Raw genomic sequence first — 116120 nt, forward strand, 5'->3', positions numbered from 1 at the left:
GGCAAGGAGGTTTTTTTTTACTAATGATCTCACACTAAGGGACACACTCTTTCACATGCTCCTTCTCTCACATACGCTGTCACATGCTCTCACACACACACTCTCTCTCACATACATTCTCACTGACACATGCACACTCACGCTGCCACTGACACATATGCTCTCACTGGCACCACACATGCTCACATTTGCATTCACTGATACACACAAGCTTGCACTCATTTGCTTTGGCATACACACACATGTTCTCATTCACATATACTCTCTCTCTCACACACACTGACACACTCATAAATGCCTGTGCTCGTGACTCAGGAAGCTGCCCCTTGAAAAAGTATCTCAGTAGTGCATCTGCGTTGCGCACACACGCCATCCTGTGAGACAAATCAGCAAGGGTGAATTATTTAGCAGGGTGGGAAGAGGGAACTTGTGTTATTCGCTCGTGCTCCCTGGGGCCCCGGGGTGCAGCAGCAGCAACAGATTGTACACTCTGGATTATCTACCAATGGGGACTTAAAATCAAATGTATAGGGGCCGATGCAATAAAGACACGTAGAAAGCGGGCGCCGAACAGTCAGCGCCCACTCTCTTAACGCGCGCATGGTGCCCCAAGGGGGGGGGGGCGCCATGCAATATTTAAATTAGGGGGGTTGCGACCCGCCACAGCTGCCTGTCTGCCAGTAATGAAAACGGCCCCTGAGTTTATCGGCAGCCATTTTCATTACTGGCAGACGGCCGGTTATGAAAACCGCCGTCGAGTTTACAGTTTGTTTTTTTTTTACTTTAAAAAAGAAGTACAGAAAAGCAGTTTTTTCTGTATTTCTTTTCAATGCGCTCAGCTATTAATGCCTGCTCCAGGCAGGCGTTAATATCTGAGCGATAAATGTGCATCTGAGATGCACATTTACCTTTTTGCATTGGGAGTGAATGAGTAATAGGCTCATTCACAAGCATTTGCATGTGATGTGTGCTATATCATTCACTCCGCGTTAGACGCGGGTTAAATAGGCGCCTAATCCCCTTATTGCATTAGCAGGCCGATACAGTATGGTGCGCTCAGCCGAGCGCATCTTTAGCCCCGGTTTGGCTGCGCGTTTTCGACGTGCTATTTTTACCGCTTATACAGTAAGGGGTAATAGCGCGTCGAAAACGTGCGGCCAACCCCCCCAAAACTAATAGCGCCCATCAACATGCAAATGCATGTTGATGGGCGCTATTAGTTATTCCCACGCGATTCAGAAAGTAAAATGCGCAGCCAAGCCGCACATTTCTGCCGGCACCGGGAAAGTGTACAGAAAAGCAGTAAAAACTGCTTTTCTGTACACCCTCCGACTAAATATCATAGCGATATCATAGCGATATTAAGTCGGAGGCCCTGTCATGCCGAGACAGTAAAAATCACGGGAGAGCGCGCTCTCCCGGCGCACGCAAGGCCACTCTCCTGTGCATGTGATTCAGAAAAAAAAATTATTCAAATTAGGGTCCGCGGTAAAAAGAGGCGCTAGGGACAATAGCGCGTCCTTAGCGCCTCTTTTTGGATAGGAGCGGCGGCTGTCAGCAAGTTTGACAGACAACACTCAATTTTGCTAGCGTCTGTTCTCAAAACCGCTGACAGCCACGGGTTCGGAAACCGGACGCCAGCAAAATTGAGCATGCAGTTTTCAACCCGCAAGCAGTGGGCCGATTTTAAATTTTTTTTTTTTTATTATTTTTAACTTTTGGGACCTCCGACTTAATATCGCCATGATATTAAGTCAGAGGGTGTACAGAAAAGCAGTATCTTTATCTGTATCGGCCTGTTAATAAGGGGTAAAGCTAGCACGTCGAAAACGCGCACTGTACTGTATCGGCCTGTATATTGCATCGGCCACAATGCTAGCTATAGCTGCAGAGACCTGGGGCTGATCAGCACACCAAAAGCTATAGGGGCATGGGAAGGAGGTGGGTCTATGTGCTGAAGAGACCGCTTCTCAGATTGCGCAATAGTGGTGATTTTTTTTTTTTTCCCCTGGGCTAAACGTTTTGAACAATGAAAAAAATCTGACCCTCGGTTTGCAGAATCTGTAGGTTTTCTTTTTTAACTTCAGATGGCATCTCTGGGGAGAGGAGCCCGGTAAGGGGGGGGGGGGGGGGCACAGGACTTATTTTCCGTGGGCCAGCTTCTCAGGGCTTGTAGCGAATCGGACCTGGGGAGCGGGGAAGGGAGACTCTAGGCCCGGGCTCGTCTTACGCAGTTTGCTGGGGCTGCTCTTTGGCACCGGAGCCTATCACTGGTTCTACTTCGCTCTCTGCATTTCAGTCTCTGTGCGTCAGGCTGGGATCTGCTGACGGCGGGGCAGGCCTCTTTCCCTTTGTCTTCAGGCACACCCCCCTCTGCTGATTGGCCCCAGCCCTTATTGACCGGGTTTTTTTTTTTACACTCTCCTGTAACAAGGGACACTGTCAGGTCTCAGAAGCACTGCACGAACCCGGGGAGACAAGGCCGCAGAACTACAAGTCCCAAAAGGCTAGGCGGCGCTCTCCGCGGAGGGGGCGGAGTCGGCAGTCGCGCGGCGCTCTCCGCGGAGGGGGGCGGAGTTGGCAGTCATGCGGCGCTGCTGGAGAGAGAGGGGAGCTTCTGCATCCGCTGCCACTGTGGCGAGCGGGCGTCGGAGAGGGAATGCCGGAGGTGGGGGAAGGCGAGGAGAGCGCGGTCGCTCCGCCAGCCCCTGAGGGCAGCCCGGAGGCGGCGGGGAGCCGGGAGCAGGCGGCCCGGCTCTGCGGCCACTTGCACAAGCTGTCGGGCAAGGGTCCGCTGCGGGGCTTCCGGAGCCGGTGGATGGTGTTCGACCCCCGCCGCTGCTTCCTGTACTACTTCAAGAGCCCGCAGGACGCGCTGCCCCTCGGCCACATCGACGTCGCCGACGCCTCCTTCAGCTACGACCCGGAGGCCGAGGAGGGCCAGTTCGAGATCCGCAGCGCGGGCAGGGTGGCCCTGCTCAAGGTAAGCCAGGAGCCCCCTTCCCCACCCCCCGGCTTTTTTTGACTTTAACTTTTCTGCTTTGACAATGGGCCTTGCACAATCCTGTCCCCACTGGGGTCGGGTGGCCAAGCATTAACCACCCACCTGTCAGTCTCGGCCAGAGGGCCAGGAAGGGACCAGCCTCAGCTCAGCCTGCCCTGCGATCCGAGTCGAAAGATATGTGATACAAGTTTGGAAAAACTAGCTCAGGACTACCTGATTTGGGGTTAGCCCTGTGTAGGCACTCTGTGATGCCGATTGTTTTCTGTCCTTTAAGTTAATCATGTCATTTCGTGCCACTTCTTTATTTGTCTTGATTTGTTTATACTTTCTACAATCTCTTTATAATTGAAATGTCTGTGCATTTGTTTCCTGTTTACTGGGAGAAGGTGATACTGCTGACAGATTGCAAGTTCAAGTTCTTTCTTTTCCTGCCATTTTTTTTTTTTTTACATAGTTGTAAATTTGAAGTCTTTTGGCAGTGGTTTCTATTTCCTTTGCACTGTGTTGCAAAGCTAAGGTGAGGGAACATTTTCCCCAGAAGCCACAAATTGCTGCTGATCTGTAGCAAGTACTTGGGTGAAAGAAACCGTTCTTTTATCAGGTGTTTTATTCATGTGTCACTGTGTCACTTATGATATTAATTGTATTTCCAGTTCTACAGTATCTGTGTATCGATTATTATAGCAAACTAGTACAAGAAAACTTGAATGAAAAATCTGTAGAGTTGGGAAATCCCAGATCTGTGCTTTGTTACATCCCTTTCTTAGAAACAAGTTCCCAGCACGTATTAAATTCCTTTAAATGATTAATTGTAACATGGTGCTTTTTCCCCCCTAGTATTGTATCCAGTCAGCCTGGACTCCCATATCTGTTCTTACTGCACTTTCACATGATTTTACTGAATCCCCCTTAGATCCTCCCCTGTGAGGTCTTTCTCCCGCCTCCTCCCTTTCCCATCACTCATTATTGCTTCAGTGTCTTGCACACTCCTGGGTATTTCCTGCTGTTAACATTTTTCTTTCTTTTTTTTGTTTTATTTGTTACATTTTGAATGACACAAGTCAGAAAAACTTGACTTTACAGTAACTAGAATTTTACAAGAAAATAATGTATTAAAAAAAAAAGAAAAACTCAGCAATTTCAGACCACAAGAGGGAAAAAAGAAGGCCAATAGAACATATGTCAAATGCCAATAAACCACGCAACTCATAGCTAGGAGCCACTCTCTCTTCAGTAGGAAACCCTTGAGCTGATCAGGTTGATAAACAAAACATAATTATTCTCCCATTTAACTTGATACTTGCAGGGGAATCTGAGGACAAAATGTACATCAAGGGCCAAGACTCTATGGGGCCGATGTTTAAAAAAAAAAAAAAAAAAAGCACCTCTCCTGGGGGCCCCATGCATTATTTTTTTATGGTTAAACGGTTTTTATTGAATTTTCAAAAAGAAACAATACAACCACCAGAGGGGAGTGTGTCCTGCACCCCTCCGGACAGCAAGAACCATACACGCCTTACAAACCCTGTGCCTCCCCTCCTCCCCCCACCCCCTGCCCCTATGATACCAGAACAACACAAAAATAGTGAGTTACTTCTTGGTAAAGACAAAAAGAATGGGAGCACACAATAATTTGTCCTTAATCGTTAAGCACATAACTTCTCGCACGATGCGGGAGCGACTGAATGTAAGTCTGCCAATTGACTAGAAATCGTCGCCGATGCGTCGGAGAAGTCCGGGCCTCCAGATGTTCCATGTTCATCATAAAATGTAAGCCATTCCTCCAAGCCCAAAAGGACGGGCTGTCTGTTGAACGCCAACCAGAAAGAAGTATCTTCTTACCTACAAGACAAGCCTTTAACAATAACATTCGCGAGCCAGGATCTCGAACACGAACCGGGGATACACAGCCAAAAAGCATCCAGTGAGGCGTCACTGGAAAGGCCACATCTATCAGGTCAGCCAGGTACTCCCCCACCCTCCGCCAAAACCGCTGTACTGGAGGACAGGACCAAAAAGCATGTGACAAAGTACTCAAGGCTGCACCACATCTCTGGCAGCCCCGGGTAACGTCTGCGCGAAAATGACAGACCATATTGGGCGCCAAATAAGCCCGGCTGAGAAACTTAAATTGCATCTCCCTGTAATAAGAGTGTGTCGAGATCCTGGCTGCGCTGCGAAATCCAGCGCGTAATATAAATTTAGTCACAATAAAGACCCCATCCTGGTTCCACCTGGATACCAAGACATCTAGGTGATCCTCCTCCCGTAATTTACGAATCTCCTTGTAATACATGGATAAAGATGGGACCCGGGATTTCCCATGCATTATTTTAATTAGGGGTCATGCTGTCAAGGAGATGCTAGGGTCGATTGTGAGCCCCTAGTGCCTCCTTGATAGCGGGAGCCTGGGAATGCTTGGCTGTCCGCTGGTTAAGAAAATGGACACTGAATTTATCAACGTTCGTTTTCCTAATCAGCACACAGCCACAGGTTCGGAAAACGGACACTGGTTAACTGATTGTCCATTTCCCAAACCTGACCCCTAGCACTTTAAAAAAAAATTTTTTTTTTAATTTTTCATTCCTTTGACTTAATATGGCTACGATATTAAGTCAGAGGATGTACAGAAAAGCAGTATTTTCTGATTTTCTGTACAACTTTTTGGGGGTGCTCAGAAATTAACGCCTGCTCCAGGCAGGCGTTAATTTCTGAGCACAAAAATGTGCGTATGGGACGCGCCTTTTTTTTTTCTTTTTTGCATTTGGAGTGAATAGCTAATAGCCTCATTCACATACATTTGCATGTGATGAGTGCCATTCGTTTCCTGGTGCATTGTGGAGGCACTAATTCCCTTATAGCATAACGGGCTGTGGACGTGCCTATATAACCCGCGTTCAACTGCCCCTCTATCTTTTCATCAAAAATATCTCTTGTCTCTATTGGGTAGCTTTTGCCGCCTCAGGAAAAATAGCCACTTTTACAACCTAAGAAGAAACCATTTTTAATATGAAAAAAACAATTTAAGAATACATTATTTATCAGGTTCTAAATTGCTCGAGAAAGTTATATCTAGTTGAGACTTGTAAAAAAAAACCAAAACAGTTAAGTTTAAATTTTTAGAAGGGTGTTATCTATACCCTCAGACTCACTTCCTGGGAGATTAAAAAAAAATAAATGTTGTAATAGGTGGAAACGCATGTAGGTAATAGCGCTGAACACATGTAAATGCATGTTGATAAGGCTATTATCTATTCACCTGGATGCAAAAAAAAAAAAAGTGCGCCCAAAATGCACATTTTTTTTTTATTCGCCAAAATTAACGCCTGCCCCGAGCAGGCATTAATTTTGGAGGAGCCTAAAAAGTATACAAAAAAGCAGAAAATGATTTTCAGTACTTCCTCTGACTTAATATCATGGCTCAGTAAACGAACAGCCACAGGTTAGGAAAATGAATGCTCTAAAATTGAGTCCATTTTCCTAACCGGCTGACAGCCGATTTAAATATTAAATCGGGTGCGCCTTAAGGGAGCGGATGCTCGGTAATGAACATCCCTTTAACGTGCGCCGATATTGCATCGGCCTGTTACAGTGGGGGATATATAGAGTTCCTGGGGGGGGGGGGGGGAAGAGACTGAGGGACTCTGCCTAGGGGGCAGATTGATAACTATAGCTGCACATGCTCAGTAGGGCATCTTTGAAAGTTCTAGAATCTTGGAGATCAAAGTTCCAGACAGAGCTCCGTCTGATGATGTCACCCATGTGCTTTTTCTGTCTTCCTCAAGCTCGCTTGTCCCTTCTTACCCCCTCTTTTCTGCCTTACTCATCAAACTGCGGGCCAGCAGCGGTAGCCAGCTCTTCTCAACAGTGGATGCAAAAAAAACCCCCAAAAAAACCTGTAATCATACTCCCACCTCGCTTAAGTTTTCAATGGAGTTTCAACTGCACTGTCAGCACAAACAGCGGACGGAGCTGGCACATGAGTTAAGAACTAGACTCTGATCTCTGACTAGGTTGTATTGAGCAGCATGTGGCTACTGAGCTGGACTCTATGACTAATAAAGGACACAGCAAGGGTCATCTGATGACATACATCTCCACGCCTACTCTAAGCAAAAGCCATTACCATGACTGATCACGTACCTAGTTTTGTCCTTGAAACAATTTAAAACAAATATCAAATATAGGTCCTGACACGCACAGGCTAAAGATTTACTCGCAAGAGCTGAAAGATGTCATCTTAACCGTATGCATTTGAGGAAATTGAAGTTGACAATCCAGAGCTTTCTCATGAAGTATGTATGTATTTGTTTTAAAAAATGTATGTCTCACAATCTTCAGTGTTCGAAGCGAGGTAGACAAAGAGTGTTTTAGAGATGGGCATTTCCATTTGAGTACTTTTTGGCTGTGTGTACATTCTGCTTTCCTGCATGCAATAGATACGTCCTGATTTGCCGCCTTTGCTGCATTTGCTTGTGTGTACAGTTTTCCATTTGTGTGGGGTTTTTGTTTTGGGGATTTTTTTTAGTGCTGTTCAGTATGTTTGAAGAGCACTTATCAGTAGTTCAGTCCCTCTGTTCAGAGGAAAGATAAGTTATCTAGTCCTGGAGGAATTCTGCGCTATTGCGGAGTGCAGAATTCCCCCCCCCCCCTCCCTGCGCAGAATTGCCAAATTCTGCGCAGAAAATGGCAGAGACCCTGGCAAGCCGTAAACAGAGCACATCATTCGCAGCGAAGATGAAGACCCTCGGCGTGCCGGTTACACTGAAGATGGAAGGCCGCCGGTCATGCTGAAGATGAAGTTCCCCGGCGGGCCGGCCCGCCGGTCGCGGTGAAGATAAAGGCCCTCGGCCCGCTGGTCACGGCGAACATGAAGACACCCGCGCACCTCTGGTCGCACACCACTCACGGCAAAGATGAAGGCCCCGGTGAGCATGAATGTATGTAGAGAGTTGGGGTATATGAGAGAGGGGGGGAGGGGAGGATGAGAAATTAGGAGGGGTGAGGGGGTGAGAGACAGAGCAGGGGGTGAGCAGGAGGGTGAGAGAGAGCAGGGAGGGTAAGCAGGGGAGTGTGAGAGAGAGCAGGGAGGTGATTGAGTGTGGGTTTCAGTGAGAGGGAGCCATTGTGCAGGAGTGTGTATGTGTGTGAGAGATTGGGAGCTGGTGTGTATGAAAAAGGGATCCTGTGTATGTGAGAGTGCTGGCCTGTGTGAAGGGATTGTGTGTATGTGTGAGAGAGAGTCTGTGTGAAGGGGTGCGTGAGAGAGAGACATAGGTAGCCTGTGTGAGGGTATAAGCAATTCAGCGGCTAGAATTCTAACTAGCACCAACAAAAAAAAAAAAAAAAAGATCATATCACCCCAATCCTCCGGAACTTACATTGGCTCCCCATTAAACAAAGGATTTATAGAGTATCCTTTGTTTAATGGGGAGCCAATGTAAGTTCCGGAGGATTGGGGTGATATGATCTTTTTTTTTTTTTTTTTTGTTGGTGCTAGTTAGAATGCCGCTGAATACACGCTAGTTTATTTGTCGCTTTGTGGATGATAGTGAGTACCTTATAGGTACTCACTATCATCCACAAAGCGACAAATAAACTAGCTCCCATCTCATTAAGCTCTCAACTACAACCACACACCTCCTCCAGACCAATCAGAAGCGCATACAGAGGAACACTGCAGGCTCCACAAATTAAATCATCATTGAGCAAACGAGCGCTATCTTCAGCAGGCCCTCACCAGTGGAATATGCTTCCCCCAGATCTTAGACTAGAACCCAGTCATCAAGAATTCAAAAAAAGATTGAAGACATTTCTCTTCCAACAAGCTTTCCCAGACGATTAATTTTACGGTGACGAACAGACTTCCCAATTCCTAAGTATCCTAATTACCCTAATTATGGACACTGCATCAAGTACTAATTTTAGAATCTGCTACTGGACAATTACCGTTGAGCTCAAAAATTTACTATATTTTATATATATATTTGGCATTGCTTATATTTATATTTATTGATACGTTAAACAGTTAAACTGTCTTTATAAAATATTATATTGCTTTATTTATTTCCAGTTAAACTATTATTACTTTATTTAGCACTATGTTAAATTGTCAATCAGTTATACTGTTCCATATGTTCCTCGGTTCCATGTAAAGCTCCGCTCTCTGTTGAGCAGTTCTTCGTTTTATGTAAACCGGATTGATTTGTAGTCCATACAAGAACTTCGGTATATAAAAATTAAAAATAAATAAATAAATAAGCATGAGAGAGAAAGGGAGCTTGTTAGAGCGTGCATGCAAGAGAGAGGGACCCTGTATGAGGGGATGTGTGTGTGCAAGAGAGTGAGGGAGCCTGTATTAGGGCGTGTGTATGTGCACTAGAGAGAGGGAGCATGTGTGAGAGAGGGAGGGACAGTACTGAGAATGGCATCAAACCCTGGGAGTGGTGACAGAGTGGAAGGGGTTGAGCCTAGAGGTGGAGGGGAGAGATACTGGCAGGTGGAGGAGTTGGAGCCTGAGAGGGCAAAGTGGCCAGGAAGTAGGGAGAGCAAGTGGAAGGGACACTCTTACAGTGAATTTCTAGGGAAATTCTGCTCAAAATATTTAAAATTCTGCATCTTTAAGTAATGTTTTTCTGTTTTAATTTAAAATGTCATTACTTAAGGACCGTCATGTAAATTGTGTTATTTTGACCAATATAAAATTTGCAGAATTTTGCAGAATTTTAAGTTTTTGTGCACAGAATTTTAAATTTTATTTTGTGCAGAATTCCCCCAGGAGTAAATAACTTTTCATTAAGATGCACTGATCAGCTTCAGACTTTGTGTGCAGGTCAGCCAGGATCCTGAAATTTCCCTTATTGAAAATGGCACAAACTGAATCTGCTGCTGCTGAAAAGCACTGCAATGATCCAAGTGAATACATGGATTTAACCTCCTTTCTCTGTGAACCACAGTTTAAAATAGCAGTGCACGCCGAGCTGGTGTCAGTAATTGCTGCATTTCCATTTCTGCTGGACACATTACTTCAGTTGGTTTCTTTTATATTAGAACCCTTTTACCAATAAATATGTGCTCGTTAACTTTTGTCCACTGTGGACTTTTTTCACTTGCTATGTATACAAGATCGCTAAAATGTATAATTCCCAAAGCCTTTCTTACTGGGATTCTGTTTTCGATTACATATATGTTGTAATCCCTGTTCATGTGCACAGCAATCGGAATTTACTGACTGACTGTACAGCTGAAATGTAAATATTCCAATAAGACAAGTGTGACTATTCTTGAAAGTCTCTTTTTCAGGGTTTACTTCCTGCTGTAAGCTAGACAGAAAGATGGAGGCAGACAGCTGCTGAGAAGGGAGGAGAATGTCGAGTAATATTGGAGATAAGAGGTGACTGTGGGGGCAGGGAGCCACTTGGTGAGCTGGATATAGTCCGTACAACATGCTCCGAGGAAAAAGTAAAATGTAATCTAATAAACACTAAAATATCACCTGTGAGAGAGAAATCATTCAGGAGAAGCAAAGGAAGCTCCGGAACAAAGAGATTGTGATCTGAGGCTCAGGAGTAACATCAGCAAATGTTTCTTTACCCAAAGGGTGGTGGATGCATGGCACGGCCTTCCAGAGGAGGGGGTAGAGACAAAAATATGAACAGACTTTGTGAAAGCATGGGATAGCTCAGAGGAGCCCTAGGCGTGAACTCAAAGTATACCGGGCAGATTAGATGGGCCTTATCTGCCAACATAGGGGTAGATTTTCAGACCGCGCGAATAGGTGTACTTTTGCTGGCGCATCAGGCGCAAGCAAAAGTACGTGGGATTTTAGTAGATACGCGCGTAGGCGCGCGTATCCGCTAAAATCCTGGATCGGCGCGCCGGCGGGCCGCCAGCGCGCCGGGACGCGACCTGGGGGCAGGTCCGGAGGGTGTGGCCACACCCCCGGGCCCGCCCCCAAAACACTGCCGACACGCCCCCCTCGCCAAACCCCGGGACTTACGCGGGTCCCGGGGTCTGCGCGCGCCGGTAGGCCTATTGAACATAGGCGCACCGGCGCGCAGGGCCCTGCTCGCCTAAATCCGCCCGGATTTGGGCGAGCAGGGCTCTTAAAATCCGCCCCATAGTCTATGTTTTGGTTGGAATACACTTTTTTTTCTTTTATTGCCTTGACCCTGTCTCTTAGGTCATTCAGAGTGTTTCCTTGAAATGCATTTAGAGAAGAGCCCCTTTAACAAAGTGAATCATGGACCTTCGTTTCATTTTGTGACACCGCTGTGATGCATGCAGTGCTATAGTATTTGAGTTGGCAACACACAACATAGGTTATAAGGAAACTTTTTAACTAGGAACCTGTCTTTCCCAGATCATGAGAGCAGGTAGGCAATGTTTGTTTTAAGACGCATCTGTTCTTGCGATAAGCTCTTATACTCAGAATTAAGTCATGTTTGGACGTGTCCAATGTATTGAATGAGCTTATTGTTACCATTAACCCCATTTTGTTTAAGCCTCCACTAATTCACAGTTTTTCTAAAATACTACTGAAAAGAAAAACAAAGGGGGTCAGACATTTGCTGTTAGTATTTGAATTGCACTATTTTAAGGTATTCTTCGTGTTTTGTGTTTTTGAGTGACTACAGGGCAAATCAAGTAGGTGGGTGGAAAGGTACCAGCAGGTACCCCCTGGAAGTACTGTAGGAATGCCTTATGCCCCGGACAGCATAGTCTGTAATTTTTCAAATGCGCATGGGGAGGATCTTGGATGGATGTTTAAAAAAAAAAAAAAAAGGATAAGAGAGCAGCCAGAAGGAGCAGAGAGCGTGACAGAATTCCCCAAGCAGAAGAAAGAAGCAGATCCAAGGCTGAAACAGTGTGACCGGCGCAGTCCCCTGGCCCCCCAGCCAAAGAGAAGGAAGAGGAGGCAACATCAGGAAAAATGAGGCAGGTGGGGTATGTCAGGCCCCGCTAGTAAATGACAGACGCTCCCCCTACCTCCTAATGGGGGTCATGGGAGGTCAAAGGTAGCATCTGCCCCAATCATATCGCGTCCCCATGCAGCTAAGGAAGCAGAGTGTTTGGCCCCTGTCAGGTAAGGAAGGGATGAGAAGAGCAGGATTCGAGGACTGTGCACGAAGCGAGAAGGAAGGGGGAGTGAGGTTGCTGGGGGGGGGGAGGGAAGGGTGATTTGAGGGTGTGAGTAAGGAGAGGGGAGGAGAGGGGAGGAGAGAGAGCTTGTATAGGAATGGGTGAGGGGGGGGGTCCAAAAACACAAAAACGGAACACGGTCAAGCCTAATCACAGGATTCGAAAAAAATACAAAACTAGACCGTTGCCTTGGAAAGTCGATCATTTATTGATCCAGTGCTTACGGCATTAGATTGAAGGAAGAGATACTGCTACTTTCATACAAAATTGAATTTCAATTCCATACATACAATTTGGGATTAATGAGCCCCCTGATGCAGCCGATAAGGCGAAACGCGGCCAGAGTTGGGCAATTTTAATTTTAGCACTGGATCAATAAATGATCTACTTTCCAAGGCAACGGTCTAGTTTTGTATTTTATGGGTGAGGGGGGTGCACACTCCCCAAGTCAGAAATGCCCGCACCATGTACTCCTGCTATCTAGCACCCAAAAAAGCTTATTGGGAGGGGGAGAAAAGGGTGAAGGAAGATGAATGCGTGTAATCTCCGGCGAGTGAGTGCTGAGGGTAAAGAACACCTCTGGAGGTTTTGTGTACTCCATGGAGCACGTCACTTTCTAACTGCAGTAAGATACAATGTGTGAAAATGCATCCCAGGAACGTTTTCAGTACGGAATAACTTCCTTTCCAGCTGACAGGAGGAGCAGGACCGCAGGAACGCAACGCCGCGCGCAGAGATACCGACTCTCTCCCCTCCAGTGGTTCCACCGAAACCACATCAGCAGTGGCCCAGGGTCGCCTGTTGTCTAGCAAGCAGCCACGTGGGAACTTGCTGCTGCTTTTAGGGCTTAATGCCCACTGCTTTAGCTCTTGTCCTTGATGTAAACTGTTCTTTGTTCTCGGACTTCCTCTAGAGAAACCAGACAGCTGCATCCATTCAAAACGGTTGCAGCCGATAGACGTTCCTGCAGAGCAGCGCCCTTTTTTTCAGGAGGAGTCCTTTTTAGCTGCAGGCCTGGGCACTGCTGCTTAAGGACCCATGCTGTGGGAAGGGAGGCGGGTGGAGGTATAACAGCACAAGATCCCTAGAACATAGAGGCATGGTTGCACCCCCTTGGGTGCTGCCTCAAAAGAGTTCGGTGGCAGTGGTTCTGAAATTATACCGCACATTTGCATGCATTTGAATACATTTTATATTAAACACGCAGAATGGTTTTACATTAGAGTTTGCCAACCTTCGTTGTGCGTCTGGTAATTTATTTTGGTCTTTCGCTTATTTTTCGTTCATTTTCCGTTTCCCCCCCTTCTGGCTGTTTCTCTTGTCTGCCTCCACTATTCTTTGACTCCTTCAGAGACTTTTCTTCATTGTCCTGTTTGAGTCCCCCCCCCTGCAGTGTTTTTCTTATTTTTTTTTTTTTTTTTTTTTAGTCTCTTGCCCCCTCTATCACCCTGTTCCATTCTCTAGCCCTTTCTTCTCGTGCCTCTCTCGTGCTTCCCATCCTCACACTCCACTCCTCCTCCCTCGCCCCTCACCACCCGGATTCCTGGTGTTACCCCTGTGCCAATTCCTGGCCCTCCGTGGCTGGCAAGAGGAGGAGGAGGGTGGTGCTTCGGACATTAAGGTCCTTTGCCAGCTGGAGCTGGCCTGCTGGTTTAAGCTGTGTTGGACATGTTGAAAATGTGCAGTTTTCCATGCATGTCAAACTGCCAGGGGGTGGCTGTGGCTTGGCCGACAGTGTAAGAAGATTGCCGCTCCTCTTACCAGCTCGAGGATGGAAGGAAGGAACATAGGGAGAGGGGCAAAGAATTGGTCCATGGAAGAAATCATGGGTAAGAGGGGCAGCGATGGGATCTCTTGACATTGACATGGGAGTGTGGAGGACAGACAAGGTGAATGAATGGCCGCCTGCACGCCTACCTGATGAGCAGAAAACTGTCCTGGCTTCCTCCTGGACTTTTCTGGCAGTTTGCTGGCTTCCCACACTTTAGGGAAATGGCAGATTGTGTAGTGAGGTCCGAATTTTGCAACCTTGCTGCTATGTTTCTAATACCATGGAGATAGGAGAGGCAGGGGACAGTGTTAAGGCAACTGGGCAGAATAGAACTGAGGGCCATGGGCTTCTATATCCCATGAAACAAGGACACAAAAGGCTTTGGTGTGCAGTTGTATGAAATGACAGAAACAGTTTACACGACAGCATATTATAGTAAGCCTACAATGTTATTGTAACCAAGGAGGAGGAGAGCTGTTCAGTGTCAGAAAATGAGGAGGGGGAATAAGACATAAGTGTGTGTGTGTCTTGGAAAGGAGGCTTGATTTGATTATCTGAGCATAGAATTGGGCTCATTGCAGGGGAAAGAGGCCAAAGATAACTGTGCCCAGTACATAGAGTTGTAGAGGCCCAGCAGGTTACACAGGCAAATGTACCAGAGAACCAGCTGCTTTCATTTGGAGGGAATATATTGCAGACAGGAAGGAGCATTCAGAATTACTGGTTTTCATATGTTTAAAAGATGGTAAAATGTAAAGCAGTAACACGGTCCAAAAAAAGAGGATCTTTTTTTACTAGCAAATGACAAAAGCCCTCCCCTTGCCTCTAAATCCCATTCTAATTTTTATTTTAAATTTTATGGAAACAAATTCTCAAACGTATTGTTAAAGACCCTTCATGTTTGCAGGCTGTCTACTATACCTGCATGGTGTTTTAACTACAAATTGATTTGTAATCTTGCCCAAGTATAATCATAGGTCCTATAATATTTTAATCTTGCTTTTTCTGAATTTTCCATTGCATATATAGAAGAACTCAGAAAATGATTCCAACTTGGCTTTAATTTGGTGTACCCCCTGAATTTTCTATTGCACATAAAGTTCAAAAACATAGGTCCAGTTTAGCTTTAATTTGTTGTCTCCCTGACAAGGTCCTTGTTTCGGAATTCAAACTTTCCTGCATCAGGAGGGACCCTGTGTGAGCGCTTCAGCTTCTATAAAGTGGTTTCTGTTTGGTTATCTTCCAAGGTTTCTGTGCATCCAGAAATTGGGGAGAGAGAGGCTAAAAACCAATATAGTTGTTTGTCATCTCATGCATAAAGGATCTGAACAATTTCGCAGTACCCGTAAAATGCTTGTTTCCAGTTTGCAGAAAACTGTTTCTCTGAAGCAATGACAATTATAGAATGTGCCTCAGTTACTAAACATTAATGCTTATAAGTACATACAATATATGGTGTAAAGGACCTGGTGCCCTACTCCCCTTCTTGCTAAAATAATTGTACCTCTCCATTTCCTCTACAACATTCAGGGTTTGCCGTGAGGTACAGATCTGGTTCCAGGTTAAGTATTGGTCCAATTTTTAAAGTTTTACTTAAAATTATTATTTTTTTAAGTTGGCTATTTGAATATCTAATGTCTGTCTGTCTGTGTAATCTTACTGTTCTTCAGAAAATCTGTTCTTTCTCTGTATAAGAGAAGAACAAATATTAAAGCAGCAGTATATGTTGCAGGAAGAATGTCTGTCTGCCAGCATTCGGAAATCTTTGGCATTTGCTTGAATAATAAGTTCCATGGTTTGTTTTCAATAATTTGCCTGCTTTGTTAAGAACATAAGTTTCCTTACTGTATCAGACCAAGGGTCCATCAGCATCCTGTTTTCAACAGTGGCTAATCCAGGTTATGAGTACCTGGCAAGTACTCAAACATTAAATAGATCCCCTGCTATTGATGCAGGTAATAAGCAGTGGCTATTCCCTAAACATGATTAATAGCAGTTTTTGGACTTCTTCCCCAGGAACTTGTCCAAACCTTGTTTTTAAACCCAGTTAAGCTAATTGCTTTAACCACATCCTCTGGGAACAAATTCCAGAGCTTAATTATGCATTGAGTGAAATATAATTTTCTCTGATTTGCTTTAAATGTGCTATTTTCTAATTTCATGGAGTATTCCCTAATCCTTTTATTATATCTGAAAGAGTAAATAACCGATTCACATTTACCTGTTCAAGTCCTTTCATGATTTTATAGGCCTCTATCATATCCCCAGCTGTCTGTTCTCCAAGCCAGCCCTAACATCTTTAGCCTTTTTTCATAGGGAAGCTATTCCATGCCCTTTATCATTTTGGTCACCCTTCTCTGTACCTTCTCCAGTGCATCTATTTTTTTTTTTTAGATACAGTGACCAGAATTGTACACAGTATTCCAGGTGCGGTCTCACCATGGAGCGATACACAGGCATTATGACATTTTCCGTTTTATTCACCATTCCCTTCCTAATAATTCCTAACATTCTATTTGCTTTTTTGACTGCTGCAGCAGACTGAGCCGACGATTTCAATGTGTTATCCACTATGATGCCTAGATCTTTTTCCTGGGTGGTAACTCCTAACATGAAGCCTAACATCGTGTAATTACAGCATAGTTTATTTTTCCCTATATCCATAACCTTGCACTTATCCACATTAAATTTCATCTGCCATTTGGATGCCCAATCTTCCAGTCTTGAAAGGTCCTCCTGTAATGTATCACAATCCGCTTGTGATTTAACTACTCTAATTTTGTGTTATCTGCAAATTTGATTACCTCCCTCATCATATCCCTGTCCAGATCATTTAATAAATATATTAAAGTGCACTGGCCAAATACAGATCCCTGAGGCACTCAACTGTTTACCTCTCTGCTCTGAGAAAACTGACCATTTAATCCTACTCTGTTTCTTTTTAACATTGACAATCTGCAGGAGGATTGATAGAGGTTGGGATTTTGGGAGAGATCCCTCCGGCGTAAGAACTCTTGGCACGGTTGTGGCTCGCCTGCGGTGTCTCATGTGCCTTTGTGTTTGCTAGGTCAGGATGTTAACGGCCACAGTGCTGTGAGCACCCATAGTGCACTGAGCAACAGGAAGAGAGGTGCAGGTGAATGTGTGATTCTGGGTGTTGGGCTTTGTTTTTTCTTCTGTTTTTTTTATGTTTAAGATTTGTATTGGTTACTAAATGTGACTTCCTTTTGAGTGTGAGGCTGGAATTCAGTGATTTATAGAAATCAAAGTGTCTTGGAGCTGCTGCTTTTCAGTGACTCTCTGTGTTGTGAGAATGGAAGGAGATGCATTTGTCAGATTATTTAATGCCTTTCCTCCAAAAACAAATGTGCTGAACACACAGCAGCTGGAGGATGTCCTCCCCTCCTTAGGTGTGGGAATAAATGTCCAGGAAATTAAAATGAGAGAAATCTGAGCAAGCCTTACAGGACCCCAAAAGCAAGGGCTGAAGTCCTTCCCCCTCCCCCACTGCCTTCATTGCATGCAAATCTCTCTCATGCATGTTAATTGCGGATATCCTGAAAACCTGGCCTGTTTGTGGCTCTCGAGGACCAGAGTTGGCAACGCCTGAATTATTAATACAAGTCTGAAAGTTATGAGCAGCAGCTCCGGTCTTCAGGCTAAGGCTAGGATGCCAGTGCTCACATTTGAGCTAATTCAACCCCTTTTTGTATGAGAAATTAGGACACCTTCCCCCTGCCGCAATGCTGCTCCTGCTAGAAAGTAGGTGTCAGCCTTTTTTTTTTTTTTTCTTTTGCTGGTTCCATATCTAGAGGCTGAGTGACAATGAAAATGCAGGCTGACAAGCCCAGAAGGAAGAATCCTTAATTGGGAGGGCTTTAGTGCCATGGCATACTGGTGTGCCTTCATGCCTGAAAAGCCACTGCTCTCTGAAGCTCACATCCAGTACCCGGGCTCTGCTCTTAGCATCTCGCAGCAACAAGACACAGCAGCAGTGGCTCTTAAATTTGTAGTGGCTCCTTTCTGAGAACCCGTATAATCAGGCATGCCGCCTCTTCCTAGCTAAGGCACGAGCCCAGGGCTGTGGAAATTAACGGACAGCACCGCCTCACCTTCCCCATCCTGAGAGTCCTCCTCTGAGCCCTTCCAGCCTCTGCCTATTCCAAGGCTGAGAGAGATGGAGAAAGCAGGCACTGAGCACTGGGTGTGACTTACTCTGCGTATTGGGAGTCGCAGCCACATCTGGCAGCCAAGGTAACTTATCCGGCTGCCCACAGCAAACCAACTTCTCATGCACTTGCATATAGAGGGAACTGGACCATTGTGATAAGTTCATGTGTGTCTGCCACTCTCTTCCTTTATTTTATATTTTGGAAGAGAAACTTGTGAGGCTTTCAATGCTTCCCTAGCTTTTATGTCCACCACATCTGTTTTAATGTATGTGTGCCTTGGGCTTGAAAGGTTGGGAAACACTGCTTTAGTGTAAGTGCTCAAGACTGGAGTTTAAACTAGCAAATTTATTTATTTGTTACCGTAATTTTGTATTCTTCCTGTTTCCAAATCCTGTTCTAGGTGGATTCCAAGAACATATATAATGCAAATAACAAAACATAAAACAATCATATACAGTTATTAAAAATCATATAATAAAACATTGACAAAATTAAATTAATCAGACATAAAAACATCACCACAGTTACATTAAAAATGAATATATATTTACATTAATAGAAAAATCAATCACAATTGACAAAAGCCTCAAGGAACAAATGAGGTTTTAAAATGCTGGATTTTGTCCATTCCTGGTTTCGAATGTGCAGAATGCTCAGACGATATGAGCTGGGAACTTTCCAGTACCCCTTTTTGATGACGATATATCTAATGTAAACATCCCCGGCCCCCATATTTGCCTTCCTGTGCCACTGCTAAGCAGCACCTCCATGTATTCCTCTTGCTTGTTCTCTGCAATGTCTCAGTGGCCTCAAGGAACTTAATTGCACAGCAGCCTTCCATCCTTCATGACCCTAGATGCCCTGTACTCTTGTTTCCATGTATGAGTCAGAAGGGATTAGTGCCGGATTATAAACTGCAGCTGGACAGAGCCTTAAACTTAAGAAGTACCATGCACTCCTGTCTCAAGATGGATTTAAGGCATCCTTAGATGGTAACATCTGTCTCTTTAAACTCAGACTGCTGGCCAGTACTGTCTCATGATGGCAGCTTTCAGCTATTCTGTAGAAGAAAATGCATTGCGCCACAAGGCTTTGGAAACTGTGAATGGGATCGAGATATGACAAGCATGTGATGTGAAGATGAATGGAGCTTTCTCCCCCACAACCATTAACTTCTCTTGGTCTTCTGTTAAGGAATGGTTTTTAGTTTAAAAATAAATATCTAGACTTGCTTATCATATGATTTCTTGAATGTTTTTTACAAGCTATATTTTACAATTTTTTATAGCATTGATACATTTGAGTGTACGCAGTGAAGCCCCTCCTAGCTGCTGCTCCTGTTGAGTTAGCATCACATGAAATGCGTTTGTTTTGAACTGTACAAAATGTTTGAGGCTTCTGACTTTTCTGGAGGACCTGCCTTGCTCCTGATCTTCAGGGAATCTTTTTTTTTTTTTTTAACTTCCCTTTTATCTGCTCTGTATCTGAAAGTAATATCTGAACCAAAATAGTAACTAGATCATTGGATGTGAACAGTATTCCACCTTGTTTTAAAGCCAAAATACCCATGGTTAATTTGCTGCAGTAATTCTGGTCATGTTCGGTCCCTTTCTACCTGCTCCAGTCTCTCGGTCAAAGGTAGGCAATTTTGTCCTCCAGTGCCGATCAGGTTTTCCGGAGATCCACAATGAATATGCATGAGATGTCTTTGAATGCGGTGGAGGCAATGCAAGTGAATGTCTCATGAATATCCAATACGGATATCTTGAAACCCTCCACTGGAGCACTCGAGGAACAGAGCTGCCTAACTCTGCTTTAAAGGGCCACCCCCTGGACATCTGGTTTCCTGTTTGGCCTCCACTGCAGGTAGCCCATGTTGTCTTTAAGAGGGCAATTTTCAAAATCCATGCAACTGAGTAAAAGGACTTTTTGAAAATGACCCACCCTGCATGCAGGTAAAGGTGGGCATGTGGTTGTGCAATGCATATATTTCTAGCACAGTTTTTGGGGAGACGCTACGGGGCATGGTTAGGTTGAGGGAGGCCACAGTGTGCTTAGTTTTAGGTTTTTCAAAACTCCAGGCATTTTTGACTGGTAAAAGCCTGTGCTGAAAAAAAGAGAGACTTCTATGGGTACTTTCTCCTTGATACATGAGTAATTTTCCCTTTTAAAAATAGTGCAGAATCTGCAGGTGACAGGACTCCCCACTTCACCAGCCTGTACAGCTTTGAAAGTTGCCCTGAAAGTCTGGTGTGGATCACGTTCTGGGATTATAACAAAACTTGCTGACATGCCAAAGAGAATCGCTGGAAGTAGCCATGCAAGAATCTTCATCTTCCTTGCCCATGGGTGGCACTGAGCGCCTTAGGAAAGGAGTAGGCTGTATGTTAGTGATTGGTATAAAACCTTAATGGGCCTTTTAGACTGCTCAGAAAGTGTATTTTATTGTTTTTGTGGTAAGTGTTGGCATGCAAGGCAAATTCTGGGGTGAATCCTGTATATAAAAGGCAGTGGGTAACGCAGCACTTGTCTATGCTTCTCCCGGCCAGTCTGAATATATGCACGGAGCACTATGCATCATCTGCTGGATGATGATTTAGCTGTCTGTGTGGTGCCAGCACCAGTGAATAGCATGGCTGGTGGAGAACTCAGGCCTTGCCAGCTGCAGCATAAGCACTGGGCTTCCCTCCGCTACACCACCATTGTGGATTAGGTAGCAGCCTGTGCTGGTCGCAAGACAAGTGATTCCTTTGTGAGAGCAAATGGGTCAGCAGAGGCAGCAAGGCAGGTAACTGCAGGCGCACAGGCTGGCTGGCTGTCATTTTTGACAGTCCTTTTTAGCTGATTAAAATGATTAGTTTCTTTGCTCTAGTTGATGGCTTTCTGTTAATTTATGTGTATGTTTGTATTTTTTTTATTGCTATTTCATTAAAAAATGCTCAAATCAAATATATAATAAAATCCTGACCAATAAACAGCAAATCCTAAGCTTAATAAAACAAAACAAAAAATGTGGTAAGAGTAAATATGGCAAATCTTCATCATAATAAAAGCAACTCAGCAATACAAAGCAACTCACAGTGCAAAGATAAACGGCATAAGAACTTCAGCTCACCAGATCATAAATAGAACAAAACAGAAAGAAAAATCTCATGCCAAATATAAACAGAAAAGAAGCCCATAATCATAAAAGTAGATTGTCTAAATGAAATTCCGTATCAATTTTAAGCAAAAAAAAAAAAAAAAGTGGAATTCTCAATTTGTAATAAAGATAAAACGAACCAAACTTGCTTTGAGTTGTGTTCCATGCAGTTATTGTTGTATAGCAAAACCCACTTCCTTTTAGAAAAACAGCAAGTACAGGCTTTCAAGCACAATCTGCTTGCTGCAAACAACTAACAAGGCAGCAACAGAGAACTGAAAACCACAATATGTCCTGCAGACCACGAAGAAGATGTTACTATGTTTGAATACTAGGTCTGGTTGAAAACAAATTTTCACAGTGAGCTTCAGACCAACATTTCCCCCTCTGCTCAGCAGAAGATAGCATTTCCTAAGTGTTCAGGTAGGTCAATCCCAACAAGTTGGTTATGCACTTCTACCAGCAGATGGAGACAGAGAAAAGCTGGCAAAATGGCTATATAGTCCCATCCTGACCTCAGCCTGCCAGTAGTCTCCATCTCTAGCAGATGGTGGACATGCATTTCCCTTTGGGGGATTGCCTGTGAGTAAAAAAAAAAAAAAAAAAAGACATCTCCTCTCCTTTTCTACTTCTATGTAGCACCGCTTGTCTCCTGAGGTGATATCGTATGGTCTGTCCCTTAAGAGTGCCTCAGTCTGGTAGCCTTGACTGGAGTGGACCTAAACTCCCATTAGTGGTTGCAGGCCGAAAGAGGCTCGGTGGGGAAGGGTTTAACACTCTTCTCCCCCCCCCCCCCCCCGCAGCTGGACCCATTCCAGCCAGGGAGGACTAAGCTCAGGTAAAAGTTGTTGTTTTTTTTTTTGTCAGTGACAGGAAGACAGCAGGAAAAAGGTCTGTTTCCTCAGTTTTTGGCTGCCCCGCTCACGGTTCTGGGGAGTTAGTTATGTAAGGTGAGGAGAGAGTTCAGGCACGGCAGGTGAAGCAGCCGATTCGCTAGACCCCACTTCCGGGCTTCTCCTAGTTTGGGCACATGGTATGCCATGGGGTAATTTTGCATGCTTTTTTTCTTCAGATCGTCAGTGCACTTGTGCATCTGGGTGTGCAACCATTCTCGTTTGTGCATGCATCTGGGCATTTTTCCTTCTGCACGTCCATCTTGTGTGCCCAGTTTAGGCATTGGTCCTGGGTGTTCAGTTTGGTCGTCCGGTAGGATGAATGGCCTAGGCGCATGGGCTTGTGCGCACATTTTTGTGTATACATATTAGGTGCACTTGTAAGTGCGAGAAAGCCAGGCAGGAGCCTTCATTGGACTGTGCGCTTATAGCATGGTGCCAGTGGCGAAGATACTTAAGCGCCTATCTAGCTGTGCTGCCTGCCACATTAGAGCAATTCAGCCAGAGCATTTTTTAAGCCTATGCAGCGCTGCCTGGATGCTCGGGGAGATGTGCTTCTTTCAGGGCTGTTGCAAAGGTATTAGGTGCCCTAGGCAAACCTTCTGCCTTGAACCCTCCTCCCAGTCTTGGCCCCAACTCCTGCCTCATTTGCACCCGCCGAGTGTGTGCATCTGTGGGCCATGAGCAAGATGGGTGCCACTCGCAGCCCACCATATCTCTGCTCCTCTTCTCTCTGAGCGGAATAGGCTCTGCTCATGGCCTCACATGGCTGCTCTTCGGCAACCCCTAATGGTTGGCATCCCAGGTGACCACCTAATGGGACGCACCAGCCCTGGCCTCCTTCCAATTTTGCCAGTGATGGTCCATCTCTCTGGTTTAAGGGGTGCCTCCTCCTCTTATTGGTACATGAATCGAGTCCTCAGGGGACACTGGCACGTAAAATGTCAGGTTCGGCCCTATGAGGCCTGGAATGGACCCAGCCTCCTTTTCCTGGGTGGAATTTTTCCAGGGATTGCAGACATTTTTACAGGGCCAGCTTGCTGAAGCATCAGTTCCTAGTAAGGTAGGTCCGGGTGCTCTGAGTACTCCTCAACAGTGTGGTCTGACAGAGCTTGAATGCAGGTGGATCAGGATGATACCAATTATGACGATGGGGGCTCTCCTTATGAGGAGGGGATATTGCCCCAGATTTGGAGCCATATAGAACTCTTCTACAGTTCTTTCAGAGAGATGAGTTGCCTCTTCTGATATCTCAGACCATGAAGACCCTCGGAATGGCTGGGCCTGACTCCTTGGGGATGCAGAAGAAGGACCCTATTTTGGTAACTCTGCACAAGGCTTCTTGTTTCTTTCCCCTCCTGGATGCGATCCAGGAGTTGATTGATCTGGAATGGAATGCATCCTCCTTTAAAAAATATGCTTCTGACACATCTTAGCGGGTCTGTACCCCTTGGATCCTCAAGCCAGAGAGCAGTTGTTTTTCCCTAAGGGGGATGCCTTTGTGTGTGCCGTCACGAAACATTCCACCATCCCGGTAGATGGAGGTGCGGCTCTGAAGGATGATCAGGAGAGGAGGATTGAGGCTATCCTGAAGCAAGCCTTTGAGGCAGTGCAATGAACTTGCAATTTGCTTCTTATTGCGCCTTGGTAGCTTGGGCTACCTTGCGGCGTTGTCTGATCTAAGGCCTATGGTAGTACCGTGGGCTGCCGCCTGGGTGATGCAAACTGTGACTGGTACGCGCAGCTGCCAGATGAACTGCTTCAGTTATTGTGGCCAGACGACAGCCGTGGCTGTTCAACTGATCCTTAGATACAATTTCAATGTCCAATCTGAACTAAGCTGCCTTTCAAATGCTCATTCTTGTTGAATTGGAAAAAATGGCAAGTAAATGGGGAGAGATCCAGATCCCACGTTTGCCAGAGGATAAGAAGCCAGTTTCCTGGAATTCTCAGGCGAGTGGCCGCTCTTGAGATTACTGGCATTTTTGACCTTATAGGGAAGGTTCTTCTCAGAGATCCCATCCCTTCTGTAGATTTCAGTCCTTTTGCCTCTGAGGTCCTTGAAAGGATACGGGCTCCCCTCTGTTTTCCCAATGATAGTTTGCAGGCTCACCTGGTGGTGCAAGAGACAAGTGGTTATCTATCCTGATTTTATCATAGGTGGGCCCAGATTACTTTGAATCAGTGGGTTTTTGAAGTGGTTTGGAATGGCTATGCTCTAGAATTTCTTTGCATTCTTCCTGATGCTTTCATAGTCTCTCCATTTAACTCCCCTCAGAAGAGGGTAGAAGTGGAAGCAACATTACAACAGCTGTTGATTCTGAAAGCGGTGATCCCCGTTCCTGAATCGCAGTGAAATAAGGGCCAATATTCCATGAATTTTGTCGTACCCAAGAAGGAAGGGTTGTTTCGGCCCATACTGGATCTCAAGGGTGTCAACTGGCATCTCTGAGACACACATTTCAGGATGGAAAAGATACACTCTGTCATAATGGCGGTTCAAGCAGGGGAGTACATCATGTTTCTGGATCTGACAGAGGTGTATCTGCATATTCCCATATGGCAGGTACATCAGCGGTCCCTACGATTTGCTATGCTGGATCATCATTACTAGCTTCAGGCCTAGTCACAGCACCCAGGACCTTTTTCAAGGTTATGGTAGTGGTAGCAGCGACCCTTCGCAAGGAGGACATTCTAGTTCACCCCTGTCTGGACGACTGGTTGATTCGAGCCAAGACATTGGAAGAGATTCTTCGCATCTCCTGCAAGGGGTTTCCTTGCTACAGGAACTAGGCTGGGATAGTGAGAATGAGAGTTTGAATTTGTGTGTCTTGTACTATCAGGGTTGCCTTAGGAATGACAGAGGAACAGCTTACTTGCTAGTGGGATCTCATGTAGAATATTGTATCCGGTTATGGAGTCCATACTTCTGAAATGATACAGGCTGGAGGATGTCCAGCGAATGGCTACAAAATGTTGTAGGGTCTGCAAATGCCGTATAAGATGAGACTTGAGGACCTAAATATGAATACTCTGAAGGAGAGAGGAGATATGATAGACAATCAAATACTTCAAAGGAGTAAATCCAGGCATCAAGAGGTCACAGAATAAGACTTCTGGAGTGTAGACACGGGAGAAACATTGGAAAATGTTTCTTCACAGAAGAAGTGGTGAATGTATGGCATGGCCTCTCAGTGGTAAAAGAATTCAAGAAAGCATGGCATAGGCACAGAGGATCCCTAGTTGTGAGGGGAAAACCAGAGATTAATTGGGGTCTATGGCATTGCACCAGAAATGAAATTGGGTAGACTGGATAGGCTTAATGGCCCTTATCTGCTATCGTATTCTATGTTTCTATGAGTAATATTCCACCAGGTCAATACAAAATGAGATGAGAATGATGGTGCCTGAATGTACAAGTAGATTGTAGGTTAGTTTATGCCATCTGTGCTTTTCAAAGCTATAAAGCAGGGGTCGGGAACCCATGGCTCGCGAGCCAGATATGGCTCTTTTGAGGGCTGCATCTGGCTCGCAGACAGTCGCCACACTTTCCCGCTGACCCAGCTGCTCCCCGGTCCTCCTCCGCCCGGGCTTAAAATGCTGTCAGCCCGGGCGGAACGCGGCAGGACAGCTGGAGCAGCGGCACCGGCGTGCTCTCTTCGCCCCCCCCCCCCCCTCGCGGCCCGGAAGAGGGAGTGAAGAGTATCGGGTGCCTGCGCGGCAAGAAGAGGCCACGCTAGTGCGTTCGGCATCGGCCCGAAGAAAAGAAGACTGCAGCGCGGCTCGGAGGAAAATGAAGAGGTTCAGCTGCGGCCGATGGGACTCCGCCTCCGCGAGGGCTGAAAATGAAGAGGTTAGCGTTGGGAGGAGGAGGCTGCTGCTGCCGCGAGTTCCCGGGGTGGGGGTGGGGGAGAGAGAGAGTGAATGAGCGAGCAAGCATGTGTGTTTGCTCGCTCATTCACTCTCTCTCTCCCTCACCCTGGGAACTCGCGGCAGCAGCAGCCTCCTCCTCCCAACGCTAACCTCTTCATTTTCAGCCCTCGCGGAGGCGGAGTCCCATCGGCCGCAGCTGAACCTCTTCATTTTCCTCCGAGCTGCGCTGCAGTCTTCTTTTCTTCGGGCCGATGCCGAACGCACTAGCGTGGCCTCTTCTTGCCGCGCAGGCACCCGATACTCTTCACTTCCTCCCCGGGCCGCGAGGGGGGGCCTGTGTGTGTGTGTGTGTGTGTGTGAGAGAGTGAGAGATTGCATGTATGTGAATGATTGAGAGCCTGTACATGTGAAAGAGAGTATGTCTGTGATTGAGAGCCTGCCTGTGAGAGAGAGAGAGCGCATGAATGTAAGTTTACCATTGGGAACCTGTATGTGTAAGTTTGTGATTGAAAACCTGTTTGTGTGAAAGAGTATGTGTGTATGATTGAGATCCTTTGTGTGTGAGAGAAATCATGTGTATGTATGATTAAGAGCCTGTGTGTATAAGTAAGAGAGAGATCATGTGTGTCTGTGTGTGATTGAGAGCTGGTTTAGGTGATGGAGCATGTGAATATGTGATTGAGAGCCTGTGTTTAAATGAGAGAGAGAGACCATGTGTGTCTGTGTGTGATTGAGAGCTGATTTAGGTGAGGGAGCATGTGAGTGTGTGATTGAGAGCCTGTGTGTAAATGAGAGAAAGAGAGGACATGTTGTAAGCATGTGAATGAGTCTGTGTGTGAGAGAAAAAGACAGCATGTATTTATGTGATTGAAAGCCTGTGTGTGTGTGTGTAAGCGTGAAAAGATAGACAGCATGTGTGTAAATGTGTAATTAAGAGCCTATATAAGTGAGTGAGAAAAAACGTGTATATGTGAGTACTGAGAGCATGTGTGTATAGGTGTGTCATTGAGAGCCAGTGTGAGAGAGAGCGCTGGTATGTGACTGAGAGAGGAGAAAGTTCCAAGCAAACCACCCCACCTCCTGCTAATTCAGAACAATCTCAGGACACCTGGATATCAAACGTTCCCAGGTATGCAGAGCAAAAAAATGTTTGTATCCTTATTATTTTTCATTACTGGGTCTTTGTGTCTGCTATTTTGAAATATTTTGTTGGTATCTGGAAATGTTTTATATGTGTTTTTAATTATTGGATATTCCACTCATTAGCTGTTTCGAAATATGTTCTTTTTGTTAGTACAGTTTTACTGCTGATGATTTTATATTTCTTGATTTGTTTTATAAGGATGGGTGATGTTTCTTTTTTCCTTTGTTACACTGCATACAGAGACTCTGGCTTGTTGCAGTTTCCAATTCATTTTTTTCTGTATGCTTCTTGTTATGCGTTTTGGTCTCTTTATTCTATGTTAGGTGAGGGACAGCACGTGATTCAGGTGAGGTTTTCTGCTGGCGTGTAGTTTCTGTGTAGGACTCTATAGCAGCCTGACTTGGTCCGTTTTCCTAATAGGAGATGTATTGGTGTCTTAAGGCCTGGTGTAATATTTTCAGAGACTTATTGTACTTTAAAAGTGTGATCTTACATAAAATGCACACATTTACTTATATTTAGTTTTAAACATATTGTATGGCTCTCATGGAATTACATTTTAAAATATGTGGCGTTTATGGCTCTCTCAGCCAAAAAGGTTCCTGACCCCTGCTATAAAGCGTTAATTTAAGTTTGTTAGGGAAGGTTTGAAGGACCTGGAATTACATTAATTTGTGTGTTTACGTACAAAAAAATGTAGAGGAGGTAAGAAAGGTGAGGGCGGCAAACATATCTGATGAGTGAGGAAACTGGTGTCTCCATTAAATCGCTCTGTGTTTCCATTTCCTGCACTGGAAGGCATACACCACATGTTACATGGATGAAGAAGGCCAGAATTTAAGAGAATAGCAAGGTGAGGCACCAGAGGACTATTTTGCCAGTTACCTGATGACCATATTACTGAAAGGAACCTTCAGAATGATCCAGGAATATAAGAATTTGAAACTGAAATTTCTATTGTTTGTCTTTATCTTTCTTGTCCCTCTCAAAATCCTTTCCATATCTAAACAAAGAAAGAAAATCAAAAGTACAGATCCTTCTCGGGAGCAGCACGAGCCCCATGGAGGTCCTTACTAGAAGACCTGGCAAATACACGACTGCTCGCACTCGAGAAAGCAAATAAAAGCCTGGCTATTCTGTAAGGTCTAGAAATGCTAAATCCATAATTAACTATGAAGTCTGCCTAGCATTTCGCCTTATTCACCTGAAAATTGCCATGACGTTTCCAGCATTTTGCTGCGGCATTCTTTGGAATTAGTCACCGCCAGTCATGACTGTAGTAGTATTTAAAGTTAGGCCTTGAGGCACACTTTATTGTATGTGTGATTTTGCTGCTGTTTAAATTTTGTTTGCACCTTGGAAATGTGACGTTACAAATGACCGGCTTGTGAGCTAATATTTTCTAGTAGGCTATAACCTATTTTGAGTTTATTCCGTATTCAAAAGGTGGAAAATAAATCCAAGTAATTAAATAATTAGACAGCTCTCCTGCTTTTATCTGTTGAGCACTGTTTCAGTGGGGTGCATGTGTTGGAACACCCTTTTTTCCCCTCTGTGTCTCAAAAGCAATGGCCCAGGACATGTAAAAGTAGACCTCAGATTTGCCGGATATTTACTTGGAAGAGTGACGTAAAAAGCAGTACTGTTAGAATGACATACTGCAAGATGTGCGCATCAGTTCCCCTGAAAGAATTGAGACCCCCCGGTTCAGAGAGACTGAGCAGCAGTGATTGATACATGTTGTATGGGAAATCTCACAGAGATTGTCAGTTTTGGCCCAGAGTCAAGGCTCTTTGGTTTATTCCTGCATAAATAGGACAGAGTACTGAATCCTCTACAGTAATGTATCTAAATTCTGTCATTTGTTGAAGGTGTCTGCGGTTGTTTGACCTAGTAAGTAACGAGATGACACAAGTAATTCACACAGGATGTGGATACCAAGAAACCCTCAAGGTGTTTACTGTTGTGTGTCCCGTGTTTGAAGTTTGTGTTTTGGGCTTTAGTCTCTCAAAGAACCTGGATTAGAGAAGTGAGAGTGCGGTACCTGTCTCCTACTGTGTAGTTTGTAAAACGTACTCAGTGAAATCATTCCCTCTTTCAGCTGCTAGTGTAACTAAGTCTTTATTTTTTAAACTTTTAGGCTGATGCAATACTGTGCGCTCAGGCTAGTGCACAGGATAACTCACGGATGGACACGCGTCCATAACACCTTATGCAATAAGGGGATTAGCACATCCAAAACGTGCGTCCAAACCGGCACGTAGCTAATAGTGCTCATCATATGGAAATGCAATGTTGATGGAGCAATTAGCTAGCCCAGTATAACCTCAGACCAGTGGGTTCTGTCCATAGTCTGCCATGGGTACCAATTTATTTATTTATTTAAAAATGTTTATATACCGCACAATAAGACATTTACATGTCCGTCTAAGCGGTTTACAAGTGTAAATGCATAGACTAGAACAAATTGACACAATTAGAGGTTTTATACAAAAATTGAACCTATTGAGTGTCCCGCCAAATTCTCCATGTCCGTTTTGGGGCCTATAGTACATCAGGAGGTACTTCTATGGGAGCTCTCCGCTCCCTTAACAGCCAGAGCAGTTGAGCTTGTCCCACCGTTACTGAATGGTGCTGCATTCAGCTGCTGTAATATATCTGTTTTTGTGTAGCAAGGACGGTACTTTTGCTGTATTTTCAATTTCAGAAAACGTAGTGATAGACACCTTATTACATCAAGCCCCTAATGAGAATAGAGGATGGAGCAGGTTAGCTTAGGGACAAACTTATTGTATGTTTTATAGAAACATAGAAATTATGGCAGAAGAAGACCAATAGGCCCATCCAGTCTGCCCAGCAAGCTTTCACACTTATTTTCTCATACTTATCTGTTACTCCGACCGCTGAGATCAGGGCCCTTATTGGTAGTTTTTGATTCTAATTTCCTTCCATCCCCGCCATTGATGCAGAAAGCAGTGTTGGAGCTGTTTCAAAATGAAGTATAAGGCTTAATGTTTGAGGGTAGTAACCATTGTATCTAGCAAGTTACCCCGATGTTTGTATACTCATACTGCTCGGATCAATGCCTTGTTAGATGTTGGTTGGATATAAATCCTATTTCTTCATTCCCCCTGGCGTTGAAGCAGTGAGCTGCGCAGGATATGCATTCAAAGTGAAGTATCAGGCTTAATTTGTTGGGGGTAGTAACCGCTGCAATAAGCAAGCTACTCCCACGCTTACTTGTTTACCCAGATTGTGCAATTCAGTCCTTTGTTGTTGTCTGAATATAAATCCTCTTTTCTTCATTCCCCTGCCGTTGAAGCAGTGAGCTGCACTGGATATGCTTTCCAAGTGAAGTAACAGGCTTAAATTGGTTTGGGGTAGTAACCGCCGCAACAAGCAAGCTACTCCCCCGCTTGTTTACCCAGACTGTGCTACCTTTTGGTTATTGCCTGAATGAAATCCTCGTTTCCACATTTCCTCTTGCCATTGAAGCATAGAGCAATGTTGGAGTCTTATTAACCGTGTGAATGTTTATTGAATAAGGGTATTTAATCACCAGGTAGTAGCCGTCATTCCCGCAAGCCACCCCCATACCTCTTCTCTTCATTCCCATCCTCCAGGCTTTATGGATCCTGATTTATTTTTTAATAAATGAAGCAAACCACTTTGGGTTTCTTTTGGGAGAAATAGGTGGTATAAAAATCAAAGAATAGAATAAAATAATGTATGGGTAGGGACAAGATAACTCAGTAGATTGGCAGATGTTTGCCACTAGTTTATTCTGATATACTGCTGTCCTCTCTGTAGAAATGGACAAAGATAATGTAGATTTATAAGGTTTTTATTTTTCTGCTTTACCATATAGTTTTAAGCTTCGTTTTTCCTTTGATTAAAATGGTGAACTGCACGCAGCCAGATTTTTCAGGCTAGGAAATTTGAAAGACTTTATGAATCGACTCCTTTCCTTGGTGATGCTGAAGAGCAGAATCTGTACAGGTTTAACCTTAAGACCATGGTAGAGTCCCTTACTTGAAATGAGACTTGGAATTCTCCCAGTATCCTCAACGCGCTGGCTTTAATTTTGCTTTATTTTCCAGGCTCGTAATCGTCAGGCCATGATGTTCTGGCTGCAGGAGTTACAGCAGAAAAGGTGGGAATACTGCAATAATCTCGATGTGGCAAAGAAGGACAGCATTGGGTCCCCCACCATTGTGGACGTTTCCTCAGGTCTCGTTGCCAAAGACAATACAGGTAACACTAAAAGTTGCAAATGGAGAAAATGAAAGGGTTTTCTGCGTGGTTTTTTTTTTTGGTTTTTTTTCCTGTAAGAAAAAGGTTCCCTATCTCTATTTGAAATAATGACTTTGTATAATTTGGAATTCAGTTGCAGTGGCTCATTAAAAAAAAAAATCCAATAAGTATGCATCTTAAATTCAAGCATGCTAATCCTCTGTCACAATGTTGTTACGTTTCATTTAGATTCCTAAAATAAGTACTTTGTCCTTCCAGCTGTTCTTAGTAACATCCGGTTATGCTTTATACTTAAATGGTTTTAGATTTGTGGGAAATAAAATTCTCAATGTGCTTACCATTGGCATTCTGGATGTTACATTGGTGTAGGAATAAAGATAACACTTGTTATGCGTTTTCTGTAAACCTAAAGATTCCAAAGCTGGAAGTCTTGATGTATTTTATTCCTGGGGGAATTCTGCGCCCAAAAAAATTGAAATTCTGCATACTTGTATATTGTGCTATTTTAACCAATATACTCAGTCTTTGAGTAATAGCTTTTCTGTATTACATTTAAATTAGTACTCAAAGATGCAGAGTTTTGAGTCCTTATAGACCAAAAGGAATGATGAGCAAGCACCTTATCTAAAGAAATTGATGCCCTGAAGCAGCTGTATTGCGAAACGTCGGCAACGGCATTTATTGACTCATTTTATTCAGTGGCGAGATGGTGTTGTAAAAAGCCCCACATCGGAAAATAGTCATGCAACTAAGATAGGTGCATTATTTAAATCTTGATGCTTATTGGAAATGCAGCTAAGATCATCATCATTTGCACCACTGGGTGCATTTCAGTTAAATTTTAACATAAAATTAAATAGAAAAAAAAAGTTTAAAAATTAAAAGGAGAGGTTTTTCAGACCAGTGACTGAACTATCTGAGATTGAATTCAGTCCTTGATGTCTTCACCCGGCGCTAAGGTCTTTTCCTCTCTCAAGTATATGTTGACAACAGATTGCATTGTGGATTACAGGTGAAATGCACAAAGCATAAGATAACACCTAATATAACATGGACTGTTTAATTTATTTTTACTTCTGGGGGAATTCACACACAAATTTTTAAATTCTGCATACTTTATATTGGTTAAAATAACACAATATACATCACAGTCATTGAGTAATTAATTTAAAAATGTAATACAGAAAAGTTATTACTCAAAGTTGCAGAATTCTCCTAGAAGTACACTGGAAGAGTGTCTCTTACATCCCTCTCCCTACTTTCCTGGCAGACCTCTCTGCCTTCTCAGGCCCCAACTCCTCCACACACTCTCACCTTTCCCTCCAGGCTCAACTCCTTCCACTCTATTTCCACCCTCTAGCCCTCCACTCCCATAGTATTACCCCTCTCTCATACTGCCCCTCACACAGGCTCCCTCTTTCGCTTGTGCACACACAGGCCTCACACAGGCTCTCTCTCTCCTGCTCTCTGTTCTTCTCTCTCACACACCCACACCCTCATACAGGATCCCTCTGTACCTCTCTCACACACATCCTCACAAAGTCTACCTCTCTCTCATAAACTACCCCTCTGACACACATACACCCACCCACTTGCACACAGGCTCCCACCCTATCTCTCGCTGCACCCCCACACACAAACTTTCACACAGGCTCCCTCTCTCACACAAATATGCACCCTCCCTCATGTATACACCTCTCTCATACACACCCTCACTCACACTTATAGAATCCCAATCCCTCACTCACATACACATTCCCTTACAATCTCTTCTCACATAAACACTCCCTCACACAGGCCCCCTCTCTCTCTGTCACACAGGCGCACGATCTCAGCTTTCTTGCCTCTCACTCTGGGCCTTCTCTGTCGCTGGGTCTGCAGATCTTTGCCTCAAGTAGGGTGGGCTCTACACACAGCCCACTGGGACGTTCCGTGTCTTCAGCTGCGAGCCTTTCTCAACTTCAGCCGAGAGCGGGATGGGCTCCCCTTCGTGACCTTCCAGGCATCTTCAAATTTTGTGTGAAAAAAATGAAATTCTGCACAAATTCTGCCCTCTAGAGTAGCACAGAATTCCCCCAGGAGTATTACTTGGAGTGCTTTGCTGTTTTAGTATGTTTTATTAATGATGGATTCTGGCTCACCATCTATGGAGGTAATTTTCTAACACTGAGGTAGATTTTAAAAGGGTTATGCGCGTAACCCTTTCAAAACCCCCCTGCGTGCGCCACCGAGCCTATTTTGCATAGGCTCGGTGGCGCACGCAAGTCCCGGGGCTTTGCTAGGGGGCGTGTCGGGGGCGGCGCAACGTTCGGGGCATTCCGGGGGGGCGTTTCAGGGGCTACCCCATAGTGCACTACCCCATAGTGCGCAAGTTACACCAATTTTCAAAAGAAGTTATGCGCATCTGCTTTGAAAATTACCCCACCATATTTACCCGCACACAGTTATACCTGTTGTTTATGGATAGATTTGAATTTTCAAAAGTGTGCACAAAAATACTAACCCTGTCCCCGGCTCTGCCCCCAGAAACATCTCTCAATCCAGGTGGGCAATTTTGTAAGAATATTTCTATGCATTAAACACTGTCTCTCTTACAGAAGTTCCATTGAAAATTATCCTCTTCACAGTAGCCGCCACCTAGATTTAATAAGAAAAGTACCAGCTGTGATTATTTTTCTTCTGCTTTTGGGCACTTTAAAGCTGATTACATTCAGGAACTGTAGATGACTTACAATCTAACTGCCTGATTCACTAAGCCTTTTCTCCCATTCTGTGTCCATGGGAAAATACCTTGGTGAATCAGGCCCTCTGTTTGTACCTGTGGCAATAGAAGGGGGTAAAGGGACTTGCCCAAGGTCACAAGGAGCGGGATTTGAATCCTGGCTCCCCTGGTTCTCAGTTGCTGCTCTAACCACTAACGCAATTCCCCCACTCTCGGGTATCTACTTGAATTCTTGCATTTTTTTTTTTTATATAATTTTTATTGCTGTCAACAGAACTTATGTGCTTATTCTCATAATATATTTTGTACATGAGGGAGGGAGGGAAGGGGCGGTTTGGTTATGTAAAACCGGATTGCTGTTTTGCTATGTTTTCTATTATGTTATTGGTCATGATGTTTTGTGACTATTTCCTGTTGCGTTCTTTTCTGAATGTCTCGCTTGTCTGTATTCCTGCAGTATCTCTGTTATATTTGCACTGCTCTTAAATTTATTTTATTTATTTAAAAACTTTTTTATATCGGCATTCGTATGACACATCATGTCGGTTTACAAAAAACTGAGAAGGAAAGGAAAATACAATGAACAGGGGAGGGGATAACTGGGTGAGTACACAAGTAAAAGAGAGGATATTTAACAAGCAGAATTAAATGACCAAAGCTGTGCACGGAGACTTGTCAGAGAGCTCATTTCCATCAGTGGGATGTCAGTCCGAGCGGGGCTGCAATGTCCTGACGAGTTGGACAGTTTGTGCCCTAGCCCCCCTCCCTGGGATACTTTTGTTCCTATTGAGTTATCCTAGGAATGGTAGAGTGGAGAATGACCTTTCATGATGGTGTTTTCTTGTGAAAGGCGTGGACCTCCATATGATGTACAGTGCTGGTTATAAATGAGTAAGGGCAAGACAGTGTGCCAGGAGGATTGAGGGGAGTGTATTTTTATTTATTATTTACATTTTTTGGATTTGACCATCATGAGCCTTTCTTAACTGTAGCACAATCTCTATGGCATTATCATAAACATGTCAGTATTTCAGATTTCATTCTCTCATTTCCTTTTCCCCTCTGATTCTTCAGTCTAGCTGTGTATATGGTTTGGAGCGTATTTAAATGAAGCAGTGCGGTGATTAAAGATTGCACAAGTGTGTGTTAACTTCTTACCCTTACAGATGGTGATATCAGAGGGATTTGACCCAGGGGTGCCAAGCATGGAGCTGCCTTGCCTTTTTCACTGGCCTGCTGTTACTAAGTCACCTGATTTGAGCTGCTTCATGCAGCAGATTGAGAAGGAGCATGGGCCGGGGAGCTTGCCTGTGGCTCCCGAGCCCCTCTTCCATAGCGAAACCAGGAGGAGTTGCGACCTGGAAGTGTGCGTGCGTTGTGCATTCAGTCCTTGGCTCTTGCTTCTTCACAAGCTGTTACAGTGGAGATAAGGTCTCCTGAATGGGAGGCGGGAGGTAGAAGTTGTTCTAGGTGGGGGAGAGGCGAGGAGTCCACAGAATCAACTGTGTTAACTTAAATGGCCCTTCTAACCAGAAAACTGACACCCCTTGTTAATTATGTCTGCAAAGGGTTAATGAAGGTTTGCATGCTGTAATCAAGCTGTATTTTATTTTGCATCTTGGAGTTGGGGCAATGCTAGAAACTTGTGTAAAGGGTAATTACCTGATATTTTCAGAATACCCAAGGTCTGTGAGGTGCCTTTCTTAAACATAGGTTGCAGTTATTTTTCTACTGGAATATGTTTTTGGTGATTTTGACCCTTGTAGTAAATGTCGCACAGCCATAAGGTCCTGTTGGCATTTAGCTTTGAGTTTTTTATTCTGGCGATTCCAAGCCAGAGTAAACTGTTGGTAATCATGCTTCTATGTTGTATGTAATGGCAGCAGAGAGTGGAAGTCTAGAGATGCATAATATTGCATTTGCAAAATGTTGACTTTTGAAGTTGGAATATGTCAAGAGCTTTAGTAGGATTTATTTCTGCATTCTTATATTCCACTTCCACAGCGTGGGTCTGGTCACTGCGGTTTACAGCATTAAAAATTCAATACAATCATCAAATACAAAAACTTCAATAATACTTCCATTAAAATAAAATATTTGTAAATATCTAAAAGAGATGCCTATTGCCACCTTCCCAGTCCAACATAAAACCAAATAATTAAGGTGGAAAAGGCCAGTGATTCCCCTGTTTGTGAAAGGTTAGGTAATTCTTCTCTAACCGTACTTCACATGGAATTGAATTCCAAGTTTCCGGACAGCTACAGAAAAATGCCTTTTCCCAATAGAGCTTTTCTTCACCTCTTTAACTGTTGGAACCTGGAGCAGACTTTCTCTAGCTGACCGGAGATTTCAGTTTGGTCTATTCTGCTGGTCAAGATGTTGCAAATACCTTGCTCCCGTGCCAAACACCACCTTAAACATCAAACATAATAGTTTAAACTACACCCTTGGTCCGTCTGGCAGGATTCTGAGCCTAGAGTTCATTTTGTGTTCGCTTGTGTTCATTTTTACTTCACTTAGATAACAGTAATAGGCCTTGGATGAATAAGATGAATATAATTAAATCCAAATCCTCCCATTCCTCTTTCCCCCTTTTTTTATGTCCCAGGTAAATGGAACATAAAATGAGGTAAGAACTTTCTGGTTCAGATATAATTGTAATCTGAGTATTTTGATTCTTGCGCACTAAGTATGAAACCATATGATGCTTGTGGGACAACAAATCAAAAGCTGACCTTCTAGAAGCAAAGTGAGCCAAGTGTATGTATGTATTCTTTTTTTTGTGTGTGTGTGGTTTACTATTCCCTGAGATCATTTGAGCTGTAATGGTAAACATTTACAAAATATAATTGACTAAGTTTTTAGAGGCTTATGCTACAAGAAACCTGCTCAGATCTGTTGAGGCTGTAATTGGTAAGAGTTGATCTAAGGATTTCCTGTAAGTGCCACTTTAGGGAGAAGAAGGACATTTTTAACCATGAAAGTTGTGCAGGATTTATTTTATTTTATTTTTTTTTGCTTGTTTCTGAGTCGCAATAACTTCCAAGCATGAGCAGCTTAAAGAAGGTTAAGTCATTGTCATGCAGCCCAGTTGCGTAGAACAGGAAAGGAAATTTCACAAATGTTAATGACACTGGTGGTTGGGAAGTTGAAGTCTGCCTTCTGCTTCATGAACTGTGTGCAAAGAAGGTCAGGTTCAGGTCTTCTGAAACACACAATCATTTCAGAGCCCATCATCAATGTGCTGGCATGGATAAGGATGCGAGTAAAGCAGACCTCTTCCGAATGTGATCGGGCTGTGCTACAGTTATTATGAGATACAAAACTATTTTATTGGTATGCACAGTGCTACTTTATCATAACAAATGGAGTTGGACACCACAGTTTGTTTCTGAAGAAGGATTGTTGCAGCAGATTGTGCCGACTGTTACAAATGCAGTTCAAGATTTACACTGGGGGGGGAATACTTCAGTTTCTTATAATCAACATTTGCTCTAAAGAGAGGTTGCTGCTTTTTACTGCCAGAAAAGCTGACATAGTTTAGAGAGGGCTATTTATTTGCCTATACTGAAGTTTGGGAACTGGTCTTGATTTTTTTCCATATGAGAGCCCATTGCGTATGTGTGTTAGAGAGCCATATTGTTAACTTTGTGTACCAAGTTGCAGATCCTGTGCTCAGACTAAAAAAAAGAAAAAGTACAAGTCCCAGTAGCAAATATATGCTAAATGAAAAACATTAATAATAAATATGTAGGACCACCACTGAGTCAACCAAAATGCTGAGAAAAGTTTGAGTTAATATAATCCCCTTTGTGATTTTTGAAATGCAGTAAAAAAAAAAAAAAAGTTAAATTCAATAACGATATAATTCCTTAGTTCAAATGTCTAAAAACACAAGCGAGCTAGAAAACATGTTGATGTCCATCAAAACCAGTCAGTTATCTGGTGAAGTGAAACGTTATGGTCTTGCCTGACATGGCATCATATTTTATCATCTGCTTCAGAGGAATTTCTATTCCATAGATGAGCTCACCAGTGAAAAGTCTGTGATGATGATCTTACCAATTTTTCATTTAGAATATATTTGCTACCGAGACTTGTACTTTTTGTTTGGCAGTTCACAGTCTCGGAATTTGTGCTTTCACATATTGTGGGCTATCTTTTTTTAAATTCAGATTCAAAAACCTAGATCAAGAGGCTAAAACATTCCACACACACAGTTATAGCAATCTTCCCTTCCTTCTTTCACCCGTCCCTTAAAGAAATTCCAGTCCATAGATTATTTTAAAATCAGGCAGAATTTACAACAATAGGATTCATTCTTTGATTTGGCTCTTTACCTGTGCCAAATCCAAAAGTCTCTAAGCTATTTGTAAAATTCTGTGAGATCTTCTATAAACACATCAACCTTTTTTCTGTCGGGACACACCTGACAGATGGTTCTCACATGCGTGACACACTGACCCATGATCGTCACGGGGCTAGATGTAAAAGTACAGTTTGCATCCACGGGAACCCCCCTGACCCACAATAATGGATGTAAAGCAAAATTATGACATTTCCCATACAATTCACCCTACAAAAAAGATGTTCTGGTGTCATCGCAGTAACAGCAACTCAAACTCCTTCTACTTCCAGGCTCAATAGCTCTACTTATGAAAAGACAGCAGTTTACCACCAATGCATGTCCTCTGAGAAAACACAACAAAGACTGATAAAACGCTTACATGCTAGTAAAATATCTCATCTCGGTAACAGACACAGAACCGACCTAACATATTCCCAGGATCTGTAGTAATGCACATAAACTAATCTGCACACAGTTACACCTGTATTATGGAATACTCAAACAGGAGCAACCCTATCTATGAAAAGGCAACACTACAAATATTAAATCAGGCCCTAAAAACCAATACACCTCTTATTAGGAAAACAGAACTAGCAAGCAGCTATAGATCCCCACACAGAAATAATTGTAAAACTATACTAATAAGCAGAATAAATGTTTCAAAACAGCTATGAACAGAATAACATCCAACAATTAAAAACTCATAAAAACTATTAAAAATTCTCCAAACACCAATAAAATATTTCAAAAAAAGCAGACACATCACGTAATATTAAATAATTAAAATGGCAGTCAATCAAGAAAAATAAACTTAAAAAGCCACCTTTACTTACACCCTCCAGCAGCTCTCCTACTCCTCTTCCATGCAGGCCATAGCACACAGCAGAAGCAGCAGTAGAGGCTAAGCTCTATACTCATGGTCCTCTTCCTTAGTCCCATGTCTCTCTCACACACACACACACACACACCTTACTAGTCATGCCCCCATGACCAGTTTCTGTCTCTCACACACCAATCATCTCCCAAACAGTCTTTGACACACACACACCAGTCACCTTCCTGAACAGTTTCTCTCATGCCATACACACACACAGGCTTCCCACTCCTGTGTTCTACTTACATATATGGGCTTATCACTCTCAATCTCACTTTCTCTGTCTCTCTCACACACACACACACACACACACACACACACTCTCACCAGTCTCTCACTCCCATGCTTGTTCTCTCCACATGCACAGGCTTCTCATTCCCATAATCACTTTCTTTCTCTCACAGACACACACACACCAGTCACCTGATCTTTCTCATGCATACACACACACAGGCTTCCCACTCCCATGTTCTCTTTCAGATATACAGGCTTCTCCCTCCCATGCTGTGTCTCACACATACCCAGGTTTCTCACTCCCATGCTCACTCTTCACATGCACAGACTTCTCATTCCCATAATCACTTTCTTTCTCTCTCTCTCTCACACACACACACACATACACACAAACACACACTAGTCACCTGATCTCTCTCATGCATACACACACACAGGCTTCCCATTTCCATGTTCTGTCTTATATATACAGACTTCTCCCTCCCATGCTGTGTGTCACACACACCCAGGTTTCTCACTCCCATGCTCACTCTCTTCACATGCACAGGCTTCTCATTCCCATAATCACTTTCTCTCTGTTACACACACATACACACACACACCAGTCTCTCTCTCATTTCCATACTCGCTGTCCACTGCACAGGCTTCACATTCTTTCTCTCACATTCACACACACCAGTCTCTTTCTCTCACACACGCAGTCACCTTACCAACCTGTCTCTCTCTCATGCATGCACATACACACAGGCTTCCCACTCCCATGCTCTCTCTCACATAATCAGGTTTCTTACTCCCATGCTTTCTCACATACCCAGATTTCTCACTTCCATGCTTTTTCTCTCACACACACAAGTCACATCCCTGACTGTCTCACACTCTCACATACACATCAGTCATCTCCTTGAGCAGTCACTTTCATTGTCTCTCACATATACACACACATCAGCTCTCTGACCAGTTTCTCTCAATCACGCACAGGTTCTCAATCAAATACATTCTCTCACTTACACACAAGCTGGCTGGCTACTTCTCTCTCTTTCTCTCATTCACTTCCTCCTCCCCCGCCCCGAGCACAAATGGTAGCTGCAGCAGCCTCCTCCTCCAGCCCCCACAGGCCAAGAAAGAAGAATCTCATCCCGGCTGCGGGAGGCTCATGCTGCTGTCTCCTTTCCGGCTGCTTCAATTGCTCGGGGGCCGATGCTGCTGCTACTTTTCCACGCGGCACGGGCCGGCTCTTTCTCCTTCCCGTGCACCACATATCACTTCCTGTTCTGGATCACGGGGGGGGGGGGGGCGCACGGGAAGAAAAAAAGGTCAGCCACGGGTGCCAGAGCTTCTTCTAGCGCCGCTGCCGTTCCTGCTGGGCTTGAACGGTCTGATAGCCCGGCGGCAACGGCAGCAGGGAAGAAAGAGCAGCGGGAGAGACCGGGAGCACACGACACACCAGCCGGTGCTTGGCGACACACTAGTGTGTTGCGACACACCGGTTGAGAATCGCTGACTTAGATAACAGTAATAGGCCTTGGATGAATAAGATGAATATAATTAAATCCAAATCCTCCCATTCTTCTTTCCCCCCTTTTTTTTTTATGTCCCAGGTAAATGGAACATAAAATGAGGTAAGACCTTTCTGGTTCAGATATAATTGTAATCTGAGTATTTTGATTCTTGCGCACTATGTATGAAACCATATGATGCTTGTGGGACAACAAATCAAAAGCTGACCTTCTAGAAGCAAAGTGAGCCAAGTGTATGTATGTATTCTTTTTGTGTGTGTGTGTGTGTGTGGTTTACTATTCCCTGAGATCATTTGAGCTGTAATGGTAAACATTTACAAAATATAATTGACTAAGTTTTTAGAGGCTTATGCTACAAGAAACCTGCTCAGATCTGTTGAGGCTGTAATTGGTAAGAGTTGATCTAAGGATTTCCTGTAAGTGCCACTTTAGGGAGAAGAAAGACATTTTTAACCATGAAAGTTGTGCAGGATTTGTTTTGTTTTGTTTTTTTGCTTGTTTCTGAGTCGCAATAACTTCCAAGCATGAGCAGCTTAAAGAAGGTTAAGTCATTGTCATGCAGCCCAGTTGTGTAGAACAGGAAAGGAAATTTCACAAATGTTAATGACACTGGTGGTTGGGAAGTTGAAGTCTGCCTTCTGCTTCATGAACTGTGTGCAAAGAAGGGTCAGGTTCAGGTCTTCTGAAACACACAATCATTTCAGAGCCCATCATCAATGTGCTGGCATGGATAAGGATGCAAGTAAAGCAGACCTCTTCCGAATGTGATCTGGCTGTGCTACAGTTATTATGAGATACAAAACTATTTTATTGGTATGCACAGTGCTACTTTATCATAACAAATGGAGTTGGACACCACAGTTTGTTTCTGAAGAAGGATTGTTGCAGCAGATTGTGCCGACTGTTACAAATGCAGTTCAAGATTTACACTGGGGGGAATACTTCAGTTTCTTATAATTAACATTTGCTCTAAAGAGAGGTTGCTGCTTTTTACTGCCAGAAAAGCTGACATTGTTTAGAGAGAGCTTTTTATTTGTCTATACTGTAGTTTGTCTGGGAACTGGTCTTAATTTTTTTTTCCATATCAGAGCCCATTGCGTGTGTGTGTGTGTGTGTGTGTGTTAGAGAGCCATATCGTTAATTTTGGGTACCAAGTTGCAGATCCTGTGTTCAGATTAAAAAAAAAAAAGTTCAAGTCCCAGTAGCAAATATATGCTAAATGAAAAACAATAATAATAAATATGTAGGACCACCACTGAGTCAACCAAAATGCTGTGAAAAGTTTAAGATAGTCCCCTTTTATGATTTTTGTGATTTTTGAAATGCAGTAAAAAAAAAAAAAAAAAAAAAGTCAAATTCAATAACGACATAATTCCTTAGTTCAAATGTCTAAAAACACAAGCGAGCTAGAAAACAGGTTGATGTCCATCAAAACCCATCAGTTATCTGGTGAAGTGAAACCTTATGGTCTTCCCCGACATGGCATCATATTTTATCATCTGCTTCAGAGGAATTTCTATTCCATAGATGAGCTCACCAATGAAAAGTCTGTAATGATGATCTTATCAATTTTTCATTTAGAATATATTTGCTATCGTGACTTGTACTTTATGTTTGGCAGTTCACGGTCTCAGAATTTGTGCTTACAAATATTGTGGGCTATCTTTTTTTAAATTCAGATTCAAAAACCTAGATCAGGAGGCAAAAACTTTCCACACACACAGACTTATAGCAATCTTCCCTTCCTCCTTTCACCCGTCCCTTAAAGAGATTCCAGTCCATAGATTATTTTAAAATCAGGCAGAATTTACAACAATATGATTCATTCTTTGATTTGGCTCTTTACCAGTGCCAAATCCAAAAGTTTCTAAGCTATTTGTAAAATTCTGTGAGAGCTTCTATAAACACATCCTCCTCTGCCAACAGCTAGAAAGGAAATATAGATTGCCTCTTGTACATGCTCAGATTTTACAATGGGAATGCTATCTGCATCAAGTGATGCAGATAGCAGCTATAGGCTGTTTAAAAAGATTCTGCACCATGATTTGTCCTCTGACTGGTCTCTTTGCCAACTTGTCCTGCCTCAGCTCTGACAATGTTCTGAAGTCACACAGGCAAGAGTTGGTTGCTATAGTAACCAGTTGTTTTTTGCTCAGCAGTACACAGCCATAGATTTCAATGGGCCATAATCTTGAATTGGAAACATGAATGAAATGAATATGGACTCATTTGTTTCAAAACAAGTACATCCCTATATTATAGTGCAGTTAGAATATGTAACTGAGAATGAAGGATATCCCTTGACTAAAAGAAGTACCTGTTTTTCTCAAATTTAATCTGTCAAACAGCAAAAGGAGAGAGAAATGTATTTGTGATGAAAACAGATTTACAGATGTCAAACAAATTTAAGCAAAGGTCTGTAAAATACTGTTTGAAAATCCCAATGTACATAAAAAGATTAGATCATTGTAATTTCGAATGGGGTCCAGCATGTTAATCTGCTAAACTTCCAAAGGCTGTTTCCAGGCTTTGAAACTACAGGTGCTGGATATTTCCTTTGAGCAGAAGCATAAGGAAAGATGAGCTAACTTTGCATAAATGTGTGCATTTTTTAGCCCTGCTCCATCTCATGACTAACTTATGACCAGATTCACGTGCTAGGCCCTGGGTTCCTCTGTAGTGGATGATTATGAACCTGGCGTAGAAACCATTTTTGGAAAACTTGGGCATTAGCCCAAATTTTTAGGAACCAGAGGAAACATTTCTATAGTTTTGCTGTAGTGTGTAGTTTTTTTTTTAAACATTTTGTCTTCTTACTCTTCTTTCCTTACGTTTCTTTGCCTCTTATCCCCTCCACCCTCTCCCACCCCTTTCCTTCCAGCCTCTCATGTTCGGTGATCAGCCACAGGGGACAGCCCCAGTGGTGGCAGCTTCTCTCTTGCCTGCCTGCAGACAGCTGCTGCCGTCCTCCCCCAGTTGCAGCCACCATTGGAGGCTGCATTTTCATTTGTCTCCTCTTCTTACCATGTCCTGATGGCAACTTCTCTAACCTTGGGCCTGACTGCTTTTCCTCCCAGGCACTGATGGTAGGTTTTCAGGCTCTGCTCCTCTCCTTTTGACTGCCAGTGGAAGCTCCTCTCTCAGATGTGGACGCGTGTAGCAGGTGCTAAATTTTAGGTACCTAGGTACCCAGATTTTTCCAGTTCAGATGTGGACTTTAAGAATTTTGATTTCTTCTTTTTTTTTTTTTTTTTTTTTTTTTTTAGGTGTTTTCTCCTAGGTCTGCAGTAATTTATTTTGGTATGTTCAAGCGACTGTAGTTTAATTGGATACTATCCACGGTTTTAGCTTTTCTTATTGGCATGAATATCTTCTGAGAGCTGGAAATGGGAAAGTCTGGATAGTAATGAAAGAAAACATCTCCACAGAAAGGTTGGCGGGTGAATGAAGCAATTTCCAAGTGGCAGTGAGGATGGTTGGGAGAAAAATCGTAACAGAATTCAAGAAAATGTATGACAGACATGGAGAATCCTTAGTGGTAGATGAGCAAAGGTAAAAAACTGAGATGAAGTATGGTCTATGGCAGTGGTTCCCAAACTTGTCCTCAGGGACCCCCAGCCAGTCGGGTTTTCACAATATCCGCAAGAAATATGCTGGAGGTAGATTTGCATGCCATGCCTTCATTGAATGCAGATTTATCTCGTGCATATTCATTGTGGATATCCTGAAAACCCGACTGACTGGGAGGACATCGATGGGCCTTACAATCTTTCTCTGCTGTCATATTTTCTCTTTCTGCATATTTACTGTATGTTTAGATGGCAATATAAAGACATAATAATAATAATAAAGATGGATTAGTGTATTCTAGCTGCACGTAAAGAAGAAAGCTGAAACACATTAGAGGAAGACTATTGGTGGGCTGTAACTTAAGAATATTATATCCCTTTCAATACTTTAATGGAAAATTTAAAAAATAGATAAAAGTATCTAATTTACACCAAGCGACAATATATTTTGGATTAAATAAATCAGTCTAGTATAGAATAATACATTTGCTGTAGAGGGCTATGCATGATATTTGTTTATTGCCTGCGCTATTATAATGTATTTTCTTTTTTTATGGTTATTTTTGTTTAATATTCTGTTTTTGTATCTTGGGGTGCTTCGACAATAGGACGAGTAGTTAAATTTATTTTAAATAAATATCATAATTCCAAATAACAGTCCACAATTATAAAAAGAATCCAGGTCACAAGTATTGCAAGCAGGAGAATTCCAGATCAAAAAAGAAAAGGGTGCAGCGATTCTAATCTTCAGAAGAACAACAAAAAGAAGCAGAAAAGAGAAGAGGTGAAGCATTCTTAAACCATACGATTCTGCAGTTCAGACCAGCTGAGAGTTTAAGAAACTTCTGGAAAGTTGGAAAGGAAATCCACGTTGTGTCTGTGGCTTGCTTATCCCTCAGCAAGCTGCCAAAGGTTAACACTTAAAATATAGGCCCACACATTATTCATTTCTCCCAACTGCTTTATTGCCACTATGCAAGTGTCTGACATGGGTAAATAAACTGTCTTGAACCTAGTGTAGGATTTATAAAACAACGCTGTTCACACATTGAAGCAAAGCTTTCTAAATCTTTTTCCTTCTGCTTTGCAAGAAAATTGCATGGGGTCTTCGGAAAGTGTTCTAGAAGCTGTTACAACATTTTAATTCTTTTTTTCAAGTGCCTAGAAGCTCAGTCACTAGCTTAACTTAAATTTGTCAAATTAAGGCTGGGACAGCCACTGTGGGTCTATCTTTACCGTCACACACGGGGGCTTTCAGTTCCAGACCTCGGCCTACAGGTTTCTTTTTAACAAGCTCACAAGCTGAACAGGCTTGGGCATGAAGTTTTGCAGTCCTTGGGATCCATGCTTCAGAGCACCGCTGTCCTGGTGTGAGAGTGGAAAGATTTTACTGTAAATGGTATCAACAAGCAGTGGTAACCCCAGCCATGCATGTGCATGAGGCTTCCTTGACCAGTAGTGTACTTTCTGGTGGTCTGCGTTTTGCAGAGGACTGATTTTCTCATTTGTGCTTAGCTCCTGATCCCTACCCACAGCAGACCTGGCGCATAGGATCCGTGTATGAATCCTCATGATATACTTGCTCTGGTAGCCATGTTTGCATATCTTGGTTGCCCTTAAAACCAGAACTGTTGGGCTTTGTGAGTACCGCATTTGGATGGTGATTTAAGGACATGACAGAAATGCTTGCATTTAATAAAGATGGAGTAGTATCTTATAGTAATAGACAACCCAAGCTGCAATGTGCTAGAGAAAGATGTGTGTTGGGGAGGGGCTGGGATTTGGTGGGTTTTTTGAATACTAGCTCCCGGTTAATGCTCTAATTTAAAAAAAAAAAAAAATTATATTAAAGTATATGTACAGTTTACACTAAGCAACAATGTTTCATACAAAAAGGTTTTGAATTTAAAAAAAAAAAAATTAACAAATCCAGAAATTAATACTTCCTTGGGAACCACTGCTCTAAAGAGTGGAGTAGTAGCCTAGTTGTTTGAAGCCGGGGTTCAAATCCCTCTGCTGCACTTTGTAACCTTGGGTAAATCTCTTCACCCTCCATTACCTCAGGTACAAACTTAGGGGCTGATGCAATAAGCTGCCCTGACCCTACCGTGGAGTTCTAACTCCTGTTTTCCTGTGGGGTTTTCAGCACTAACCTAACCCAGGTAGGTAATAGGGGTTTTAGCACTGTAAAACAGGAGTTAGTGCTAATCTTGCAGCTGGTTTTATCATGCTAATTACAGGATAATAAGCTTTATTACTATTACCCTGCAATGCAGGGAGAAACACTAGTGGGAAGGCTGCCTTGCACACATCCTTATTTGTGGGAAATTTATAGCTCTGGTGAGAGGAGTTAAACTTCCGACAGTAGGCAGGACAGCACTCGGCTGGGAGTGTTCTTCCCTTCCCAAACTCCCACTCTCACTTTAAAGAAATAATTAGCTGGGCCAGAGCAGAACTCCTCCACCCCCCCCCCCCCCCCAGGCAACACCAACCAGAGAAAAACTTGTGTCCTCCCACATGACTGCTCCCTCAATGGCAAACCATTGGTCCTTCCATTGTCAGCTGTCAGAGAAAGGACCAATCCCTTTCAGAATTCTGAAAGGACAGCCTTCTGAAAGGGGATTGGTCCTTTCACTGACAGCTAACAGTGGAGGGACCAATCAGCAGACAGTGGTATGAATAAATTAATACTAAATGCCTGACACTTAATATTAGACAGACAGTGAAGGAGCGAATGAATTGTCAATTGGTCCTTCACTGTTCGTTATCGGTGGGGGGGGAAAAAACCCAATCCTCTTTCAGAAGGGGAAGGACCAATGGGCTGCCAGTGAGGAAGCAGACATGCAAGAGGTGTCTGAGGGTGGGTGAATTTGGAGGGCTACGGCCTTGTAAATGGGTAGGAGGGGCTTCAAGAAGGCAGGAGAGTTCTACGTTGGCCTGGCTAATTATTTTTTAAGATGAGAGTAGGGGTTTGGGAAGGGGGGGAGGGCTCATCAGGCCACTCTCCAACCAAGAATGGATCTTTGCTCGTGCATGGACCCGGATGATCCCTCACAAAAGGGATCATTCCACGCTGGGACCCTAGGTAATTGCGGGGTAAGGGAGCTCAAAAACCAGGGCGCCTGGGGGGGAGGGAGCAAGGAGCTCATTCAGGAGGTTGAGAACTTGTTGTAGGGCTTTGGTTTTCAGGTAATGACTTGCTAAATGAGAGTGGAGTAAAAAAAAAAAAAAAAAAAAGCTGCTTAGCATGCTTTTTTTTTTTATTCCTGATCTATTTCCACGTATCTGGTGAGGACCACTTAGTTTAAAGCACGCATTAAAAAAAAAAAACCCACGCTAAAATCTAATTTCAGTTTTAGCTTGGGTTTTATTAAGGCTGGTAAGCCATGTTGGAGCAGGGACAGTCCCTCCAAAATCTGAATGCAATTGTCTTTGAAGTACACTCACTCACACTCTACTGTGTTACTGAAATACAAATTAGAAATTTACTGGAGATGCATCCCTTTTGGGTTATAAAATCATAAGTTCTTACATTCTGATCATAGAAGCAATTAATCGATAGCACAGCTTGGTGTATTTTAATATATTAACCTGCCTGCACCCGGAGAAATTATGCATACTCCTCTCTCTCAATAAAAACCCTTAGTAACAAACTGAGCGCAATGGCATTGTTTTTAATTTAGTTTCCTACAGGGAAACTAATATGACAATTATTATCATGTCTGTCTGCAGCGCCCCACTCCCACTCCGCTGTCAAGAATGTCGCACAGCCAGCCCCCCCCCCCCCCCCCCCCCCCCACCCACCTATGATTTTTGAACTGTTCATGCGGTTTCATTCATATTTCTGCCATAGATAGCAGAGCGCCCTGGGATCACCTGCTCACACTTTCCGTGTGCCCTCAATGCCCCCCTCTCTCCTGTAATGAAATATGTCAGTTCAGTTGAAATCTACGCCTGTTTTTTGTTTAAAAAAACGTCTGCGTATACTTTGATATAGGTGGGACCGAACAGTTCCGATCAGCACTGGGAGATGTGCAAGTTAGGTTTTCGCATTACTAAATTAAATTAACCACTTTGGGTATGTTAGTCCAGAGGTCAGGGCCTGTGAAAGGGATGCAAAGTTGAGTCCCTAAAAGAAGTAATGTTGGGAACTTTTGTGTGTGGAAACAGGACAAGCAGGCCAGAGATTGCAGAATTGATTTTTAAGTTAGAAAAGACTAACACTTTGCCTGATTATTGGAGTGTTGTTAACGTGCAATTTAATAAAGCTGTAAAGTGGAATAATATGGGATTTTTTTTTTTTATTTTTTTATAACCTGCAAATTAAAATGTTGTGAGCGGTTGCCACGGTGTTCCCTCTTGGGGAAGAGGTCAGCAGAAGAGCTGGTCCGGAGGCTGTGGCACGCTCTCACAGGCCAGGCACTGCGTTTGGTGAGCGGAAGGAGAAGCTTGCGCTGCTGTACCCAATCAGTAAAAAAGCGGAAAAAGTCACTTCTGTTCCCCATCCCTTTGATCTGTTTAAACAAAACACTGCTTATTAAGCTTCAACAGATATTTGTAACAGAAAATGCATCTGCTTGTAATTACGTACAAGTCTCTGGGTGCGGAGAGACATTATTTTTCAAGAACCTTTTTTTGGACTGTGAGAAAGTAATGTTGTATGCATGTATCCCAAAAGCTTGCTGGGGGGAGAAGGTGCACACACATCTGCCAGTCCTATGTGTAGTCTTCCTACGGTGTCTGCTTCATTTTGAAGTTTTAAATAGAAAACAAGTTTCGATATGGTAGCATTAAATTTCAAACCCCACATCAAATCGCTTCTGAAAAGCGGTTTCTACAAACTCCAAACCCTTAAAAGACTTAAGCCTCTCCTCCACGCCCACGACTATCAAAACTCGACTACTGCAACGCCCTCCTCAAAGGCCTCCCAGCTAGCACCATCAAACCCCTTCAAATCCTACAAAACACCATGGCCAGAATCCTCACAAACTCTAGAAAAACAGATCACATCCCTCCCATACTACAAGATCTTCACTGGCTCCCCATTACTTTCCGCTCTAAATTCAAAATACTCACTACCCTTCATAACACGTTGTACAAAAACAACTCCCCCTGGCTCGAAGACATGCCACACTTCCATCAAGCCAACCGCCCAACTAGAAACTCCCTTGCAGGCACCCTCCACACCCCCTCACTCAAAATTGCCCACCTCACAACTACTAGAGAAAGAGCCTTCTCCATTGCTGGCCCCACCCTCGAACTCCGCTTAGAACCCTCCTTGAGCCATTTTAAAAAAGGAATCAAAACCTGGCTGTTTAAACAGGCTTACCCTAACTCCTCTCAAGCCTAGTCAGTGACCCCGTATCTATTTAGCTCCCCCTCCGCCAGCTATTTCCCCTTACCTACTTCCTGTCCCATCTCAGTTCCCCCCTCTCTGCCCCACTCCCTCTCCTCCTCTAGAGTCACTTTTTCTCCCCCTACCCTGCCCCCCCCCCCCCCCCCCCCGGACAATGTCTTCCTCTTATCACCCTTTTCCCCCTGCCCCTCCCTCACCCCCCTCTCTACTTCCCCCCCCCCCCCCCCCCCATACCCTCCTCAACCCTGGCCGTCATATGTACATATTATCATCTTTTCCAATATATACGTAAGATTGTATTTAAGCTTCTCAAGTTTTTTTCACTTCATTTATTTAATTAATTTTGGATAAGTTAAATATCCAATATGTACTACATAATTTTACTTGCTCGTTACTCACCTCTTAAATATGTACTTTCTTACGTTATCTAGTTAACCTACTATAAGCGTTCATTGTATTTTCAAAGCGTTCATTGTATTTTCCTTTCTCAGTTATATGTAAACCGACATGATGTGTCCTACGAATGCCGGTATATAAAATGCATTAAATAAATAAATAAATAAATTAACTTGTTTTGGTGAAAACTCACTTTGAAGGGGGTTTTTTTTGTTTGTTTGTTTTTTAAATCTTTCACATTCAAAACTAGTTTGCCAGCATCTGCCTGACTTCTTCTTTCATACAGATTATTTCATACAGATGATTTCCTCCCAGTCACTGTTTTCCCTTTCTTACCTGTTTTCTGTTCATTCCATTTCCTATTTAAGACTCTTTGTCAAGGCCAAACGCCTGCTCTGCCTGTCAGATCGTCCATTTGTCTGCCTGGTGCATCAGTGGTTTTTGGCGGGAGTTGGGAGGACAGTAGCTCTAAGCACAAGATCAGGCGATGCGCCTTCCAGTTTCCTTGTCATGTATCCTCCAAGCCTCCTGTATTTAGCAGAAATCAGGCAGTCTCTGCATCTTGAGCCCACCCTCCCTTATTCTTCTCTTCTCCCTAGCCACTTTCCTTTCTGTCTCCTCCTCTCCCTGCTCGTTTTTAGTCTCTCTCTTTCTCACACCCTTTCATCGCTGTCCCCCATGTCTTTTTCCTCTGACATGTCGTCGTTTTCGCCCTGCTGCTGCTCTGGCTCCTCATGCTTGTCCTCCCATCCTGTTGTCGTCCTGCCTTTGATCTCCCGTGGACCAGGAGTAGCAGCACAGGGGGAAGAGTGAGAGCTTCTCCTTCTCTGTGCTGGGGTCTCTTCCTGTTTAGGAAAAAAACAAAAAAGTGGCATGGGAGAGGTGTGGCAGACGCACTTTTGCTGTTCTCGTGCTGCTGCCGCCGCCTTTAGCCTGATCCTGCCGCAGTGGGCACGCCAAGAAGGTGGGGGAGCCATGGCTGTGCACGCCAAGGGCAACTGAAGAAATAAGTGTAATTGGATTCAGGAACTTTCCTTCCATTATGAGGGGTTCTGGACAGCGATGCGCCTCTTGGTATCCCCTTTTCTGTGCCTGGTTCCCTCAGTACTGGGGATATTTCTGCCTTAGATCTGCACCTTTTTTTTTTTTTGCTTCTTTTCAAGAGTTTATGGTGCTAAAGTCTAGTGCTTGGAAGGAGAATGAAGTTTTCTCTATAGTATGGGTCTTGATATCTACGAGAGAAGTGTCTTTCCCCAACCTCACCGTGTACTAATGTCCTAGTGAGTACTTAAACTTTGACCAGAGAGCCGTCTGGCAGATGTTACCTGGAAGAAAACTCTCAAAATGAAGGATAATTTTCTCCTAAGTGCTTTATTTTATTGCTACACCCAAAGGGAAAACATTGTCAGCTGTGTGAGCCAGCTAGGTGCAAACGCTGCTTTAATATTTAAATTCCTCGTGCTATGTTTTCTCTTTTGGTTTGTGCTGGTTCTGTAACTTTTTAATGTAGATGTGGATTATAGGAAAATGTTAATGTTCTGGTTGCAAGCCCTGCAGAAAAGTAATTTGATCCATACCTTTCCTTTGCTTTAAAATCTGCCACCCCCCTTTTTTTTTCCAGATTACCTGAGCATCCTGGATCCAAATGACTCTGCAGAAAGAGCCCGAAATATCTTGGCTGTAGAAATGTCTCCCGAGGAACTGGCAGGGGAGCAGGCCGCTCATCAGACAGTACCAGTCCCTTTATCCACCATTAACCTTTCCCTAAAGCACTGGGGGAGTGAGATCAGGTAAGAGTGCCCAAGCCATCCTTGCAGCTCTTCTCGTAGCGCAGTTTGCCCCGACTGATGCCACCTGACGAAGGATGTCTATGTGAGTCCGGCTGATATAATCCCCCCCGAGCGGTTTCAAGTGGCCATTTGGAATGCACAGCTGCGGGTGATTCCTTCCAGGGCTGACACAAGGCAATAAGAAGGCACTGGCTAATGATGTCAGCTCCTGAAAGAGCCATTCCAAGTCCCTAGGTAGTTTTCCAATCCATTAACTGAGTAAAACAAGTCTAGACTTGCATGGGAGCTTGGAGCGGGTTTGACTCCATGACCTGCACGTGTGTTACAGTGTCCTGTAGTTGCTGAGCTGGAGAATGGGGCTGGGAGAGTAGATATGGTAGTTGGGGTAGGGAGTGAAGTATATGCGGGTGTGGCTGGCTGGGGTATAGTGGGATGAGTGAGTGGCTGGCGGGTGTGGCTGGCATCTCTTTTCCTCTCTTCTTTGTTTGCATTCCCCTCCCCTCTTATCTTCCCCCCTACGCTGTCCCTGCTTCTTCCCACTTCCACAGCCCTCGCTCCTTTTCATTTTCTGCTGGTGCCACCCGGGATCCCCTGCCAGTGCCGTTTCTCAGTTCTGCCACTAGAGCGTATGTTCTGGGTTTGTTTGCCTGTGACGTCAGTGTTGCAGATGGACGGACAAATCCAAAAGTGTATTTTTTTTTTCCATAAAATATGCTAAAGATGTATTTTATCCAGAAAATGGAGCAGATATAATTTCTGTGTTGTAAGTAACCTAAGTGACTTTTTTCCCTTTTGTGGCTGCTTGATATACTTCACAGTGAATTTAGCCAGTTAAAGTGCTGCTTTAAGTTTTTTTTTTTTCCACAGTTAAAATATGGGAGACTGTCCCTTACTGATGGTAGACAACCACAAAGCGCTAACATAAATCTGATCAAAGAGATAGCAGGAGATACAAATAGTGACAGCTATAGTCCGCTTCATTCTTATTTGCTTACAATAAACATGTAGCAGTGGAAACCAGATTAGCCATATTCTCCTGTGTACGGTACTTGTCTTCAGTGCAGTTACTTTTAAAGGCAGCTTTCAAACTGATCTAGACAGACCAGGTACTAGCATAGAGGGGTCCATACTCTGGGGGAGCATAATACAGATGTGCACATAAAACTGTTTCTCTGCAGGTGGTTGGCATAGGTGCAGCAGCAGTCAGAGAGGTGAAACCAGAGCTGCTGTTTTACTAAACTGATCTCAGCTATGTGGTTTAAATTGTATGCTTGTATGACTGAATTATAGCCCAGGTGCAGGTGTGGCTCACTGTGTATGTTTCTCAGCTGGTTATTGTAACCTGTCCTTTACACATTACGCTTATGTTAAATTCTGTGAAGCCAGCCTGTTAATGACGCTTGAAGAGGAAGCACTGCTCATGGGTTATGTACAGTCTTCAGGTCATTTATACAGAGTTGGTATCTGAGCTGCCGTGAGAAGTATATGCATGTATAGCTAGCTGGGGTGGGATTGGATGAGTGGGTGGTTAGCTGCGGGTGACTGAGGTGGTGGTGGTGGAAATACCAGTGCAAAAAAAAAAACAAATAAACTACAGTAAAACTTTGTGTTTATTTCTTGTTGCAAAACATTTGCCAGAATGCGTAGAAAATGTTCTCAACAGTTGTGCATATGTATGAAAATATGCTTAAAAAATCTCTGCAAAAGAGCAAAACCTGTTTGCAATTCTGGAAGTTTTGGTAAGAGGGACTTCTGCCCAGTGTGCAGACAAATCGCCCAGCACTGCAGGGGTGCACGCGAGTTGCTCCCAGAAATGCATTTGTAAAATGCTCCTGCTGCAGGGTGATGTGCAGTATGCAGCTGCCATGGTCATCGGAGTTATCGTACCATAAGCTGTATCATATTGTGAGAAGATCCCAGTCGCTTTTAAACTGGGAGCCATTCGAAAGCTCATGCACTCCACGTTTCTTTCTTGCTCCTCTTAAAGGTGTCACGGTTTAAAAAGATTCCACTTTTGTGCAGGAGCAATGCACCTCCTGGAACTCGGCCCTACATACTTTACAAATGACCAATAATAGTCAAAATGCTAGAACTAAGTTAAAATTAAAATGCTAGGCTGAGGCTTTTTTTTTCTGTGACCTTGGCCTAAACCTTGCTGTCCCCAAACTTACTGCGAGTTGTGGTTGCTAAGATGGAACAGAGTTGGAAGATTTATTTTCCTGGGAATAAATGCTGGACGCTGGTAACGAGGGCAGTGTCTGAATTCAAGGAAGCACGGAACAAGCACAGAGGATCTCTGAGGGAGAGAAAGAGACTATAAGGCTGAACAGAAGCTGTGCAGGGGGCCCTTCAGCCTTTATCTGCCATCATGCTCTCTGTTTCTATGTATTCTAACTGTTCAATAAATTTGTCGGATGAAAAAGGAATAGAATTGATGTATTCAATAGTACCAAGGTCAGCTTGAAAGAGGAATTGTTTTTGCTTTGCAGAAATTCAATGTATTCTTTACGGCCAGGCAAAGGGAACATCGAAAACAGGAAGAGTGTGTTCTACACCACCGAAGAATGGGAGATGCTAGACCCCACCCCAAAAGAGCTGGAGGAGTCATTGGCACATGAAGAAAGGAGGAGAATCTCAGCAGAAGGAAACAAAGGTACCAGCAGCAATATTTTCCTTTACCCATTTGTTAGCTAGCTGAGCATGTGTGTGCCTGCTGCCACCCTCACTGCATTGTTCTTGGTGCCGTGGTTTGAACCATTCAGTGTCCTGCTGATCCCTGTGGATCAAACCATGGAGCTAAGAAGAGTGTGAGGTAGGGTTGCCAACTGTCCAGTTTTGGACCGGACAGCCAGGTTTTCAGGCATTCTGTACAGTGTCCAGTCAGAAGTACCGACCGGATGCTATAAATGTCCGGCTTTGCAGGTGGATCCTCCTTTTTCTTCCTCTGTGGGAGGAGAGCTGTGCTGTATCCCTGCCACCTTTCCCATGCTGTGATTGGACAGCACAGCACTCAGCTCCCAGTGGGTTCTGCAGGTACATAGATGCACGGTTTAGGGAGTTCACTGGCAGGATCTAAAATGTATGCAAATGAGGGGGTATCATTCCCCCACCCCCCGGTCCTCAAGAATCCAGTTCTGGTCTATGGAAAAGTTGGCAACCCTAGTGTGAGGAGGTGAGGCAGAAAGCTCTGCTCTTCTCTCCTCTAGCCAGCTTGGGTGGGGGGGGGGGGGTGGAGAGAGAGGAGAGGGAAGGTCTGAGGATCACAGATTGGATCTGTGTGTGTGTGGGGTGGGGGGTGATAGAGGATTGGTGGGAGGGGAGGGTGAATGGGACAGAGGACCACCAGGATATTGAAGGAGAACAGGACTGCTTCACAGCCTTCTGTGTCATGTGCTCATTCCCCTTCCCCCAGCTGTCATGCGCTCGTGCACCCCCCTGCCTCCTCTAGTTGAGAGCCAGTGCTTTAGACTGGGACTGGCTTTATTCATAGTCTGCAATTTATTAGAATTCTCTGAGTCTTCAATCCTGTTACTTTTATTTATTGATTTCTAATACCTCATTATAAATTACATTCAATGCCCTGAAGAGCCACGGAGTAATTTTGATTGAGTGGATTGCAGTAAACCCATGAGGAAAAGTTAGGATTGACGGGTATCTACATAGATTATTGATAAGAATAAGTTATACAGAAATATTCTGCTTAGCATAATTTTCCAAAAATCTTGCAAATTCCTCCTTAAAGAAATAAAATGTATGTTACAAGGATGCTCAGCTTGTAGAACAATCTGGTCTGGTCCCAAAGTTTTTGCTGTTAGGGTAGCACTAGTTTTATTCCATACGCATTAATTAGGTAAGTGTAAAGACTTATTGTAAGTTTGTGATGCGTGGTTGGACTTGCCTGTAATTACTATTGCTGCAGTTAGTAAAATCCACACTGATCTGTCTTGCTTTAGTTTTGGAACTGTGCCAGAAGAAGCATTCTCAGGTCTGGATGTAATTGAATCTCATAGGTAGAACATCACCTGGGATATTAGTATCTGCGTTTTGTCTCAGTATATGTCATTCCAGCAGTCACTAATTTAGAGCACTCTTGGCATTGTAACTCAAGTAAGTATAATTATGTGGAGGATTAGGCAAGACACACAGTACAAATAACCTAGCAGCACAGGATGTGCAGCCCTATATTTAACCTAAGTTGCTATATTCCCTGGTATTCCTAAAGTCTGACTAGTGCCATTTCTTTATGTGCATCATTAAAGCAGGATTTGTGTGACCACTATTTCCCGCAGAATACTTTCCTTTGTCAGTAGATGCAAATTGCATATGGTTTGTGCTTAAAGTGAGTAAGAGAACTGCATTGGGCACATGATGCAGCTACTGGTGAACACGTCTGTGCAGCTGCACCTCCTTTATCACTCCTTTCTGCAAAGCTGTCGGAGTTGTCATAGGTTGGGGTACTTTTAAAGGACCAACGGGCGAGATGCGCATGAGCTTCCGAGATCTGGCAAGCATGACGAGGAGACGAGACCTGCGAAGTCTCAAACCCCCATGTTCTACAACCGTCTTTTTGTTGCCCCTTTAAAAGATATTTCAACCTACTATGACTGCGGTTTTCTCCTGGCTCAATATGACTGCGAACCCTATGCTGTGCAACAGTTATGATTTGTTTTCTTTTTAGCTAAGTGCAGAATAGGGAGCGGTAGTTTTACTGTAATGTTTGTTAGGATAACCTGCTTTGTGTAATGATTCTTTACTGTACCAAGCAGGGGCTTCAAACTCCAGTCCTCGGGATCTACAGGCGAGTCTGGTTTTCAGGGTACCCATATGGAGTGTGCGTGAGAGATGTTTGCTTGCACTGCCTCAGTTGTATGCAGATACATAATCTCATGCATTTTCATTAGGGGTATCCTGGATTGCTGCACTCTTGGACTGAATTTCCCAAAATGTTCATTTACAATAGGAATGAAAGGTGTGTGTATCTTTTTAAATACCAAAGTACTGAAGTCCACCAAAAAGTCATTTAGACTTGCGGAACTGTTCACTGTAGCACAGAATTCACTGTAAAAGGCTTAAGTGGCATATTTTTAAAGTTCTCTCTCTTCATATTTGTATACCTTTGTTTAAAATGATTTCTGCTCATTTTTTTAACATAACATCTTCGTTATAGCCCTTCCTATCCCATATGACAACTTATTGAAAATGTCTTTAAAATTTTTCTTGAAGAATGGAAAATTAGTGTCCAAACCTATGCTGATTCCTATCAAAAGAGCATAAAACTAATTTTTAGCAAGAAAATGCAGCCCGTTTCTGTCAGAATCTGCAAAGCGGCAGTTTTTGTTCCGCACAAAAGCAAATTCTTTTGTTTTGTTTTTTTTTCAAGCAGGTGCGACCAGCTCGACCTTTGCATTTGATTTTGGGCGCATTCCCTATAAAGGGAAGCGCCCATTGAGAGAGATGATCAGCTCAAGCAAGAACAGGCACAGCCTCGAGTCTGCTGCGGTCGAATGGGTTTCTGGCAATGGCAGCAAATCTACGTCCGAGGTACACCTGAGGTTTCAGAGCCAGCAAGAGGAACTGGAAAGGTTAAAGAAGGATCTCTCCAGCCAGAAGGTAACTATTTACACACCGGTAATTGAAGATCCGGCAGGATGAGGAGAGATCCAAGCTGTCTCGTCCAGGCTATGATTTGCAGTTCCTTCATTACTCTGTAGCATGATGAGCACCTTTCACTCAACTCTCACATCAGAGTCAGAAACATGAGGATATGCTTTAAAAGTCTCTCACTAGGTACACTATGGTGGCAAGTGAATGTTCCCCATTATTCACACTACTTATGGAAGGAAGGTTATTGCATTTCTTCATCTAACATTCGTGCTAGTCCTTACTAGGGCTTTACTGTGTGTAATCCAAATCTGCAGCGCAAACAAACCAGAAGGAGTGCCAAGACCTATAAAGAGGTGCTGTTCCTACTGTTTCCTTTTATGGGGCATTTTTTTTCCATATAAGAAAAATACCTGTTTAAGGGACCGAGGCAATAAAGTGGTTCTAGTTACCTTCCACCCCCACCATTGATGTAGAGAGCAGTGCAGAAACATGCCATGTGCACCACGCAGTTGGATGCACATTTTGGATGCGCTAGACTAGCAACCAATCAAATAAAGAGATTAGCACATCCAGAATGTGCATCCAAACAACTGCGTAGCCGATGGCGCTCATCACATGTAAATTCCATGTAGACGAGGCTATGAGCTATTACCCCCTGATGCAGAAAATCGCTGGGCGCCCAATGAGCACTTTTTAACGCGACAAATTTAACTCCAGTCCCGGAGCTGCTGTTAAATCAATCCACAAGTCAAGGGCTCAGGAGAAAATTAAAAAAAAAAAAAAAGTGTCCTGTGTCCTCATACTTGAGGTGTTTAAGAATAAAGATAATGAAAAAAAAAATTCTGGATGCATAATATACACACACAGTAGACATGCTCCAGGCCAATTTCGCCCCTTGCTATTGTGCGTGTACATTTGGCATCCAGAAATTTGACCTGAAGCGGGATTAAATGGATGCTGCATTGAGTGCCCATTGCAATTGTGCGCTCACAGCCACGTCTCCTGGGCGCCCGATGCATTTGAGCACTAGGGACGTATAATTCTTCCTTAGCGCATCCTTTTTAACGCAGCAGCTCATTAGAATATAGCATCGGGCGCCCAGGCGAGGTGGCTGTGCACGCGTTAGGAAAGCGGGTGCTCAATACCAGGTAAATGGCCATTGACAGGTTCCCTGTAAGCATCTGGATAAAAAGCAGTCCTGTCTATTTAGGTCAAAATATTATTGTGTTTCTTGGTTTTATTACAGCCTCATTTGGTCCTTTTTCTGAGGTTGTCTTTCCTTTTTTGACACACAGAATTGTTTTAATTCTTATATTCCTATTTTTATACCATTTTAGGAATAAAAAGTGTCCATTATTTATCTTTCCCTTTTTTTTTTCTTTACCCAGCAGTCTTTCTGTTCTTTTGGGCCAAGGCTGGGATCTGGCAACCCGAGCCTTCATTCACATTTACCCTGGAGATTTTCCCCCTATTTTATATTCACACTTCCCCCCCCCCCCCCCCCCCCCACCAAAACATAACTAGCATGGTCATTGCAGACACAGTCCTGGGCCAGGAGTTCTGGACCCCTGAATCCAGCCACTAGGTGTCTCCGTCTAGCAATGACCATGACTCCTTTCCTGCGCAGCCTCTGCTGCACTAGCTGACTGGGAGCAGAAGCTTCAACATGGCCATCGAACTGAGGGCTTTCTGCATGGCACTGCACAGCTCTGCCACTGAAGCGGCTATTGTGTCTTGTTCTTAAATGCGTTCTTTTCCTCAGCTCTTGAGGTAATGGTGATTTTACACCAGGGTGATGCTCTCCAATCGGGAGACCTTTCTGATCCAAGGCAGCACCAGGGCTGCCTGACTGGATTTGGGACTTAGCTACTATGTCCCTGAAGATCTCATCAATGCACCTCTCTGTCTGCCTCAGCTCATCCAGGTCTGCCACTCTAGCCTCCAGAGATTGAACTCCTTCTGTGAGAGCCAGGAGCTTTTTGCACCAGGTGCACGCATACAATCTCTCACTTGATGCAAAAGACTAGAAAGCCCCCCCTCTTGCTGTTGGACTGTTGCCTTCACCTTTATTTTGTTGAGTTCCTAGTTAAGTTTAGGTTGCCCCTCTTGCTGCTGGACTGTTGCCTTCACCTTTATTTTGTTGAGTTCCTAGTTAAGTTTAGGTTGCTAAGGGAGTTGGAATTAGAGTATTTTTAAATGTATAGGTGTATTCACTAATTATTCTGCTAGTGACCTAGAAGGGGATGATTAAACTCTCAAGGACTGCTGCAGTAGTATGATTTAGATAGCCCGATTGATTTTTAATGAGAAAGTGTTTCTTGCCTAAAAATCGGGGAAAGACAGACACTAGAATTAACTCCCTCTGGCTTGCTTATTATCTCAAATACACACAACTCTAACAAATATGTCCCACTATTTCACCTCTCTCCAAACTTTATGTCCTAAGATTTCCCAAAGCTATACTTACCAATCCTCTTCAACCACCATTAAGTTGATCTTCACTGAAAGGATTGAGAGGTTTGAGTTTTATGTGCTGTTAAAATTCTTTCCCAGGGGATGTTGGGAACAGTATGCAGATGAGCCTTCCGGTGCATGCATCTTGGGGAGGGGGGTGGGGAGAATGGGTATGATCCCCTCTTGCCCAAATTCTCTGAGTATCCCCCTCTTACCTTGAAATTGTGGCTCCTTGGGCTGCAGCAGCAACAGAAGATGAGTTAAAATCAGCCCTCATATTGTCAGACCCTGGGGCGCTCCACCCCTCCTCCTGCATGGGCTTTCTGTTGCCAGGGAAACCCATGTGACGGGTGTGTGACAGCTCGAGAGGGCTGCTGAAGGCCCTGCATTGATTTTTTGCTCATCTTACTTACTGGAACCGGAGCCTGCATCATAGGAGGGGGGAAACAGCAGCGATGCAGCAGATTTCAATTAAGGATATTCAGCGGCAGTTTCTCTCTGGCTCCTATAAGAATTTGGCTCTGGAGGCCGTTGTCTATTCTTAAATCCAGGTCTGGATCCTGAACCAAGTCACTGGATGTCATCTCTTTAAGCAATGGCCACAACTACTACTCCCCTCGGGGCCCCTCCCCTTTATTTGCTGTGATTTTTATGTACAACAGCTTCTAAGTATTAAAATATTTTAATTGTGGAATTTTAGGGTTTATTTGTTGATTATGATTTTATTGTATTTTTTTAATGTGATATACACCACCCTGAGCTTTTTAGAGATAGTATAAAATGTCAATAATAAATACCTCTTGCTTATACCAGCTATAGGCGGTTGCTGTTTTTATGTAAGTACATGGAGCCAGCATTGCATACAATGTATATAATTGTTAATTTCTCACATGCAGCTCGATACAGTAACATTCAGTTGAAGATTTCTCGTCTGTAACGAGCTCGTTGCGCACAATTCGGACGCGTAAGGCAAACCAGCGATACAGTCTCCAGTTTCGCGCATCCGTAGCGCTTCTTAAAACAGACGCGTAACCCTTCCCCACCCGGCATGTAAATGAACGAATTAGCTGTATAATGAAGGAATTAGCTATTCCCCTCCAATACCGTAACGCGCACTCAGGTTATCTCATTAGTAACGCACTGTTTTGCCGTGGCCGTAACGTGTTAGTTTACCGCCTCCCCCTAGTAGGAGTTAGAACTGTGAGTCTAGTAACAAATCCATCGACACCGCTTAAGACACTCAAAAACAATAAAACACAATTAAAAAAAAAAGCGATACAGAGATGATCGAGAAAATGTAATGATGTGGGACACATAAAACCTGTCAGAAAAAAAAATAAAAATGTTTAAATACCTGTCGGAGGGCCGCGTGGGTCCAGGCGGCGGGCGGCGGCGGCGGCGGGAGCCGGGTGGTCGCGTGTTAAATCTAGGCCGCGGGCGGGTGGGCGCCTGTTCCAGGCGGCAGCGGCGGCGGGGGGACATGCGTTAGTTCGAGACGGCCGGTGGGCGGCGGGTGGTCGCGTGTTAAATCTAGGCTGGGTCCGCACAGGCGCGCATTCATTCACTGCCGGTGGGGGCTGCCGGGGCAGCCCCCACCGGCAGTGAATGAATGCGCGCCTGTGCGACCCCTGCGATTCGGCGCTCAAGGCAGTCACATGCTGTGACGTCACGGCATGTGACTGCCTTGAGCGCCGAATCGCAGGGGTCGCATTCATTCACTGCCGGTGGGGGCTGCAGTGAATGAATGCGCGCCTGTGCGACCCGGCCTAGATTTAACACGCGACCACCCGCCGCCCGCCCGCCGGCCGTCTCGAACTAACGCGTGTCCACCCGCCGCCGCCGCCTGGAACAGGCGCCCACCCGCCCGCGGCCTAGATTTAACACGCGACCTCCCGCCGCCGCCCGCCAGCCGCCTGGACCCATGCGGCCCTCCGACAGGTATTTAAAAATTTTTTTTTTTTGAACACTCAGGTTTTTACATATTTTTGGTATTTTTTTTTTCACTTCATGGTGCCTGTCATTTGAAATGTCATTTGAAATTAACAGGTACCAGCGTACCCTGGTTACTGTATAGGCGCTGTATTAAGCGCCTATACAGTAAAATGGGTTACGCGGGCATAACCCTTCCCTACCGCTTTAAAGCCGCGGCATGCATTTGCATGCGATTAGAGGAGAGTATCGGGGAGTTAGTGAAGAGAACTGTGCGTGCGGGGAGGAAGGGTGCGCCTGACACTGCCGCACTGTTATTACCGCGGCCTTACAGGATCGACCCGATGATGGTGATTAACACACTTAACGCATTTCTTATGAAAATGCTGGAATGCTCAATACCTCCTCAGGGTGTACAACATACGTTTAACAAGGCAGTCTTCATGTGACCTTAGAGTATTTATTATACTTGCTACTCTTCCTGACCACCGAGTGGAAAATCATAGTCTGAATTAGCAGAGGTAGCCCTTGATCTGCTAAGAAATTACCATTTAATGTCTGTGTGATAGCAGTTGCTTCTAGTCAATGGCAATGGAGTATCAGCTCCAGGGGCGGGGAAGACTAGAAATATTTTATGCTTAATTTAATTCTTCCATGTTCAGTAAAATAAATTGTCATTGTTGGCTTTAAATCTAATATGGGCTTTTTTTTTTTAAGAAACAAAGGTAAACTGCTTTTTTTGTGAATTTTACTTTTCGGTTGTAAGTATAACCATTAATTTGTTTCATCTGGCATTCTTTCAGTTTTAGAGACTTTTAGCACATATAGTCATAATATTGTGTCATGTGAATGCTACCAGATTTTCTTAATTTAGATAGTTCAATTATGTTCTTTTTCTTAGGAACTTGTGCGACTGTTGCAGCAGACTGTTAGGTCTTCCCAGTATGATAAGTATATAGTAAGTCCCCTTTGTGATGGCATTTCGAAAGACAAGCTAGAGCTTGTAAACCAAAAGGACAATCAGATTTTGGGACTCAACAACCAGCTTGAGAAGCTAAACCTGGAAAAGGATAATCTTCAACAAGAACTTAGAAACCTTAAATCCAAAGTTGGTGAATTAAATGACCAGTTGAGTATGTTGATGGAAACTATTCAAGCCAAAGATGAAGTGATAATGAAACTTTCTCGCCAACTCAGTGACTGTGAAGACAATCAGGCCTCCCAGAGTGTAACGGCCGATGCTTCCCTGTTAATACCGGCCCACAAAGATGTGCAGGAACTGAACAGACTAAAGGTAAGCTCGTATGTCATCTTCCCACATGCGATGAGTGATTTAGAAGGGTGGAAATTCATTGTAATGTAGTCAATACAAGGATAAAAATGAGGCTTCTCATCCATCCTTTGATTTATCAAGGGATTGCATATAAGCATAGCCATTCTGATATTTAATAGACACAGTATTTTCATCGGTGAACATCTGGGCTGTTAGGGATCATTTTTCCATTGAATTCTTCACAGATAAAGAAGATGAGAATAGGCTTCTCTAGGTGAATAGATATAGAGGGGTTTTCTTTCCTAGAAATTGCTGTATTTGAATCAGAATTTTAGTATAATCACAAAAGAGTAGTTACAAATTAACATTTTTATCTTTTTTTCCTAAAGAGCTTCATGACTTTTAATGTTATAGAGTGGAGGATGACTTCATTTAAATCAGTTCCTTTTAATATTAAATCAGAAATGTATCTTTAACATTTATACAATCTTAGTTTTCATGGAAATTGTCAGGAGTTTTGCATTAGCTGTGGTTACAGTTGTTTCAACTTTTAATCACCAAGTTTCCATGATTTTATTTCTAGATATTAGCGGCATTGTCTCCCAGTGAAACACTGTATTTTTTTTTAGTAGAAATGTCGAGGTCAGCTCTAGAGAAATAGCAACTAGATGCCATGTGGAGGAGCAGTGGTCAAAACCGAGAATGAATGACCTAGCTGTTCTCAATATAGTGAAACCTTGTGATAGTAGCCTCCCTAATTCAGTAACAATTCCCAGAGGCTTTGTTTCTATGCCTTGCATTTCAGTAGAAAACAAATCTCCTTTCAGAGAATGAACAAGGCAATACAAAACGTGAAGCTGATTTTGTTTTCTCTTTTAGTTAATCGCTGTTTCCTTGCTGATGATAAGTCTTCAATGTCTTGTCCTTTGCGTGTAAGCTCTTCTATCATCACCACCAGCATGCCCCACTCCTGGGCCTGTTAGCCCCATCCCTCACAGTCTGAGCCACTGCATCCCACGCCACTACATTTCTCAATAGAAAGTGTAGAAAAAATGTGATTTTCAGAAACTACCAATTCTATCAAGTTATGTTATAGTTTTCTGATATAGTTACATTAGACCCACCAAGATTATTTTGGTTGGGACCTAATATTCTTAAGTACACATCAGTGGAAGAAAGAGCCTCATACATGAACCTATTTCCCCATCTAATCCTCAAGCTGGTTCTGTTAGTGTGCATATTTCTTTAATCTAACCTTTAGTGGTGTTCTAGGCAACTGACTGCCAATAAAAGGGCAAAAAAGTCAACTTCCAATTGGTTATAGCATAAATAATATGGCATCTTTAAGTGCTATGTTTTAGAAATCATGTGTTGCTTTATTTTGTTTGTTCCTTCATTAATTTCTAGTAGTTTTCTGCACTTTTGGGCTTCCTGCTAAATTGGAACCTGCCTGTTGTGGGCTCCGTGAGGTAGTGAGACTTTATTAGTTACTCCCTGCAGTTTTTCACAATTTTTAGTCCTTCCTCCCTCTTCTCTAGCCCAGTAACTACAGTAATAATATGTATGTATTGTATATAATATTCTATATAATGTAATATTATACAGAAGCAACCCCTTCAATTTGTAAGTTCCCTAACAAGCTGTCATTGCAACAGAAGCTGCTAATGTTGGCACATGATAGCACAGATAATGTGCTATGCTCTGCCAACATTAGCAGGTGTGCCTTGTGTTGTCTTTTTATATTAATGTTCTTTACAAGCCATACAGCTCTGGGCCTTAAGTGTCACAAAATGGTGTGTGTGTGTTATAGTGTGAAAAATTAAATATGTAAAGGAATATGTAAAAGTTGTCTGTTACTTTAAGAATAGCTTTAACTTCCCTATGTATTAGATGGCCTAAAGCTCCAATAGTTTTGCATTACTCTGAATGTAGAGGTATCTGTTCATCACCCTGAATATGGTTTGTTATATGGAGCTTGATGGAGTAGAAGATAATTGTAATACTTGCTGATAACCACAAGTAAATTATTTATTAGTATACAAGAGATGAAAAACCCTGCTTTTGTAGTACAGTAGGTATTAGAACCTGGCTCTTTCAGCAAGCCTACTCCATCTCACCCCCTATTACATAAAACCCCCCTATGAATCTTATACTGATATCTTGGTATGAACGCCTTTATGTCTGATGATTTTGTACTGTGCACTATCATGTATATAGTTATAGTTATAGTTCTATTCCATAGGATCTACCCATTGATGCTTGTTATATGTAAGGGCTCCTCCCAATAATTAGTTATTTGCTGCCTAGTTTACTTTGTTATCTGTTATATGTACGGACACTGCCCAATGGTTTTTGTTCACTGTGAATCGATACGATGTGCAAACGGATATCGGTATAAAAGAAATGTTAAATAAAATAAAAATAAAATAAATAAAATAGATTCCTCAGCTGCTGTCTACTCAGGTTGACATAAATAATCTGGATATCATACTGTTTCCCAATGCAAGCCAAGTAGGATTCCTTCTGGAAGGCTTTAAATTGGCAAAGTTATGCACAGTTGAATTTCTTATAAAGAAAATGTAAAAACTTTAAAAAGAAAGCAAAACAAAATTACTACATTTGTTGGTCCTGACGTTGATGAACAAATGTAGAAAATTAATTTGAAAAACTGCTTGTTCATCAAAACTAAATGGCTTTTCTCAGCTGTGCACTGGCATTCCAGATTTATATTGTTTGTGAACTGCTTTGAACTTTTGGATTTGGCAATATATACATTTTTTTTTTTTAAATAAGTAGTCTTCCTGGAATGTATAATCAATTCAAACTTTTTTTTATCTATAGGACAGTCTTCAGGGGTACAAAATGCAGAACGCATTCCTCAACAAGGAGATTTTGGAACTTTCTGCTCTCCGGAGAAATGCAGAGCAGAGAGAGCGAGATTTGCAGGCAAAGGTCAGCATAAACTAGGTAGCTGCCTTTCTGTAATGAGAGATGGGCAATTTTTTTTACTGGACTGGGGAAGATCATGACATGAGCCTTCATTAGTATTAAACTCCTCTCTTAATTTAAGAAAGTGTTGTTTGATTCTTGGATCTAGCTTGCTTCACATTTTGTAGTTTGTTGTTTTGGTTTTTTTCAGGCCTTCAAAAAAGCATTGGGGGTAACCTGCAAAGAGTAGTGGTTACAACCCTAAACAGCATTGGTGTACAGTACACCAGCACTTGGCTTCCAGGAAAGATGGGGTGATCTCCATGGAAGGACCATAGATAAAACCTAAATGTCAATGAGCATGGGGAGGCTAGAATTTTATTTGTTTCCTTTTTACAACAGGCTAGGGATTATTGCAGAGCTTTGTAAAAAGACATAGAAGGGGAGTCTGAGTGTTAATGTAAGTACTGGACTTACAAGAATCAAAGTTGAAAATCGGAGGGCTGAGAGAGCCTGCCAGTGGAGGAGGTGGAGGCCATCTCTTTGGCAGTATTTTGAGTAGCCTTGAGATGGGTAGAGGGCAGTGGTAGGAAAGGTTGGGTAGAAGACATGGGAGAGTTGTGTTGGGTTGCATATGGGAATTTGTAAGTGCATCTCCCTAAACTAAACAAATCTTAACCAGGCAGACCGGACAGGCCATTTTGGTCTTCATCTGCTGCTGTTTATTGTTACTATGTTTAGATATTGATTAAATTGTAGAACACTAAAGATCTTAGTCCTTACCCCATCCTGTAAGAACCAGTTTTAACCAATTGTAATGCAATATGTAACTAATTGACAACAGGCTTGTGATAATTGAACATATAAACACAGCTAACAAAACAAAAACAAGACCATATGTCGTGGAAAGAAGTCTTGCCCAAAAATAATAATAATACTAATAAAAGACTTCTTTCCACTGCATACGGTCTTGTTTTTGTTTTGATAGCCTTAGCTATGCTTGACCATCTTCCTGTTTGTTTTGTTGGACATATAAACACAGAGCACAATCCATTTTACCTCTGCTTTTGGTGCCCAGTCCAGTTTTGGGGGGGCTAAACATATTGCATATCACCAAGTATATGTTATGTTGAATCTGAATAGATTTGGGAACATGAATAGCATTTTTCATTGACCCCAGGCCATGAATTAGCCATAATGCATAGGTGATGTCACCTTTGTGAGCTCCTCAGTGTTTTTGTCTGAGCTACTGCATAGGCATATCCCAGTCTCTCAAACATTTCTACTTCTTAGGGCTAGTTCCCCATATGCTTCATTGCTTTCTAATTTTTCTGCTTTTGCCTCGGCAGCCTCAAACAGAACTGTAAATTCTAAAACATAAAAAAAAAAATAGAAAATTATAAGAAGATGTGGAAGAGCACAAGAGAAACCCAAGGCCAAGAAGCCTGCAATAAGCGGTTCAAGGCCTGCATCTGTGGGTGCTGGATGTCCATCAAAGATATGCTTTCCATCTGCTATCGCTGCTTTTTGGATAAGCTGGTGAAGATTGTCCATCAATGTTAGAAAAGAAAAGGGCCAGAGAACAATTGTCTTCAGACTCCAGTTCCTTCAATCCCCAACAAATTCCATTGCTATCCCAGTTCATAACTCCTGCATGAGCTTCAGATGAGGATGTGGCAGATGCCTGCATTTTGCCTTCCTTTAGTTTGCATACAGATCGGAAGAATAAAGTTCAGAATGCCCTGGGATTTGAGGTAGTCCAATTGCCACGCCACTCTGAGCGCATTCTGTCATGCCCCCCCCCCCCCCCCTTGAAAGGAACATGAAGGCATTAAATGTGTTTTAGAAGAACGTCTTTCAGGGTTTCATACTGAGTGCCTGGATTGCAGCTCACCAGGTCTACATGGAGCAGTATTTGCATGAATGTGTCCAGAAGCTAAAAACCTTGAAAAACTCATCATACCTAGAACAAGCAAACTTCTTCAAGCAGTGGAAGATGTGGAGGAGTATGAAAAGCACCTTATCCATTCTGAATACAAAGCTGTGGCCAGGGCTTTGGCTGCTTCCATAGGGGCCCGATGGCTTATGTGGCTGCAGGCGAGTAGCCTCTGAGAGAATGTGCATGATTGCTTCATGGATGCACCCAGTTTAGGAGACAGTTGATTTGGTGACAAGGTGAAAGAGATGGTAAATCTGCTCAAGAGTATCATTCTACATTAGTCATCCATAGTGGGGGACCAACCAGCTCCTTCTTGATGCCAGTATTTCTCTTGCAAGTTCCCATTCTTCCAAATACATCCCTACTACTTTGTTATCACACTCCTCCCACTCACTCTTCAGTAGCAGCAACTGTATGCTTGAAGTCAGTAGAGGAAAGATGTGAGCCCAAGGTTCAGATGCAGCCTAAGCTGAGCACCAGTTTTTTTTTACTACACTGAGACCCACCTCCCTGCCTTCTCTGGAAGGGTTCAATCCTTCTTGGAATGGCTCCAGATCAGAAAGTGTATCAGTGGGTCTTGAAAACTATGGAATAAAGCTACCACTTACACTTCTCACACTCTTCTCCAACTCACTGGATTTCAGTCTTCAGCTCCGACTCTTCTCAATCTGCCCAGTTGCAGCTGAGAGCAGTCTCTTTTCCAGCAGAGAGCAGTCAAACCTTTTCCTTCCCAGGAGTGTGGCCAGGGATTCTATTCTCTGTATTTCCTAATCCCCCAAAGTTTGCGAAAACTGAGCAAATTACTAGTTTCAGTATGAACTCCCTCTAAACTATTCTGCCTTTTATTCAAAAGAGGGCTTGGATGTGTGCACATTCCCATTTATCCTGCCCATTGGAAGTTTCTCAGGTTCTTGATGAAGGCCCTGCACTATGAATACAAGGTGCTTTCCTTTGGCCTCTCAGCATCCTCAAGGATGTTCACAGAATGTCTTGTGGTTGTGGCGGCACATCTTCATCAGTAGGAGGAGTCTGCGTATTCCCATACCTGAATAATTGGTTGGTGTTTGGTCCATCTCCATCAGGAGTTCTAAAGCCCATCAAAGTCTATATTGTTCCAGTTCATGGGCTTCCTGGTCAACTTTGCCAAATCAAACTTGGTTCCAACTTAAAGAATTCAGTTCATGAAAGCCTGGGTAGGCTCGCTTCAAGAAAAGGCATTTCGCCCTGTCAAAATAACCGCTTGCTGATGGGTCTAGTAAGGGTCTTTGTTCAACGGAACTGATCAACAAGTCTGTCTCTGACAAATGGCAGTTTTGGTTCATGTGGTTCCCCTGACTTATTTGCACATGTAGGGCCTTTAGTTGCAGTCTCCAGAGCCAAAGGGATTAGCTCTATTAACTTACCACTCAAGAGGATAGCATCTCTGCCATCTGAATCTGCCATTGCTGGCTCTGATGGCGTGAATATTGAATGCCAGTAGTTTCCTCTTTACACCTTCCAAAGGAGTTGGAGGATGTTCTGACTTCCTCCAGGAAATCTTTAACCAGAAGATCCTACAGTTTTAAATGGAAAAAATTCTCAACTTGGTGAGGATGAGCCATCTGGATCCCATTTCTTGTGGCCCGAGGGACTTCATTATCTACTCTGCCTCTTGTCCTCAGACTATAGCCAGGGCCGGCGGAAGCACTAGGCGAACTAGGCGATCGCCTAGGGCGCTGAGCATTAGGGGGCGCCGAGCCGCTGATGGCCAATGGCCGCCGGTGGACGTCATCCCAATGGCGGCTGAGCGGTGAACTACTGCTATGCTGTGTGCCGGATATACACAGCAAGAAGATCGGCAGGACCGTGGTACAGTCGCGTCTAAACATGCTGGTGCTCCTCCTCCTCCTTCCTGCCCGCGCGGCCCCGGAAGAAAAATGTTGCCGGGGCCGCGCGGGCAGGAAAGAGGAGGAGCATCAGCCAATGCAGGAACTTCTCCTCCTTCCTGCCCGCGCGGCCCCGGAAGAAAAATGTTGCCGGGGCCGCGCGGGCAGGAAAGAGGAGGAGCATCAGCCAATGCAGGAACTTCTCCTCCTTCCTGCCCGCGCGGCCCCGGAAGAAAAATGTTGCCGGAGCCGCGCGGGCAGGAAAGAGGAGGAGCATCAGCCAATGCAGGAACTTCTCCTCCTTCCTGCCCGCGCGGCCCCGGAAGAAAAATGTTGCCGGAGCCGCGCGGGCAGGAAAGAGGAGGAGCATCAGCCGCGTGCAGAAGAGGATCAGCGCGGCTCGAGAAGACCGGGGCCGCTGCAGAGCCCATCCTGCAGTGGCCCGTGAAGAGGAGGCCCAGAGGTGAGAGAGAGACTGAGGGTTTGTACAGTGTGTATGTGGGCGTGTATGAGATGAGTTGAGAGACTGTGTGTGTGGGTGTGAGTGAAGACCTGAATGTTTGCAGAGACAGCATGGGAGAGCCTCTGTGTGTGTGTGAGAGACAGCATGTGATAGTGAGAGCCTGTGCTTGAGCAAGACAGCATGTGGGAGTGAGAGAGAGCCTGTGTGTGTGTGTGAGTCAGCATGTGACAGTGAGAGCCTGTGTGTAGGAATGATTGTATGAGAGAGAGCATGTGACAGTGAGAACCTGTGCTTGAGCAAGACAGCATGTGGGAGTGAGAGTTAGACAGGATGTGCAAGAGAGAGACTGTGTATAAATAATTGTATGAGGGACAGCATGTGAGAATGCCTGTGTATGTGAGAGAGAGAAAGCATGTGAGAATGAGAACCTGACTGTGTGTTTGAGGGAAGCAGACAGATGGAGAGAAAAGAAATATGTTATAAAAGGAATTGGCAAAAAAATAAGAAAGGGAAGGTGGAAAGAAAAAGCCTGTGACCAACCGATTAAGATCAGACAGCAAATGTAAAAAGAAATAAATTACTTTTTACTGATTGGAACATGTAATCTTTGGGAATGTGCAAGAGTAGCACTTTCTCTATGCGGATCTCACAATGTACGAAATCAGCATAGAGGAACTGGAAGCCCATGGGGCCTGCACAGAGGAGGCAGCAGAATGGGCTTCAGTGCCAATAGCAGCAATCAGCACCTCCGCAATAGCCATACAGCAGCAGTGACAGTGGCAGCAGAGGGATGAGAGAGGCTCTGAGGTTGCTGGCAAAAGAAAGAGAGGGGGTCTCTGCCTTTAGTGTGTGCATGTGTATGAATGGGACTCTGCCTGGGGGTGTATGTATGTGAATGCATGGTTGCCTGCCTGAGGGTGTGTCTGTGTATGAGAATGTATGGGTGTCTTCCTGGGGTTTGTATGTGTGAGAATATGTGCCTGCCTGTTTGTGGTGTATGTGTGTGTGTGAGAATAAATTGGTGCCTGCCTGAGGGTCTGTGTGTGTGAGAATGAATGTGTGCATGCCTGGGGGATGGAGAGGGAGTGGTGTGAAAATGAATGGGAGCCTGCCTGGGGTTCAGTGTGAGAATGACTAGGAGCTTGCCTGTGTGTGTGTGTCTGTGTGAGAACGAGTGGGAGCTTGCCTGGGAGTGTGTGTTTGTGTGTATGTGAGGGAGCCAGTGAGAGCATGAGTGTGTATGAGAAAATCCAGGGGAGTAAGAGTGTGAGTGAGTGGGGGGGGGGGGGGGGGGAAGAGAGTGTCTTACACCCTGAGAGTGTGTCAGTGTCTGTGAGAGCGAGAGGTTATGGTTGGGTATAAGAGCATGAATGTGTATGTATGTGACAGTGTATGTGTGAGAGAGAATGGACATGTGAGTATGTGTGAGAGAGAGAGGATAACCTCCTAATCCTCGACAATATCAGGGTGACTGGAAATCAAGAGCTCCCATGTATGGACAGCAGGGGCTTTTTAAAATCCTTATTAGTTTTAATTATTGTGTGTTATTTGATATATGTACTGTTTTGAAATATTTTATTGGTGTTTGGGAAATTGTAAAAAATGTATATGATTTTAATTAATAGAAATTCTATTTATCAGTAGTTTTAAAATATTTTATTAGTATGGTTTTACTATTATAACTGATGCTTTGTTTCTTGATTTTATTTGTTTTATGAGGAATGGTTGTTCTGTTTTTCCATTGCTAATACACAGAGTCTGGCTTCTTGGGGTTTCCATTTCAGTTTTTTCTAATTTGTGCTCCTTTATTTTGTATTCTGTATTTGGTGAAGGTCTGTCTCTGCTCTGTGTGTGTGACCATGATGAGAGATTCTGCTAGCATTGGGATCTATAGCAATTGAGTTTGTTTTGTTTCCTCGGTAGGTGGTGTATTGGTATTCTAGGACCCAGTGTAATATTTATCCTTGCTTATTCACAGGTAGGGTTATTGTTGTTTGAGTCCTTGGTGTTATTACTGTTATGTTATGATGGGATTGCAGTATAGATTTTGGGTGTCTCTTTTGCGGTGCTTTATGTTAGTTCACAATGTGTCTGGCAGTGGAAGGTGTTTGTGCTGCTGTTACTGTGAGGTGACACCAGAATTTGAAAATATCTTTTAGTATGATGAGCTGTAAGGGAAACATCCAAGCTCCATTGTTTGGGGGAATTTTCAGTGGATGCACAGAGATACCGAACTGGAGGTGCAGGATTTGTATTGACATTCTGTCCCTTCCTATATATTCCAGACTTCACTCTCATAATCCATATAGAATTAGTTGAATGAGGCTATCAAATAATTTTATAGTAGTTTTACTAGAAGTGTGAAACTGGCCAGCTTTTTAAAATAATGCAGAGGACCCTTTGGACTTTGTTTAACAACACTTTTTTTTATAACCAATTTTAAAGCAGGATCCATGCTATAGAGGTGGGTGTGATGAAGAAATGTCATTTTGGCTCCCCCCCCCCCACCCAAAACAAATTCTTCTGTCTAGAGATGCCACTGATTTTCTGTGGCACACAAATGCATTGGCCCCTGGGCGCCGGAGACCCTTGGTGCGCCACTGGGTGCGAGCCATATGGGGCCGCAAGTGGTGGCAAAGAGGAGTGGAGATTTGGGGGGCCGCAAGCAGTGCCCAAACTGCTCGCGACCCAGAAAACCCCAGTCAGCGGGCGTGATTGAGAATGAGGTAGGAGTCGGGGCCGAGACCGGGGGGGGGCGCAAGGAAGAAGGCTCGCCTAGGGCGCCAAATCCCCTTGCACCGGCCCTGACTATAGCATCTCATCAGAGTTCATCTCAATGCCATTGTGGTGTATCATCAGCAGGTGGAAGAGGTGCCAATCTCTCTCCACCTGTTGATATCAAAATTTATGCAAGGACTGGTCAATAAAACTTCAGTATCTTGGGACTTCAATGTAGTCCTAAATAAACTCATGAAACCTTCTTTTCAACCTTTTGATTTAATGGACTTGACGTTTCTCACCTAGAAAGTGTTTCTCATGATTGTTACTTCAGTATGAAGAGTAATTGGTTTCATATTCACTATGCCTTCATTTTTTTCGTAGTAGGATATTTCTATGGACTGACTTCATGTTCCTTCCAAAAGTGGTAGCTGCATTTCACATTAATCAGGTTACTGTGCTATCTGCATTCTTTCCAAGACCACATACACACAAAGGAGAACAAGCTCATCACTACTTGGACTGTAAGAGAGTCCTGATGTATTACCTATTGAGGACACAACCACACTATCAGACTTCTCAAGTGTTAGTGTCCTTTGATCCCAATAAATTGGGAAGAGCAGTTGTCAGACTAGCTGTATCCAGTTGGCTAGCAAACAGTTTCACGCACTGTTATGTTCTGGCTGGCTTACAGATTACAAACAAGGCTCATCAAGTGAGAGTCAGGAATGCTTCTGTTGAAGACGTGCAAAGATTGTACTTGGTCATCTGTTCACACCTTCACATATTCTGAAGAGACAGTAATTTTGACAAGAAGCTCTGCGCAGCCAGTTCATCTAGTAGTCTTCTCTCCACGTGCTGGCACTGGGTTGTCTCTTAAGAAATTGTTCTTTGCAATCCTCAGCTTGGTACTCCCCATTCGTTATGGCTAATTCATGCCTGCTTGTTGACTGAGAAAGCAAGTTTGCTTACCTGTAAATAGGGGTTTCTACAGACGACAGGATGAATTATCCATACTTAATTCCCACTTGCCTCGCTAAAGCTTAACCTCTGGAAGAAATTGAGAGGTTCATGAGGTATTGTGTACATGCAAGATCTCCCACCCAAGCTTGGTAAAGTTTTTGCTAAGCTCTGAGATCTGAGTCCATGTTGGCACCATCCCATGACATCACAAATGCATTATGGGTAATTCATCCTGTTGTCTTCAGAAAACCCTATTTACAGATGAGCAAACTTGATATATCATTAGGGTAATTAAATTTAATATTATAATTTGAGATCAAGCTTAACTCATGAATTTCAGCCTGGAACAAGATTGGAATTTTTGCCCAGATTAGTTATGGAAATTTGTCAGTTTTCTCAGTGAATATAGGGACAATTTCAACCAAATTAGATGCTAATTTTTGGGAATTCGTATTGAATCTAGTGGTTTTGGGCCTCTTGAATGGAGCAAATCTGCTCAAACAATGATTTGGATTCACCAATTCAAGGGATTTGCACTGATATGTAAAAGAAAAAATGTTTGCCAAATTAGTTAAAAATTTTAATTTTTTTAATTTGTGTAACTTATTGAATTCTTATCCATATTCTTCTCAACATGCAATTAATGTTCCCTTTTTAATGGGTTTTGTGCAGTATGCCAGCCTGGAAGCAAAACTGTGCCAAGTTGAAAGTAAATATTTGGTGTTGCTTCAAGAAATGAAGACTCCTGTTTGCTCTGAGGGACAGGGTCCTGCTCGCGATGTGATCGTGCAGCTATTAGAAGATGCTTTGAAAGTGGAGAGCAGTGAGCAGCCTGAACAAGCTTTCTTCAGACCTCACCCAGTCAGGTATATCCGAAGTTACACTCGGGGACATTTGCAGGCAGCTTCCATGAATTCCATTGCTCATGCAAATTCAGAACTGAAAGAGCAAAGGATAGTGTGGCAAAAGGACCAGGATTTAGTTTTGGACCCTACAGGACCCCACCTGAGAAAAGTAACTTCCTGATCTGAAAATTTAAAAAACCAGTCATGTATATCCATGCCTTAATTTTAATAGATCAATTATTATTTAGCATTTATCCAACCCCACTGGGACCTAAGGTAGATTGGATGCTCAGAAAAGTTAGATGTATAATCAGTCCCATGATAAATTCTCATATATCCAATAAATGAGCTGTGTTATAAGGAGGTAGGAGTGTGGGAGAGTGTCTAGCAAAGGGTTGGGGGTAGACACTTGATGAACCAGGAACTGGAGATAATTGGTATGGTATTAGCAGCTCTAGAAAAAGATTTTGAAGTGTGAATTACTTCAGAGTATCTTTATTAACTGCCATAAAATGGGTCAGAGTATTAACTGCACGCTATTACTAGCATAGCAAATATTATAATATTTAAGATACTTGGTAGATACTGCTTACAGCTTGGGTCTAGATACTTCTAGTAGCTTTGAGGGGGCAAAAAGGGATTCTCATGTTAGAAATATGAATTCTGCATTGGAGTAGAATTTGTTCAATAATTAGAGTGTATGTTGGCTTCAGCCACTGTATGACTGCATTACTGTAACACTTGGCTGGCTGTGGGACTGTCCCGCGACTGGCCTCACTCATCCCAGATGCTACCAAATTGTCCATACTGCTAGGATGCCGCCATCACATGCGTTCCTCAATTCCTCTGCCATGGCCCGCATTAGACACACGTGTGCTCAGCAGGCCATAACTTAGCCCTTCAGCGGGAAACCTTGAGTGGTGCAGAATGATGACATTAGCCCCAGCTGGGAATTTAAACCTGAGCAGTGCTCCCAGCCGGTACCTCGGTAACAGGTCCCCTGCCTCTTCGTGCAGTGCATGTTGCTATTGCTTCCTCTTGACTTGTCTTACCTGCCCTGTCTTGTCCAGCCTTCCTAGCTCCCTTCTTGTCTTGCCCAGTCCTTACTCCAGTTACCCGGGCCCAGTCCTCTCCTGCGCTTCTTTGGACTGATGACTCGTGTTCTGCCTGAACTCCGCCTGCTCTGACCGTTGCCTGAATCTTTACACTGCCTGATTTTCACCAACCCTGACCTTGGTTTACCCCCGACCTTGGCTGTCTGCTCTCCAGAACTCTCACCTAAGACTTGCCAGCCCCCGAACCCAAAGGCTCAACCTGCAGGGAGTGGGGTTGGTATAAGTGAAGCTTAACCTTGTCTCAGTCTGAGCGAGTTCACCAGCTGTCAACGTGGGCCTAGCAGGTTCACCTGTGAGGCTGCATCAGTTACAGCACAGCCAGAAAGGCTCACACGCCCTGACAATTACCAACTTTACTAAATCACTAGCACTAGCTAGATTCTTCAGAATATGAGCGTGCCTGGTTTTGGTTCTGTTGATGTTTCTTTCCATTCTCTTTTAGTCCTAGTATGTTATGTTAGTAATATTTTCACTTTTCTGGTCCCAGACATATTGGGGGGGAAAAAAAAAATCTCCTGCTCTAAATCTGCTTGCTTGGTCTTCCTGCTGTAACTAATGCTTTACATCTGTCGGGTTTAATTCTAATGAATGTCAGCAGATGAGCACCCTGATTTACCCAGGTTCACAGTGTGGATTGAGAGTGACTCTGTAGGAAGATGTTTAGAACCTTAACCATTTCAGAATTGAAATAAAAAGTAGAATGAGAAATGGTTTTGCTTGTAATAATTGGCACCGGAGTTGTCTAGAAAATTAGTCCTGCAGCTTTAACCTTCTGTAGTATATTTTATAAATAGGACGCTGGGGGTTGGATGAATAGGGGGAGAGAAGACAGTGTCTTGGTGGTTCTCCAGGATTCCATTAAGTGACTGTCTAGTTGGACATTCTGCTTGAAATGTCCTGTGGTTGTGAGGAAAGATGTGTAAAAAATGTGGCAGGTTCTCGGTGTATCAGAAACGTTGTCCTATCTGTTAATGTGTTTTCTACATATGAAAATATACTTTTGGTCATGATACGGATTAATGTCTTATATATATTTCATTACATTGCTGGTGCCAGTTATCTTCAGAATCCCAGCCCTGTCAATGCATATTAACCATTTGCTTCCACAGATTAAAAAATAATAGTATGGCACTTGGCAGTTCTGCAATGAATTATAACCAATTTTGACCTGTGAATATAGTTGGTTGAGGGCAACAGAGGTTAAATTCCACAACTCAATGTTCTTCAGTCATGTTTTTATCACTGGTGCACAGTTGTTTTCTTTTTAGAGCATGTACAGATTAAAATTGGATGAAATTGTGATCTACATAATAGGTCTGGAAATGTGCATTAAAATAACCTTTCAAGTTGCAGCTCACTCTAACTTTTTTTTCTTTTCTCGGCAGTGAGTTTGATATTTACGGGTTTCAGACCGTTCCTGAAGATGACGAAGAGGAGAGGTTGGTAGCGAAGGTGCGAGCCTTGGATCTGAAAACGCTTTCTATCACTGAGAACCAGGAAGTTTCCACAGGGGTGAAATGGGAAAACTATTTTGCAAGCACGGTCAACCGGGAAATGGTGTGCTCTCCCGAGCTGAAGAATCTGATTCGGGGAGGGATTCCTCATGAGCATCGCTCCAAGATGTGGAAGTGGTGCGTCAACCTGCACATTAAGAAATTCAAGGACAGCACCGCCCCAGGATATTTCCAGTCCCTGCTCCAGAATGCCCTGGAGAAACAGAACCCTGCCTCCAAACAAATTGAGCTGGATCTCATGCGAACTTTGCCAAATAATAAGCATTATTCCTCTCCCACTTCCGAGGGAATACAGAAACTGCGAAATGTCTTGCTGGCGTTCTCTTGGAGGAATCCTGATATAGGATATTGTCAAGGTCTAAATCGGTATGAATGGAACTATATAATGTGCTGAGCGCTACACTACATAACAGCATACATAGGGAGGTTTTGGGGAGAAGTGAAACACCCATGATGACCCCTAGCAGTAATGGGCTCCACCACAGCTAAGATTGGGAATATGACAGGCAAGGGCCGTTATTGTGGGAGAGACTTTTACACAGGGGACAAGTGCTTTTAGAAAAAGGAGCTCTAGCACCCCACCCCCTCCCAAATAATCTTTTATTCTTTTTAGTTTAATTTTTTCCTCCATATTTTTGCTTAGATTTCTTTCTCTACATCTTTCTTCTTTCCCGTCGAAAAACAGTAAGTAATTGCAAAACACACAGGGGATTAAAAAAAATAGGGAACAACTGGGGAAATGCTAATATGGTAAATCCAATCTGTGAAATAATTGGTTTTAGAGAAGGCTCCTATATTATGTTATCTCATTGATAGTAACAAACCTAACTAGGAAATTCATAGGATGATCAATGTGTTCCCAATTAGGAACATTTTTTGGTCCCCAATAGTACTTTTTCACCCTTTCATAAGACTCGCCACACTAAAATATCGCCATGTTCTAAACGTATCCAGCCAATATGATGTTAAAAATGATTTCTCTCTGCTCAGAAAATGAGCAACTGAAGAGACTCAGCCGTAGTGTTATAGGTATGTCCCAATATCTAAAATGATCTGCCCTTGAAAACCGTGATTCAAAAGACTTCATAGATGTACCCCGATTCAGTCTGAGTTGGCTGGATCAGCCCGCATCGGGTGAGTCTGTGTTTGCCGTTCTTAATGGTTGGAGTACTTATGCCATCCTATGCTAGACTGACTTGTATGGTAGGTCCTCGTTTTTAATATTACATTTTGATTGGATTCGTTTAGAGCATAGGGATAATAATTTGGTGCAGCAAGGCTTGTCACAGTGTGAACTCCATTAGGAAAAAATACAACCACAAAACATTTTCCTAATTGGTGATTACACTATGCATTTCCTTGTTAGATTTGCCACCATAAACGAGATGACATTTATATGAGCAGTCTCTAAAAATATTTACTGCACAAATTGGATTTGCCATATTACCATGTCCCCAGGTGTTGACTATTTTCTGATCCTTTGAAATTTTTTATATTGATGGCTGGTGATTCACCTGATTGATTTATTAGTTAAAGCATAGTAAGCAATTAAATATGCATATGTTATTGTTTGGCTCTTTTTTGGCCCAGTATTTCCTCCTTTCTCCTTTTTATTCCCGCTCGGTCAGAATCGATGCTGGATTTCTTGAGCCATGCATCTTTATTTGCAACTGTCCTGGAACTTTTCCCCTAATGTAATAGACCTTCCTGTAGTTCCTAGTCAGGTCATTGCAGCCGGGAGCCATGCACCCAGGGCTTCTTCCAGAACCCTGTGTCATGGGCTCTAAATCAGGTCTCTAGGTGTTGCCCTTGTTGATGACCACAGCTTTCCCCCCCCCCCCCCCCCCCCCCCCCCCCCACCATCCCCAGCAAGCCTGGCGTGCAGAAGATCAGATCCAGGAACGGAACCAGGGATCCTCTGCAGTGCTGGAAGATTGGCCTGGAAGCCACTGAGCTTCCAGGCCAATCCACTTATATATATCTATATCTATATCTATATCTATCTATCTATCTATATATTATTGTATAGAATCCTCTGGTTCTGTCCCTAGAGTCTCCTGCTTCTGTTTGCCCCCTCCCTAATGCAATCTCACTATGTAGTTTCTTGTAATGCGTTCCTTTTTCTTTTCCCTGTCTTATGGATGAGTTGATGACTGTATTTGATTTATTTTGGTACTGTAAATGTTAAGAGTAACACAGAGCACTCGTGGGGTCATGGATGTCACTGGTTTTAGTTTTCATTTGGCATTGCAACAGAGTAAACTTCCTCTTAAAGGCAAAATGAATATTTCAAAGACCAGTTCTTATAAAAGAACTGACTTTCCCATGGTATAGGTTGAACACTTCAACCTATACCATGGGAATAAGAGCACTATTGAGCGAAAGAAATGTAACAGCACATACATGAAATGAAAAGTAAACACGTTTGTTACAACCTCAGGCTTTCATGAGTGTGTCTGACGGAATAGGGTGGAGGAAGGTCTTGCTAAAAGAGAAATTGAAGATTCCTGTGAACTCATGATTAGCCTCCAGCATGTTGGCATAATTCCAGTTTTGTTTCGAAAACCTTGCAGAGTACTGTGTTACATATAAATAAATGTGGATGCTCCCAGTAAAATCCTCAGTATAAAACTTTGCTGGCAAGTTCCTAGTAATAGCTAAAATACTGTTGGTATTGAGCCAGGAGAAAGTGAATTCTGGTATTTGCTGCTGAAGTGATTTCATGGCTTTATGTCACCTATTAAACAATCTCCCATGCTTTAAGTTTCCATCGTGAAGCCCATTCAAGAGCTGCGATCAAGTCATGGGATTTTCACAAAACTAAATTAACATTTGTCACAGGCTATCTTCTAATTCAAGTGCCACATCATCTTTCAAAATTGATTTTAGATTTCAGATACAGTATTTAGTTGGTCATGAGTTAAAAAGTAGAGGTGTCCAAAACTGTCTTAATCCATCAATGTAATAGCATTATAGAAATGATTAGTAGTAGTAGGTGTTACATTGGAAAAGTCCCTATTGGGGTCCCTCCATTAGCAAAACTTAAGAACATAAGAAAATGCCATACTGGGTCAGACCAAGGGTCCATCAAGCCCAGCATCCTGTTTCCAACAGTGGCCAATCCAGGCCATAAGAACCTGGCAAGTACCCAAAAACTAAGTCTATTCCATGTTACCATTGCTAGTGGCAGTGGCTATTCTCTAAGTGAACTTAATAGCAGGTAATGGACTTCTCCTCCAAGAACTTACCCAATCCTTTTTTAAACACAGCTATACTAACTGCACTAACCACATTCTCTGGCAACAAATTCCAGAGTTTAATTGTGCGTTGAGTAAAAAAGAACTTTCTCCGATTAGTTTTAAATGTGCCCCATGCTAACTTCATGGAGTGCCCCCTAGTCTTTCTACTATCCGAAAGAGTAAATAACCGATTCACATCTACCTGTTCTAGACCTCTCATGATTTTAAACACCTCTATCATATCCCCCCTCAGTCGTCTCTTCTCCAAGCTGAAAAGTCCTAACCTCTTTAGTCTTTCCTCATAGGGGAGCTGTTTTATTCCCCTTATCATTTTGGTAGCCCTTCTCTGTACCTTCTCCATCGCAATTATATCTTTTTTGAGATGCGGCGACCAGAATTGTACACAGTATTCAAGGTGCAGTTACATTTGCTATCCTCCAGTCTTCAGGTACAATGGATGATTTTAATGATAAGTTACAAATTTTTACTAATAGGTCTGAAATTTCATTTTTTAATTCCTTCAGAACTCTGGGGTGTATACCATCCGGTCCAGGTGATTTACTACTTTAAAGTTATTCTATCACATTTTACAGCTGTGTGAAAAGCTCCAATTTTGAAACATTTCTGGCCAGCTGCAGGCCCCTTCCAACCACACCTGGAAGCCCCCAAGGTCACCAGGAGCGCAGTAGATTCATACCACTCCCAGCAGCATCCAGCGTTGCATTGACAGCAGTGCAGCCTCTCTTGCATGGTGGACTAGCCAATCATATCGTCAGAGGGGGGACCCATCCCTCTCTTGCCTGGGACACTCTCTAGCCCTGTGTTGATCCTGACCACAGTTTAAGTAAGCCTGGGACACGGAATTGCAAGTGAAGGTCTCATGGTTTCGATTAGATTTGAAGTATAAAGGAGCAGGAGGAAAGTGCTAGATTAAAAAAAAAAAGTTTTATTACACGCTTTAACAAACTCTTAAATCAGCATTAGAAAAAGCCAGGGTCTGTTTATCTGTTAATGATGGAAGCAGCTTGTTTCTGTAATAGAAGTTCAGTGCACTCATGGAGAAGGAACTCATTTGGGGGTTTTAAGGATTGCAGACCTAAAGAGTGTGATCCATCTGTGTTTCTTTTTCCAGGGGGTGGACTTTTAAGGGCCCATAATTCACAGTTTGGCTTCTCTGGACTGATTAAAACCAGACAGATGGCAGTTCAAATATAGTTCCTCCCTTCTTATAGGGAAGGGTAATTTTATAACTCTGTGCAGTCAAGTAGGGTCTACACATACCTTTTACATGCAGACTTTATCCCAGATTTTCAAAGTAAACTTGGGCACATGCACAGAGACAAACTTGTGGAAAGTTACACTCCCTCTTTCCAAATCTGTCCCCTGAAATGCTTATTGCCAGTTCACATAAAAGTACGTGTTATAAGTACTTTTACGTGCACTGAACCCCAGGCTATTTTCTAACAGCCAGATACAGTTTTATGCATGTAAATGACTTTTGAAAATTAAGCTCATAAAAGGTTATTTTTAAACATCTGATATGAATTCCACCATAAATATGCTCATAAGTTACACCAAATTTCTACTTGGCGTTATGTGCATAAGCTACTTGGAAAATTATCTGATCAGACCTAACCCACACAAGTTTCACTTGCTTATTTGTGCAGCAAATTTTCCTGCAAATGTACACACATACCGTTGAATTTTATAAAGTGTGCACATAAATCCAAACCCATCCCCCGTCTCCGCTCAGTCCCGGTAAACTTATGCGTGAACATGACATACATACATAAGTTTACCTGCATATTGGGTGGCAGCTTTATAAAAGGCCACTTTTACATGTAAAACACTGTTTTTGCATGCAGATGTTCCTTTTAAAATTGCCTGCCATAATACCAAGCTTTAACTCTACCTTTTGGGATCATGGCTGTCATGCAACAGCAATTATCCCACCTCTTATTATGGAACAAGAAGTCTGGCCCATCTGTGACACCAGTGCATAATTAGAGAGATGACACATCTACCTGGCAAGATGTATCCAGTTTATCAAACTAACATCAGCCGTCTCTGATTGCTGTGGAACAGATCTGACCCACTTAGAACAAGAACATTGGAGGATTGTTAAACATTTTGGAAATTGCGATGAGGTGAAGTAATGCTGGAGCCTTTATCAATTTCAGCCTTCTCTCCTTTTCTTTGTAGACTGGCAGCAATTGCACTTCTGTATTTGGAGCAAGAAGATGCTTTTTGGTGTCTAGTTACTATAGTAGAGGTATTCATGCCTCGCGATTATTACACAAAGACTCTGCTAGGATCACAGGTATGGATGGCAGTACAAATGTAGGCCTATGTATTTTGCAACGCCTGTCTGAGCACAAGCCCTGCTTTTAAAAGCACTCAGCATGCAAAATGGTGAACATGACAGATCCTGCACATATCCAGCTACCCTAAAGATCCGAGGAGCCAGAATGGTGGTAGGACCAATTTTCACAGAGAGTCAGAGTGCTCAACTTAGCTGGCTAAATTTAAGCTCATTTTCAGATGCATTTAGGGACCAAGGTTTTCAACTGAAAATGAGTTTAAATCTTGGCAGCCAAAATATGGCTGCTTAATGTTAGGGCACTCATATTTGGGCACCTAAAGTTAGCTAGCATGTGCTTAGAATCAGTGCTAGCTAGCTAGCTAAATCCTCTCCTTTTAACTCTTCCCTGCCCCTCCAAGCTGGCAGTCCCACCTGCTCTTTAAAAGTATCAAGACCCCTCAAAAATGTGGTGACTAGATCCCTTTGCAAATGAACCCTATGCTGACTGAAATTGTGCAAGGGATGGCTGTCGGCACTGTTCTGGATGACTGTTGCTGTTTCAGAAAACAAGGTGATCAGTTGTGAGAGTGGGTGCAAAGCTGCTGGCCACTCTGTGAAGAAGTTGTGATGGAGATTTAGGAAGAATGCTTGCCTTTCACATTAATTGGGAGCTTTCTTTTTTTTTTTTTTCTGTTGGTTGGGGCAAGTAAAGATGCAAAAGAGGATCTTGGTAGACATACACAATTAGGAATGTGTTTGATTTTTGTTCCTGGTGTGCCCTGGCTTCAGATTTCAATACAGGTCTTCCTCACTAAAACAGCAACTTTGCTATTGCACAGAACCTGAGGTAGAAGCAGGGGATTGATATCCATACATGAGTGGAAAAGCTGCACTTTTTTTTTTGTGAAATAGATTAATTGCCAAAGTAGCATATATTTGTGTTGCATCCTTTTAGGTTGACCAACGAGTATTCAAGGATCTAATAGCGGAGAAACTGCCTCGGCTACATGCGCACTTTGAACAATACAAGGTGGACTATTCACTCATTACGTTCAACTGGTTTCTGGTGGTATTCGCGGACAGTGTTGCTAGTGAGATCTTCTTTAAAATATGGGATTCGTTTTTGTATGAAGGGTCCAAGGTGAGTGAATAGTAGTGTAAATAAATGAGTCTTTTCCCAGGACCTGGGTATTGGCTTTCTGTGTAATAAGTGATGCATCCAGAAACGGTGGCTTTTAATGTACATTTGTTCTTAAAGATAAGACAATCAGAAATCTAAGTTCTGGGTAGAATATTATTGTAATAACTTTATCTTTACAACTGAATGACATTTTTTTTCTTGGTGGTTTTAGTGACACAAGAATTGCTGATTAGTATCTCTGCAAAAAAAAAAAAACAAAAAGCTGCTGCTTTGCAGAATGTTGCAGACATGACATGGGTGGCTCACGGGTTATTATTTGGGGGGGGGGGGGGGGGGAGGGCAGTTGTTAGGTTTGGGCATTGCTAATACCTCTCATTTACATTGAAATATTTTCTGGGATGTTCCGATTCAACCACAATGTAGGATCAGACTTAAAGTGCAAACTCTCTTTAGACCTTTGGGACCGATGCATGTTTTACTTTTTTATTTATTTAACAGTTTTTTTTTTTATACCGACCTTCATAGTAAATTACCATATCGGATCGGTTTACAATTTAACAAAGGGAAAAAACAAGAGTAACAAATTCACGTAAACGAAAGATAACAATAAGTAGGAATAAGTCAAAGTTACAATCAACAGGGGGAGAGAAACTTGGAAGCTTGCAACAAGCTGGAAAGAAGATAGGCCGGTAAAAGAAATTTTACCATAGAGTGTACAAGTTAAAAAACTTAAGTTAAAAAAACTTAAGTTAAAAAAACTTAAAAACGTACAAGTTAAAAACTAAAACTTTAATTTCATTATGTGATGATTAATTAGTCCTCTTCAGATTTTGGCCTTTGCATCTGCCCATTTGCATGGTTACATGGTGGATTAGTTTCACAGCCTTTGTGTTCCCCCTTTTGATTATTACTTTAACCCCCTTCGCCAGGCCCCTCTCTAATTGTTCAATCCCCCCACAGGTCATTTTTCGATTTGCCCTGGCACTTTTTAAGTACAAAGAGGAGGACGTTTTAAAGCTGCACGATTCAATGTCCATTTTCAAGTACCTCCGATACTTTACCCGAACGATCCTCGATGCTAGGTAAGATACTTGGTTTGTGAATGAGACTTTGGAGATGCTGTATGTACCATTAATTCAGTTGTCTGGGAAATGCCTGTGCTACATGTGCATATCCAGTTAGCTCAGAAACTTGAATTATACTTACTGTCTGCAGTTAAAAGTATGCCCATAGCTGTTCTCTTCTACCTATAAGCACAATATTTATTTATTTTCTTTATTTTAAGTTTTTCTATACCGGCATTCGCGATGAATATCGCATCATGCCGGTTTACAATTAACAAGAGGTGAAGGAACAAAGTAATAATAAAATAATAATAATAAACATTAACAGGTGCTGACAAAAGGTTGCAGTTACAATAAAACAAGGAAATTAAAATATGCGGTCACTAGCTCTGACTAGCTGAGTTCTAGTGGGCCACCTGGGTCTCTGAGCATCTCAGAGGTGACATTTGAATTTGCGCCTTGGGCTGAGCTGTATGAATCATGGAGGCCTAGCCACGGTTTGTAGAGTGAGCTCTGAAAGCAGGAAGGAAGTTTTATTTTTAACTCAATTGTGCACAACCTTTGGCTTCCTCTTGCCTCTGAATTAGTTGACGGTTGAAAAATGTGGTCAGGGAATTCAGTGACCACCTTATTTTGAGCCTAACACACAGATATTAGAGGCTAAATGCTGTACTTCTACACAGCAAGTCTAAGTTTTATGGCTATAATAGACTCTTTGGCATTGTTCACAGAGCGGTTTGTATTTTTTTTGAGAGGCTCCAGAGGAAACAGAGAAATATAAACTCAGAAGTGAGGTGGGTGTAGCCCGGAATGCAAAGAGCCTTGTGACTTGGAGATGATTCTGCAAAAGGAAGTTTCCCATTACGAGGATATCTCGCAGTACTTTCTTCTTCATTTGGCACATTTTAAAATCTTCCCTGCCTGTCAAGATGTTGCCATTTCCATTTAGCAGCGTGACGTTCCAAATGAATGGTTTGGCAGCAGCAGACAGCAAATCTGTGTCATTCAGCTTCAGTAATAATACTTATATTTATAGCGCTACTGGACATACATAGTGCTGTACAACAAGGGGTAAATTTTTAAAGGCCTCTGCAGGCATCCAAGTGGACGCGCCGATTTTATAATATGCGCGCCAGATTTTGAATCTGTACGCATGCGGGAGGGGGGGGAGAATTTTTTAAACTTTTTTTTTAACCCAGTTCCCTATCCTTCTAACTCACCCTCCTCCCTTTTCCCCTCTCCATCCCAACTCCTAAACCCACCCTAACTATTCTAATTTTCTTTTTTTTTTTTTTTGCTGAGCTTACCCGCTTGACGGAGCAGGAGTAGGTTCTGCGCGGCTGCCGGCACGCACTTCACAGGGGCAGCACAAAATGGCTCTCTCCCGCCCGCCCCTTTTCAAAATCTCTGCTCTTCTGTGTGTTCTGGCAGATTCGTGCATGGCCAGGCCATTTTGAAAATGTACTTGGCGCGGCCACGCGCATATCTGCTGGGATTTCCGTGCACCAGGATTTGAAAACCCTCCCATGTCTCTCCCCTAAAGAGCTTACAATATAAGACATGTAGAGCTTAATGGGAAAGGCAGATCTGGATCCTCGCTGGGAATCTGAGGCAATAAACATATCTTGACCCACTGCTCCGTTAGTTGAGCTTGGCTGACATGCCTCCATTCTGCCTAGAGTGGCATGGTATAAGGTTTCTTTTAATGGTGTTTTCATTTGTGTGTTGCAAGATTTTGGCAGACCATTGACCCATATGCAAACTTGCTTCAGGAATTTATTTTAAGAGTGAGAGCCCCAATTCAAAACTCAACCAACCAGAACTAGCAAATTATTCCATGTTTATTGTTACACAAAGATAGGAGTTAAAGTTGTGATGAGCAATAGAGTAAAATCACTCATTTAACAACTAGGGTGCAGTTTGGAAGGGGTGAGCCTTAGAAAAAGATCAGGACTAAAAATCCATTTTGATATGACCCTGGAGTTTCATTTGTGACCCACTGCTAATAACCTTTAGGGACTTTGGGAGAGATTAGGAGCATAAAATGAGGAAAAATACCTTTCTGTGAGGTATTTGTCAGACCACGTATGGAATAGGTGGTTCCATTTTGGGCATCCGTTCTGAAAAAGGATATCCAAAAAAAGGTGCAGAGATGAAGAGTTGTTAATAAAAAGGAGTTAAGGGCTTATCTGTATCGGAAGATTGTCCAAATTGAGGTTATTTGCATTAGTAAATAGATGTTTAAAAGACCGTATTGCACTACACAAATATATCACATGACCCTCACAGGCCATCATTTTACTGAAGCAGCTACAGACGGGGGGAACATCCTTAAAGGGAAAGGATTTTTTTACTCAGTGGTAAACTTATAAAAGACTTTGCCAGTAGAAATAGTTATGCCTAGAACACTAAAACAAGCCAAAAGTAAATTGGCTGAGATTTTAGAAGAAGAAAAGATATTGGTGAGTATGATGGCAACAGTGGAGTTGCCATATCAATACAAATAAAAAAAATCCTTTTTGGATCAACAAAATTCGGTCTGCACTTCTCGTGGTATTTACTAACTGTTCAACGTGCAGCACTAGCTCGTATACTTGTGCTTTGGGTTATAGCTTTATGCCACGGAAAGTGCTAACCCAGCAATTTTGAGTTGATTGCCCGATTTGAGGTTGGAAAAAGTTTTTCACTGCTGCAGAATTGGTAACAGATGCAGTAGGGTTTTTTTTGTGTCTTGTCCTGGATTTCCTTGTTGAAAGAGCGCTGTCAGGCAGTCAGAAGAATTCTGAACTCGGTGCACTTCTGTTGTTTAACTCTGTAACTGTTTGTTCAGTTTTCTTTAACAATCTGAAGCAGAAAGAACTGCCTGTCAAAACATTTCTGTGATGAAGTATTTTTATGCCATATTAAATACCAGTACAGTCATGTTTCTGTGTTTTATCTCAGCTTATTTAGAAAGTACAATGATGTTTTAAACAGTTTCTCTTGCTGTCTGTTCTATAGTTTTAGCTGTATATATTCCTTTAACAATATGAGTTCTAACCAAGTCCCCCTTGACAGTACTTGTAATACATAGACACACAGAAATATAACAGCAGAAAAAGACCATATGGCCTATCTAGTGTGCCCATCTGCTCAATTAATTTAGCTTTACAATTCCCATCACTCCTTCAGAGATCCTTTGTGTTTATCCCAGACTTTCTTGAATTCAAATATGGTATTTGTCTCCACCACCTTCAATGGGAGACTGTTCCACACATCCACCACCCTCTCTGTAAAGAAGTATTTCCTAAATCTACCCCCTTTCACCCTTATCCCATGACCCCTTGTTCTAAAGCCTCCTTTCTGTTGAAAGAGGTCTGCCTACTGTGCAAGGAAACCTTGGAGGTATTTAAATGTCTCATATCTCCTCTATCTCATCTTTCCTCTAGGGTATAAATGTTTAGTTCCCTGTATGCTTTAGAATAAAGACCATTTTAGAATCCACCCTCTTGACCGACGCCATCCTGTTTATATCCTTTTTGAAGGTGCCGTCTCCAGAATTGTACACAGTTTTCCAAATGAGGTCTCACCAGAGACCTGTAAAGGGGCAATGTCTTCTCCCTTTTTCTGCTGACTAGTCCACTCCCTATGCAGCTATGCATCTTTCTGGCCTTTGCTATCAATTTATCCAGTTGTTTGGCCACCTTAAGATCTTCAGATACAGCCATCCCCAGATCCACCTCTTTGTGCTTAGAAGAATTTCAGCCTCTCCCTTGGGCTTTTGCACCCTAAATGCATTACTCTGCATTTTGTTTAGCATTACATCTTAGCTGCCAGAGCCCTAGGCAATTCCTCAAACTTCACTAGATCCCTGCTCATATTTTCCACACCTTCCTGACTTTCCTACCCTGTTGCATATTGTGGTATCTGCAAAACGTCAAAGCTTCCCCGACAATCCTTCTGCAATGTCACTCACGAAAATATCGAAAAGAACCGGTATGCCACTAGTAACGCCCCCCCCCCCCCCCCCCCAGAATGAACTCCAGCTACCACTACTCTTCGTTGCCTCCCACAACTTGTTTCCAGCTATGTCAGGCACTTTAGGGGCCCATACCAAAGGCGCTTAATATATTTATGGCACCTATGAGGAACGGTGTCAAATGTTTTATTGAAATCTAAGTTTTATTGAAATCTAAGTTTTATTGAAATCGACCACATCTCCCCCATCCTCAAAGACCTTCATTGGTTACCGATCCACTTCAGAATTATGTATAAAACCATCATGATTATCTACAAGAACATCCATCAACACACTCAACTGGACCTACAAATCCCTTTTAAAAAACACACATCAGACAGACCCATCAGGGAACACTACAAAGAATCACTACAGGTTCCACATGCCAAAACCTACCATCATAAATCCTACAGCTCAAGAGCTCTCATCAGCAGGTCCAATCCTTTGGAACTCCATCCCACCGGACTTAAGACGAGAACCATGCGCTCCAACTTTTAGGAAAAGACTAAAAACTTGGCTTTTTAAAAAAGCTTTCCCAGATCTGGATTAAATTCCCCACTCATCATCAGCATAAACACAAAAGTTAGGAACTGTAAAAAAAAAAAAAAAAAAAATCCCACTAACTTCACACGCAGTCACAGCAACATTTTATTATACTTCACAACAATATCTTATCTAATCATTTTGCTACACATCTACATTTTATAATATTATACATATTTATTAATTGATACAGCTGGTTAAAATGCTTATAGTCGTTCTACAATTCCTCCCCTTTCATATCCAAGTTATTTTTCCATGTTTTTTGTAACTTTCTCACATCCAAAATATTGTTATAATATTTGTTAAGTTTCATACTATATTTGTTCTTGTATTGGGAAATGTTCTTTACTTTGTTACTCTCTGCCTTTACTCACATTGTTAATTGTAAACCGGGTTGATGTGATTCCTATCATGAAACTCGGTATAATAAAAATAATAAATAAATAAATAAATAAATAAAGTACTCTGCAAGTGGCATACTCCCTTGATTTAATTCTCTGGTCACTCAATCAAAGAAATTGATTAGATTTATCTGGCAAGCTCTATTGTGGTAAAGCCCTGTTGCCTTGGATCTTGCAATCCATTGGATTCCAGTAACTTCACTATCCTCTGTTTTAGGAGTGATGCCATTAATTTGCTCACCACATAGCAAATGTCAGACTACCCTGCCTGAGGTTCCCAGCCTCCACGTTTATGAATAGGAACCACATCAGCCCTTTTTCAATCCTCCAGAACTACTCCTTCCTCTAAAGAAGCATTGAAAAGTTCAGCCAGTGATACTGCCAGAACGTCTCTATATTCCCTTAACACTCTTGGATGTATCCCATCTATCCCTATCACCTTCTATAAATCGGTTGTTTTACCTCACTTCCAATCTTATTTGTGTTTGCCTTGTGTGGTCCCGCTCCTGCCCCTTCCACAGTGAACACTGAACGGAAATGTTTAGTTAAGCAATATCACGTTTTCCTCCTCAGCCTCTGTATATTCCTCCCCTTCACCTCAGTGAGTCTCATAGTGCCACATCTGCACTTCTGTCACTAACATACCCCCCCCACCCCCCGTTTTACCGTGTTTGCTATTTTTAATTCCATTTGAATTTTTGCATTCCTGACTGCTTTCCCAGCTTCTCCAGATATTGTCGCCTGTCTTTTCCTCTTTCTGCGATCTCGCGTAGTTTTATGAATGCTTACCTTTTCTCCCTTATCTTTTCAGCTGCTTCTTTAGAAAGCTATCACGGCTTCTTTATACTCTTTCTTTTATTTACTTTCCTAACAAAAAGGTTGGTTGCCCTTATAATACCTCCTTTTAGTTTTGCCCACTGGTCTTCTACTTCCCCTACATTTTCCATTCAGCTAACACCTTCTTAAGATACCCCCACCATTTTAACAAAGTTAGTTTCCTTATAGTCTAGGACCCTCTCCTTCATCTTCTGCGCTATAATACTGAACCAGACCAATCGGTGATCACTGGATTCCAGAGGATCATCCACTGCAGCATCGGAGATAGTTGGTAAGCACCAGAGCTGGTACCGCATGCCCCCCGCCCCGGGTGAGTTCCATCACCAGTGAGCAGAGAATCCAGGATCTTCCTGCATCAGGAAGGCGCTGCAGATTGAAATCCCTTAGCAATCGCGCCTCCCGCTCCATAGCAGTTTTGCGAATATCCTCCAATGGAATCTTTAACCATTTCTTCTGTCTGCGATGGAGGTCTGTATATTACACCAGTATACATAGATGCTCCATCCCCTTCCTTTCAGATTAATCCACAGTGCTGCCTCCTTAGCTAAACCCTGCAGCTCTGTTGCTTTATTTTATTTTTATATGTAGGGCCATGCTTCCTCCTTTCCTTCTTACCCGGTCCTTCCTGAATAGATTGGAGCCTGGCGTACGTATATCCCAGTCATGGTAGGGTGGGTGGGAGGGAGGGAAGGAATCCCTTTCCTCTCAACTACTCCTTTCTAAACCTATATAGTAATACCCCCCAAAAAAACAAAAAAGTAATGTCCTTTTTTTCAAAACTAAAAGCCAGGAGATGCAGTCGAGTGGTTACAGAATCATCTAAGAGTTAAAACAACTCCAAGGACGCAAGCAAGCTCTAATCCAATGTTCTGTTGCTAACTTTTGTGTGACTTAGGGCCCTAGAGGCCTTACAGTCCATTTGGATTTTGCTACCTACTGTACCTGAATTGTAACTTGCCTTTAGCAAGGGGTTCGGAAAGGCAAGTGTACTTCAGACATAATCTGAAATTGTTCGCCTACATCTGAACGGAGCAGCCAAAGGGCTACATTTGCACCTGAAGCGGAGGAGGGTGATTTGATTTCTCCGTGCTTAGAGAGAGCCACCATTTGAAGCCTGCTGCTTTAACCATTAGGCCATGCCCCCTGTGCTTTTTCCCAGTTCTGTGTCTGTTCCTACAGTGCAGTGTTTGTGTGTTGGAACCCTTTCTGACTGTGAAGTGATGGATAAATGGAGATTATTAAAAAGGAAAGCATTGCCAGGCAACAGAAAATAGCTACTTGGAGTTAAGTGGGTTTGGGAACCCATAAGTAACTGAGTTAGTAATGAGAAGTACAACATTTTATATTTAAGATGTCTGACATTGTCATTGGTTTCTGGGTATTCTAGTTTTGTAGCCATATCCTGTGCTCTGGGCAGTGCTTTATGGTCTGTAGCTTAATGCTAGCCTCTGACATTTTAGTGTACACTCGTCAGCAGTAAAATGATATATGGCTTTTATTAAAAGGGGCCATTTTTTAAAATCAGAATTGCAGTCTGGTTGCTTGGTGGGGCTTGGGGGGGGAGGGGTTGTTTTTGCATTCTGGAAAACATAAGAGATTTGTATTAACTTCTGAATGGCAGAAAATTGATCAGGGGTTATGGATCTGGCTTTTTTTGGACCGTGAAATAAAAAAGAAAATCAAGCCATCTTTAGCTGGTGGTTTAATTTTCTGGCCAGCATTTCTCGAGCATTTTTTTAGCACAGTGCTGTAGCGCCATCTGGTGAATTTTAAAGGTTGTGGGAATTCAACCAGGGCCGAAATCAGAGGCCAGAAAGATTGGCAAATGGCATGCATAGAGTTCTTCCAGGTTCCTGGTGTCTCTCCTTTTACATCATATAGTTTTAAAAGCATTACAGTAAAACTAAGCTGCTAATTACATATTTTCATGTAAAAAGATGATGGGTGGCATTTGGCGGTTTGAACCAAGACTAGTTCGATAATGAGGCCCATGGATTGACACAGGATCTTTATCAGTCATTCTATAAGAAGCAGAGCATTGGTTTGTATTTACACATTATTCTAGAATTGCAATATTTGTGTAAACTGTGTTTTCACAATTTAGAAATTGCATGTTGAAGTTACACTCTAAAACATACTGTAACACGATGTATATAGTTTATCCTTCTGCTGCACATCACTTCATGCATATGACAAAGTGGTGGACACTGTCCTTGAAAGCTCATGCTTCAATAAATTGGTTAGTCTGTAAGGTGCCACCTGACTAACACAGCTATCCCTCTAAAGATGTTTGTAACATGATGGTGGCAGAAAAAGACCAATTGGCCCTTCCCACTCTGCCTATTCCTCCGATGATATAACCCAGCTCCCAAGCATGACCACTTCTAGGACACTGCTGCTTATCCAGTCAGTTTTTCTTTTCTTCGTCCCTGATGCTCTATCATTGGGTAGCTGAGCATACGAGACCCCATACTTAACCCAGTATTCAGCCCCATATATTTTACCACCAGCCATTACTATAATCTAAAAGGCAACCAAAATTAGTGAGGCAGCTGCCTGAACATTCAGCTGCTTCCACTGACCTAGTTGGTTTCTGGGAAGTTGTCTGCCGATACCCACTCGGTGCCACAGGGCCTGCAGTATCACTTAGGTCCTTTATCTGTCTGCCCTTTGCCTTTTCCTTATTGCTTTGCTGGACAGTACCTGTTTACCACTAACCAGCAAGCCATACCATACCACAGGCTACAACTTCCCAGACATGAACCGGCTGGTGATGACTTGAGTTAACAAGGAGCAGATAAAGGAGGCAATTATTAAAACTTATTGGACTGGTCCCATTGTTCAGGCCACGGTGTTTTATGCTGCAGCATAACTGATTCAGACCTTGTGTCTGGGGCAAGGTTGAACCTGGGCTTACTGCCTCAGAGGTGTGCACAGGCCCAGGGAGAGGAAAGGTGGCCCCTACAAGCCAACTAGAGCTGCTGTACCTCAGAAGAATCTCCCCCTGCCTTAAGCCCTGGGGCAAGTAAGGGTCAACAGTGCCTCCTGGGCAGCCTGCCTGGGAGGGTTGGGGTAGTAAACCCTGCTAAAGAGTCAAGGAGAAGAAAACCAAAAGAACACCTTACTGTATAGCTAGATAATGACACTTTATGTTTTATATAAAAGTTGTTGCACAGCAGATAAAGAGTCTATGAGGTTCCAGGTGCTGCTGCCAGTCTCCACTGGAACTATATCCTGATCCTAGTATCAGGTGGTGATGGTTTCTTCTTCTACTGCTGCTGCTAAGACAACACCAAAGGAAAAGAGGAGGGAGCCAAGGCTGGTTGCACCTCCAGCTATCATATGTGGAGCCCTGCTTTTTTTTAATTTGTATTTTTTCAAACTGGAGGTTTCACTGAGTTAAACAATTATTGTGCGGCGTGTCACTGCAGAGAAATAATTTTAAGATAGCAGGAAGGTGGGGGTCTGCTCAGTTGCAGCACTGTGTGCTACCATGTGGCCGTTCCTGGGTTCCATTCCCAGCTCTGGTCTTCTGCTCCTGGGGTAAGCCAGGGCTGGGGATGCTGCAGAGGCAGCACTAGCAGCCTCCCTCTCCTAAGGGAGGAGCAATATTCATAGTCCTTGTGCAGTGGCTGCCTGGACGAAAACCCAAAGGTGGTGGAATTCTTTTAAGCATGAAACAAGAGTGGGAGCTGGGAGTGATCTTAAGGTGACAGCAGAAGCTAGAAAGATGTTTGACTTCATAGAGAGAGGAGTGGTCGGCAGAAAAAAGGGGTGATATTGCCTTCATTTGGAATACTGAAATATTCTGGAGACCGCATCTTCCAAAGGATATAAACCAGATGGAGTCAGTCCAGAGAGTGCTATTAATAAAGACCAGTGGTCAGTGGTCTTTTATTAAGTCTACCTCCATATGCTTTAGAACAATCTAAACGTGAACCATAGAGGAAATGTGGATGAGGAGATATGGTAGAGACATTTAAATACCAGCAAGTTATCAGTGCACATGAGAGAGGCCTCTTTCAGCGGAAAGGGAGGGGTCATGGGATAAGGGTGAAAAAGAGTACACTCGAGTAATCTAAGGAAGTATTTCTCTACAGAGAGAGTGGTAGATGCATGCAACAGCCTTACAATCAAGCCGATTTCAGTAAAAGGAGCGGGTGAGCGCCCAGGCCATTCTCCTGTGCGCGCGATTCAGGGGAGAAGAAGATGCAAATGAGGGCCCGCGGTAAAAAGAGGCACTAGGGACACTAGCACGTCCCTAGCGCCTCCTTTTTGACAGGAGTGGCGGCTGTCAGCGAGTTTGACAGCCAACGCTCAATTTTTCCGGCGTCTGTTCTCGAGCCCGCTGACAGCCACGTGTTCGGAAAACGGACGCCAGCATAAATGAGCATCCGTCTTCCAGGCCACGGGTACGTTTAAATTTTTTTTTTATTTTTGAGGCCTCCGACTTAATATCGCTATGATATTAAGTCGGAGGGTGTTCGGAAAAGCAGGGGGTTTTTTTCCTGCTTTTCTGTACTCTTCCACCGGAGCGCACTGTACTGTATCGGCCCGAATGGAGGTGGTGGAGAGCAGGACAGTCTCAGATTTCAGGAAGGACAGAGGATCTCTGAGGAAGTGGTAGAGATTGTAGAGCTGAGCAGTTGGTGTGGATGGGCAGACCAGACAGGCGATATGACTTTTTGATGCGGTCGTGTTTGTACCTAATGGCCAGATTTAGGACCCACAATTGCAGGGCTGCAGAAGGGACTCTCCCTGAAGGACTGGACTAAAGTAAGTTGGGAGAAGATATAAAATGGGGGGGAAAAAATCCGTGAATAGTTGCGAGTAAAGGTTCACAGGGTCCAGACCCCAGCCTTGTTCTGAGATGGGGGGGGGGGGGGGGTAGGTTGCAGCCTGTCGCAGAGTGTCTAGTTACAAGGATAACCGGATACTGTAAACCCCGGTCAGGCAAGGCCAGGGACTAATCGGTGTGGCAGCCTGGCAGCGCTCCAATCACCGACCTCTTTTTAGGGCTCAGTTTGACTCTCCCCCCCCCCCCTCCCCTGCCTCTCCCATAGCTGTGCCGCACTTGTTGCTGCTTCGCACTATCGTCCTGGGAGTCGCAGAGGAAGAGGAGAGATGAACCGAGCCCCGAAGACAGGCAGGCAGAATCTGCCTAAGAAAAATATCAACGCTCGATTTGAAAGGGAAAAAAGGTGGGGGCTGCTCGGCCGGCTGGAACCCCCCCCCAAGTGTCCAGTGTCCTGCTCAATGGAAAAGTTGGCAGTCTTAGGTGAGGGTTGACCTGGAAACTCAAAGGAGCAAAAGGAAACTGCTGAATCAAAATAAGGCAGCATAAAGTGCCCCTGTAAGTGGAGCAAACTTGATTTAACATCTGCTACATTACACTGACACTGTAGTAACTTAACTTTGATACTACACATTTTTTAAACTACTGTTTTATTTTCAGGAAATAACATTCTCTAAGCGTTGTTTTACAGAAAAAGTGTCCCCACTCACCTCCCAGGTACTACCTGTAAGTGGCCTGAAGGCCTAAGTCCAGCATCAGGCGGAATTAATAAGTTAACCCAAAATAAAAATGTTCCTTTCAGAGAAAATGATGAGAAGGGTTTAAGGTCCAATAATCACAGTACTGACTCCTCAAATCAGCGTACAATGTATTGACCTGCAGTGAAATCAGTGCTATTATTCCGTGTGTATTTTTTTTTTTAGCAAATGAGATACACACAAAGTCAGCGCAAAACAAATATTCACGCAGATATGCTCGCTGGAGGCCTATGCAATAAATCGCACATAAACCCGCATTAATGTGGTGACGCTTGATTGTTTCTCGGTTGAAAGCCTTAAGACAGTAGTGAGTTAGTGGTCTGGGAGTGGAACTGAAAGTAGGTAGAGCAATGTCTAACCCCATGATCCATCAACGACTGCGAGGGAGCTATAATGGCAGATGCCGGTGAGCAGGAGAAATGCAGCAGAGATTTGGAAGGGGCTACAAAAGCACTCACCATGTCTGACTTGTGCCTGTTCCCTCTCCTTTCCTCTCTTCTGGCTTCTGCCGCTTAAAATTTTCGCCCTCCAGATGCTTACATTTAAAACCTTCTCTGACGCACGTGCTAAAAAAAACCCTTACTAAAACCAGCGTGGCTCTCTGCGTTGTCCACGAATAGTTAATTGCCTCTTTTGCATGGCATTAGCATGGACTCATACTAAACCAGCCATGGCTTTTTGTGTGTGCATTTTTTCCGCACTAAGGGCCGGATTTTAAAAAGGTTACGCGGGTCGGGCCTGTTTTCAAAAGGCCCGGCGACGCACGTAAAGCCCCGGGACGCGTGCAAGTCCCGGGGCTTTACTAAAGGGGGCGGGGTGGGGGCGGGGTCAGGCTCCCGGCACAGCGGCCACATGTACGCCCGCCCGCAACCTTTTAAAATCTACCCTTAAGTGCGTTATTACATACGTGCGAAAGATTAGCGCGGGAAAACACGCATAATACTGCACACAAAAAGCCGCAGCAGGTCTACCACAGCTTTTTTTTTTTTTTTTTTTTTAATAACTATCTCTTTATTCCAAGATTCCAGAATTCACAATAACCAGCCCTCAGCAAAGGGCAAAAAACCATACATCTGATAACAGCAATGAAGGCAAAGAAAACAATTCAAAGTCCAACTAAAATGAGTCCAAACTATTTCTGGTGCTTCACATTGTTTTATACCATGACAGGGTTTTCATTTTTAGTTTCCCCCTCCCCACACAGTCCATACATACTCAGCACCTCACTAACACACCGATTCACCAGCCCTCACCCTGCAAAAATGACCCAGTAGCAACTCTACCCCAAAGAAATGAAGAGACATAAAGCACCGGAACCCCTCAACCAATTTTCAGGATCTTGTCCCATAATTGAAAGTGCCCCAGTTGAGAAACCAGTCACTTTGAGTGCTGCAATTCCACGTTAGTGGTATGAAGCATGGATCCTTTCCCAGAGAAAAAGGAGGGAGGTTCCTCACTCATCCAATGACGCAACACTTCCTTCTTCGCCAGCAGCAAGGCAACTGACAAAAACGTCATTCCCCCCCCCCACGAGGTAGCTTCGCCCCTTTATTCACTGCATGCAAATAAATCAGCAGCCCTGACCAAGGCACTGAACAGCCCATCAGTCGATCAATATAGTCACATACTTTGCCCCAATACGCCTGCATTTTATGACAACCTGTAAACATATGGCATAAATGCCTATTCTGCACATTACATTTTAAACACAAATTGATATCCCATAGGTGCAACTTGGCCCCCAGTACCCTGGTGATATACACCCGGTGTAATAATTTTAATTGTGTTTCCCTCATAGCAGCAGATAACAAGTGTTCATATAACAAGGAAAAAGCATAATACATGTCCCTACACTCCACCTCCACACTGAGATCCTCACTCCACAGTTTTGCTAGCTTAAGGACGTGCAACTCTGGCAATTGAGCTTTCAAATGAATCATCCATATTGCAATTTTATTAAATTTAGGGATGATTTCTTGAAAGCTCTCTTCTTCATCTATAGGAGTGATCACCTCGAGATCCCCCTTACAATACTGTTAGACAATAATGACTCCCTTGAAGATAGGCAAAGTGAGAATTAGGGAGATCTCATGTGTCTTGCAGTTGACAAAAAGAGAAAAGACTAGAGGTCTCAGTATCAACCCATTGGCCCAAATCCCTGAACCCTTTACTGGCCCATTCTCGAAATACCTTACATTCCAAGCCCGGTAAAAAAAAAAAAAAAAATCCCTATTACCTAAGATGGTTAAAAGGGGGGATACTATTGGGCTGCGCCCCAATAACTTCCTCCACCAAATCCACACCCTCCTCATGGCTGTGAACCAGAAAGAGGAGCAGGAGACTGTCTGGAAAGAACCACCCCATAGATGAAGTAAATTGCATAGATTGTAAGGAGCAGTCCCCGCTCACATTAACCTTTCACCATCAGATTTAGCATCATCAGGAACCCAATCCTGGAAATGACACAGGAGGCAGGCAGGATTGTACAGCCTCACGTCAGGCACATTTAGATTTAGCATTATCAGGAACCCAATCCTAGAAATGACACAGGAGGCAGGCAGGATTGTACAGCCTCACATCAGGCACATTTAGATTTAGCATTATCAGGAACCCAATCCTAGAAATGACACAGGAGGCAGGCAGGATTGTACAGCCTCACGTCAGGCACATTTAGCCCTCCTTGTTTTTTCCCCAGCCGTAAGGTAACTGGTGCTATCCGTGCTCTTCTGTGACCCCATATGAAGGCTGTTATGATGGTGCGAAATACTGAAATATCCCTATTGCCACAGCTTATTACCTCGTCTCCAATTCCAGTTATCTTGCTGCCTTTGAAGTCCAGAATTTAAAATTTGTTTCTATTCCTAAAAACTGTTTAAACACATATTCGAAGCCACTGGTTGTAGTTTCAGAGGCTGAAAATATTACTTATGAGTCTACTGCATAAAATTGCTAGTAATTAGAATTAAAATAGGTTAATTATTGAAAGGAATACATGCATTTAGACAGTCACCAGCAGCAAGTCTTTCATTGTAATTTCTGTTTATATATATATATTTTTTTTTTCTCCAGAAAACTTATCAATATTGCTTTTGTGGGTATGAATCCCTTCCCCCTGCGTCAGATCCGGAACCGTCGGGCTTACCACTTGGAGAAGGTGCGCCTGGAACTGACAGAATTGGAAGCCATGCGCGAGGACTTCCTGCGGGAACGCGAGACCAGCCCAGAAAGGAGGGATCTCATTAGTGATGATGAAGAAGACAGCTGAAAGCCCCACGATGCATAGAACTGTGTCCAAAGCTTGATCAGGAGGGCGGACGTCACAGCATGGCTCTCTTCCGAACAAAAGCCCTTCCGGGCTGCATGGGATGGGAATATGCAGGATGTATTTCCAGAGCGGTTTCTGCCCTTGCAGCCATGTTACAGAGTCTGCTTAATCTGAGACTCCAAAGGTGTACCGGACTCTTTCAGGGCCCTCGGCCTACCTCTTCCACACAGCTGGATTTAAATAAAAAGCATGGAATAAAATGGAATCCACACTTAACTGTTAAGATCCAATGACGGTAGTTTTGGAATGTGGCTAATTAGTGCTGGATGAGATTCACTGATGCCTGCAGGCACTCAGTTGATAATGAGTGCTGTATTAATTTTTTGTTGAATTGATTTAATCTAGTTTTATGGTAAGTTTTTGGTTTTGTTTTTTTCGCCTTTACCATTATCAGAAGACCCTGGTAATAATGGGCCTGCTGGCTACTTCTTACACTTTATTTTTCCTGTTTCTTACTGCTTTGTTGCTAGGTCAGCATTTTGTACAGAGAAGGATGTGTCTCTCTCCAGGCTGAAATGCCGACACTAGTTTCCACTTTGGAACTATCCATGTATCACATGCCATAAAGTCTGGGTGAGCTTCTCATTGCTCTTTAGAGCAGGGTGGTTGCCACTTGGATACACACAAATAAGTGTCAACAAGCCAGTTGTAGGTGATATCTTTTTCTTGGACTAACTTCACACATCTGTGACTAGCTTTCAAGCTCTGCTCCCTTCATCAGTTCAGTGAACAAGTCCTCAAAAGCCAGTCACAAGTGTATTAAGCTAGTCTAATAATAACATATCATCTGCAGCTTTTGTTGACCTTTATTTCATTGCTCCTTTAAATCCAAGTAAAAGTTAAAGGCAGCAGTGAATATTAATATGTAGTAGTAGATATGGCTCTTTTCCATATCCAAAAAGCGCAATAGCTTAGGGCTGTAATGTGGGATATGTAAATGTTTTATAATATCTTGCAACAAAGCTATAGGCGACTTAGGCTGTATCAGTATTTTACTGAGTCAAAATGGGAGAAGCCCCTTGGTGCTTTTGGCTCTAAATACCTCTTCACTTACAAACATGCTTGCAGTTGATAAACATTTCATATAAATATATAGATATATATGTTCCACAGCCCCTGGAGGGGAGAGTTCTACCCGTTGCATAGCAGCACATACCAGGCTGCACATGTACCAGATTCCAGTTTGAAGTCTCCCCCCTCCCCCACAAACCAAGGACTGATGTGGCAATGACTTGAGTTAGATGGGAGAGGAAAGCCCCTGGTAAAGATGGATGAAGACTCGTGGCGATAGAACCCCCATAAAAACTGGCTTTCATTGAACCAGGAAGTCCTAAAGTAGCAGACAGGAAATGCTGAGTCAAAAAAATAAAAAAAAATCCAACATTCCAAGGGGTCAGCCGAAATAAAGAACAGAATGTGGAATATAGTGCATACCCGAGAAGTGCAGGGGCCAGGGGAGAGCGTTTGTTTGAAAGCTGTTGTGACCCACGCCAGTGCCATTCTGTTGGGATATGTCAAGATGTGAGTACTCTCAATATTATTGTGCAACCTCTTCACCACTCCCCATGGGTTTGCTGGATTGGGGGTTATACTACTTGCTGGGTTTCAGTCAAAAGCAGGAGAAATGTTATTTTCCTTATAGTGAAATTTATTCAATAGGCTTGGTTTTTATAAGCACTTAGCTTAATCCTAGAATTAGAAGAAGTGTTTAAGTGATTAAAATGTCCTTTCTTTGCTATACATGACTTCTGGCGATCCAGGTTACTTGGAAGAATGAGAAATTTAAGTTGGTTGTCTACAGCTGCTTTATAACTTTTGAGTCCTCCAGAACGATCAGATTTTGATACACTGAGGACTTCTTCCAACTAGTGAAAATGGGGTAGAAAGCCTCTAATTGATTCTTGACCTGTGGTCCTCAGTCTGTTATCTTGCTAGTACTTTGAATGCAGATATTGCATTTTTAAAAAGTCTTAACCATAGCTTAACTCTAGCAACTTGCTACATGACTGTAAAAAAAAAAAAAAAAAAAAACTTGCAAAAATTTTTTACTACAGTTTATATATGCACAACAGTACAATCAAATTAGTATTTGAGAAATCAGAGGATTTTTTTCTTCTGTTAATATCTGTATTTTGAGGAGCTGGTCTCCAGTGGCCAAGTGTGTGATATAATGTCCTGTTTTTTCTTTGTGTGTGAAACAGTATCCATCCATTCCAAGCTCAGTATTGACTTTGATGCTTCAGGCCTTGTGTGTTCAGAGGTGAATGTCTTCGCTCTCACCAGCTCACTGTTTGCTGCCCTTAGGAGCTGCTCAGATTGATCTATTGAAAATCATCATGTTACAGGGAGTGTACAAGTTGTTAACTTTTTGGTTTATTTTTAAACAGGTTAACAGCCCTTCACTACTCCCAACTCCACTTCCCAAAGGGATTTCCCACCAGGGGATTATCCACGTTTCCTCCCCTCCAAATCCTAAAACAGCTTTCCTAAAAATGTATTTTTTTTTTTAATTACTATGTGTCAGCTGAAATGTCCATGGTAATGGAGCATCCCTAAAGAGGAATTAATGGGTAAGATTTTTTTGACACTTCAAATCAGACCAAATTTTTTTTTTTATTAAAATGTTCTTCAGAACTGAAAATTTGCCCAACCTGATTATATCACATGTACTTAATTATAGAATAAAATAGTCATAGAGCAAGTACAAAAACATTTGTATTACAATTCATTTTTTCTCTGTGATTAATAGTCCAAGGTTGCGTACAGAGTAAAAGTGGCTTTTTTTTTTTTTCATGTCAGCGGTGTGAAAGGCTTGTGCCAGGGGATCTCCGGTGACTGAGGTGGCCTGCACAGCGCCATAGAGTGGATTCAGAAAAACCAGGCCAGTTTCTGATGGCTTTCATTCTAATGAAGAAGCCACGTTTCTTAAGCCCTTCCTTGGTCCAGTTCAGCAGTGTGCATTCTACAAACAATTTTGTCTTTACCTGATTTCTGATGCAAATTAATTAGTAATAAATGCATTAAAAAGAATGCTGATAGGGTGGGGTGGGAGGAGAAAGACAGACCCTATTCTGGAAGTGAAGGAAATTCCACAGTAAATCAGCCTTACTGTTTGCCTGTGGGAAGATAAGAGGATGTCAGGAACTTCCTGTGACTGAGCAGCCTCCTTCACACAATGCACCCCCCACTGTATGATGATAGGGCTCTGTGGGGAGGCTGTTTCCATTTTTTTCAAAGGAGAATAAAGAGAGAGTGATGCTTACTCAGGATTTTGCTTTCTTTTAATATTCCTGTTTTAAAGATTAACATGATGCACATTATTGCCATGTATGATTGCACAGTGTATGTGTGTCGCTATATTTTCTAGTCAATAACCATACCTTTCGGTGAGCTCCAGTCCTTTAGAGATGGTCCTGTTTTTATTTTGTTTTGTTTTTTTAAACACCTAGCCTTAAGCATTCTGGGATTTGTCTGCAGAGAGTACCGCACTACAAAATCCAGAATGCTTAGCTATGGGAGTTGGAATACTTTCTGCTTCCATTGGTGGATAGAAGTTGACATTTATTGCTTCGAGTGGTCGTGCTGTCATTTCAGATCTGTTTTTTCGCTATAGCCTTTGGGAAGAATTGGGACACTTTTTTCCCTAGAATATAATTCTGCGATGCTACGAGTTGTATTGATTTTCCCCCATCAAGTGCATTTATCAAAGTGCTGCACAGCGAAAATGACTGAAACAAATTTTATCAGATTTATAAATTTCAGTACAGGAACCACTTACCATGAACAGGTGAAATTACAACTTTGTAGTTGAGGGCCTGATTTTGAATTTACAGTAAAAGATAAATAGGTTGTATTTAATGGAGAATTTTCAGGGCACAGTTATTTGATGATGGGGACAAGTGCTTCAAAGTGAATGACCAAACATACTGGGTGTTTTTTGTTTATAATGCATATTCAGTAGTTTTACATTTCTTCACTACAGTTAACTTTTGAGTAACCTTTATTTTGTAAAATATTTCCAGATTATATAGATCTTGTATATGCAAAATGTTATGTATTATGCATGAGTATTAATGTAAACTGAACCACTAAATGAATCTGTGCAAATTATTCTTCATCTACTATTTATGCATGGCTCTGGTGACCAGCAAAAAAAACCTAATAAACATGTTGTTACAGAAATGTAATGCACTGCAGGTATGACTACCTAATATTCCAGATCCCGCTATACAGGGTATGCACTTCTGGTTAGGTCTCTTAGCTAAATGAACCGTACATTGAGGGTCCATTTTCAGCCGCTTTATCCGGCTAACTGGCAGAATATATTCAGCACTGCGGTCGCGCCACTGAATATATCCGGCTATCCTTAGTATATCTCTGTGGCCCAACCAGAGTTAGATAAGTTTTGGGGTTAACGCTGAATATCATTATTAGCCGCTCTTCCCCAGAATGCCCCTGTTCCCCTCCCCCCACCACCCCCACACACACACCCCCTTATGTGACTAAATTCTAGCCAGATAAGTCACTGAATATGCTTTTGAATATCAACCTCTGTATGTACTAGTTCAATAGTAAAAGAACAGAGGTTGCTTGTGTTTGAGCTTTACTAGGTAATAAGTAGCAAACTCTCTTCACATGCAAACTGTGTCAGTTTAGATAAGGGAGATAGCAGGAGAACAGAGGCCACAATTCTCTCTCCTGAACAAAATCCCTTACTTTATCTGATTGCATTCATTGTATGTACAAGATGATGATTTCCTAAAAGCCAATACAGGCAACCGTCAGTGACTGAAAACATACAGAATGCTTGCTGATGAAGATAATCTTTTTTTTTTTTTTTTTAAGTTTCAACCACATTTTTTTAGAGAATTATTTTATCAAAATAAAAAAAAACCCAGGAAAAAATTGCTATTTTATTATTTGGCAGTGTATTACTTGGTTATAAAACTAGCTTTGCATGGGTTATTCCCAAGCTGTTATTTTTTTTCAGAGCTTTTCTTAGCTCTGCGTTCACAGGAATGTTACAAATGTTTTCAACTCTCCTGCAAATAAGATGAAACATAAGAATAGCCAGGTGGCTTCCTACCTGCAAACACAAACTGACTGAAAAACAATGAAATTTTTTAATTTTGCTAAATAAATTGTTCCTGCCAATTATAGCTAGAACTTGGTAAATACTAATAATGTTGTGTAACGAGGAGTGCAGTTAACAAGCCTAGGAAAATCTGTTGTACTCGGTAGTTGCAGAGTTTGCTGTTTCTGGGAAATGGAAAGTCCGCTGTGATTGAATGTTTTTGTTTTTACAACAGTATGTCTTCTCTTAGTGCCATGTTCATGTCAGGGTGAGGCCATTACATTAAAAGCATTTACAGGTACAAAACATTCCAGATTTTGTAAAGTGTTATAAAACAAAAGAAAATAAACCGTGTATTTCTTCTCAGTTTTTGATTTGCTTCTATTTTTTGTACATCTCTCTGTAACCCTAAGTTTGTGCATTGACATCTCTCTTCCCCTTTCATTTTCCTCACCTCAACTCCAGACAGCATGTCTGCTGGGTAGCACAGGGATCCCTTGCTGGGCTGGAGCAATGTCTCTTCCAAGGCAATCAATCCGTACTGAGATGGTTAGAGTAAAGCAGCCATCTTTCTTCCCTGTTGGGGCTCCAGCAGGTCACCTCCAAGGCTATCAGCAGTCTCAAACTGGAGCCTGCTGCACAGCGTTATGGCCCGAGCTGTGGAGAAGACTCACACGTTGACATTTTATGCAGTGCCTAACCCGAGTCTGCATGCTGTAGCCAAATTATTTTTCCTGAGGAATGGGTTGTAGTAGGTGAGTAATTTTAGGAATAAATCATTTTTGTCTTTGGAGAATTATTTTTTATTCTTGCATCCTAGCGTTTTGATGAATGCTACCCGGGGACCAATAAGCAACATTAACTCAAAGCCCAGCTGTCAGAAGGGCTTTTCCTCTGTCAACAGCTTAGTTGAAAGTGGTGTTTGCTGTCTTCCATACCATACCAAGATGAAATGAAAAATGTTTTGTTGGGTATAAGATTTACCTGCTGTTTGCTGCAGGAGCATCAGAATAAATATACTAAAAGACCCCAAAACCTAATGTACAGTACAGTGGCGTAGCCAGAATTGATTTTTTGGGTGGGCACAAGGTTAACATGGGTGGGCTGTAGGCATGCAGGTCTACTAGTTGTTTTTTTACTGATAAATAATGCCAAATTATGCAGCATAGCATTCACATCTACGCCTAAGTATGAGGTTTACTTAATGATACAAACATAATTCACGGTGATTTGTCTTACTTTAGCCTTCTTATTATTACGATTTTATACACGGCTCCTACCTGTCCATAAATTTTGAGAGAGCGGTTGTGTTGCTTATATTTAAATTGCTAACATCTCAAAATATAGATATATATTTTTACCTTTGTTGTCTGATCTTTGTATTTTTCTAATCAGTTGGTCCTGGTCTCTTTTTCCCATTTTTTTTCCCTTATAGCTCATTTCCTAATTCCTTTTCAGTGTCTTTCTTCTATTACTGTCTTCTTCCCTTCCACACACACACACACACACACACACACACACACATACACGCTTTCTCTCACAGACTCCCTCTCACACACTCAAGCTGTCACTCTCATATGCTCTCCCCCCCCCACCCCCACCCCCCCACAAGCTCACATTCAAGTTCTCACTTTCTCACCCCTCCCCAGGCTTATATTCTTATGCACACACGGATGCACATCCAGGCACCCATTCTCACCCACACACATAAACCCAGGCACCCATTCTCACCCACAAACCCATGCTCCCAGTCTCACCCACACATATTCAAGCTCCCATTCTCATCCATACATATACACATTTAAGGTACTATTCTCACCCACACATACACACATTCAAGCACCCATTCTTATCCACATATTCAAGCTCCCATTCTCACCCACCCACAAACCCAGGCTCCCATTCTCAACCACACATACACACATTCGAGCTCCCATTCACCCACATATTCAAGCTTCCATTCTCACCCACATACACACCCAGGCTCCAGTTTTCACCCACACACACTCCCATTCTCATCCACACATACACATTCAAGCACGTGCACAGCTTCCGCTTTCTCCCCCAGAGCAGGAAGATCAGCTGCCTCTCCTGCTGCCACCGGACTCCTGCTATCTTTGGGCGTTGGGCGGTATGGCCCGCCGACCTTCCTGTCGGGGGGGGGGGGGGGGAGCGGAAGCGCAGCGCACAACGTCCGCTTCCTCCCTCCCCAAGCAGGAAGATCGGCCCGACACCCGAAGATAGCAGGAGGCCGGTGGCAGCAGGAGAGGCAGCTGATCTTCCTGCTTTGGGGGAGAAAGCGGAAGCTGTGCGCAGCGCTTCCGCTCCCCCCCCCCCCCCGAACAGGAAGACCGGTTGGCCATACGGCCGCAGCAGCGCTTCCCCATGTGTGCCGTGATGGCGCGCGAGGCGTGGGTTCTCTTGTTCGCTGTCGCGGGGATGGGATCCCGCGACAGCCTTGCAGTTCCGGTGCTAGTTGGGTGGGCCTGGGTCTAAGTTGGGTGGGCACCTGCCCACCCAGGCCCACCCGTGGCTACGCCACTGGTACAGTAACATCCATGTGTAATCATTTTAGATTGTTCCAATAAAAGTATGACAGTTTCCAAATTAGTCTTGCTTGGGATCAGTACAGCCACAAGCATTTTAATTCACACACTCAAATGGCAGGTTTTCACTCTGTACAAAACAAATTATTGTCATAATAGTAATGATGATGGTGTTTGGACTAGGATGGCATACAAGGACATAAGCTATGCCATGCTGTCAGACCAAAGGGTCTATTGAGCCCAGCATCCTGTCTGACAGTGGCCAGTCTGGATCCCAAATACCCAGCAGAACCAAAGAGAGGAGATCCATTCCTTGTTGCTCACCCCCAGGGATAAGCGGTGGCTTTCACAAATCAACCTGGTTAATAATGGTTTATGGACTTTAGCTTGGCCAAACCCCTTTTAAACCCAACTGTGCTAGATGATTTGGTCACATCCTCCAGCAACAAATTCCACAGCTTTATGTTACTTTGAGTGGAAAAAAATTTTTTGATTTGTTTTAAATCTGCTACCTCTTAGTTTCATAGAGTGTCTGTTAGCCTTAATACTATTTGGAACAATAACCATTCCCTGTTTACGTGTTCCACTCCACTCTTGATTTTATAAACCTCTTATGTTCCCTCTGTCGTCTTCTCCAAGCTGAGTAGCCCTGGCCTGTTTAGCCTTTCTTCGATAGGCATCTGATCCATCCCTTATATTGTTGTTGCCCTTCTCTATTCCCTTTCTAGTTCCACTTTATTTTTAGATGGGGTGAATTGCATGCAGTAGACTAGGTGCAGTCATACCATGGATTGATATTAGAGGTGGTATGATATTTATTCTCCATTGCTTTTAGAATCATTACTAACATTCAGTTGGCTTTCTTTGACAGCCTCTGCACACAACGTATTGTCCACAGTAACTCCAAGATCCTTTTCCTGAGTGGTTACTAATAGTACAGGACCCAGCATTGTGTATCAACTGTATAGTTGGGATTATTTTCCCCTCTGAGCATCACTTTGCACTTGTCCATATTAAATTTCATCTAGATGCCCATTCCTCTAGTCTAATAAGGTCCTTCTGCAGTTCCCCACCATCCACCTGTGTTTTAAGAGCTTTGAATAATTCTGTATTGTTTACAAATTTGATCACCTCCTTTGATCCCTTTTCTAGCTCATTTATGAATACAAGTCCTAGTCCAGATCTCTGGAGTACTCCATTGTTTACCTTTCTACAAAAAAACAAGAAGTCTTGGGAAAACTGGAGGCCAATGGCAATGTTTGTCATGTGTGGGAGCTCCATACATTTTTACTGGTTTGCATACCAAAATAGAAATCACAGGCATTTTGTTTCAATCGTACCTCAAGTGCCCCCTCATCTAATTGGACTGTAAGACATTTGCCAAAAAATCTCTGTGGTTATCCCCCAGACTTGTCTTCTGCCATGATTAACTACATATTTTATGTGAACTATTCTGTACTGTAGTGAACTTCTAGTTCCAGCAGCCAGACATTATGGAGCCTCCTTATCGGCACAAAAACTATGCAACCAATGAAGCTAAATTTCTTAAATGATAATGCTACAATGTCTTTGTGAGCATCAGCAAAATAACTCAGTTCCTTTTTTGATTGTGAAGTATTTTAAATTCTCAAAGTTCTCATTTTTATCATTTTTTTAAAATGTATTTATGAGTTTTCAATAATCCAAACTTGTACAATTAGGGGCAGATTTTAAAACCTGCGTGTGGGCACAGATTTGTTCGCACAACCCGGCGCAAACAAATCTACGCCCGATTTTATAACATGCGCGCGCAGCTTATAAAATCCAGGCTCGGCGTGCGCAAGGGGGTGCACAATTGTGCAACTTGCGTGCACCGAGCCGTGCAGCCTGCCTCCATTCCCTCTGCCCCCCTGCACCTTTCCCTCCCTTCCTCTACCTAACCCACCCCCCAGCCCTACCTAGAACCCCCCTTACCTTTGTTGAAGTTACGCCTGCCAACGGCCGGCCCGCAATCCCAGGCACAGGCCGCGCCCCGGGAAATACGTGCGTCCCGGGGCGCACGCAGGGGCAGCTTTTCGGGGGTAACGTGCGTAACCCTTTGAAAATCTGCCCCTTAGTTTGCAAAAAAAGAAAAACATGGTTTGGTAACCTACAAAAATAATATTAAGCAATATAATACATACATATTATAATTTTACAGGAAAAACAAATCTTATTTGGTACCAAATCCATTATCATATCAAAACAAATTGAGAGTGAAATGCATAATGGTGGAAAACTAAAGGGAGAGATTACTAAACTTTTAAATCAAGAGCAGGGCTGATTAGCATATTCTATGTTGCTAACTAGACACTGGGGATGAAGTTGTTATTTTCCTTTGTTCAAGGAAATGTTTTAATTGTTCGGATATGAAAAAAATATAAAGGTCCTCTTGTTTCTTAATTAAGCTTTTACATGGAAATCGCAGTGTAAATGAGAAACCCATTGATATTACTTCTTGGCAGTATGCCAAAAAGGCTGTACGCCTAACTTGCGTAGATATTGCTAGGTCAGGGAAAATCTTAGTTGTTTTTTCCAAAAAATTTATGGGGTATTTATTGAAATATTTTTCACTCATTTTAATCTTTATTGTTGCAATTTTTTAATGCATTTAGTTTTTTTAATCTCAGACTATACCTGTGAGTTTTCAATTATATAGTATAAACTATGCTTAAACTGAGGGGTCCATTTTGAACCAATAGACAGTTGCACAGCTCAGCTATTGGCATAGACCATTCCAGGTGCACTAAAACAGTGTCAATGGCCAAGTCTGTGGGCAAACACCAGAAAGCTCTGGGCCGCAGCTGAACAGGCTTTCGCTGGCTCCAGAAGAGAGGTTTTTTTTTCATGAGTCTGTGCTGGCAGGAAGAAAGAAGAGCAGTCCTGCCTGTTTAGTGCAGCGTTGGAAGGAGTATGAGCTTCATCCCTGGGCCTGGCCCAAGGAGCTGAAGCAGCATCAGACAGTGCAGCCAGGAAAAAAAAAGGCATCCTGTTGGCTGTGCAGGAAGAGGTGACTGCTGCATGTGTATGAGAAAAGTGAGTGAGCATGAGTGGAGTGTGAGAGACAGTGAACATGTGACAGTGTTGAGAGTATGCATATGACTGGAGAAAGTATGTGAAAACATTCCCCTTTTTACTCAACAACCCTCCACCCCCAATAATCCATGACAATCTTGGGATCATTAGAAATCAAAAGGTCCCAGGTATGATTAAAGGTGGACACTAACCTTTGTCAGGAAAAAAAAATAAGTTTTACAGTCTTGTGGCAGATTGTGAGGCAAGCATGGCAGATACATTAAATTTAGTTTCAAAGGCCACAGATCGGACACCAAGTGAGTGTAGAGTTTAGAAGGAAACAGATCAGCTAAGAGTATGCTACAGTTGGAGTCTGCCCTTTTCTCTGTCTTTAGCATCCCCATACATCCAGACTGTCTACTACACCTAAAAAAAATCCCAACTGTAGTGTGACAACCAAATATATTCAAAACTACACCCTACCTCATAATAATATGGACAAAAAATAGGACTATCAATACAAAATATATGGTGGAATGTCCAAAATAGTACCATGCAGGTTACCATGGACTACTGTTATAATCGTCAACACCCACTTGGTCATGGATTACTGGGGGTGGTGTTAGGATCTCTGGGCGGAGTTAGCAATCTGATGAAATCTGCTGTTAGACTTCAGAGTGCAATCTGTTCTTATAGGCTCCTAAAGAAGGAGGAGTCAGCAATCTTGTGTCTCAGATATCGTCTTGCTAAGGAGTAGCAATCTGTAATGAATCTGATATAGTTGTGGGTGGATCCCTGGGCTGGTGGCAGATGACCACGTCCCGGGGAGGATATCCCGAAAGGGACCACCAGCTAGGCTTGAGTAGGGAGACAGACACACATTAGTTTTTTTTATTAAACAGGTTTTTGAAACCACCAGAGGTGGCAGTAGTGAGCTGATATGCCTGGCAGGGCTGTAGTCCCTCAGGTACTGGAACAGCGATCCAGGATGGCTGAGCTGTTGAGAAACTGTAGAAAGTGAGTAGGCAGAGTTCATGAACAGAACTAGATGACAACAACTCACATAAGGTCTCAAGGAAGCTCAGGAGCTGGAAAGGTTTAGGCCCTCAAGGAGCGAGTACCTGGTTCCAGGGAAAGCTCTGAGAGAGCGATGGTAACTCACAATTGTTTGTAGCAGCAATAGCTTCCAAGCAGTAGAGAATCTTCAGAGTGTCCAGGAACATGGGCCCTCGAAGAACGAGTACCAGTTCCTATCTGTAATCTGAAAGTAAAGAAAAAGAGCGAGGCCCCCGAGGAGCGGGTACCTCTGGTTAGTCCGAGGAAGCAGAGAAGCTTGGGAGGTGTAGCCGAAGCAATCCCCAACCCTTGCTAACTCACAGGCTGATACAGTACAGTGCGCTCCGATGGAGCGCACTGTTAGCTTCCTCTTGGACGCTCGTTTTCCCTTACCCCTTATTCAGTAAGGGGAGGAAAACGCGCGTCCAACCCGCAGCACCTAATAGCACCCTCAACATGCAAATGCATGCAAATGCATGTTGATGACCCTATTAGGTATGCTCGTGATTCAGAAAAGTGCCGACCTTTGGGTCAGTGCTAATTTCTTCCGGCACCGGGAAAGTGCACAGAAAAGCAGTAAAAACTGCTTTTCTGTGCACCCTCCGACTTAATATCATAGCGATATTAAGTCGGAGGTCCCGAAGAGTAAAAAAAAAAAAAAAATTTTAATTCAGCCCGCGGCTGTCGGGCCGAAAACCGGATGCTCAATTGTGCCGGCATCTGGTTTCCGAGCCCGTGGCTGTCAGCGGGCTCGAGAACCGAAACCCGCTGACAGCCACCGCTCCTGTCCAAAAAGAGACGCTGCCTCTTTTTACCACCGGACCTAATTTAAATAAATTAACTTACTGTATCACGTGCACAGGAGAATGTCCTGTGCATGCAGGGAGAGCGGGCGCTCGCCCGCTCTCCCGTGTTTTTTTACTGTATTGGCCCGTCAGTTAGATAGTGAAAATAGAGACCTTTAAATAGTGGAAGCGGATGACGTCATCTCAGGGGGACGCCCCTGAGGTTCACGCTCTTGCTGGTACTTCAATCAGAGCGTGCGTGCCCTAGGTCTTCAGGCAACATGGCAGATCTGCAAAGTCGAGCCGGTCCGGGGATGCCGGAGGGAGATGGCATGGAGATGCCGCGGCAGCCAGCCGTCCATCAGACCCGCAGGGAGTCGCCACAGAGGTAAAGAGGGCAGAGTGAGGACGTCGAGCAGCGACGGTCGCAACAGGTGGAGGTTGAGTGAGGAAAAAGGGGAATGTTTGCACAAACTTTTTTCTCTCATACACCCCGATCTTTGTCTAATCTACTCTTAAAAGCCTCCAGTGAAAGAGATTCCTCCACCTACCATGGAAATTACTTAACTACTCTTATTAGAAAAGTCTTTCTAATATCTTACTTAAATCTATTATATTGCAATTTAAGTATAATTATGTTGCAAATTAAGTAAAAAAAAAAAAAAAAAGGGGAAGTGATTGTCCCCTTGTACAGGGCCTTGGTGAGGCTCAGTTCTGGAGACCGTATCTCCAAAGGGACAGAGACAGGATGGAGGCGGTCCAGAGAAGGGCGACCAAAAAGGTGGATGGTCTTCATCGAATGATTTTTGAGGAGAGATTGAAGAATCTAAATATGTACACCCTGGAGGAAAGGAGGAACAGAGGTGATATGATGCAGACTTTCAGATAGTTGAAAGGTTTTAATGATCCAAAGACAATGACAAACCTTTTCCGTTGGAAAAAAAATCAGCAGAACCAGGGGTCACGATTTGAAGCTCCAAGGAGGAAGACTCAGAAACAATGTCAGGAAGTATTTCTTCACAGAGAGTGTGGTGGATGCCTGGAATGCCCTTCCGGAGGAAGTGGTGTAGACTAAAACTGTGAAGGACTTCAAAGGGGCGTGGGATAAACACTGTGGGGCGGATTTTAAAAGGGTTAAGCGCGTAACCCTTAAAAAAAAAAAAACCCTGTGTGTACAAGCCCCAGGACGCGCGTATGTCCTGGGGCTTGCAAAAAAGGGGCAGTCCGGGGGCGGGGCATGGCCTGAGGTAAGGGGGGCGTTCTAGGTAGGGCTGGGGGTCAGGTTAGGGAGGGGAAGGTGCCGGGGGGCGGAAAGAAAGTTCCCTCCGAGGCTGCTCTGATTTCGGAGCGGCCTTGAAGGGAATGGAGGCAGGGTGTGCGGCTCGGCCCGCGCAAGTTGCACAATTGTGCACCCCCTTGCACGCGCCAACCCTAGATTTTATAACATGCGCGTGGCTGCGTGCGCATGTTATAAAATTGGGCATAGATTTGTTTGCGCCGGGTTGCACGAATAAATATGCGCCCACGTGCAGGTTTTAAAATCTGCCCCTGTGGATCCATAAAGTCTAGAGGATGTGAATGAAGAGTGGGAGGCTTGTGGGAAAGACTGCTACTCCCTGGAGATAATACCCTTATTCAATAGACATACACACGGTAAATGCAACTCCAACAGTGCTCTATGCTTCAATGACGAGGAAATGTGAAAAAAAAAAAGGATTTGCATTCACAAAAAATGCAGGGAGTAGCTTGCTTGTTACGGCGGTTACTACCCCAAACCAAACAAGCCTGATGCTTCACTTTCAATGCATATCCAGTATTGCTCCCTGCTTCAATGGCAGGGGGAATGAAGAAAAGATGATTTTTATATTGCGACAACAACCAACAAGGACTGAATTCCACATTCTGGGTAAACAACTAAGCATGGGTGAGGCTTGCTTGCTACGGCGGTTACTACCCGAATCAATTAAGCATGATACTTCACTTTCAATACATTCCAGAGAACCTCTCTGCTTCAACGGCAGACGGAAATGAAGAAAAGTGGATTTATATTCAGATAACAAGCAACAAGGACTGAATTGCACAGGTTGGGTAAACAAATAAGCGTGGGAGTAGCTTGCTTATTGCGGCGGTTACTACCCCTAACCAATTGAGCTAGATACTTCACTTAGAAGCAGTCAAGCACTGCTCTCTACATTAATGGCATGGGTGGAAGGGAAATAGAACCAAAGGTTACATTAATGGCGAGGGTGCAAGGGAAATAGAATCAAAAGGTTACATTAATGGTGGGGGTGGAAGGGAAATAGAACTAAAAGGTTACTAAAGGCCAAGAGTAACATAAGAATGAGAGAGAAAAAAAAATGTGGGAAGCTTGCTGGGCAGACTGGATGGGCTATTTGGTCTTGTTCTGCCGTCATTTCTATGTTAAGTCCTTTTATGTCTTTTCCTAACTCCAGTGGAGATGGAGAGCATATTCTGGTTTATGTGTGCTGTTCTTGTTTTTCATTATCTTTAATAGAAGGCAGGGAATAACTAACCTTAACCAATTAAGCTTTCATGATTTTGACACAACTGCTACATTGCTCTCTGCTTCGGCAGAGAGGAAAAAAGGGGAATTGGATACTGACGACAGCCAACACTGGGCTCTGACTTTTATGGGCCAGGCTATTGAAATGCAGATATTAGGGAAAAAGTGCAGGACTGCTCCAGCCAAGTCCAAAAGAAAGCACGATCAAGCAGCATTGTCTGAATTATCAAGAAGGCTGCTCATCCCGTAAAAATGTTGCTAGCAGTAATTTTGTTATGAGTTTGAAAGTTGCTTGGTTTTGATTATAAATATTACTACCCTTAACATAAGGCTTGGGGTAACTGGCATGGAGCAACAAAACACAGTGGGTAACCTGCATGGAGCAGCAGTTTCTACCATACGGGCCGATACAGTACAGTGCACTGTTAACCCGCGTTTAGACGCACGTTTTCAACACACTAGCTTTACCCCTTATTCAGTAAGGGATCGAAAATGCGTGTCCAACCCCCCCAAAACTAATAGCACCCGCAACATGCAAATGCATGTTGATGGCCCTATTAGTTATTCCCGCACGATTGTGCAGCCAAGCTGCACATTTTACTTTCAGAAATTAACGCCTACCCAATGGTAGGCATTAATTTCTGCCGGCGCCGGGAAAGTTTACAGAAAAGCAGTAAACACTGCTTTTCTGTACACCCTCTGACTTAATATGATAGCAATATTAAGTCAGAGGTCCCAAAGTAAAAACAAATTTAAAATGGGCCCGCGGCTCGCGGGTTTGAAACCGGACGCTCAATTTTGCTGGCGTCCGGTTTCCGAACCCGTGGCTGTCAGCGGGTTTCAGAACCGATGCCGGCAAAATTGAGCGTCAGCTGTCAAACTCGCTGATA

The 116120-nt window shown here is 43.2% G+C and overlaps 1 protein-coding gene across 2 annotated transcripts; it reads left to right on the plus strand.

Annotated features, from left to right (window-relative positions):
* Positions 1-2472: 2472 nt before the first annotated feature.
* On the plus strand, positions 2473-105652 carry TBC1D2B (TBC1 domain family member 2B). Of its 2 annotated transcripts, none has more exons than XM_029574938.1 (13): positions 2473-2983; positions 31241-31394; positions 52032-52200; positions 54690-54853; positions 57581-57810; positions 63089-63481; positions 66302-66412; positions 75009-75202; positions 77682-78176; positions 83252-83369; positions 84307-84492; positions 85453-85574; positions 99957-105652. In XM_029574938.1, exons 1-13 carry the CDS (start codon positions 2660-2662, stop codon positions 100150-100152), a joined length of 2856 nt encoding a protein of 951 aa, XP_029430798.1. In that variant the 5' UTR covers positions 2473-2659; the 3' UTR covers positions 100153-105652. The 2 variants fall into 2 exon arrangements, with proteins under 2 accessions (XP_029430798.1, XP_029430799.1); XM_029574939.1 differs by having other exon boundaries at positions 57584-57810.
* Positions 105653-116120: the final 10468 nt, after the last annotated feature.

This window comes from Rhinatrema bivittatum, chromosome 13, assembly GCF_901001135.1.
Source record: "Rhinatrema bivittatum chromosome 13, aRhiBiv1.1, whole genome shotgun sequence".
Lineage (NCBI taxonomy): Eukaryota > Metazoa > Chordata > Amphibia > Gymnophiona > Rhinatrematidae > Rhinatrema > Rhinatrema bivittatum.

Bases quoted from the DNA above. Each gene is read 5' to 3' on its own strand.
- TBC1D2B (XM_029574938.1), top strand. From the start codon at position 2,660: ATGCCGGAGGTGGGGGAAGGCGAGGAGAGCGCGGTCGCTCCGCCAGCC. The intron at 2,984-31,240 runs GTAAGCCAGGAG...TTTATTTTCCAG, and splicing joins GCAGGGTGGCCCTGCTCAAG to GCTCGTAATCGTCAGGCCAT. The intron at 52,201-54,689 runs GTAAGAGTGCCC...TTTGCTTTGCAG, and splicing joins CACTGGGGGAGTGAGATCAG to AAATTCAATGTATTCTTTAC.